Source organism: Molothrus ater, chromosome 13 (assembly GCF_012460135.2).
Source record: "Molothrus ater isolate BHLD 08-10-18 breed brown headed cowbird chromosome 13, BPBGC_Mater_1.1, whole genome shotgun sequence".
NCBI lineage: Eukaryota > Metazoa > Chordata > Aves > Passeriformes > Icteridae > Molothrus > Molothrus ater.
In genome coordinates this window covers 122,248-255,764 of record NC_050490.2, presented here as the reverse complement: position 1 = coordinate 255,764, position 133,517 = coordinate 122,248, and the positions used below count along the sequence as shown (strand labels likewise).

General features: G+C 39.8%; 1 protein-coding gene across 1 annotated transcript; it reads left to right on the top strand.

Annotated features, from left to right (window-relative positions):
* The first annotated feature begins 23,660 nt into the window (after positions 1 to 23,660).
* On the top strand, positions 23,661 to 132,529 carry LOC118690557 (OTU domain-containing protein 7A-like). Its single transcript, XM_036389343.2, is given in 18 exon segments — positions 23,661 to 23,812; positions 59,287 to 59,362; positions 64,254 to 64,371; positions 64,930 to 65,035; positions 79,506 to 79,638; positions 86,214 to 86,368; positions 87,464 to 87,618; positions 97,836 to 98,018; positions 99,892 to 100,110; positions 105,163 to 105,264; positions 106,647 to 106,774; positions 107,499 to 107,611; positions 113,349 to 113,370; positions 113,372 to 113,477; positions 114,973 to 115,122; positions 119,300 to 119,414; positions 119,665 to 119,749; positions 121,542 to 132,529. Coding segments are annotated over 12 exon segments (2,742 nt in total). The 5' UTR covers positions 23,661 to 23,812; positions 59,287 to 59,362; positions 64,254 to 64,371; positions 64,930 to 65,035; positions 79,506 to 79,638; positions 86,214 to 86,368; positions 87,464 to 87,533; the 3' UTR covers positions 122,976 to 132,529.
* Positions 132,530 to 133,517: the final 988 nt, after the last annotated feature.

Sequence of the window (133,517 nt, the reverse complement as noted above, 5' to 3'; positions counted from 1 at the left end):
TGTAAATTTTTGATCTTCATTTTTGTACTCCTTTTGTGGAAGTGGTGTTCCGTGTCTGACAGGGTTTTTCCTAAGTTAAATATTTTCTCTATGTAATCTCTTCTACAGTATGAGGTGCCATGTGAGTACATAAACCTTGATCATAAAGCTAATCTTCCTCATTTAGATTGGCATTTTAACTCATGAATGTTCTTGGGCACCCAGAGGGATCAAGTCTGCGAATATATAAGATCTGCTGAAAAATGTGCACTTAGTATCTTCCCTGACTAGGACCTATGAACTTTATCAGAGCACTGGATATACAATACATGCTTTGGAAATCTGCCTCCTACAGAAGCTGGTGTAGTCTCTATTGCACAATCATAGAATTGTTTAGCTTGGAAAAGGCCTTTGAGACCACTAGGTCCAACTGTCAGCCCAGTACTGCTCAGTCCACCACTAAACCATGTCCAAAAGTGCCACATCTCACTTTTACTGTCCACATTCAGTCTTTTATCTCCAGGGCTGGTCACTCAACCACTTTCCTGGGGAGCCTATTCTTGTGCTTGACCACACTTTTGGTTTCACAGTCGAAACCTCCCCTGATGCAGCCCGGGGCCATTTTCTCTTCTTCTATGGCTTGTCACAGTTCTTTTCAGCCTTGGGCAAAGCTGGCATGGAAATTGTGTCTTGTCTTCAGTCTTTCCTTGTTTGCTTTTGTGACAGCTGCACCTTAGCCAGCAGATTTCTCAAGAGCAGCTTATCTGTCAGATTTTTTTTTCCCCTGCTGTCTTGTGTTTGTTCTCAGGATGGGAGGATCCAGGAAAAGCATAAGTGCCACAGCCTGGCCTCTATTTGTTTTAACGTGCTGTATGTAATTCCTTGTGGGTTGACCTGGAGTTTGTCATGCAAAGCTCTCTGACACAGCTTCTCTAAGGTTGCAAGGCTGGGTCACACCTGTATCCCTGCTGTTGTCCAGAATGGCCACAAGCATCATCCTGTGGTGGAGAAATTAAGCTAAAATTCTGTCGCTTGGAGGCTGATAATGAAATTAACAGCCTGGCTTCAAAAGAGAGCTGCCAGCAGTCATGCTCACAGGGCAACCAAGGTGACTTTCCCACAGCAGATTTTGGGCTAGCTGATGCTGGGATTCAGAGTGGGCTGGAGGCCCTGTTCCTTGTTTCTCTTCAACCTGTCCCCTGCTCTGCCCCTGTCTGCAGCAGCATTGGAACAAAGAGGATGGAGGCCAAATTTGCAACCAAGTGGAAGAGCTTTGTTAGGAAAGGAAAAGGAAGGGAATAGAACAGGATTCTCACCCAGTTTAGATGTGAGGAGTCTTACAAAGGACAGATCTTGCTGAAATGGCTTCGTCCTCCAGAGGAAGTCAAGTGTGCTGAGCTAGGGAGTTGTCCAAGGCAGTACCCTGAGATGGAGATATTGAAGGTGGCATTTCAATAGCCATACAACCAATGGGTAGTTGCATTTGTGGGGATTTAAGTTTAGGCTTGGCCTGGCAAAATACCTGTCTTAGCAAACCCTCCACTGTAAACATAATTTTGCCAGCATGGAAATATGTGGTTAGGTCAGCTCTCCCTATGGCACTTAAGGGGGTGGCATTTCAGGATGAGCTGCTCTCAGTACAGGCCAGCAGCTCTGCTGGTGTGGTGGTACAGGACTTTCACAGTGCCACAGACCACATGGTGTGCTGGGAAATGCCTTGTAGTGCAGATGTGCCCTCATTATTGATTTGTGGCTTCTGCTCATCCTCAGGCGAAAAGATTTTCTTCTACTTCCTGTGGGAATAGTGTCAACCCAAAGAGGCTACATCACTGTTCAAGCTATTTAGTTATTATATAGCTGCCTTATTCCATTGTATAAAGAATTTATATGGTGTATGAGAAAAAATTTGACTGTAACTGGATTATTGCTCTTCATTTTCTTCCATCAATAATCATATTTCTTGATTATTGTAGGACTTCCACTCTATCTCTTAACAGCTCTGTTCATGTTTGTTTTTAAATTGTTGGCATATTTACTACACAATTCTGTTCAGTGCAGTGCAAGGGGAAAAGGGCACATTTGGTATCCCTTCTGGGCAGTTGGATTCCTGGTAAATCATGTCATACCTTTCTGACACTGTCAGTTCAGTTTCTCTTTGCTAATCTGGCAGAGTTACAGACTTGATGACTGATTTTGTGGGGTTTTGTTTAGAACAGTAAAAGGCTTGACAGCTAAATGTATAACACATATCCAAGAAATGTTCTTTCCTATAATGAAAGTCACAAGTCCTGTCATCTCCTGGGAAATTTTATCCCATGAATGTATTCAGAGTGAGAAGAATCTTCTCAGCTATCTTGGTTTTCAGGTCTTAGTTACTAATGCATTAGTCACAATCTCCCAGTAGGTGTGTGTTACTCAGCAGGTTTTTGTTTGGTTTTGGGGGGGTTTTAGGTTCACCTGGTGGGTAGCCGTGGCTGGGTGGAGGTTTCTTTCCTGTGCAATGAAGGCGTGTGCTTTCCATGTGTTATCTCGCAGGCCTGGATAATTAAATAGTCTCTTTGACGTCTACTGCCTGATAGAAAATTTACCTTGTCTACATGACTTACTCCCAGTGTTACCTATCCAACGCTTCCTTATTCTTATAGGCTTCAATGTATATTATGCAAAACTTTGGTTATAATCCCATTACAGATGATCATTAAAAAAATATTTCTTGGAATAGTGCACATATTAGGTTTCTAGTTCTGCTGGTCATGAACAAAGTAAGCTCACATCTTCCTATGCTGTGCATGTAGAACTGGAGAAGACATTTTGCTTTATATATGAGTGTAGGGGGATAGAACATAAGAAAATAATGATAGTGTAGAAAGTAATCTTACCCCTAAGGAGTTGCAGCTGGGCCAATTATCAAAGATTAGGAGCAGGCCTGCCTTTACCAGGCCACAGCTGTAACCAATGAGAAGAAGAGTGCTATAAAAGGGTGGGGTGGCTGTTTGAGAAGGGAACTGGAGTTGGTTGGCTCCTTTGTGAAGAAGAGTCAGTGCTCTGAGGAGCTGCCCACAAGAAAACGCCAGGAAGGTTTGGAACTTTTGTGATAAGGAGACAACGGTATGGAACCCCTGCAATAAGATGACAATGTGTCAGTTTAACTTAATTTGTAATGAATGGTTCCTGCTACTCTTGTTAAATGTTTAATCAAAATTACTAAAATAAAAATCCAGTCATTCTTCACCACCAGTAAAGGCATCATATATATACTAAAACACTTCACTGTTTTTGAACATGGCATAATTTAAAAATGTATTTTTCCTCTCAGCATCCCTCTGAGGTTGGAAGTGCTAACAAACACTCCATGAACTTATTTCCAGATGAGAACTGAGGCGCAATGAGGTTGAGACTTGTTTTTTGGGTTTGCTGTGTTAGTCTGTCCAGCAGAGGAGGGAGCTGAATTTGCCTTTTCTCGAGATCAAGAGCAGCATTCCGTCCACTCTGATCTGCAGTGGTCGGTCACTTCCCTCCTCCCAGAGCTCCCAGGTCCCAGAGCCTTAGGGAGGTCACAGCCATTTAGTGACCAGTTTTCCCTCAGATGACCAAATACTTCCTCCTCTTCGAAAGAAATACCAAAGAAGGGAGTGAGTTATTGCCTCTAGGGCCAAAGTCAGCAATTTTGCCAAATACAAATCACAGAAGCTCTGTTTGCTTGGCAGTGCTAAGTTGTCTCTAGCTGTTGCTGGGGTGGGGAAGAGGCAGGGGACTAGCTGTGCATTTATGAATTATTTAAACTCTTGCACCATCTAGCGGTACCTCTTCAAAAAAGCCTCTAAATCACCTAAGATAAAAGCAGATAATCTGTTTAACTTTCTATTTTAGATGCAAACTGCATGTATAATTAAAAACAAGTTGATGTGTAAAAGCAAATATTAGGCATCATCTCTCCCCTAAGAGGTCTGATGTTATATTCCTTAACATGTGTTTACATGTTTCTTGCAGATAACTGTTTTGTTTATTGTCTTAAGCAAAATGCTCTTAGTTGCAGAAGAGTTAGCTTTCAGAGAAGAGAAACCAAGAGCACTTTGTGTACAAAATAATATTTCTCTTTAGTTCAAAAGGCCAAATGTTCTCTTTCAAAGTATGACTTTTAAGAGAAGCTGTATCGTACTCTGAAGAGTAAGAATATCCCCTGCATAGAAAGAGCAGTGACAGTGGCACCGAATATTTTTTTCCATGTAAAATTGCTGATGTGCCTTACATCTGCTCTGGGAAGATTCTGAGGAACAGTCAGCCATGAGGAATCAATGCATTATCTAGCTCCTGCCACTCAGGCAATCAGCTTAGATATTGTGAGCTTTTTAAAGAACAAAACAAAACCCACCCAGAATTTCTTGTATTATTTCTAGTTTTTTAGCCTGTAGGCTGCAGTCGTTTCACACGTTCAAGCTTTTCTCAGGATGCAGGGGAGTGGAAATGTTTTATTTTAAAATTAATGCTGAGTCTCAGACATGATTCCAGTAGCAGACTCTAAGCAAAGCACTAAAAATAGTGAGAGTCATGATAAAATTGCAAGAGCAGGAAGTGTTGCCTCTGAGAGGAGTGGGGAGGAATCTCAATTTGCATGCATTCATTAACTTGGTGACTGAAGTTAAGCTGCTTTTTCTAGGGTGCTGCTTCTTTCTTTGCTGTAAGAATTTAAAAAACTTCACAAACCAATTCCTGGCTGAATGCTCTAAGGTAGTTTATACCTACTACAATAACATGCTATTTACAGTATCATAGATACAGCACATAAATCAGTTTATTTATAATTTCCTGGACAGCTTTGGTTTTGCAGATAGACTGAAGCTGTGTGCATGCTTAATTTTTTTGGATAAAATGTTATGGGTGCTAATCTCTGGTTAGTGGTAATGATCTGCAGCACGTTGGAAAGATAATTACATACTGGGCACAATGAACTCACTGGAACTGGTGATTGTGCTGCTTGATCTCCATTGTAATACTTATGGCTTCAAAAGATGCTGCATTAGTATTTCTGCATTGAGATAAATCTGGATCTGGCAAGGTTCTACTTACATGTAGCTATTTATGCTCACACTCTTTTAATTATCATTTAAATATAAAAGCTTTGTAATTGCTGCCAGGTGTAATGCAAATAAAGTGCATTACATCTCACTGTGAAGGAAGGAGTCCACAGGGCAGCTCATAATTCCACAAAAGAGCGTGAAAGGAGGAATGAAAACAAACGTGATGGGCAACTTGCTCTGGGGATTTGTTCTGCCCAGGGTCCTTAGACAGACTAAGGACTGAGCCAGGTCCTTTCTACCTGTGAATTGGAATGGTTTATGGTACCTTCTCGCTCAGGTAGTAAGAATCTAACAATTATACCTTAGAAAGGAAATACCCTTGAAAGTGGGAATGGCTGTTGCCAAGCTTGTGATACTTGGTACTGAAGGAAAAATGTCCCATCTTTACCATTAGCACTGGATGTTTACTAAGTGCAGAAAGACAATTTTCTGGTTTTAATCAATAGAAACTTCTGTTCCTGAACAAACCCAGAATTTTAGCTTTTGAATAGTGATTTGTGTGGTATCTGTAGGAAGGTAGGTAAGTTTTCTCGCTGTATATTTGTTGTAAACAGGGAAAGCATATTTACCTCTGTCCAGTGTAATACATGACATTTTGATTTTACTGTATCACACTTTAAATGTGGTCCCCATCAATACTTCAGTAGTCTTTTTAAAATTCAGTTTAATTTGTTACAGTTTTCTTTTGTGCTCTCATTTTGCTCAGTGATTCCACACTTCTGTTGACTTGTTTGTGGTTGTACATAAAATGCTGTAAATTGTCTTAAATTTCATTAAGATTCTGACATTGAAATATGAAGAGGCCATTGTGTCAGTAATGGAATTTTCCTGTTTGCCATATTTTATTCTTTCCTGGACAGTAGTGCAGTGATATGCTGGTGGTAATATTTTCAAGGGAGAAACTTTTCCTGCAGGCCCATCCTTGTGTTAGTGCACTGGGAAATTATGAAGTAAATAATAATCACAGTCCTTTCTACATATCAGAAGTAGTTTGTGGAAACGCTCTATTATATATTGCTGAATAGATTGGTTATACTTAATTTTTTATTATGTATATTTGAGTGAAATACCAACAAGGCCAAAATGAAATCTAACAACCAACCACTTTCTAAATCTCAAAGTAATCCGCCAGTATAGTGTCAACATTATCTACAGCATTCTTGAGCAATTATTAACTTACATAAGCAGCTGATAAAATTGTTCATGCTTCCCTTTTCATTCCTCTTGGTACTAACTTGGAATTTGAATGTTGAAATTATTTGAATGTTTAAATTATATAATTTCATGTTATTTGAGTGTTTAAACCGATGAAAGTCCCATTGTAGTCTGGAAAAATGCCTATTTGTTGTAGTTTTAAAGCAATTATTGGAAATAAAACAGTGCCTCTCTCCTAACATGATGTCCAGTTTTAGTAAAGTTCAACTCCTGATACAAGTAATGTCAGGCATCATAAATATCTAAACAGGCCTTCCCTTTGCATTTCTTTGGAGGAACTCAAATACTCTACACATTTCTTTATTTTGAGAGCTTTTGAAAAATCTCTCTTCCAACATTGAAGTAACATTGACTAAGTCCATTAGCTGGCCAATGGCATCCTTGATCCTGAAATAGCACAACAATCTATTTTCAATAGACTCCCAGCTACCTAAATGATTTGAGGAAGTAACCAAAATTGTAGATTTGCTTTCCCAGGGATTTCAGGGCAGGGAGCAATGGAACTAGAGTTGCAAATACTTCTGATATTATTTGAGGATTAATATTATTAATATTATTAATATTATGAATTCTTATTTAGTTCTTAGGAATCAAGTCATCGTAACAGTAAGACACTGTTATTGAGTGCAGAAATGAAGCAAAGATTTAGAATAACCATAGTTTTGCTTTTAGAAATGCCCAACATTGCATATAATTTTCTTGTCCTTTGTATCTGCCATTTTCAGAGTTAAATGTGTGCTTTTACTTGTGATGGCAACCCCATAGCAACACCATCTGTTTATTCAAATTGATGTTTCCTTACAAGTGAAACGTGGTAGTTAAATATAACTTGACAATTACCTGACATTTTCAGAATTTAGTTGTTTTTCATTGCTGCATAGTAAAAAAGCAAAACTGGAATTAATTTGGTTTTCAGACACTAACTGTATTGTAAATAGTATTTCACAAAACCAAATACCCCAATTTTCTGTGAAGAAATGCTCTTATCTCTCACATTCACCCATTCACCCATGACTTGCTCAGTGTAGGTGGCTGTATATCCAGATAATTGAGTAAGGACTGAGAGTGGGAAGTATAAATTCATAAATGTCAAAGTGCCTAGACCAGCTTTGGTTAGCTTTGGGAAACACATACCACAGTCTAGTATGTCACAGACTCAGTTTTACCCTCTCACGTTTGTTTGGATGAATGAGAACTGTGTTCATGTTACTGTTGTAGCTTTGCCCATTTGTAGGTGTAAGTTCACAAATGTCAAGGAATATCAATCAGCATGAGAATAAATTTTTAGATCCCACCACTTCTTAAATTAGAGCTGTGCATAGGAGTTGGTTTAGCACTACTAGTCCTGAAAGAGGTACCATAATTTCTAGGACCTTGAGGGTTTACTTTTTTGTTTGGGTATTTTTTTTCCCTCTTTAAGAATAGTGTGTATTTCAGAGGCCTGCTTGCACACAGAGTTCAAATCCCTGTGTTTAAGTATCCAAACCCAAGTTAAGTTGGAGGCAGCTGCAGATGCTTAATAGAAATGTGTAATAGAAATATCTGTCCAAGCAGAGTTCCAGTCTCTGCCAAAACACATGGTAAGACAAACTGGTATAACCTTTAAATTATTAATGAACAAACAATCTGGTATGGTCACCTAGAATAACAGCCTTAATCATAGCCACAAGTGCAGTTACTCTGTTCGAGCAGGAAAGTAAAAATATCACAAATATCAAGCTCTTCAGTCCTATTTGTATGTCTATTTTGGTTCTGTTTAGTGCACTACTCAAAATGGAAATGTGGCCGTTCTTCTCATTTCTACAGACTTCAGCATTGTAGGGAAGAAAGCAAAAGGAAAGAGAAAACAGGCTAATTCTATCTTAAATCCTATTACTCTGTGGCAAGCAGAGTGGCATTACTGAGAGCTGTTCCTGTCTCTGTTCCTTCTGTTGAAGCTTTAGAGACTATAAATTGTTAAAGGCTGCTATCACAACAGCACAAGTGCTGCCAGTGACAGCCAGTGGGAGCTTTTCTGCTTGTCCTACTTAGTCTTAGGTACATGGGGAGAGGCAGGGGAGAAGGCTGAAATGAAACTGTACAACTTCAGTTCATCAACATGAAAGGAAAGGAGATTAAAATGAAATAAGAGGCATGAGTCATCAAATTGACATGCACCACTGGATTTAGCAGTCAGTATTGGTAGGGTTTCTGTAGGAAGACCTGGGGTATTTTTTGGCTGTTGCTGTCAGTAGCTGTCAGAAGAGTTGGACTGAGCAAACTGAGATAAGAAGGAAGACTGTAATACAGAAGGGAAGTTTTAAAAAGCAGCATATCTGCTTAATTAATTGCAGCCTACTTATATATTCATTAACTGCTATTATGAGTCAATCTTTCTTTGCTTCAGATTTCCATTCTGAAGGTAGAAGCTAAAGAGCAAAGCAACTGTTCTCCAGCCACTTCCCAATACCATTTTACATTTTGTGTCACATTTTTATACCTCTCATTTAAATAATAAAGTATAATTTTGAGAAAAATTTCCTAAGGGAGAAACAAGACTGCTGTTTATACAGAAAGACTGTGCTATATAGTTGAGATTCATGCAGTCATAATCTGAGAGTGCTTTTAAATAAGCAGCTATCTATTTATTAGCAACATTATTGGAACTAGAATTGGGGGGAGGGGAATAAAACTATCAAACCTGTAAACTTTTAAGTTGAGAAATGGATTTATTCCTCCCCCCTATCCCCAGTGTTGAAATAGTTGACTCTACGTCTTGGGGTTTTTGTTTTGTTTTGGTTTTTTGCTACTTCAAGCTACTTTTAAAAAAGGAAAATACATTTAAAAATGTAGAAATTCTATCATGGATTGCCTCAGATCGACTTAGAAGTTCTAACACAGGCTTTTCACGTGAAATAAGGAAAAGACAATTTTAACAACTTGGTTTGGATAAAGTTCTCTTCCATCTACTTTTCTTCAAATACAGTTTTACTTGCCAGTTGTTACACTCTTACAAAATGTACTTAAGCAGCTAGCATAGTATCCCAGAAAGGTCTATATAATAGTCACAGGTCACTTACCTTTTAAAATATTTAAATATTTTTCTTCAACACCAGTAGCTTGTTTACTTTGCATTTGCTGCTGTTAGGTTCCCTCACAGTGTTTTCAGCTGAGCCATGCTTAGAGATTACACAGGACATTTCCTGCCTTGTTACAGCAGCATGTGCCTGAAGCAATCCAAACTGACAGAACACCTTTCTTCCTTCTTTCTTTCTTCTCCTTTATGGAACTCCTTAATCCTGGCAGAGAGCTGTAACTCTGATAAGTCATTCTCAAAGCCCTAGTAACTATCCTTGGGGAACATAAAATGTCCTGGATGGTGCTGCTTCAGAGAGCTGAATCTTACCCCAAGTAATACTGGGAGAAAGCACACAACCAATCCAAGAGTCTGTTTCTTTTTGCTGTTTTCTTATGCAGAAGCAGGTAGATGTCTTCCCTTTATGGCCCAGTATAGTTTCCTTCCATTGACAGCCCTACAAAATGGCCTCTGCTCCCTTCAGAAGTGCATGTTTGTTATGATTGTGGTCCTGGTCAAGGCAGCTGTTACAGTGAGACCCTCCCCAGTCAGAGCATTACCTCAGGTCACTTCAGTGAAGTCCTCCTGAATTAATTTCACTAAGCACAGACAGGGCTGGTGGCAGTCAGCACAAATCCAGCACTGCAGCCTGTGGGAGAGGAAGAATTTCCCTGCTGTGATTGCCACTGGGAAATACCTTTGACACACTTTGGGCTGAAATGTTCCATTTCTGTGAGGTGCCTCACAGTGCACCCCTAGAACATTATAGGAAAAAGGAGTTTGAAGACTGCTGCCTCAAAAGTATTGACTAGAGATCTTCCTTAAAGATGGCCTGCAAAGTCAGGATTACTTAATCACAGAATTGAAGATTTAGCAAATTATGGAATTGTTCCATAGGTGACAGTAAATCTCTGAAATGCTAGATTGAGACTGTGATCAGGCTGCAGGTCTGGTAAGCTTGGGTTGGATTTGTAGTGCTAAAGAGCCAGGGGAAGAACTTGACAGTGCCAAATTCAAGTCATTGCAAAGACCCAACAAAGAGTTCTCAGGTCAAGAGACCTGGGTGGCCCCCACTTCAGGGGCAAAAAGAGCAACATAAACAGCAGAAAACTATCTTCTAGGAAGAGTAGAGAGTATGCTATTGCTGATGAGGTAAGTGGAAATAAAAGCAATTTACTGTCTGGAAATCTGCCATTTGTTTGTGGTAATATCTCAGTAAAGATGCTGAAGAGACCATAAAGTGCTACCTGTCCAAAGCAGAGCTGCCAGTATACATCTGAAGGCTATATTTTCTTTTTATTATTATTTTAATTTGCAGCTAAGAAATAAAAACAGGAAAGGGATGAGGGGGAATTCTGATTTAAAATGAGTTCCAGGCAGCTCAATTCCTTTGGCTTCAGCTGAATTCTTTTTTCTGGAATGTTTACAAGGGGTTTTGTGTTATTGCATATCTTTCCTCTTGGTGATGCTTATAACGAAATTTACCTTGAAGCAGTTGTTTTGAAATCTGATCTGAATTGCCTGCTATTGGCAGGGTTTTGTCTCTCTAATGGTTATATACATGGGTCTAATTATCTGCTTTTAAACATTTTGGTGAGGTAGCTTTCTGATTTCTCCTATTTTTCTTTAGTTTAAACAGAGGTGGCCATCTTTGCTGATAACAGGGAATTGGATAAATGTGTTATATTGAAATTTTAAGACTACTGATTCACATGGATAAATGTTGGAGTTGTTATTTTTGTACCTGGACTTTGGCTTCTGTACAGTTCTTGCAAAATGAGTGGCTTTGGTGTAACAGTAGGTTTATTGTGTATATACATATGTAGATGAATGAGGTTTCTTTTCTATTTCTACCTTTACCACTGTAAAAAAGAAGGAAATTGCAGATTTTTTAAAGCATAATGCTCACCTCAGTATGATCTGTAGGGTTTTTTGCACACAGTGCAAGTGTAGGCCTGCTGAAGTAGCTGTTTGTCTTTCCACGATTTGAATATCTCACTGGCAAGTTGTGTCTAAAAATATAAAAATACCATAAATTGCTGGAATTAATTCATTATTAGGCTCTATTTCAGATTGGAATAGTGATGAAAGGAACTATTATCTAAATTCTACTCCTTCATGATTTACTGCAGAGACCAAACTCCCTGCAGGGACATTGCACTGCTTCTGGTGTATGGGCATAAGACACACAGCAAATGGCAGTGGCCCATAGGAAGCGCACAGGGGATCTGCTAGAGATAATTACTGCATCTGTTTTCTCTACCCAAATTCATCTGTGGTACTAAACTAGCTGATGATTCTGTTTTGCTTGATAATTGTGAGGAAGGTTATTTGACTAATGAAAGGTTCAGTCTTCCTCATTCAGACAGGTAAATTCATGTTACATTGAGAAATGTAATGTGGATAGCAGGAAACAGGTTGCTATGAAATACTGTTTCTTCCTAATGAATTGCTCTGAAAGAAGGCTTATAAAATGTGTGACTTGGAGTTAGGAGTGATGACCCCTGTGAGTGCAGAGGGAGCTTCTTGAGAAACAGTGCAGCTGCCATACCTAGGAGGTTGATTTTTTTTGAGATGAGGAGCTGTATTAGCTCATGAGTATTGGGTGAATACTGTTTCACTGACTCTTAAAAACTTTCATTTAATGAGTCAGAATCAATTCCATGCAAATCTGATTTCTCCCTTGCTCTTTTTCTAACTGTCAAAGAGGAGGAGGAGGAAAATTTTATAAAACGCTTTTTGCTTTAAGAGTAGAATTTCAGATAAGTTACACAATGTCCATGAAAACTGAGAGTGAAATGTACTATTTTGACCTTCACTGTCATCTGATAAGTGTTTTACAGCCATTTCAATTTTGTCTTCTTAGTATCATTAAATTCTAGAGAACTAAATCTAGTCAATTAAGATTTACCCACTACTTTATCTAAATTTAAAATGTGGTTTTGAAAAAGCTTTTGATGTTTTAATACTGAATTTATTTTCAGAACAGAGAAAGCTCATAGCTCTATTTCCCATCCCAAAGAATATATTCTTTATGCCTCTCTTTCTTAAGAGTACATTCTCTTGGATGTCTGTCTTAAGCTACTCCTCCTTTTGTAAATAATATCTGGGTTTGAGTCTATCTTGATCACGGCATTCCTGACAGTGAGTGCCAGTTTATAGAGTCACAGACTCTCTGGAGCTGGAGGGACCCACAGCAATCACTCGAGTGCAGCTCCTGGCTCTGCTCGGAGCCCCACCCTGTGCCCGAGATCCCCGGGCTCTGTGGGGCTGCTGCTGTCCCCACTGCCCTGCGGAGCTGCTCCAGTGCCCCAGCACCCCCGGGGGGAAGGACCTTTCCCTAATGCCCAACCTAAACCTGCCTGACCCAGCTTCAGGGCCTTTGCTCAGGCCCTGTCAGGTCAGCACAGAGCAGAGGTCAGTGCTGTACCTGCAGTGAGGGCTGCCCTCCATCTCCTCCAGGTGCCCTCGGCCGCTCCTTGCACGGCCTCCTCAGACCTTCCACCATCTTTGTAGCCTCCTCTGGACATTCTCAAATAGCCTAATGTCTTTCTTATGCTCTGGTACCCAAAGCTGCTCACGGGACTCAAGGTGAGGCTGCACGAGTCAGAACTATCGTTTGGGAATATTTTGGATTGGGAAGGAAGGGAGGTGTATTTAAGCCTTTTTCCCAAACCTGAAGTTACTTATAAACTTCATAGGAATTACTACCAATGAAAATTTCTAATTTTGTGATTTTGTGCAAGAAATAAAAAGCCTGGGTGTAAGCACATGCTCTAGTTGCCTGGTAATTTTAATATAAAATACCAATGTATTATCTGTGAGCTGACATGAGTAAAAGGGACTAAGGATGACTGAAGCAGTTATTTATATTTATGTCCAGTTAGGTTTTAATTTTAGTGTGACTTTTGGAATTTGTTTTAGAGGCAGGAGAATGGAGAATCAATACAAGTCAACTCTAGGGAGTGTTTGAGTAGGTTTAGGATGATCATTTTAACAGAGATGGTTCACCTAAGCCAAATAACTCTCTTATTTAGGGGAATAGCTATTCTAAGTCTGTAAAATATACTTTAATGGTATAATTATATTATATATAAACATCAAAATATAGACAAAATTGATCAAAGTTTTTTCACATTCTGGTGTTCTTAACCTTAGTAACCTTAAGAGATTTCTTTTATAATAAGTAGTTTGCACTTAATTGCCAGCATCAAAACAATGAAATACAGAGTTTCTGACCAGTGCATCAGTTGTATGGAGTAGATTGCCTTCCACAGAAGATGATGTTCCTGCTTTCTTTTACCCTCTGAGGTTCAGCAGAGCAAGACAGCCTTCATGCCACTTACTGGATACGTTTAATTAAGCCATTTGAGGCACTTTGGATCAAAGTAAGAGAAGAACCTATAACTGCAGGTCAAATTTCTCAGTCCCAAAGGCCACTGGAACACTTTCTGTAGACAATTGTGACAATGAGAGCATATAATAATTTAAAAGGCTATTTTTTTTCCTTACAATAAAGGCTTAATCTTTTTGCTGAGTGCAGGGAAAGAAAGAATGCTGGTTCAGAAATAGAAGTCTTATTGAAGGTAGTGGTGTGTCTCATGGGCTGATTTCAGTCTTCCTGCAGGGCTCCCACTTGGTATGACATATACATTGTGGTAAAAACTAGGTATAAGCCCCATTGTGTTATGTTTCTTTGTTTAAAATCAAGGTGAGAGTGCCTCTGACCCATCTGCTGGAATAATGTGTGAAGTGCGTTTGACTGTTTATCCTGTGCCATGTGCTTTCTGCTCTTCAGGCTGTGAGCAATGGGCTGGTAAATCTCAGAGGAGTAACAGTAGCAGTCCCAGAAACAGAAAAGCCAAAATTAGGAAAGGCAAACTCTACAGCAAGCTGATTTCATTCTATTCTGTTGTATGTTAATTGTAGAAGAATAATGATCTCTGGAAATAAATTGTGTCCCTGTGGACAGCTCCAACCTGCATCTCCAGACCTGTGTGCACCACAGTGATACACTTGCACCATATGTGCACCATATGTGCAGGGCCAAACCAGCATATGTGTAATGTGAAATGTTTAATGTTTGTTTATAGTAATTCCTCTCTATTTAAAATTGGTGAAAATTAGTCTTATCATATTTTATTGCAACTGTAGAATCCAGGCTCATGGCGAACAGCTGTACATTGCTGTGTATATGTATCAGAAAATAACATCCTTGCATGACAATAGAGGGGGAAAAAAACCAAAAAAAACCACACAACAGACATTGCTGTCACTCTGCTATCTCTGTTCTACCTGTGTGTATACATATTTTGGTTTAATTATAAAATTTTCAGGCTTGCCAGTGCAAGTTCTGGCTGTAGTTATATGAAAGAATTCTAGTTGATGGCAAAAATATATTTGCCCTAAGAAAGTTTAATTTTAAATGAAGTTAGTCTTAACAGATGTTGACAGAATGAAATCACCAAAGTGAATACATGCCTAATTGCTTTCCATGAAGTGTCATCTGTTAGAGCAGTGTCAATCAGGAGGTGTCTCAGAGAAAACTCTCTTAAATTACACAAGAATTATTTTCATGAAAATCTGTAGAGGCACAAGGTATGCTTTTCTGTAATACATAGAGATCCCTGAATTTTATATGTACAAGAATCCTATTCATTTGAGAACTTAATCTTCTGTTATGTGAGGCTTTTGCTGCTGACTTCCCCACAGTCAGTATCAGCCTTATCCATGTGCCTCTTGCATTAAGTCACACGTACAATTGCGACTCATGTCTCAAAGGTCCTGCCTTGTATCTGAGGGCAATCCATCTTGAACACTGTCTTTTAGGAAATTAATTTTTCACTATGTTTCTTTTTATGTTTTTTTCTCTCTTTGTGCTACTTGCTTTTCTTCTCTCCCATAAGCAGAGAGATGAGTTTTGGTTTTGCCACAGGAATGTTTTTAGTGGCTGCTGTGGGAAGATCAGATGTAGTCTTTCAGCTTAAGTTGATCTGCAGCAGGAGAAAAACTTGGATATGTAACTGTCCTTCTGCCTCTTCTTTTCTTTCTGCTTCTAAAACACCCTGAATACATCTTGAGTTTCTCCCAGAAATTGGAACGGTGTAATGTGAAGACTTGGTACTCTTGTTTCATTCTGCTTGAGCACCCTGATTGGAGCTGGAGCCTGGGCTGTGGCTTGTTTGGGAGTATCTCACATACCAAATGTGCATGTGCAAGTAAAGCCTCTGGCTTTGAGAGCAGTGTCTCCAGGAAGCATCCAGCCTCCTGAACATGTGCTTGGCAATGTTCTGCATGTTGCAAACCCTGAAACTGCTGCATGTGAGCCTCTCCTGTCATTAAACCCTGGAGTGACGTGTGGTGTCCACCCATCTGCCCAGGGATTCCTCCTGTCATTAAATCCTGTACTGATGTGTGGCATCCACCCATCTGCCCAGGGAGTGCTTGTTCGCTCAGTAGTGTCACAAAATTACTGTGGTGAGTCATAGCTAAGTGTCCTGAAGTAAACTCCAGCCATACAGTGTGCTCTGTGCTCCCTTCAAATTGAAAACCCACAACTCATAATCAGCACAAATGGGGTAACTGTTGAAAAGTCACTTCTTCAGAGGATAAAATCTTATCTCGGATTCACAGACCCTCTCTCAGTTAAGAATGTCTGCATTATGTGTAAGAGCAAACTGGATGAGTTCTATGGTGTTGCCATTAAACATCCCTTCTATAAGCAAACCTCTGATGGGACCTAACTCAGCTCTTTTCCTGGAGAGAAGGAAAAAAACCCAACTATTTAATTAGATCTTCTGTACTCTCAGCCAAAGCTAAATTTTTTTTGGTGAGATTTTTTTTTCTAGGTAACACTTCCAGTAAATTCTGTTGGTAGAAGCTGCCCACTTTTCATAGTCTGTACATATGGGCTAAGCTCTGCTGGATTTGGCAGCGCTGGACAGTGTGGAAAACTGGCCTGACAAAGGGGATGGGGCTAATGCTGTAGAATCTTTTGCTCAAATGTATTCTCTGATTGTTTTTAGTCAGCATATGGCCTTTTCCTGCTTGAGGAGAAGGGAATAAGAACTGAGAAATGCAAGAGCAGCAATAAGGACTCAGGATTTTCTCTCTTACTGTCCAGTTTCTGAACTTCACCAGAGAACTGGATAAATGAATCATTTTCAGCCTGGAGTAAACCCCACAGTAATGACTGGCCTTAGAAAGCATCCTGCCCTTCTGTGTTTTGAGATGTGCATCAGGGTTTTTTTAACAAACAGGTTTGTCTCCTTTGATATAAAGAACTTCCTGCTTGCTGTTTCTGTCCATAAAACCTTCCTTTCCTCTCCAGGGGCGAGTAATAGCCCTGTGCTGAGCCAAAGGGTAAACACATACTTGTAATCAAGGAGGTGTTAGCAACTAAGTATTGGTCATTAACTGCCTGTTAGTACTCAGTCATTTGTTTGCAATATTTTAATTTTCTTTTTTTAAATGTCTGGGAGGAGAAAGGAAGTGATGATTTTTATTTTCCGTTCTATTTGGGGAAAGAACTGAGCAGGAACATAAAGGCTGATTTAGGGACTGGTTACCACTGAAGAGGGGTTTTACAATATCTCTTATCTGAATAATACTCTTTTCTGTGGGTTTGAGTTTTGTGGGGTAAAGCAAGAAACATTCTTTTACGAGCTGGTCTTGAAATGTGTAGCACTCTGCCATGGTTCTGGATCTTGAGCTAACAGTTGCAAAACTAGCTCTATGTACACCTAATTTTGCACTTCTTAGGTTACCTTCCTTCTCTAACTGATGGGAAGAAGAGCAAACCTGCTATTGCAGTAGATTAATTTCTGATTGTGATGGTTGGTAATTAACTTTTTCATTTTTCTGTGGGCAAATTTTCCACTCTATTTAAAATATCAGGGGTTTTCCTATTATCTTGTTTTCATAGTTCCTGTAAAAACCACTACTGTTCATGTGACACAGGGCTGTGATATTTCATTGCTGTTGAGTGCACGTACATTAGTAATTGTCAGTCACTAGTGTTGTCACAAACCTGCACAGGACTGGTTTCTACGCTGATCCTCAGCTGTTGCTTAGAAGGCTCTTTCAGAAATCCCATTCTCTTCCATGCTCCACTGACCTACATGCATCACACAGAGTGTTCTTGGGCTCCTCTGCTCTGCCATGGAGCTGCAGTGCTTCCCAAATGTCACATTCTCCTCCTTGTGAGATAGGTGGCAGATGCTCCAGGAAGGGATAAAGCATTTCCATGTCTTCTGGCTTTCTGTCCTTCACGCTTCTTAATCTCATGACCTTGTTTTAAGTCTGCTGTAGAATCTGGTGATGAGACATCCCTGCAGGTAATGTTTCCAGGGAGCTGTTCTTTCATTTTCAGTTGTATTCATCAGGAAGGGTGAGCCTATAAAGCCTTGACGCAGGTATATACTGTGCCATTGTGTCATTACTCAAATGTGAGGTGTTCTGTGGTTTTTCCTTTGGTACTTCCTCAGCCAGGGCTTTTTCCCTCCTGCAGAGTTTTTTAGAAAACCCACTGTATTTTGCTGCTAGTGGAAATATAATAATTTATACTTAAGTGTTTGCAGCAGCAGTCTGGCCTTCTTTAACACTCAATGGAGAGTGGTAGGTTTTGGTTTGGGAGTCCACTAAAGGCTCCATGACTATAATGAGTGCAGGCTTGTAATTTGGACACCTGTATTAGATAGCTCCTGTATTAGATAGCACTAATGATCTCTGAAGAGATGAAGTTGTGTGTGTGGTTAACCATGGATCCATCCATGGCATGAATGAAGTCCATATGGCCTCGTTGCCAGTCCTGTCCATGCTCTGAAGCAGAGGATTCCTAGGGAATGGTATTGCTCTCTGTAGCCCCTTGGTCTGTGCCATGCCTTGATTTAATAGCAGTGTGTTCTCTCATGTTCTTCAATGAATCAGTGTTGGAAACTTCTATTTCATCCATCTAGGATGAGGAATCGGATAATCTTCTTGCAACAATGTTCACATAATGGGCCAGCTTTCCTCTCAGTGTGTTTGTAACCACATCAATGTAGTAGGAGCTGTCGGTACATACAGGGAATAATGGTCTCCAAAATCCCTATGACAACTGCTAATTCAGTGTGACCAATGTATAATTTCTGCTTCAAGCCTGAAGCAGTCTTTGGACCATTAAGTTACTCTTACAGCCATGCAATTAAGGTGTTAAAAGGGAAGAGGAAGTATTGTCATTTCAGTCACTGGGGTTCATTTTAATAACATCCTTCTTTGAATTTCCCCACTGAGGATAACAGAAGCCCACTACTGTTGTCCTATTAACTATTTAGTTTGTACTGTCTCTTCACATAGAAATCTGTTCTTTCTTTACGTCTTTCTGACTCTCTTCAGTTTCTGCTCCTAGATAGCATTTTCAGGCTGAACACAATAATCCAAAAGAAAATTTACCTTTCAGTAGTAAAATATTTGACATTGCTACTACTTTTGAAAGACAGTGTTTTCTTTGCTCTTTCCAAGGCTCCTGCAAACTGAGCAGAATCTATCTCCCACTTTTTATTCTTAGGACTTTGTAAAAGCTTTTAGTTACTAAAATTTGTAGCTTCTTTCTTTTCAAACAAATTGCCACAAGTCTGCTAATTGGTTCTATGATTTTTGGAACAGTATTGCTCTGCCAATCTGCATAGATGTGAAAAATATATTAGGAGCTTGCAATTCAGGAGGAGTTGGGAATGCTCAGGGATGTTCTTGCACTACTGTTGGTTTATCTGGTAAATGAACAAGTCCCCTGTTTCACAGCAATATGGTAATGCTCTATTAAAGACAGTGAGATGATTTTCATTACCGGATTATTGTCCATATCCAGAACTGACTGTTCCAAGTACTCGGTCATAGCACATAGGCAGTTATCTTCTACAAGTTCTAAATTTTATACTGAAAGACCTCTATATTCATGGAGATCCAGTGGATTAGGAAGTTTACTCCACCCCTGAAATATCAGCCAAAAGTGTGGTCACTCTCACAAAACAAAACTTTCCCATATTATTTATAAATCAGGAATGCTTACTGTGTTCCTTATGCATGCAGTGCTGACCTTTTAGCTACTCAACTTGATTTAGAAATAAGAAATAAAAACATTTCAATTGGAATGTTATGCCACCTTTGTCTGTGACAAACAACTTCCAGATCTATTTTTCTCTACAGTAAACTGCAAAGGCATTGCAGATTTGCTGCAAGTTTCAGTGGAGAAGTGTCATGCCATGGTGATTCTGTTCTGTACCAGGTTTCACTGCAGAATTAACTCCAAAACATCTGTAGAACAAATCTTCTTGCATGCTGCATAAAAAGTGTTGCTAATTGTGTGGGTGGCATTTATCAGTCTGCTTGAGAGTGTCAGGAACCATATTGTATTATTTTTAAAGTCTCTGAGGGCTGATAACAATCTGTCTTTAACTGTAAAATAGTAATCTGATGTAATGACAGGAGAAATAAACTTCCCAGCTGACCTGACAGAAAAATGTGTTCCTGTTGAGTAGATATTTACAGAGTCAACAAGTCGTAAAAGCAATTGGCTGGCAAGAAATACTGCTGATGTCAGTGACAATAATAATGAGATTTAAAAATCAAATTAATTAGGAAATAACATCTTCTTGGTCCCAGTCTCACAGGTCAGAAGAAAGAAGAGGTAACCAGTCTGATTTCTTGTCCTGCCCTATTCTGTCCTGGCCTGCAGAGTGTGCTTTAAGCAGTGCAGGACTGAGCAGCAAAGATTCTGATGATTTGATTTCTATAAACATAAGGAGGGAAAGCAGCAACTCATAGTAACCTTAATTTTATGTACTACTAGCTACAACTACTCAAAACCAGCTAAAAAAAATAGTTATACCCCTCCTTTCTAGTTCAAGTTAAATATTCATAATGTATGTTCTTCTTGCTTTTTTAACTGGTCTCCTTGTGTCTGTGGTTTTATTTATTTAAAGCTTTAATTTATACCTATAGTTAAAGAAGATTCTTCTTAAACCTTCAAGGAAATATTTTTCTGTGGATATTGTGTGTTAAAATAGAATAATACTTCTTATTAAGAGGTATTTCATTAGAAACTTTCCAGGTGCTACAGACCAACCATCACTAAGAGCTATTTCTCATGTAGCAGCCATAAAAGATGACTAGAGGAGTTTCTCTTCTTGGGGATAGTTGACTGTGTCTTTGCTGCATTAGACAGAGCACAAGTTTCTGAACTACTTTCTGTTGGACTCTAAGCATAATAGATATTTCTTTATCTTAGTATGCAAGATGAAACTTTTGTCTGTCCATTTGCATCTAGTCTCTGATGGTCTTGCAGATGGGTATGTGTAGGCACACAGGTTGTGGTAATTGGGAATGGGGGCAGCTGTGAGCAGCACTGCCAGCAATGAGCCATGGATGCCCAGGGGCACTGAGCAAGCACCAAAGGGAGCAGAGGGCACCCAGGGGCAATGCATCAGCATGAGGGCTGTAAAAGGTTGGGCTGAAGAATAAGAAAGGCAGACACGTGCAGCCTTCTGCAGTGATGTGGTGCTACTCTGTGTGGGTTGAAGCTTTCTGAACTTGTATGATGATACTCTGTGCATCGTGGCCATCTCAGCTGTGACGTGTGCTGCAACAGGTATTAGCAGAAATAAGAGGACTGTATGTTGTGCTTACCATTTGTATTTAGTACCACTTGCAATGGAAAGGGATCCAATTTGCATTTCTGTTGGATATAGTTTAAATTGTAGTATATACCTTGTCTTTAACAGCTTTGCCCCAGTTTCTGTGTGTTCTGAAGGGGGAGATTAAAGTGGATGCTTCATTATATTAAAGACAAAAGACACGGAATAGAAACAAAGCTGTTTTATAAAGGCAAAATACCTTACAGACCAATGAAGCCTGATTAGGTACCTTATTCCACCTTTTTTTTTGGTCATAGATATATGTATTTATATAATTTTTTTAGCTGCAGCACATCTGTGGTCCTCTAAAGAACTTCCTGCATTCAGTTAGGTGTAGAAATGTGGATAGGCTGAAGAAAAAAGTATGATGGCTGAAGAAAACATCAAAGTATGTCAAGGAGATACACAGCAAATGCTATGGAGGAAACCTCATTCCCCAAGCTGAGGATTCAGCAGATTTTCATTTAAGATCATTTTTTCTGCTAAATGTTATGAATTCTGTGTTTTTATAATTTTCTACTAAATAACTCTTTCCTGTGAAATACTGTGAGATACTACCACTTCCATGGAGGTAGAATATAATAGCCCCAAAGTACACTTGATCTAAATCCAGCATCTCTGCATTTTCACACTTCATCTGGGACTTTCTTAGAAACATGTCTGTTTTCCCATAATGGTGGTGTAAAAGAAAGTTTTGCTTGTAGGAAGAAAAGATGAAGAATGAGGAATTTCCAGGCCTCAAAGGATAGCCTCTTCTTGCATGTACCTGGCCACCCTTTCCTTTGCTAATCCCTTCAGACTTTTGCTGGCATCTCTGGCTTTGCTTGACAGACAACTGGCCCCTTCCTGTGCAGTGACCATCTAAATGAGTCCCCGGCTCTGTGGGGCTAGCTAGAGCCTTCACATCTCTCTCTCTTTGAATATCTGGCACTACATAGCTTCTCTGACTACTTTTAGAGTATTTTCAGTCCTGGGAGATCTAGAGCAGCCACCTGAGGGTCTCATATTCACTAATTAATTTCCTTTGCAAGGCAAACGGACTAGAGATTTTGGCAAAACTCTGCTAAACTGTTCTTTCTTTTACAGAGAGAACTCTTCCTGGCTGGGAATCGCCTGTAGGACAATCTGTACAGACAGGCACCTAAAGGAAAAAAGTATGTCTTTCTGTAATTATGGTTCTTTTTGGGTGTGTTATCCATACACTTCACAATTTATTTTTCTTTGCCGCATTTAAAGAATGCTGGACTTTGCACTCGTGAAGAAACCAAGGAACTGTTCTGCTCATGGGGTTTTTTTGTTTTGGGGTGAAGTAATCTTCAATCATGAGCATAAAGAATTTCTCTAAGGAAAATAGAGAATGTGAGGGGCAAACAATCAGAGTTCATTTTGTGCAGGCCCAAAACAGTATTGGACAAAACTGTTTTGGTTTTTGCCAGTCATGGTTTGCCAAAAGCTAATAGTTCAGTGCATTTACAGCAAAAGTTTATGTGTACAACTGTTGGGAACTTCTTCAAATGGTTTTTTCCTGTCCTGTTTTTTCACATTAGCTGCAGAAGGAAATATTTTTCAAAGGTAAGATGAGATTCTTTTGGGGCTTTCAACAATATTCTAAACTGATGTTGAGGCTCCATCAGAGAACTAGATCTGTTTTTTTCCCTTACCATGAACCTTCACTTGCTTATATGAAAATGCATATCGGCAAAACTGCCTTCAATGTCACCAAATGTACTTCTTTGGGTGTGTTGGTGCAAAGTGTATTACATTGTTTACAGCTGGCATTTCTTACTGATTCGGGGTTGCTATACATGTCACTGATTGCACATAATCTGTAGTAGGCTGATTTTAGGTGAGAATTCTTTGTGTTTCTAGATAAGGGACAGGTACACCTGTCACCTGGTTTTTTTTTTTCCTTCTATCCCACATATTTTGCCTTGTTCTTAGTCTTGCATGTTTTTGGTTTTGTCAAAGTAAGTGAAAAAATGGAGTGCTTAGCTCTAGAGGTATATTCCTTAATCCATTTCCTTTTCAACTCTAATGTTATGGAAGAGTAACAGCGAAGGACCGCTTTGGTGTGGGGGTCGTAGATTTAACCTAGTGAGACAGAACACACCTGTGTGCACACTGGAATAGCTGGAACCAGGTTAGTTGAGAAGTTACTGTAACCTGAATTAGACTTTCATGTCGAAATAGAAGGCACATCTACAGCAGTAACTTACTGTAACGTACCCCACTCTGCAGCGGGCAAAACCGGGCACGGTGATTCCCAGAACGAGGATGAGCACGGAAAGGAAGCAACGCTTCCCATCTCCCCCTGCCGCGGGACATCCATCGGGGGGCGGAGGAGCGCTCGTGGTGCAGGGGGGCTGGGGCCGTTCCGGGCCGTGCTCAGCGCCAGCATCGTCCAGGAGCGCCGAGGAGGGAGGAAGGCGGCGGCGTCGCGGGCGGCCAGGGCAGGGCTGTGCCGGGGGCTCGGCGCGGCTGCCGCGGGGGCGGAGCGGGGCGGAGCGCGGCTCCCCGGGCCGCTGCGGGCAGCCAGGGGAGGGAGGGCCCTGCGGCCGGTGACTTCATGAGAAGGAGGCGGCGGCGGCGGCGCGAGGTGGGTCTCGCTTTCCGTCTCCCGGTGCCGTCTGCAGGGCGGGCGAGAGGCGGCCGCTGCGCCGGGCAGCGCGGGCGGGGAACAGCGGTGACGGAAAGCGGCAGCTGTGGGGGGGGGACGGCAGCGCTGGGTTGACTCCCTGCCCCCCTTCCCCCTCCCGGCCGGAGGAAGATGGAGGTCGGTTAGCGAGGGCTTGCGGGAGGAGCGGCGGGAGCAGGTAAGAGCTGCTACTCCTCCTCCCGCGGCCGGGCTGCGAGCGGCGGGCGGGCCGGTGCCATCGGCACAGGTGGGCCCGGCCCCTGCCGTGTCCTTGCCCGCGGCGCCCCGGCCGCAGAAGTTCCCGCTGCGCGGAGCCGCGGGCGGACAGCCCGGGGGCAGCGCCCTCCGCCGCAGCCCGTCAGGGCAAAGCCGGCGCTCAGAATCGCCGCCCGCCCCGTGCCTCGGGGTGTCGTGGTGGGGATGCGGGCAGGGCTGTCGGCTCTGCCCCCGCCCCGTCTCCCCCGGCTCATTGATGAGCTCCGGGAAGGGCTTCTGCATTGCAGACTCGCTTCGCTCCTGCATTCGCGGCTTCAGCCTCTACAAGGAGTCTGTTCCCTGGCCGGGTGGTTCGGTGCTACTTGGGCAAGAGGCCGATTCGGGCAGGTGGGATGTCCTTCTGTGTATCTTTAGACCATGTCAGGGCATTTGGCAGGATTGACCTCATTCGATAACTATTAGATGTACAGATGATATTTGTTCTCCTTCTGAAACAGCTACAAAAGGGGGTACTGCCTGGATTTGCGGGAGTAATGCTCATTAGGAGTTCACAGGGTGCAATATAGTGCAGTGAGATGTAACGTGTATATAAAACATAATGCAGTGAGGCACACGACCTTACATAATCTAAATTTAAAAAGCTCACTACCCCTACGCTTACCCTGGAGGTTGTAGGAATATGTCTGTTCTAAGTGCTTTCTGGAGACTCGTTCGGTACCTGTCTGACGTAAAGATGCACTGTGCCCTCTGAGCCAGTTCTGAAAATAAAAGGATAAATTGTTGACTACTTTTGCTGTAGTTCTGTCACAGTAAGTTCCTCAGTGCTGGTCAGTGTCTCTCACACACAGTGATATTCATGGCTACGTGGGCATACACAGCTTCCACAGCCAGAGGGAATGGTCTCTTCTGTTGTCCCTTGGATGTGCCTTTAAATTGACCAGCTAAAACACTGTCATATTTTAATAAACTCTTGAAGCTTCTCTCCCTGGGCCTGAATAGTGCTCATTTTCTAGCATATGGATATAAATTTGATGTAAGCCGAAAGAAATCTTTCACACTTTTCATTTGACCTTCACCATCCCAGACAAATACTCAAAACAGATGATCAGGGAAAGTGTTTTGGAGAGGCCTGGTTTAAAATATGCTGCTGGATGCAATGTATGCAACTCATACCATATATAGGATGGCACACAGTCAGTATTCTGAGCTCTGTATCAAAGGGAACTAATGTCTGATAAATTTGGCCCACATTTTATTTTAACTCAGTCCTTACAGATGACATTGACTTTAATAAAGGTTGCTGTGGCACAGATTTAAAGCAAATTGTATTAAGCTTCTGGAATTGAAACTGCTGTTGATAGGAAAAGTGTTGTTTTATTCTTTACAATCTGTTATTAAAATATGAGTGTGTTAGCTGTTAAGGCTGGATCTGGCTCTGTTTTCTGCTGTTGGTGTGAATTGACTAAATGGTCCCTTTCTATGGATAGAGGCCAGATTTTTCCCTGGTATGACTGTGCTGCTCACGCAGGGGCAAGCTAGACTTTTCCCATTTGAATCTGGAATATAGATGAATATCAGTGCCTACCAGCCTCTAGAACACTTTCTATTGCAAGGCTGCTTTTGCTAAAGCTGTAACGTTGGTGTGGAGTACAGAACCTCTGTGGGCTGCGTGTGCCCACGCAGCAGCAGTCGTGGTATGACGTGGGGTAGCAATGACACCTTTGTGAGTCTGGTTCTTTTGTGGTACTACATTTTCATGTCTGTAGTTTTTACAAGAAACTCAGTCATCTCCAGGACAGCTTAAATCAGGTATAATATAACAATATTAAGGGAATTAGACTGGGTAGGGATCAGGTCTTTTAGACTCATATTTTTATGTGTGTATAGTGCAAAAGTAACTAATTGTTTGCTTAATAATAATGTATCTGGTTTTGGAAAAGGTTGGTTTAGGTTTTTTTGCCAGTGGATTCTAGATGATTTTAGTCTTGGTTTAATCAATACGTATTCACGTAGAGGTGATGCTGGCTGGATGTTACAGGCTCCAAAGAACCGTGTAATGAGCAGGTAGAAAGGTACTTAATCCTTCCCTAGTAAGCCTCACTCTGCATCTTCCAGTGCCCTGGCACATCTCTCTTACTGTCATGTTGGCAGACTCAGCAAAAAGGCTATTCAGTGAATGGGACTCCAGGTAAGGCATTTCATAGAGCTGTGCACAGGCAGGCTGTGAACACGGACTGATGTTACTGGTGCAACCATTGTGCTAATTGTTGTCATAGTTGCCCTTTGTGTTACTTATTTAAAAATTAGGGAATCTATGTTTTAACCAGCAGTATACATAGAGCATCTAATTTAAGTTAAAGCTGCATGTTTTAAATATAATCCCTGTGACATTTTCAGATGATTTAGAGTCTATGAATTCATTATATCTGTGTTATTTGGGAGGGGGAAATGTTTTTATTGAATTTATTATATACTGCATAAACTCAAGAATTAAAAAAATGTGTATATCATTGTGCTGTCACATACTGTTATTTTGCCTGTTCTTGCCTTTGGACCCAGTAACCTTCTGTAGTCTTCATGGGAGGAGAAGAACACTTGCAAAGCATAATTATGTATTGAGTTATACAGGAGAGAAAGTTGGACCTGAGAGAAGGAAAAGACCAAGGGAATGAGCAGAATGTTTGTGTCCAGATAGTCTACACTTCATATCTTGCAGTTTTTAATGAAGCCTCCTTCTTTAATATTTTCTGCATTTCAAAAACATAATGAAATCTGAAGCTCGTTTTGACTCAAATTTCATAACATATCTTGGGATTCATACTAAGCAAAAATTAAACATAAACTTTTAATTAAGCAAATGGTAAGCTTAAAATACCAGGTGCAACTGTTATTAAATTGAGGACTGAAAACAGAAAAGGCTTTGTTGTGATTGAAGATTTTGTATTATACTGGTTCATTTATCACTGACATGACTATACAAGCATTCATAGATATTTAGACTAAAGCATGGAGCTAAATGGTATGTGGACCTTCTAAACAAATAAATCAGGTTGCCCTAATGAAAAAACCGGGAGATTAACCTGGCTGCTTAGATGGTCTGAAAATCCAGCTATATAAACTTATACAAAAGTAGTTTGCCAGTTGAGGTGTGGTAGAAATATTGTGTGGATATTATATTGCATTTTCCTGTATTTCTTTTTTATTGTTTTCCTAAGGCAAAGCATGACACAAAACAGAGAAGTTGAGTAAGATGGCAGAACTCTTCTAAAATCCTAGGTGGTAATTGATTTGCTTTAAGGGCAGATTAATTAGTATATACATGTAAATGTAACAGTACAACACTTTCACTGTCATATTTTCTAGACTTTTTTTGTTGTCCTTCCCCAGCTACTGACCCAAGGGAGGAAAAACTATAAATCTGACAAGCATGGAGGTACTGGGATACGAGAGACTTGACTTACTGTTCTGTTTTCATATTGTTCTCCTAACATGACTTTTCATGATTATTTCTGAATTTAAGCAGTTTGAAAAGACAAAGCTAATTGTGATGCATTGTAAGTCTCATTCTCAGTTTACTTAAGTCTTATTCATCTATTTGAGGTCAGTGTTGTCTATTTTAGGATGTTGTTATGCCAGCGATTGTTAGCTGACACAATATAGATACCAATACAATATCTGTATTGGCATTATCTGCATTATTGACATTATCTGTATTTATTTAATATCTCTTGGATGGACATTTTGAAAAGCTTTAGGCTTGAAATAGAGAATTTGTTCAGCTTGCTTATTAGCTTTTATTAAAAGGGTTTATAAATTCATTTATTTAGAGTATCTCAGCCTTTTGAAATACACTTTTAGTAAAAAAAAAATCCAGAAATCTCAGGACAAAAGTATGAATTTGCTATAAGTTAGTTTGAAAAATTATTTTCTTAAGTATTTAATAGATGGCATAAGGAGTGCTGTTGCTGGAAGCAACAGCAAGTATTTTTCAGTACTTGCCGGGCATTTTTCAGGCTGAGTATATTTGCAACTTTTTCATTATCTATTTAGTAAAATTAAAATGCTTCCTTGTTCTACATTGAAAATTCCTTTGGTCCAAACCCTGAGTTTTGCTGCTGTCTGCTCACGATTTCAGTCTTGTATGCAATGCTTCAATTTAGCCTATACACAGAGCAAAGTATGGGGGTTTTGTACAAAGGGTAAATAGCTATTTTTATCTGTCAGTGTTTTGCAGATACTCAGTTCTCTACAGTGATTTTTTTTTTCCATTTGCACATTCTCTTAGGATATGCTGAGTAATCATTTGCATTGAGTAGTTAATCAAGGAAGGGGCAAAACCCATGTAGAAACTGAGCAAGCTGTGGAAGAATTTTGAGTTTCATTTTGGTCACAATCGTTATATTTCCACTATTGTTTTCAGAATTAGAGTAAGGAACACTGAGATCTTGTTCTTTAATTAGATGCCTGAAATATCACATTTCTAATCCTGATGTCTGCTGACATTAGTGGCCTCTGTCCTATGGAAATGTACAAAGTGGTTACTGCTGCGTGTGCCCAGGAGATGTAATAGTGTGATGTTATCAGAAATCTGTTCGAATGCCTTTGATTAAAATGGCTAGCTGCCATGGTGATAGTGCCATAGAAACTGGTAAAATAATCAGTGCCTATTAGAAATCTGAATGAAAAATTCTTCTCTATTTTCTGTCTTTTATATTTCAGCACCTAAACAGGAATGAAACTCTGCTGATGTTGTATTTCTGATTGAAAAACATAGTGAATGAATTCCTTTGTATTGCAGAGCAGACTGGGCTCAGGTTGTTGTATTGGTACTGCTGAAACACTAAATGCATGAGTGACTGACAATTCAGTCATCCCTCAGATGACTTCTAGTCCCAAGAACAAGGGCACTGGGGTAGGAGACCTTTGTTACAGAGCTGATATTTGTTGTCAAGTCACTTTACTTTTTTCCATTGTATTTACTTTCTAAATAGTACAAGAAGTATAATTTCCTTCAAAAGCACTCTTCAAGCAAAGAAGGACTGTGTCCCATAGCCAGTGTGTGCATAGACATGGCACAGTAGTGGAAGATCTTTAATTTGGGAGCCTGACTTTGTAAAGGGTCTTGTCTGACTCAAACGATGCAAATCTTGAGTACAAGAATGCCCATTAACATCATATAGCACTAATATCTTTACTGGTTTAGCTTTTCTCATCTCTTTTGAGATCTATTGCAACAAGAAACAAAGTGCAAGAAACAGTGCCTGGCTTGCATTGCTCTGTCTCTGGTTGGACTGAGTCATTTCACTGTTACTAATTAGTGACTCTGTGGGGTACTTACACCCTGTTGGAAATTGCTCAGCAAGGACATGGGGGGATGAACCCAGATGTATCTGTCTAGCTATATACTGATTAAATTTCTGTGCAAACACTTATATTGCCTGCAGAGTTTCTGAGGTAGTGCAAAGGAGCTTTTATCCTGTGTTAAATAGTTTTCCCTCTTAGGGCTGAGATCAATGTAAAGGACAGTTGCTTGATGGTGGTGAACTTGAGTTTATTACTTAGATTTATTCTGTACTAAGCAGGAGACAGTAGAAGAAAACACAGGCTATCAAGCTGTACCCTTAGATACAGAGATGATAACACTCTTTCTCTAATCAGAGTAACATACTTACCTGAGAACAGAACCCAGACCAAAGCATTGCAGATGTGTCAGGAACAATTTCAGATCTGGCATCCGTTAACATCTGCCCATCTCTTACCTGAGAATATATAATATCCCAGTAGCTTCTATTTCAAGTCTTAGAGCTGTTACATTGTCAATTCTGATGAAGAGGAGGACATACAGGTGTATTAAATAAGATTATGGTAATGAGACAGGATTGTTTTAGTATAAATAAAGCATTGATTTAACAAACAATAATTAACTGTGAAGCAATGAAATCACCTCCACGTCCCTCTAAATAATAACCCTTTACATATTTGTCTCTGGAAGAGTACAACTGGTTTAAGGGAAAGGCAGAGTATAAAGGGAAGGCAGATTTATGTAGTTTCAGCAGAAAAAATGACAAAGTATACAACCTGTAAAGTTCACGTGTGGGAAAGATTCAGTTAGTATGGTGTGTTCATCTGTTCTGCCAAGTACAGCTGAGTTAAGAGCTGGAGACAAGCTTCCCTTCAGAACAAGTTAACAGAAGAACATATAATGGAGAAAGCCAGAAGGATAAGGTTAAGTAAAACCAGGTTGATACACTATTTGCACTTAGCTAAATTGAAGCTGTTGGCTGGTAGGAAATTGCCATTGAAAAGTAGTATCCTTTTTCATTACCCCTGAGTACCATGCATTTACAAGGAGGGGATTAAAATTGGAGATTGTGAAGTTAACCTGAAAATTCAGAATTTAAATGAAAAATCATGAGAGCTGAAATGGTTTATATCAATGTTGGTCTTTCATGTTTGGTTTTCTAACAATCATAAAAAGCAAGGTTCAAAATAAAACTGTGGGAAGGCATACCAATATGAAGTCATTTAGGGTGGCATTTCCAGGTTTTCCACAGAGATTTGAGGCCCCATGAGCTACTCTCACAGCTTCTTATCGTGTACGGTTTTGATATCTCAGGATGCAGGTGAAGGAAAATCAGATATTCTACTACTGGAACTTTTTGCAGTAGTACTTCTGTATTGAAAGAAGACCTGTGTGAAGGAATGCATTTTTGAGCCTTTACTGGGATTGTCTCAGTGGCTGATGAGAACTGTAGAAGCAAAGTGTTTCTTAGCAATAGACAGTTTATACCTTTAGGCTTCTTTATATGGATGCATCTGAATCTCAGATACACAGAATTCACATCTGTGTTTATAATTGAAGTTTTCTTAGATGTTTGTGTTGTGGTTCAGTTCACTGTTCAATTCTTCAAGACAGAATTTCAAGTAAACTCGGAAAAGTTGCTTGCACTCATATGAGTAATGCTCCTTTTCTGAGGTACCCAGAAGTGCTTTGCTGGTTTGCTCTTTCTCTCGTATTTCTCTCACTGTGTGTATCTCTGCTCTGGCATTCCAACCTGAGCATGCCTAGTAGATAAGGACTGTATAACAGTTTTGGGCAGGAAATACAAAGGTAGCTATTATTATTATTAGTGTATAGTCAGGCTGTAAATACTCAAAGCAGAATTTAACCAGGATTATTAAAAGGATGTCTTTTCTTGGCAAGAATAAGAGGAAACGACGCTGCGAAAAAATGTTATATGAAGGTTCTCTTAAGAAACCCCATGTAGAGATCTGTATTGTCTCCTGGACAACACAGTTCACGTTTTTATAATTCTTCATTGTTCAAAATTTCTTCTGACGTTGACAGATAAAAGCCCATGCAGAAGAAAGAGCAGCATCATAAATCTAGAGCTGTGTTTTTTGTAACAATAATCACTGCGTTGTCTCTTGCTGGGCTACACCATCTTTGTAACAGGAGATACCTGTTTCCTGTCCCTTAATCCATCCCAAATACTGTTCTCTTTTCCTTTACCTTTCAAAGGGAATTCTCTGTGATTGGCAGAGGAGGATGTGTCAAACAGCAGCTAGTAGTTGGCAACTGAATCTCAATACTTGACTGGAAGAATTAATAAGAATTTTATAGTAGGGTCCAAGTGTATTTGAACTGGTTTTGTGGTTAAAAACACATGCTACAAACTATTAATTACTTGTTCCACATGAGGGAATCTTTAAAGCAAGGCTGTGGCACTCACTGACACACGCCCCTCGCTGCTGTGGTATGTTGCTCATGAGGCTTGGTAGCACTCTGACTTCAGAAAGATGATATTCTCATGTCTGCAGATAAGCATTGTCTACTCACCCTGGAAAACCTGATGCATGTGCTTCCAGTTGAAGTATTGCTGGCTGCTCCCCTCAGTGCTAATGCAGATCAGGTGCTTGATTATGAGCACACAAGGCTGCTAAGACCTCAATTAGCATGGAAATACAAATCATTATCTTTTGCTACCACCAGAGATGAATATTCACTCAGCCTGAGCAGCTCAGTTCTAAGTGTCTGGAGTTGATGACATGTTTGCATCTAGATGATAATCTCTTGACTTTCTTTGATAAAGAATTTGAGAAACAGAGCTGTTATAATTTTCCTTCCTCCAGTTTTGTGTCCTAAAATATGCTTTACATGAGAAATGGCCCCTTCAAGAGCTATTCAGTTGTTAGTTTTCATTCCACATGCCTCTCATATTTAAGATTAAATATTTTCCTATCCAGTATAAATAGAGAGGTATGTACTTATGATAGAAGATATCTCTGAAACCTTTTGGTTGTCATTAAATGTATCTTTACAGAATGAAAAATGTGAAATATCCTTCTTTGGATTTCATAATTAAGTTTACTTCCATAAGAAGTTGCTTTATTTTTGTGCGGTAAAGATTGGGAGACCACATAATTTTATTGTATATTTTGGGTAGAAATAGTCCTATGACTGGAATTACCCCAATTATTTTCTTACAGAGGTTGTAGTATCATGTGTATGTATGTTTTCTGTGCACCAGTTTTCTTCTATATCTGAGACTTATCAGTGGGGGAGAAAATGATTCTGTAACAAATTCCTTGAGACTCAAGCTGCCATGGTCCTTAGGAACTGGAGAAAAAGAGGTCTGGGGCTTTAAAAATGCAAAATCCATCCAGACCCTCCAGGCCAGTGAAGTGGGCCTTCTCTTCTAGTAGAATAAGGCCAAAAATAGCCTTTAAGTTGTGGAGTTCTGAGTATCTCTGGCAGAAAGTTACCTTAGAGGGAATCATTGTGGCAGTAAAATACATTTTGAGCTGAAATACTGAAAGTGTGGATGGACAAGTGGGTTTAGTTCACTGCTATTACCATTACTCTGTTCAAACCCATAAAATTGTCTTTTACTGTCAGAGAGCTGCCGATTAAGACCCAGATATTTTAAAACATGTCTCATGACTAATATCTATGAAAAATGTCTATTTTGAGCTGTTTGAAATGATGCCATGTAAGTATATTCACTTTTAAAGTGGGGCGAAATGTAACTGTATAAAATAGTTTGCCACATAGGTGTGATTTCTGGTGATATTTTATCTCCAAGCCATATCTTTCTTGGATATGGCTATGTAAAATACATTATGTTTAGAGAGAGGAAGAAAAAAAGAATAGATTTTCATGAAACCTGTAACTTCATCACTACTGTGTATTTTGCAGTCTTAAGAGAAGCTAATTTTAAATGTGATTCAATGTGTAGAGTAAAATCCTGAGATCTAGATGCAAAAATGTCTAGTAAGTTAAACTCTAATTACAATATCTTGTGGTTATCTTATTTGTTTTTATTGCTATACCATGCTAAATTTAACCTGGTGTTAATTGTAGTTTTGTAATTTGAGATAATGAGCACTGCAGACAGGGGTTCACCAGGTGCTGTGAAGGTGGAAATGCCAAAGCAGAACTTCCCTGTCTGCACAGCTGTTTGTGCAAAGTGTGACCTTTGTTTGATCTTCTAGCTTAAGTTACAAAGCCAATGAAATGCAGTAGCTGTAGATATAAAACTTTATGTACACAGTTATAAGGAACTTTCACTACTTTTGAAAGAAAAGGATGTGGAAAAGGTAGTTGAAGACTTAGGGATGTGTTCTAGAAGCATGAGTTACTGTCAAATTGCAAAAATATTTGCTCAAAACCTGTAGAAATCTTTAAACCTTGTAAAATTATTTTGAAGTAGGAAATAAGCTAATCCTCCAGTAATTTTCCAGGGAAGTTGTGTGGTTTTTTTTTTTTTTTTGTTAGTTGATTGGTTGGGGTTTTTTATTTTAATTTTTAGAAATTCCTAAGCAGCCAGGTAAACAAAACTTATGGTCTGTTTAATAAAATATCTGGATGGAGAGAACTGCTGATAATATGCAGTTCTCCTTCTGTGTTGCTTTTTCACGTTCCCACTGTTTGCTTGGCTGGAATGTAGTGGTGTTACATATTTGTAGATCCAACAGCTCTTCTTCAAGCCTTGCAGTGTAAAATTGGGTCACTGCATATAATGCATGTTAAATAAGACAAGAAGGTTTCTTGTATTTACAGAAAAAGTTAGCAGCAGGATCTCACAGTATTTACAGGAAACATATTTTGGTTAAAATAAGCACATTTCCTTTAAATAAATTACTAGCCATTCACAAAGCACATTCCTCTGGAATCTTCCTCTGTGTGTAAATGGCTCAGGATTCAAGAAAGTTGACCAAATGCAGCGAAAAGCAGACTATAACATCCAGTGGCTTAATAGTTCTTTTGTTAATGTTTTGCAATAGCACATTTAAGTTTTGTGTGTGAATAGTTGAGATAAATCTGATTTGGGCTTTTTTTTCAGAGACAGGTTAAAATGAATTATTTTACATTAGCAGCCATACAGAGAAGATTCTTTCAAAAGTTTCCAAGGCTCCTTGCCTCGCTTGAAAAGCTGACTACAGGTGCTTAAGAGATCAAATGACTTCTTTTAATTGGATTTAAGCTTCTAGGTCCAATGAAGTACTTTAAAAAAGTTCATTATTGTCCTGATGATTAAACTTCCAGATGAAGTTGTAATTTCATTAATAGCCAATCTGTAAAACCCTAATTCAAAACACTGATTCTGTATCTGATAGAGTTGCACCTAAGTCCCAAACCCTTGTGTGCTGTCTGTTCTTCAGTACTGTGCTTAAAACAAACGTTTTTCCTAGCTCTTAGATATGCCTGTTTGAAACTGAACCTGCAAGGGTGGAGTCTTTGGGAAGCTATGGCAGCTTTTTCAGCATTCCCTTCCAACCTTTCCCTTTCTGGAATCCTCCAGAACTGCTCCAAATCCATATTTTCCTAGGAATCCCGTGCTTGTCAATCAGAGGGCTTATATTGCTTTGTGAATGATGATCAGTCATGAAACAAAGTTTCTAAAATTAATTTTTACTACCTATTAAAAAAGTCCTTCAAATGAAATGCCCAAAGAATGGGAAAATTTACTGTCCAAATTTGCCTTAGTTTTAAGGGGACTAGGGCTTAAAAGTCATCTTTTTTATTTCAGAATGTAGTTTCTATGTATCAAAGGGTAAATTCTTCAGAGACTTTGCCTCTGTTGTGGGGATTTAGTATCTTGATGGAGAGATGTCTGGGACGTGTCTCTTTAGTTTGCTGAGGCTGGTGGGACATTGAGGAGGTTTCATGGTCTGATTTCCTGAAATCACTCTAGCTGTAGAACTCAGGGATGGAATTTCTTCTTAAAATTCTATGGGTCTTGTTGAACTCTAGCATCGTTTTCAGAAAATACTCCCACTCCTGATTTATAGACTCTTAACTCATTAGATTAATATCATGAATCAGTAAAAAGTAGCAGCCTTGGACACACAGGTTGTGTCTTTGTTGTTCAAAGAAGCCCTTTTGTATCACCTTTCTTGTGACTAAGAGTGAAGTTGAGTGGAGAGTTTGGGTTTAAAATGACTGAAAAAAAGGATTTATTTTTGTGTAGTAGCTGAGCTTGTGTTTCAGTTAAGCAGTAAGTGTATGAGGGTTTTAGAACTGTCTTGACTTAAAACATACAAAATAAACATCCTGTATTTGTAGAAGTGATCACAGAGTGTGAAATGTTCTTTGCTAGGACTTGCTTTCTATCTGCTGGCATTTTATAAATCTGTCCTATGATAAAAGCTCCTGTTGGCTTTGCTGAGGCCATGGGTAGCTTCAGAGTCCTGTATGCAAAGTCAGGCTACAGAATCAAGGCCAGGATGGAGAAGCTGCTACTGCTATTGCACATGTTGGCACTTAGGGTATTTTATGTGTCCAGAATACTCCAGTGCAGTAAGTGTTTGGGGAAAAAATCTTCTTTCTTGGCAGAATAAGCTAAGACAGCTGTTAAATTTCATGCTTAGCTGCAGAGCTCATATGTGATCGCTGAAGATGAGTATCTGCCTTAAATAAATGAGCAGATCATTAATCTTTTGAGAGCTGTGCATGCAGTCTTTGCAAATACAGAGGCCTTGGGGATAACATAACTTCAGTGGCAGAGCCTGCTAGCTCTTGTGTGTTAGGGTGGTGTTAATTGGAAGAGAATTAGAGTAAACTTGCATGCTTTCTAGCTGAATTGTCACCAATCTATTTAAAATATTTTAGTTGCCTTTTTCAGATCTTTACTGTTAATGAAATTACCTCTAAGATTTTATGCATCTAAAAAGATGCACTAACAGTGCCAGAAATTAAATTAATATGCTATGGGAGCTTTCCTAATGAAATTAATATGGTATTTATAACCTTTTTAAAGAGGCTTTTCACCAGTTACAGCATAAAATGAACTCCCAGGAGAATAAGATGCTCTTTGTTCAAGCTTTTATACTCCTGCCTGCTTCTTTCCATGATACATTAAATAGAAATCTTGAAATGAAAATTAATTCTTTGAGATCCTTCAATGGAGTCCTAACATTTTATTATTAATTGTGAACTTCAGTTTTAGATTAGTGTTTATTTTTTAAATCTGTTAGGCTGTGTTTTCCATGAGGTAGCAACAGCTATCAGTATAACATTAATTATTCTTTGATTTGAGGGAGTTAGATGTATATATAGATGTGTGTTAGATGTATATACTGTTTTTATTTTGTAAATGGTGAATCAAATGTGCTTAAACATCTATAAACAGGCAGTATTATTGCAAAGGTAGGCCACAGCTTGCTGAGGAGAACTAAGAGGAAATTGAGTGTTGCTGCTGTCAAAGGTGAGGCAGAGCTAAAACCAGCATGAAGTGGGTTTATTGTAGAACCAGCAAGGGTTAGGCTTTCATCACATTGGTCCCATTTGGGATATCACTCACCTGCTCTGCTGCCACCACTACATTCAGTGGCTCTTCCTTTCCCAGCAGGGTGAGCACTGCTAGATTGGGAAGGTTGGGTAGGAAGTTACATTGATTTGTGCTGTGCCTCTCCTCGAAGTTACCAGTCTTGGAAGACACTGGCCAGGGTTCCTGGGCATCCCTTGGCATTCATCTCCACTAATCTCTCATCTCTAGGATTTTCTCTTGTTGCCAGTCATGATCTTTGCTGCCTTCTTTCCTTGCCCTCTTCATTCTGAGACTGCTACTGCTTTCAGGGAACCCTTATTTTCAACACTTCAACTCCTGTTTTCCTCCAGTTAATGTGCAGAAACACCATGTGTGAGCAGCCTTTTTAACTGCATGTTCTGCCTCTGTGCTAGTTGGAGGATTCCGAATGTGACCGTTGTGTTTATTGCAGGCGTCACTGAGGGTTACAAGCCGCCCGTACAGACTGCAGGGAGCAAGTACCAGGCTTCTGCCTGAGAGTTCAGAGTCCAGCCTCACTCACCCACAGACCCCCCCACATCCCCACTGCTCTGCTGCCTGTTAGCATTTGCAGTTGAGCTGTTCTTTTCCCTGATGCATTATGCCAAAAGCTATGCTTGTTGCCATTAGGAAAACCTCCATTCACCTTGTCATAGCCTCTGATCTTCACTAACCTGAGCATCTTGCCTTTGCAGCATACTTCCACACAGAATTTCTAAGTTTACGTGGTTTGAAAGGAATCCAAATGTGGATTGGTGCTAGAACAGGAGGGACGGCATATGACTGTCACTTTGCACCTCACACGACAATTTCAAGGTTTACTCTGTGTGAAATGTGAGAACTCTAATGTGAGAACTTTCACATGCTGCAGTACTCGACATGATAAATTTCAGGTAGTGTTGTAGTCCTTTAACGATGCAAAAGACTCCCCTATTGACTGTGAGTGTAGAAACATACAGGTAAAATTTAAAAAAACTAAGCTGACTTAATAGTAGCAAGAAGATGTCTTGTTTCTTATTGCACATTTTGATTATTCCTTTATATATTTTCACTTGTGTTGATGGCCTTTTTCTCTGGTGCTTCTGACATAGTTAACGTGAGGGTGTCTCTTTGTGGACTGGGGAAGGGTCACACTTCCCCTCACTTTTCAATCTGGGAGTCCAGCTGGATGCTCTCTCATGCTTGGAGGCAGTTGACCCCAGAAATAGAAAGTGTTTGGGGGCAATCAAGGTCCAAAAGCATCATTTGTCCATTTCACTGTTGGCTGCCCAAAATTTTTTTTCAGTTACTAAGGTGCTTCTAAATTAGAAAGAAATGTTAATGGACTTCCTTGAATTGCACTGTAGAAGCAGCAGAGGACTTTCTCTGGCTGTTATTTTTATGCTTCAGGATATGTTGGGGAGAAAGCTTTGGAATATGAAGAACAGTTTCAGAGATGAGGAAATTTCTTATTTTCTCTTGCCATAGGCCTGTTAGGGAGCAAATACTCATCTTATGTTCTTTCCTTGTAGCGTTTCTGCAGCTTTTGGTTCTGCTGATCTATTTTAATCAGAGGGTTTACTGGCACGTCCAATGTTCCCAAGAGAAAACAATACGGAGCCTGATGGTTTCTTCTGTTGGTTTAGCATCCTTTCTGCTGCTGAGTGTCAAATTTAATGGGAAGGTTTCAACCAGCTCCAAGAGCTGTGCTGCTGACTGAAGCCAAAGGAATAGTAGCAAAATGTGTGCTTGCCACAGTTCTAATCAAAAGCACTTCTGCGGTTTAACTCAGAAGAAAATTACAAAGTACTGCTTGGGCAGTTTGCTCTACTTCTGTGGCAGAACTGTAGGAGATGTCTTAGTACTTTTTGAATTTATTTTTCATTTAATCAATTAGAGAAAATGGGTCAGGAGCACTTGGGGATGTAAAATATCAACCTTCATGCAAAGACAAAACACATTCTACATGGTAAGCCTTCCCTGTATTTGTGGTGGAGAAAGATGTTTGCCACAGGGGTTTATAGACTGTTAGGGTAGAATAAATATCTATATGTATGTGTGCATATGCGTGCATTTCTGTGTGCATGTACATCTAGGACACAATAACATCTAGAACACAAGTAGTTTCTGTTCCTGCTGGGCAGTGCAAGATTTTTCCACAGGCCCTTCCCTTCTCCTTCGCCTGTGTGTCCTAGGCCTGCAGCAGGGAACGCTGAGGGGTGTAGTGTGTAGTGGAGCTCTGGCCATGCTGGCTTCCCAAGGGAGCTGATTTGGGAGGCAGTGAGATTATTACGGAGTGAATGATGAAGGATTTTTTTAATACTCTTCAGTATGGGTTTTCTTTGAATTTGGGTTTGTTCTGATCTTGTACTGGGGGTGGGTATTTTAGATTTGGTTTGGTGGTTTTTTTTTTCCTTCTCTCACATGTGTGGTTTAATATAAAAATCATTAACAGCAAGGATTTGCAATGCCATCTTATTATTTCATTCTTACATGACCTGGGATGAAAATAACCTCACAGGTGCAAGACATGATTGAACTGTCACAGTCTCTGTTTCTACAGGACAGTGAATGTTATGTACAAGGTGTGTGAGGTTTGTTGCTGCAAACCTGGCACTGAAAGGGCAGTTGGGTTCCTGCTGAGTGGCTATGTGGTTATTGGCTCATGGACTAAGATCTCTTGTTATTAGAACATTTCCTGCCCCGTGAAGAGCATTTGCAAAATGATGTTATGATAATCACCATCTTGATGGATACATCAGGTGCTGAAGTGCAGACATGGAATATTTACAGCACATCTCTCCTCAGACGGAGTTAGAGTCAAGTGCTGTCGCCAGGAGATGTAATAGTCCACTCAAAAGTGTACATATTTTGTGGTTGTCTTAAAAATTCTCAAAGATGCAGAAAAAATGAGAGTAAAAAAAATTTTATATATGACCCTTTAAAATCAGGAGTTGAGCTTCTCAACTCCTATTAACCTGTCATTGCATCTTCTGGCAGTGCAATTCTGTAACTTCCAATCTTTCTCAACTGTAGTTTACTAAACATTTGGAGGATTAACACTCAGATTCTGAATTGTACTTCTTCCCTTGATAGACCACTCAACAGGGGCGGGGGGGGAGTGAAGGAGTGTATAGAAAGCAGTTGCCAAATTTGTAAAAACTGAAGGGAACAGCTGCTTAATACATGTGTTAATCAGCTGTATTGCTGCCCATGGCATGTGAAGAGGGTTTTTGATATTCAGAATAATATGAGCAAAGAGACCCCCGTGGCTGAGGCAAAAGTTTTAACTTTAGGGAAAATCAGTGCATAGAATACAGCAAAACATTATATGTTAAACCTGGGCACTTGAACTTAGGGCATGAGCTTTGTGATTTGGGTTGGTTTTTTTCTTCACACAGTTGAGTAACTATACAGTTTCTTAAATAAACTGGAAGATAGACTGTTGACCCCTTAAGCCACTTTAATTTTAGACACCTAAATTTAGAGTTTGGACTCTCATTTAGAGCACTGGATTTGAGAGATTTGGACTGGAACCCAAGAGCTTCACCCTGTCCCTACTGACATTAGTGTCATCTCTCTGAACCTCTCCCTAATACTAAAATTAATAGCACTTCTGTCTTTCTTGAGACCTCCTCAAATTGCTTTATTTATTTTTTCACTCATTTTGCTTCAGAAGGTATATATGTTGCAGTTCCTTTTATTAAAAGCAAAATTTGAAGCAGATATGGAATGCAGAGAGTTTTTTGACTTATAATTAGAAATGTATAACTGTCTGCTTTAGGTGAAGCTTACCATGGCGCTCTTCAAATAGCTGTGCTATGTGTTCTGTCATAAAATGAATTAATAGATTACCCAAAGAAAGGTTGCTTATTATGGTTTTTTTAGAGTTAACAAATATATTCCCATCATTGCCTGGATTGTAAAGTAAAAGTTACAATAGATAGTGAATCTTTAGGATTTCATAGTCAAGAATACATCTTCAAGTAAAAAACGTTACTACATCTGTATAGAGGAGAGCTTGAGAGATGCTTGTGTTTTAGAAGGGAAAATAGTCTTTGATATCCTCAGCACAATTGCATATTCAACCCATTACTGCAGTTCAGCTTTGGAAGTCAGATCCAGCACATTCTGTGCTGGGAGTATTGAAATCAGATCAACGCAGCTTTACATGAAACCAGTAGTCTCCAGCTATATAGAAAACATGGCCTGAAGTCTTACCAGAGAGATTTCTGAGTTGGGGTGTACAGCCGGCACATGCTGGAGTTCCAAACTGCATTAGCGATGCTGAGCTATTATAGTGTCCCAGTATACTGCAAAACCAGTCCTGGAAGTGACACTGAATTCCTTTAATCACTCTCTTTTATTCTCAGCAGCTCAGTGGAATTAAGCTTTGGACCAGACAGTGACAGCTAGAAGCCATTTATGTGAGCTCTGCAGAAAGCACCCATCATGAAGGGTTCTTTATTTTTATGTGTAATTTGGGAAGAGAGTAGTGTTATTTTCTGGTGGTGTGGAGAAACTAATATACAGTTTATGAACCATCTTTGTTTCATGTTTCAATGCTATCCAAGTGCAAATGTCAGCAAAATCTCTCATCCCCCACCTTTCCAAAGCCATAAACAACCTCAGCAGTGCCAGTTCTCTGAGATTTGTTACTAATACAGTTTTTTTCTCTTTTTAAATTACACATATCAACAGCTGTACAATAATTCTGCATAGTCATTGAGGCACAAGACACAGATAAAAGTCCGTGCCTTTCATGAGCCCTCTCCTGAGCAAGGCCCCAGAAGAAAGCAGCAGTCTTGTGTCAGAAGAGTGAAAGGGTAAGGAAGCATAGCCAGGGTATCACTTGAGGCCTGCAGGCATGTGCTGATGAGCTCAGTCACTACACATTTCCCAGATTAAGAGAAGTAAGACAGTAAAAAAATATGCTCACAGTTCATCAGGCATAAAAGCTTGCTTTTTCCCTTAAATCACTGGTACAATTTTCATTTCTTCCAAATTATGAGAAGCAGTAGGATTGTTAAAATTTCCAGCATGCTGCCTTTCACACAATTCTTTTATCATAGTTCTGATGAATATTTTTTTTTGGTAGCAATATTTCACTTTTCTACATTTCAGAAAGTCCAAAGTAGCTTGACTTGGATGATTGAATACAGCTTTATCTGAGGAATATGTACTCCTGTCTAATCAGAAATGCTATTAATGGTCTACAGCTATTAGATGCAGATGTAATATCCAGTTTGGGTTGTGTTCTAGATAACAGAATAAATAGATTATGTAGAAAATTGTTTAGGTCAAGATTGGTGTGTGTTTCATAGAGGTTCCATTGTTTGGGTGGATACATGAAGACTCAATTTGAATAGTTTATCTTTTTCAATAGGCTGGATTATACAATCCAAAAGAATTTCAAATACTGAGAACAAAAGGTTTTCTAATTCTGTTGTATTTTTCTTTAGAGAGAGCTGAGTTTGATGAGATGCCTTTCTGTAAGGCAATCAGATTTGGTATAGGAGATTCCATGTATTGGAGAATGAAATGTGATAGTTAAGGCTAAGTGAGAATTGAATTCCACAGATATCCAAGGGAAAAACCTGTAAATCAAAGCAGCTACAGAATGCAAGCCCTAGTACTGTAGCTTTCTGAAAGGACGCTGTGCAAAAATAGTTGTAAAATGTATTTGTAGCAGTGGGAAACAAATATTTCAAATAATCAAGTATAAGTTTATGACTGAATACTTCACCATCCCCTTTTCTGTGAGTTTCAAAACTTTCCATAGATTTTGAAAATAAATTCTGGTTTGGTATGTCATCCAGTTAATTTTAAAATTAATTTTATTATTCAAACAAGAATCATTTTGTAATGCAACAGCTTAGACTGGGAGTTTGAGACAGAATTTACTGAATTTTCTATCTAGTGTACTACAGCAATCTGTGCAACTAGGTAGTTAAAGATGCTGTACAAGTTCAATAATTAAATGATAACAGACATATTTTTCTAAAAAGCTTGCTCATCTGTCAGAAATCATTATTTTCTTTTTTCTTGGTACACATATACATTTTGCCTACAGTGTGTGTGGGTGGTTTTGCTGTGGGTGTCTGAGAATGTGCTTTTGATTGATGAGTTAAGCTGTTTCTTCAGGTACCGCAGCAAATAACTTTGGATGCAGCACTCCAGAAAGTGCTGCTCCCAAAGAGAGAGGCGGGGAAAGAAGCTGCTCCCACAGTGCTCCTGCTCCTGACACAGGCTTGGCTTTGCTCTGGGAGCTGCCATGGGGAAAATACCTGCAGCTTTCACCTGCTGCACTCAGGGCTGTCTCCTCCAAAAGCTGAGCCACGGCTGTGGTCAGTGAAAGATGGATGGAATGCAGGAGTAATAATTCTGAGCTCTGGGGACTCTAAAATGTGTTCTTTTAGTAGGAAAGGGAATTGAGCAACTTACTATCTAATAAAATACTCACATTACTGCAGTAGCTTTGATTTAGTAACTGTTGTGTTTCAGCAAGTTTTTATGATTAGTTTTTCTCTCTAGGAATGGATGGAGGATTTCCTATAAAAATGATATTTCTGTTAGCTTTCATAATTTGACATAATCTCCCCTTCCTGTTCTTTTGTTTTCTGTGTCTCAGAAGGATTTTCCCAATAATTTGGTTGATGGAATAAAGGCCAGCAAGCTTTTGTGACTGTACATTGGTAACTTGGTTTACCAGCTTATCTTCAAGTAATATTTTCACCTCTGGCAATATATTCCCTGATTCTGCACGTGTTACTGGTTCACCAAGGCAGCAACTTTATTTCTATTTTACTGTAATTTTAGAAGGTGTTTTCTTGTCTTCAAGCTTGAAACATATTTTGGCAGCCAATATCACTCTAAATGAGAAAGCAGGAAAAATTGGAACATGGCAAACAGCATAGCTGTAGCACAATGTATTGATTTTTGGAATATCAGAAGTCCTAGCAGCTTTTGACACGTTTTCTTCCTGAAGTTGGAGGAAAAAAGGCTTCTGGTAAGGACCTAAAGAAATGAATGCTGTGTATTTCCAAGGTTTTCAGCAAAGGAGCACATTAAGTATGTGAGTAGCCAGAAGAGTCTTTGTTAATCCCTTTCCTGCCATCCAGTATCTACAGGCTGGGGAGAGGGACTTTATTTGGTGCAAATTTTAACAGAGCTGGTTTTCCTTGCATCAGTATATTCCTATTTGTGGAATATTTGTCACATGGTCCTATTACAATTTAAAGGAAAATAATTTAAATAATCCCTCCTATGAGCTATGACAATGAAATTAATTTTACACTAAAATATAAGTTCCCCTGCAGCTTTAGGAACAATTGACTTCACAGCTTTTCCAGACAGTCTTGTCCACTGCTAGAGAGGCAGCTAAATCTCCCAGATACAGTACAGTATGCTAAATATTTTGTTATTTAGACACTGGAAAACTCCTGTTAAACTTTCCTAAGTTGACTAGAAGGATGCCTACTTGCAAAAAACCTCATCATTTCTACAGTGTCTGTGGCATCACTTAAAGTTGCAGTTATTTTGCCCCACCAGTCATTGAGTAAAAAGACCTCTGCAAAAGAGGCATAAGCTGCTGTGCCTTTCATTTTGTCAATACCTGTGTGTGTTGGGAGGTTTTGGGGTGTTCTTTTGCTTTTATTGCCTTTTTTGGTTTTTGGGGTTTTTTTTGTTCAGAGAGGCTGATGCTTTGAAGAATAGTTGGACTGGCTGTGATAGGGACTCACTATTGGGTGTATATACAGTGTCAGCATCATCAGTGAGCAAAATCCTCCCCCTGTTCTTGTCATTTGTTAATATTTGAAAGCCAAGTAACTTGCAGAGCCTGGGGTCTCACTCACCTCCTCTGGGTGCCAAAGCCTTTCTTTGCAGGATCAGTACGGCAGAACTTGTGCACGTGTCCAAAGGGCTTTGCTTCTGACTTTGAAGTATCTCATCTAATGATTCCTCCAGATCTTCAGAGGAGTGGCCAGGAAATAAATAGATTTTGTAAAAGGAATCAGCATTTCTCTTCCTTTTTGCAGTAGATGATAGACAGAAGATGTAGGCTGATTTTGTGAGATGGGAAGATGTGTGTCTGCTGAGGTACAGCTCTGCCAACAAATAGAACATAGCAGGGGGTTTTGTTGCCATTTTGACTTCAGAGAGGGAAAACCAGACTAGGATCCATTTCAATGCTTGCTGGATGCCAGTGAACATAAGATTCCTTTTTGGACTTAAAACCAAAATTGTACCTCAATGTTTGGTTACCTGCTTCTACCAATAGTTCCTATACATATATAATTCTACATAACACAAAATTTCTGGGGGCTAGGTAGAATCCTTTTTGAGATACAGATTTTTCATTAAGTTTTGTTGGGTTTTATTTCAATAACACAAAGATATTGCATATTTTCAGAACTTATGTGATAATGAAAATTCACGTTATATTTCCAGCAGTTTGACTGAAAACTGCATTGCCTGGTGTGCACACAGCACAATTAAAAACTGTTCTGAAAGTCTGCAGTTTATTTATTTGTACAATAAGCAAACAATACAAAAATCCATACTGCGAGAGCTACCTTAGCAGATGACTATGCTTGAAAAATCCAATGACTAAGAAGTTAGGAAGTGATAAAAGATTTATCTAGATCAGTGTCTTATGTTTACTTATTACAATGCAACCTTGTAGTAAAGTCATTTATTAGGTCTCAATTTCAAGGTTGTAACTTGAGCATTTCCAACATATCTGAAAAGAGTCACCACAGAAGATTTTTCAAAATAGAACAATGTTTTTTAAAGATTAACTGGCTTTGTTCATCAGTTCCTCTTCCCTATCAATAGATGTGTTTTTTTCTGTATTGCAGATACTTTTTGAAAGTTTTGCCTGGTACTGGTTTAAATAGGAAGGCCTTTCACAAACTTGTTGAGGTTTTTTTATAAAGGTTTCTGTGAGGTCAGAGATCTGTGAAGGCTCACAGCCCACCCACACAAGTGTGAGGGGCAACACTCTGCAGTTGAGAGAGCTCTGTATTTATAACTGGAATGTTTTCTAGTCAGCCCTTTATGAATTAAAAGGAAATTTGTCTTCTTATGAGATGCTCTAACTACTTCCAGACAAAGAAAATGTCTTAAGCTAAAAACGTATTGCCATGCCTGACAGTCCACAGGCTGAAACAGGCAAGGTGAATGTGTAACTGCATTTAATGGTGTCCTCAGCTGTCAGGGTGCAAACTGCCAGTGAACACTTGGGAATGGAAAAGGAGTGGCAGTGACTGTCAGGTGTGACTACCAGGGTCCCTGTCCTGACAGCCCAAATGTCCTGTACTGTCACGTAGAATCCTGCTGGGTGCTTGCAGCACCAACATGGGACTTTATTGAGCTGTAAAAGTGTCTTTTTAAAGCCTAAGGGTAAATCTCAACTCATTTATTTTTTTGAAGGTGGGTTTCCAGTACTGTAGGAACACTGATCTGCCTATATGTGAGATGAGAGCTGAAATTTCTACAATATCTTCTTACAACATAAGCTTTATAAAAATAAAAACTACCTATTTACTTTGGTGGGGGGGGGAAGGGTAAGAGGAGATTTAGTTGTAGCCTAAAATTACCAGAACAGAGAGGAAGACAAATGATAGTAGGAATATCTTTTTAAGCATAGACATGGTAAAATGAGCTCTCTGACTTAGAAAATGGGGCTAGATAAAGCAGAATGGAAGCAGATGACCAAATTTTCAGTGGCAAGTTTAATTAACCATCTGGAATCTGAGGGGTTTTCCACCAGCTGAAGTCTTTCAATCAGTGCTGGTTGTCTTTCTAAAATCAGTCTTGTAGCTTAAATGAATAGGATCATAGAAGTATTAATGTTGGAGAAGACCTCCAAGTTAATCAAGTCCAGCCTTTGACCAGACACCACCACGCTCACTAATTGTACTGTGAAGTGCCACATCTACTCATTTTCTGAGCTCTTGCAGGATGGTGACTCCACCACTTCTCTGGGGAGCCTCTCCCAATGCTTAACCACTCTTTCAGTGAAGCAATTCTTCCTCATATCCAACCTGAACCTCCACTGGCACAACCTGAAGCCATTTCCCCTTACCCTGTTGGTTGTTATTTAAGAGAAGAGGCTGACTTGCTCCAGCACCTCATTGTCCTTCTTGTGACACTCCCACGCAACTTGGTGTCACCTGCAGCTGGGCCGTCCCCAAAACTGAGCCCTGGGGGACACCTTTAGTGACTGACCAACTGGATTTAGCTCCATTCCAATGGAAGTCACTGGCTTCATACAAAGATGACACAATTAATTACTTTGGCTTGCCTTACACAAGAGCTAGGCAGTCAGAGACCCTGAATTACACTACTGTCCTCTACATTACTACTTTGACTTCAATTCCATTCTTAAATTTATGAGGATAAAATGCCAATTTTTAAATGATATACTTGGAACAAATTTAATTGGTCAAAACTCTAGTTTTAAAAATGTATTGTTTAATTTTTTCCCATTTGTTCATTACAAAATTCTGATTAACCTTTTATTAATAATTTTCCTTAAAAGGTTATATCTTTATATCTCTAGTAAATGACAGAATCTGCTCAATTTTGAGAAAAATGCAGTGAAAGGGGAGGAAAAATCCCGGTAAACACCTTTCTGTTACGTCTTTTTAGATGTCCAGAGTGTTGGACATCAAAACAATAAATATTTCAGTTTACTTTTGGTATGAGTCCAGCTGTAACTTTAGTTGTTCTGGTTTATGTTTGGTGAAATTTAAATTCATAACAATTCAGTGTTAGATCAGGTTAAAAAAGCAATGCTTGACCAAGTTTTCAGAGTGGGTTGACTGCAGTTACCTGCTTATGATTTTTTGAGTTACAGATCTTGACAACTGAAAGAACAGTTTTGCTGTTGTCTAGAAACTTAGTATTCCTGTGGTCATTGCACTTAATGGAAAAATGAAGGCAAAAGCTTTCTCAGTGTCCACATCGTTCCATGTGCCTAATTTGATGAGTAAGGAAATTTGTGGGTGTTCTTTTCAGAGGAAGTGTCTTATGGCATGAGTTTGTTCATGTTGTAAATCACAAGCTACTGCCTTTCAAGGCAGCCCTCAGGCATAAAAGCCTGTGAGCACTATGAAGCCTCTTGCAAGACAATGTGCAGCTCTGTGATTGTTGACCCCTTTTCTTTTCTTCTTCAGTTTTGCACAGCCCTGTATGAATGTTTCTCCACTTGCATGTTTCACCTTCCTTTTTCAATGTGCCCAATTATGGCTGCAATTGAAGAAAACCAAGAAAGAAGAAAGATTCCTTCCCCTTCTGAGTATGAAAAAAATTAAGTTATGAAAGTATATGGGAATATGCTAATACATGTTTCTTTTATTTGTACTTGCTTGTAAATGTACTTGCTTTTCTAAGAGCTCATTCTTGACATAAACCTGGAAACACTGGAAAAAGGTACAAGTTCCCTATCATGCAGCTGATCTGTGTCCATTACGTATTTTGTACCTTGATGCCATCTGTCCATTGGCACACTGCATGGATAGAATAATAGGGGAAAATTCGAGTTAACTGTAAGCAGCACACAGCAGATATTGATGGATTTCTGATCCATGGAACAGCATCAAGTGCTTCTTGACTTAAAGACTTCCTAAAAATCTTTCGACCTTTTCTTCATATGATATTGTATTAGTTCTAAAATATTTTGCAATAACTAAACATTGTTTTAAAATGAATTTAAGAAATCTAGACTGAAATTTTGAGAAAATAATGTAAAATATGACAAATGTATTACTTTATATATATGTATCGAGAGAGAGAAAGAGAGAGAATCTACATTATGCTAGCTATCTGGTTTTCTACAGTAGTTCAAGGGTTCAGCAGTGATCATTGCTGAAAACCTCACTCCAGCAGGGCTCTTCCACATAAGGAAACCTTATGTGCTTACAATCAGCCAGCTGAATTGCACATTATCTGCAATCGTCAGTAACCTGCTCTATGTGACCTGTCCTAGTCAGGCAGCACTGCAGCATTTTAGAATAGGAGTGCTTACAGCCCTCAACTGAGTCTGACAAGTGCCTGCAAGGTCAAGGGAAGCCTTGCTCAGGTAGATTTAGATTCTGCAAGCTGTTCCATTTGGCTCTAATTGTCTGTGCATTTGGAGTATGCATGTCCATGGGGGACAGGATTACCAATGGAGTAAATCCTGGCCCTCTCCAAATACAAATTTCTGTGTTATTACTCTTTGCTTTCTTCATTCATTCAGGGACAAATGTCTTCATTGAGCTCCCAGACAGTTCTTTGCTACTTTGTTTGGAAATAATTTGCAAACCTTTGTTAGGAAAGAAAACTGAGACAGGAAATGTAGATAAAACCATGAGGGTGCAGATACTGGGGTGGGTTGTAAAGCTCTGCTTAGACTGCTCCTCTGGTGGAAGTCCATAAGAATTTACACAAATTCAGCAAAAATCTTGTTTCAGGTTATAGTTTAAAAGTTGTTTTCTTGGTCCTCTGGAGACATTAAAATATTTTAGGGAAGAACTGGTTGCAGTATAGTTCAGCTTTTCCCAAGACATCTCTTTAAGGTTTATTCCTTAGATGACATCCCTCTGTTCAGGTCATAAACACAGGGAGTCAGTAGTTCAGTGTCTTTGGCTAATACTATTTATAATGTTTGTTCTGTCTCTATAAGCAAGTCAAAGAATTAAAATTAGATTTCTTCTTGTTGTCTCAGAGGAACATGCAGATATAGAAGCAGAATTTTGGTTTTTACTGTGACATTGACAGTATTGATTAAAGTCTTTGGTACACACATGTAGACCCTTAAGCTGATCTAGACAACAAATCCCTTATGAAAGATGGTAGGCAAGAATTGCCTTCCTGTGGTTGGGAAATGTTTTTATAAGGGAGATAGGGATAATCTGAATAGGGATCTCACTCTGTCCTGGAATATTGATCAATATCTGCTTCAGCAATAAAATAACATTTAGCTAGAATGAGAATTTTCAAAGGGTCTGGAGGATATTGACAGCCTTGCATTATTTATTTTTGAGGATGAAGCTATAGAGAAAAATTTGTTTTATTTTCTTCTCTTGGTAAGCACACACAAAAGCTTCTAAAGTTTAGGGAAATTAAAACCAGTAAATTAGCATTCTAATATAGTGAATTTTTTCATCTGTGTTCTGAAGCTTTTGATATCCCTAGAATGATAATTCTTCCCTCCTGGAGGCGGTGTCAGAATGACCAGTTCTCAGGAAGTTCAGCCTCTAACAAAGAAGGGTTTTCTGTCCTGCTCCAGTGATTTGTTCTCTGTGGGTTTCTGTGTCTGAAACTTGTGTGAGGCTGGTTCTTGTCTGGGTGCTTTGGGAGGCCTTTGGAGGATTGCCTGGGACTTCCAGTAGTGACTCTAATCAAGCCATGGGACATTCAGTTGGAGTCCCAGTTCCTCTGAGATGCAGAGAAATCCTAGAATTGTGTTCGGCTCAGATGTACCACAAGTGTGCAGAAGAGATTTGCACGTGACAGAGAAATCCAGCTTGCCTAAGACAGAGAACTTGGCATCCTGTCTGACCTCAATACTGTTTGTTTTCTGACAGAAAATCAGAAATGGCAATATAAGACATAATTAAAGCTTTCTTCCCATATTCAATTTCCAGTGCATCAGTTCTGGGGAACCCAAGTAGAGATAAAGGGGGTGCGGAAGGGACCACACTGCAGGAGGCAGCAGATGGACCAAGCCAGTCTTTACCCTGTTACATGAGTAATTGCAGAGCTCTGATTTAGAGATGGAAAAATGTGCATGTTAATCTAGAAACCTTTTTTGTCTGGAAAAACCTCCACAGATTCTTGAGAAGCACATTGCAAATCATGAGGACAATTTGGGATTCCTGTTCTGGGTTTTTTGTTCTGAAATACTTGGTCTGCCCTGAGCATCAGGAAAATCTGGCTACCCTATTCAAAGTGTATCTCAGCTGGCTCTTTGCTGAAGCTATTTGTGACTTTTGAAAGTGTTATTGCAGTGATAATTTACAGTGTGTTCTCACGTCTGCTCGAGGGTTAATTAGTTTATTGTTTTATGTAGTGTGTTAAAAGCTTTTCTGTTCCATTTGAAGTTTGAACTGTAATTCAATGATGCCCCACACGTAAGGCAGAGTTACAGAGCAGGAGGTTAGAATGTGGTATCCCTTTCCTGCTGGGTTGCTGCCTTGGCATATTATCTGTTTGACATCTTTGGTAGATGAGTGTCTGAAAAGAGAGTGAAAGATGACAAAGAGATTTTGTTTTCTCATCTTCTGTATTAGGCATCTCACTCTCCTCTTATGGTGGGTTTTTCTGTTTCAGTTTGTGGCTCAGCAGGAAATATTCCAATTAACTTACGTCACAGATGTACCTTGTTGAAGATCACAGCTCATTTTCCCAGGCACTGCTACAGTTTTGTTACGTGGAAATTTTTTTAAAAAGGCAATGCCCTCTCTTTTTACAATTTAGTATAATAATGCTGGAAGTCTGTAGTACTTGAAACTCTCTTTATGGTCAGTTGCACTGTTTTGTCTGCAGCCTATTGCTCAGTTCCCTTCCAGCTGTAAAACCCCATTGTATTTTCTGACTGCTCAAACTGGGGCTGGTTTTCTCCTGTGCTGCCCAGTGTCCTTCCAGTCAGTGACATAGTTGCTCATTTGGAGATTCAGGCAGGCACAGTTCTGTTCATGACTTGAACAGGTTTTTACTAGTGCAGGATGACAGTCTTTCTATTGAACATTGGCCTGTGTGCATGCTGTGCATGCATTTCTGTTTTATTCATATGTAAAGATGTTCTGCCAGTATCACTATGGAACATGTTGATTTTTTTCTGGAAGAATGGCATATTTTGCTGAGGTTTACAAATTATATTTAAGTTGCTGTATATGTGATTCTTCCTTAGCCAGCTAACGACACAAAGTTTTAGCCTTTTAATTAACAAAAAGATTCTTTTTCTTTCAGTGAAAGGTAGTGTTGATGACACTTTGCCAGGTCAACCTTGGAGATGTTTTATCCTTGAGCAGTGTTCAGTCACTTGTAGTGAGGGTAAAGATACTTTTTTCTTTAATAGGCTACAGTAATATCTATATTATGTGTAGGGGTATAGAATATAAGAAAATAAAGGTAGTGTAGAAAGTAATCTTATCCCTAAGGAGTTGTAGCTGGGCCAATTATCAAAGATTAGGAGCAGGCTGCCTTGAGCAGGCCACAGCTGAACCAATGAGAAGCAGAGTGCTATAAAAGGGTGGGGTGGCCCTTGAGAAGGGAGCTGGAGTCAGTTGGCTCCATTGTGAGAAAGAGTCAGTGCTCAGAGGAGCTGCCCACGAGAAGCACCGAGGAGGTTTGGAACTTTAGTGATAAGGAGACAACAGTATGGAACCCCTGCAATAAGGTGGCAACATTATGAGGCAATAGTGGTTCTATATTGCACTATCTGTTCTTTCTAAGCCCATAATTCATCATTCTCCATCTGCCTTGGTCACAATATGCATTTCAGACAAAATACAATCTAACAAACAAGTGCAAAAAGAGCTTAAATACTTACCTTTAGAGGTAATAATAACCATCATACTCAGCTTAGTTTCTGATGGATTTCTGCTATTGGCCAAGCTGTTACGTTTAAATGTTGAGCTTCCTCAAATTACATGTTACTTACATCTTGTCACTGTGTTTGAATCACTTTGATCTGTAGTTCTACTGAGGATTTTGTTCTCTACTTTGACCTTTGTGCTGCACTTCAGAGCTCTTTACTTTGTCAAACACTACAGCAAGTGAGTGTATTTTGAAATGTTGCCTTGGACTTTTTGACAGACTTCATGTGTATAGTCTCAGGTGCTTCCAAAGTGCTTCTGCAAATGGCTGGTTCCCCTGATAGTAATTACACACACTTTGGATGCAGCTGGCAAAGGAACAAAGCCAAGCGGGATGGAGTTCAAGACACCTGGCAGTGTCACCTTTCTCCCAATGCCAAGGGACATGTGACAGGCTCACCTGCCCCACTGCCAGGAGTGGGGGGAGCTGTGGCTGCTCAGACTCTGCCTTTTGTCATTTCCACCTCTGTCATAGGGTGTGTGTGTCCTGTCTGAGAAAATGCCCCTGAAGAGTTGCTTAAGATACTGCAGGTTAAATAAAGGCACAATTCAATCCTTCTGGAAGGCTTGGGAAGTGAAATGGAACGTAATCACCTCACAGTCATTTTAGGGATTATTGTAATTTTTTCTCATTGCATTTTGTTGTATACTGCTTCATGCATGGGATATGACACTAAAAAGAGCTATTTGTCTTCTGTTGTAATTTACCTTCTTTCTGCTAGAGGGAGAAGAATACATACATGATAAGTTTAGGGGGGATAATATGGAATATCCTCTAGAAAATTTCATACTGGCTTCTGCCACACATGGTGCCTTAACACACAAAATAATTAAAAAAAAGAAAAAAGAGACAAGCAAACTAATGGAGTACTACTTAGGATATTTTTTTAAATTAATGCCTCTTACTTTTTCATAGAAATTATTAAAGCAAGAGCCATTTGTTATAAACAAATTTCCCATTACCCACCGTAAAAAATGTGGAATGTCTTCTGCTAAAACATCTGGGGCTCAATGAAAGCAGCCTGAAAGTGGAGAAATTAAATGAAATGTTACATTCCTGTGTTGTCAGATGTCTGTCAGCTGCTAGTAAGAAGAATATTAAATAAATCCTTTAGGCTCTAACTGCATGTCTCACCATAGGGTTAGGGGTAAATGTGTATCAAGTTCTCTGTTTTAAAATGACAGCTTCTCCCAAATGGGGAAAAAAATTGGTGGTAGTGATGTTAGTGAAGAGATGCATATTATCTAGAGATAAAGCTATGTATATTTCTATCTGTATAAATATATCAATAATACACAGGCATATAGATGCAGTATAGATGTAATCTACCTATATGTTGCATATAGATTCTATAAACATGTCATGTCTATATACATTTTAATGTGTGCAGAGCATTTTCTTTCTGTCCATAAAAAGTCACTTTTATTTTTTATATTTATAATGCTTTTATTCTAATGCATTTGACTTCTACTTATTAAAATATTTGCTCATTTCTTTGCATGTTACTTGGTAAGCTGCTCAAAAATTATAGCAGATATGGGGGGATTATGCTCCTTTTTATTAATGGGTAGGCCAGTTGAGAAATAAAAATCAGTTCTAGGGATTGAAGTAGGAAGTTCATCTACAGAGAATCATGTTTTTCTTATTGTCTACATTTGTAAGGGAAGATATGGAAATCATTTCTCTGACTTCAGCTGAAGAATATGTGAAGGGGATAACATAAGAAATCTGTGATAATCTTATGTACACAACTCTCTAACATGACATTTGGTTTTTTCAGTCTATAGCAAGGTTATGTTTCTTGCAGTTTGCATTAGGTGCTCCATAATGTCTTCCTTAAACCTTGTAAAAGATCTAATTTGGTGAAAAAATAATAAAAAATTTCTATTTATTAGTTTCTCCTAGTAGTTTGAAAGATGGAAGAAGCAGAGATTGGGGGATTGTTTGGTTAATTGGTTGGTTGGTTTGATGGTGGATATTTTTTCATCTTTTTCAATGAGTTTTGATACCTTCTACTGTGCAGTTAGTTGTTTGTGTGCTATACAGCAGAGCAGATCCAAGAAAATTCTTGGTAGGAAAATGTACAAAATGTACAGTGTGCTTGCTGGTAGGCTTTAGTAACAGATTACATTTGTCACTAAGCTTTACAGTACTTGCCATGTGTAAATATATTTTCTTTAATGTATTCTGGCCTAGATGTTGTGTCTCAGAGGAGAGAATTAATTAGATGGGGAATTCCAGGGCTGGATTATGTCAATGGCAAGTAAATCGACTTCTCTTCAGTTGATGTTAAGTTCTTTTTAAGATTAGTATAATTAGTCTGATTTTACAGGTGTAGAAACTGATTTGGAAAAGCAGAGTTACTCACTGGGTTTGTAGGAGCCCTGTGAAGCACATCTGGGGCCGTGGGAAGGCAGATACAGCACTGAGTTGCTGCTGGAACTGCAGCCTGGATGTCTCTGGGTGCCAATTAAACATTGGCACCCTGACATCTGACCCTAATTGAAGACATATAGGGAAACATCTCCCTTGCCATGGGCTGGACAGAACCAGGACCTTTGCAGATCAGCTCTATGTGTGGCACTGTCTGCTGCACTTAACATCAGGCTAATATTGAACAGTGTGGGATCCACACTGTAAATTCATGGCCCCTTTACAGTGTTTTGGTGGGCCTGAGATTTTTCTCTTTTCTCTCTTTCCACTTTCTGGACAAGTTTTGATGTTGTCCTCGACAGCTGGTAACATTGAGGAAAAGAGTGAGGAGAGGGATTTGAGGCAAGTGTTGTTCTGTGTCCCATTGAAATGCAAGGGGCTCTTAATGTGTCAGGATGTGCAAGCAGGAGGAAAAGAATAGAGAAATGTGTGAGCAGAGGTGAAGAACTGTCATACTGTACTGAATAGGCAGAGTAGGCTGATGTCATTGCCACCACAGGAACAAAAAAACCCCAGAGAGATGCTGGGCTTGATTACATCAGTTCATAAAATGGGCTTTGCTTTCCTCTTTGCACTACCAGCTTTGATGCAAACGCTGAGGTAATGCAAGAACTCTTAGTAGAAGTGCAAAACAACCATGTTGTAATTTTTTTAGCTTCAGAGAGGGTTCTTTGTTATTGAGGGAATGGTGATTGTGCCACTCATTTTAGTAAGTACCTTTTATAACAGATGACATTCAGCTGGACTGGTAGAGACACATTTTCATCCTTTGATGCCATTTCTAAGAGTCCTGGTTGAAATGGAAAATTTTACTTCTTCATCTTCTTTTGCACATACACAGGAACTTGAATAGAGAAGAATGGAAGTCCTGCATCATTTTAATGCATTGAAATATGCAAATAGACTTCTTTTTTTTTTGTTGTTGTTGAACTTTCTGCTTGTTCTGCCAATAAATATGAGAATTTGAATGGGTCTTACTAAGAATGCTTATTGAAGCAGGCTTCCCAGCTTGCTGCAGAGGGGGACTTGGGCTCAGGTAAAACACTAGACTGGCCAATATTGAAACAGCTGCCCTTGCAACGTGTTTCAGGAGCATGGGTAAATAAGGCTCTGCACCCTTACCGAGCTATTTGCAAAATGAGAGCTTAATTATGTTTTGATGTAGCTTATTGATACACAGACACATAGATATTGTAATGAACTTATCTTGGGGTTTAGGAAATATGTAGTTGTTTTGCAGAATTCTACTGTTTTTGTTAAATAGTAGCTATCAGTTTTAAATTGCTTATCCTGTACATCACATCTGAATTTCATACTTTATACCAGCATGGTTTGAGAAATGTTTAGAATGTGGTTTTCACAGGGACTGAGAGGACATGTACTGGGGAATGCCCTTAATAAAAGGGAACCATTAAGGGTGATGTGAAAATAATATTGATTTAGCACATGAGAAATAACAGTTACTATTTTATTTAGCATAATAAAAAATGTGGAGTAGGAGGAGGGTAATTTTTGGAGCAAAACTTCGCATTGTGAAGAAGTGAGGGCATCCTGGGTCATTTTGCCAATGAAACTCTATAACCATGTAAACATAAAACATCAGCTTGAAACACTTAGTCTAAGATATTGGGCATTTCTCCTTTAAAATTCTGTCTTGCCTACTTTTGAAAAAGTAGAGTTAAGCAGTTTAAAATTTTGTTTCCTATGATATGCAATATGTAAGGACTTTCTGTTAATATCATGCTAGAATCATCAGACAGTTCTGTTGCTTACAAGAGAAAACAATTTTGTGATGTATTTCCCTCTCATATTAGGAAAAAACCCACATCTGCCCATAAAATTTACAATTTTCCAAAGGATATAGGAAAATTATATTAAAAAAAAAAAAGGGAGGAGGGGTGTGAAGCAAGCATTCAAATTTCCATGGAAGCTCTGTGTTTATGTAAAGTACAGCAGCTGCACTGCAAATTCCCCTCTCTGGATGACCTCAGTTCTGAACAAGACAGACTGTTCTGGGTGCAGGTGTGATTACTGAATTATTTGTTCTGTTTTAGTGTCAGTCAGTTACAGAGAAGTATTATGAGTATTATGGGAATAAAGTGAATTGGTAGATTTGGTATTCCACAGTTCACTATGTGCCTTCCTGCTATTGCAGAAATAGTTTATTTTATTCTCTTGAATTGCATTAGTTAAATAGGACAGACAAGAGGAAGGGACTCCAGCAACAACCTCTGAATACATCAGGCAGACAGAAAGGCAGGACTGCACTGAAGATACTGCTCGACATAAAAGACAGTTTTGACAGCTGAATTAGGATTTTTTTTAAGAGGTTTGTATATATTTTTGGAATTGAGAATTTTAATTTGCTTCTCCACGCTTCTTGAGAAATAGAGCTGTGAGAAATGCTCACTCCTAACACATGCATCCAGTCAGCCTTGGTCTGAATGGGATTGTTCTTGTCATCCTGCCAGCAGTTTTCCAACCTACCTTAGGTCACATTGGTCTTTGCAGGGTGTCTGTACTTATTTATGTTCTGCGTGCCTTTTATCTCTAACTGGTTTATGCAATTTTATAGGAAAATCCTTTTCTTTCATCAGTGTTTGGTGCAGACTGCCAGAGAGCAGGACTGAATGTACTGAAATGTGGCTGCTTTTCTCACACTTGTCTCCAGCCAGGCAGGTGCAGTCAGAGTGGATCCTGAGTTCCTGAGCACCTGATGTACAGCATGTCAGCTTTTCAGGGTCTTGGAAGAATCAGCACAGATCTAGAACCCACAAAAGCAAGTCCTTATAGAAAGATGAGTGTAGCTTCCTCCAAATAATTAGCAAATCCAGGCTTTCCTTTGACAGCCATATAAGAGAACTATTCACTGCAAGATGTGTGACTTCAGCAGCCAAGGCAAACTTGCACTTGTAGGAGGTTTTCCCTTTTATTGATGAAAGGGCAATAAAAGGACATGGCACTTCATGTGAGTGGTAGTCCTGTAAGGGTTAAGGAGTGATGGCAATGGTATCTTTATGCATCCACTATTCTGTTCCTTTTCTCTTCAAACATGGTCCTGACAGGACTGGCTTTGTGTGAGGCACAGAGCATTAGTACAGAAATGTGTGTGAGAATTTGGAAACATTTTTTTAAAAGGCAAGGGGATTAAGATTCCTATGCAAAAAACAATGTACTCATAAACACTTTTGTGTTGTGTTTAATAAGCTTGTATTATGCTGTGTGCTTTAAGTAAAAAACAGATGGAAAATGGAAGGACATTTGCTGAGACTGATTGTAAATACTGATCTTGTTTCTGATCCAGTGCAGTTTCTTTAAATTATCTAATTGAAGACATATAAGGAAACAGATCAGGTATCTCTGAGGATTAACAAGGGCTTTGGGTGAGTAGGGGATGATAAACGGGTCAAAGGAATGTGTAATCAGTGCAGTCACACTATAGCATGATTCTCCTGAGCATGACAATTGCATACCTTTCTTTTAAACCATCTGAAGCAGATAGATCTTCCTCATGAAATTGGTAATGTGCTTATGGTAGAACTTGGAAACACATCAACATTTCTGATGGTGGGAAGTGGAAGTAGTGGAAGAGGGATTTGGCAGGGTCAAGGACAGTTTGAGCACCACGCACTGCTGTTGGTGTTGGGAGTAGTGAGACACTGTGGTGGTAAACAGCTGGGGTTTCTCTGAGTCATTCATTCTCCCTTCCCACCTCATGGCTCTGTCTACCTGCGTGGGTGGCCAGGTGCATTTCTAGGCAAGGAAGTCATTAAAATTGATGTCACATCTCACAGTCATGTAAGGGGGGAGAGGGGACATGATTGCATCTTTTTGTTACCTGTTTTGGAGCCTTTGTGCACTCACAAAGTGAGTGCTGTACGTGACCACCAGTAAAAAGGGCAAGGGACCAACACAGCTTGTATCTTTAGTCTCACCTGTCTGTGATAATGCCAGGCACTAGGCTGCACATCCCTATTATGGTGCAGGAAGGGTCTTGTTCAGAAACACAACTGTGAATATCTTCTTGTATTCATCTGCCTTTCTGCTTTCTGGGGGTGGATGGTGGTTTTAGGTCGATAGCAGTTGATCTGATCAAGGGTATAAAGGTTAGGGGTGATACAGTTGGGGACATGTTAACTTCAGCAGGTAGCATGGCTTGTGCTTGGACCAATTCTGCCTCCTGCTGAGAAAAACTGGTGCAATAATAAAGTGTCAAGGCTGGGTGTCTTGGAGCTTGATGAAGGTCACAGGTCAGAGTTCATGGTGTGCTCACTGTCCTGCACTAACAACTTGTGTCTGTTAACATCAGGGCTGGCCATTTTGCTTCAGAAAAGGCACCTCCATGTAGAAGCTTAGGGCAAGGTTGCTACCTCAGCATGAGGCTACAGTAATCTGGAATAGTATTTTGTGTATGTGTTCTTTTGTTAGCTGGTGTAAGGTAGCAGGTCATCCTGCTTCTTTTAACAATAAAATCTGACACACCTGAGCCCAAGGAGGCCAGCTGGAAGAAGATATTGAAACCCCCAGTAAGTGAGGTAGCATCATGTAGCATTCAAACAAGTTATATATAACTTGAGATAAATAAGAGTTGTTTCTTTATGATCTTTGAACTTGTTTGCATGTTTCTTATTTGTTCTTTCAGATAAAACAGTGAAGTCTTTAACTGCTCCAGAAGAAGAGGGTCTGGAAGGAAAATGTCTCTGGCAAAGAAGTATCAGGTAACACTGGTAGTGGGGAAATTGTTAATTTTAAAAATATTTATCTGAATCAGTCTTGATGAATTGAGTTACACCTGAATTTGAAGTTACAGGTTCAGAGGAAGAAAATCTTGAGCTCTCGGTCACTGAAACCAGAAAAGTGCCTGCTTTTCATTTTTATGTAAAGTGCTACTGCTTTTGATATGCAAATAGTGCACTATACTTTGTGACCTCAGTCTTCTAGAGAGCAAAAGGAAGGGCAGAGAAAAATCTGTGTGGTGCAGGAATTCAAATGATATGGAGACAGGGTTCCTACTCCCTTTCACAATACAGTCCTAAATTCCAGTAAAGCACAAAGAGATCAAATCAGCTTGGACTCTGAGGGTAGGGATTGCCCTGTGTTGTAAGGGGCATTTGATAATTCCTGGGTGCCATGAGTATAAAAGGTAACTGAGATGACTGAATGTTAAAGGAGCTGGAGCAAGCAGTAATAGAACTGAGTGGGCTGTAGCCGAGTGACAGCTCATCATATAATCATCATGTTTTCCACTTAGAGCATCTCTGAAAAACAAGAAAGCTGGTTTAATTCTTTCTGCTTTTCCTCTAAAAAGAGATTTTGAATTGTTTTCTGGAAAACCTTCATTGACTTCTGGGCTATAGGTACATATTTTGGGTGATAGAAGAGTTATTGCCTGTGGTTCAAAATATATTCTCACACTCAGACACCCCTCATTAGATCATAGGAGGATTTCCCTTAGTCATTTTTCTTTTTCCTTAGTTGCCTTCTCTTGCACAGAGGTCAGGTTGGCTCTGCTGGCATTTCATGGTATAGAAGCAATCACTGAGGAAAGCAGGAGTTTGTGCATGTTTTGATGTCTTTGATGCACCATTCTTCTTCCTGCCCACATCTCACCCCCGAGGAGCTGCCAGAAGAATCCTAGATGGGCACAGATGGATCAGCTGAGTGGCTTTGAGGGCAGCCCTCTGCCCTCCCCATGGCTCAGCTGTACCATGGTGGGGAGCCAGGCCATTGTGCCCCCTTCTTCTCCCTCAATCCTCAGTTCCAAGAAGCTGATCAAGGAGAAACAATGGTTCTGTGATTATGTAAAGCAGTAGCAGGTTCCCAGTTTTTATAGGAAGCTCTCACTAACCTCTAAGTCAGTCTTTTTTTTTTTTAACATTATCAGGAGAACGGCAACTGGAAAATGGCTTTATTAGGTGAAATAGGATTTAAAGGAAAATGGATCTCACGAGATGAAGCTAAAATCAATAGGAGATTGCACTTTATGCTGTGAGTCTTTAAGACTACATATGTACTGTGTGGTCTAGTTTTGGGTTAGGAGCTTGTCAGGTTTTGTATCCAGAGGTGGCTTTGCAGTTAATAAAATATTATTCTTTTTAAAGTTAAATTGCATTTATTATTGGTAAAGGTGGAGCTGTCTCTATGAAGTTGATGAAGTGTTGCCCTTTAAGGGTGAAGCTATGGCTGTGTTTTCCTGTGAAGTCATCAAACTGTGTGGTTGGTGCAGAGTGTAGGAGAGTAACTTCAATTCGACTTCTGTATTCTTTCAGAAGGGGTAGTTCTGTTAGCAGCAGTGCACTCCACTAAAGTTTGTGCAGCTCTCTAGCAGTAGGTTTTTCCACTGCAGCCCACCACTGAAGTATCTGTATGACTGGAACTTGCTTTGCTGTTGGCTTTCAGTTACTGTTGTGGGGGGTTGCATGTGTATGAGGTTCAGAAATAGCTTTTTCACAGAAATTTGGGGCAGATAAGTTAACTAGAAATCATCAGAAATTAGGAATATATATGCCAAAAGTCATTAATGTTCTGCCACTTCGGAATGAATGAATGAAGGACATACATTATCATTTAATTAAGAATTCTGAGCTTTTAGTGGCTAGGGGAAAAAAAGAGCTACTTATTTAATAGTGTTTTTAAAAGATGAATATGTTTAATAAAGTGTAGGTGTTCACAGTATTGGGGAGGCAAAAACAAGCTTTATGGTCTTGTATTGACTTCTCAGTCATATTTACAGACCACTCAGACAATCAGCAGAGCAGGTGTCGCCAGGTGGCCCAAAGCCAGTGGTGCAGAGAAGGAAGGAATCCACCTGTTCTGGCCTTCTGGGGTTTAGCATCACCTTTGAGTCAGTGCAGACTGCTTTTCCTAGGGAAGTGCTGTAAGGCAGATAGGTGGAGATTGGGGATAACATCCTCTGTTGGTTCAATTCAGATTGTACCTATCTTATTTCAGAAAATGAATGTAGAATGTAGATAATTGATCAGCTTGACAGCTGAGATTTGGTATCTTTCTAGCATGGGCCTGGAGAAGTGCCTTTGTTTTTTGTGATAAAGAACTAAGTGTAAGGTCTTGATTAAAAAGAGAGTTTTCCCTTGTGAAAAGGTGTCTCTAGCTTTTGACCAGTCAAACATTTGCTGTGTTTTCTGTGACTTCATGCTGATACCACAGATACTGACACATAACCAGACATCTGCCTCAAAGTGACATGTGCTCTGGGAGCTAAAGGGAAGGTACAGAAAGCTTCCCAGTATCTTGGTGATACTGCTTCTGTCACCAAACCCTTCATGAGTCATCAGAGATTGTCACATTTTGGTTATGCCATAAACAAGACTCAGGTTGAATTTTGAAAGTATTAATAACCTTTATAGGAACTTACTGTAAATGTTTCATGTTCTTTCCAGAAAAATTTTCTTGTGGTTGTTTCAGTTTCACTCTAGTGCCATTTGTTTTTCTTTCATTATGGATGAATCATCAAATAGCTGAATGTAGAATTGAATTTGACTGAGGTCAAATTCATTGCTTGTATTGGTAACTACAATTTCATTTAAATCTGTCGTTCACACTTGTAAGAAGCTGTGGCTTTTGCTCTAGCCTCCTCACTGAAAGACACATTTTGCCTCTCCATGCACGTTATTTGTGCTGTCATAGGAATTAAACCCAATTAGGATGACACCAATATTCTTTCTCTCATTTTCCTAACCTCTGTTTTATTACCCAGTGAATGCATTTAAACATCCAGAAGGCAGAGAAACCACAAGGGACTTTTCTCTGCAGCCCCTTATGTGTTAATTTTTTTCCTTCAGGTTTTTACTATCTAAAGAGATATTTGTTCTGGCTATCTTTTAATTTCTGCAATTGGAACAGCTGTTTATATTGGGCCTTCAGAGAGACCAAGGTCTTTGATGGTCAGTGACACTCTGAGAAGTCCTTCCATGTGTGCTGTTTCTAACGGAGTTGTGAGTGTGCAGCGGCTGGGCAGGATGAGAGGGCACCAGGACAGACAGGAGCATTACTGATGCACCACTTGCTCTCGGTGTGGCTGTAATGCATGTGTGAAGGAAATGCTGCTGTTGCAAAGGAATCAGATGACCTCACAGATATTGAGCACCGTTTTTCGTTTATAATTTTGCGTACTTGTACAATCTGCACATAACAATAAAAACACTACAGTGAAACTGAGGTGAAGTTTGGGTAATGTTTCAGTCTAGAAGTTTCAAGTAAAGACTTTGGCAAGAATGAAAAAAGTATCTGGATTTTAAATCTCTTTAAAATGTCTAAATTTGGCATTTTGGATTCTTTCCTATAATGCTGAGAATTAAAGATGCGTTATCTTTAGTAAAAAATGTTAGTAAAGTTTTAACAAATTTCTACCAGTAGAAATTTGTTAAAATGTACATGTAAGTTCCCAACAGCATGGAGTTGTATCTTCATTTTCTAAATCTTCAATGTGTTGGTTTTGTGACCACCACCACTAGTTGGAAATACTCTGTATATGAATATGGAGACTATTTAGCTCTTTCTGGTCAGGTAACCATGGTTGTTCTCCCTTTTCAGTGCAATTCCACAGAATAGCAAACTTAATACTCTAGGTGGCTGACATGAGTTCACCAGGTGAGCTCAGCTCAGCCTGTGGAGCAGGTAGTGTCTAAGGGCTTTTAAAATGTCCAAAGGTGTGTTATGTTGAAATCAGTTTGTGCAACAGCATATACATGGAAAAAACACAGCTAAAAGAGTGGAAAAAGAAAATAGAAGAGTGGATTGGATTTTCTTTTTAACAAAGGCGAAAGTGTAACTAGGAGGGATATAACTTGAAAGAATTGTGTGATGTCACAATTAATATTCCTAGTATTTAAAAATTATAAGAATGAAAGCCCCAAAAACTTTAGATTATCTTTTAAGACTTTGATGAATGATGCATAGACTAATAGAGAAGCAATCAGTGTCAAAGAAAAAATGTTATTTGGTCACAGCATTGCTAAACAGGCTGTAAAAGAAGAGTATGTGCAGGTCATTTTTGATCTCTTAGCAGGTCAAGCAGATCAAAGCTATATAAACTACAATATATATCCAGTCAGGATGCAAAACACTTGAGATAAAGCTCATTAAACCATGTAGGTCTATGCTTCATGGTTAATTTAATTAATATTGAGGATTCTTTTAGATCAGTGTACAGTACTTGTTGGTCTTGGGGTTACTGTTTTTTTTTTAAATAATATTATTTTTCTTTTTAACAAAATGAATACTTTTCAATCTGCAGGTAAATTTTTCATAAGTAGAAACTGACTAAATCTATTGGATCTACTGGAGTATTTTACTCAGTTCTGCCACAGACAGAACTGGTCAAACTGGTAGAAAACCAGCCCTCTAAACTGATTTTGAGATGTGTTTCCTCTGTTTATCTAAGCCAAACTTGAAGGGGGCTGGATTCCTAAGAAGCTGCCATCTGATGTAGATAGCATAGAATTATTTTTTTCTATAATAATGCTACAGAAAATGATTCCAGGGTCAGAGTGTGTGGTGGGTATGACAAATCGATGCAGAACAGCAAATTAGTGTCACTTTTGGAATAAAACAGTAAAACTTGTTCTGCTCTTCTCTCTGTCTTCACAGGCACATGATACTGCAGAGATTCAAAATCAGAAGTAAATCAGCTGGACAGTTGCCTCCTGCCTTCCTAAATAGGCAAACATATTAGCAACAGAAGAAGGGGCCTACCTACCTCATTCCTGTGAGTAGCTATAAACATCCCCTTCACCCCTCAAATCAGCATCTGCCAGGTAGTTGTTTTGGAAAGCTGAGCATAAGGATGTGGTGAAGAAAACAAAAATTTTAATTTGTTTTCTTATTGGCAACAATTAAGTGTAGACAACTAAAGAAACCAACTAAAATTATTACCAGGCTACCCACATGCCTATTGCCTGTGACTGCACAGAGCTGATGGATGATGCGTTGTTACTCATTAAATCAACCTTTTCCTGTGCTTCCTAAAGCTTGCATGCTGCATAAATTCCTAAAACCATCCATATCATTGCCATGTTAAACTGATGCTGCTGTTGATGTGTCACTGCAGAAGCTGTCTGGGGCTCAGTTCTTTGCTTTTGTATTTCTTAGCAGTTCATTCTGTAATAACATGGTGTAACCCAATGTGAGGCTTGAACAGAAGATCCCCAGTGACCCCCTTGGTCAGGGCAGTGAGCAGAACAATGTTTGCTGAATTGCTGCTGTGTAGCTGATATTCCTGCTCTGAACTGCCTTTTCCTTGCTGACTTCTCTGTCCTTTCTCCAGGGAGAAGGTGGGTTTGCTGCTGTGGATGCCTGCCTTGTTTGCTTCACCAAAATGAGTTAGGGCATGCAGGAGAGAAGGGAGACTTTTGCAAGCAGAGCCTATCATGGTGAGTCAGATTTTGTCCATGCTTTTGCTGTAGAGCTTCTCACTGTCCCTGCATTGCTTAAACCAAACTGTTTACACAGAATTCTCTCTCCCCTGGAAGTATGTTACACATAACACTTCCTTGGCAGCAGTGCTGGATTGAGAGGTTCTTCCCTACTGCTTTTGCCTCCCCTGCCCCATAAGGTCCACAAAAGTGCTTGGGGGGACCTTCAGCAAATTAAAGCAGCAAATTGAATGGAGCTGAAAATAATTACTCTCTACCATCTATGCATGAAAAGTATGAGAAACTAGTCTGTAGCTTTGATTTGGAACCACAGCATCTGTCTTGAACATTATCCTAAAATTAAGTACATGTGAACTGTATTTTTAATTTTGAGTTGCTAAATACCCTCTAAAATACCTCATACTAATACTCATAGAGATTAATTCTGCATGACTATAGATTAAGTTTTCTGTCATTGTATACTGTGATTGTGAAGGAGTCCCAAGAGTGCAGTCCCAGTCCGTAGCACTGCAGCATGGACATTGTATTTGCCCTGGTATCTTCATGTAATGGGTTTGTTTCTAATTTTGAAGCTTAACCTTAGTTTTGAAATTTACTGCAAAGAACTTTCTCAACAGCAACAGGGAGTAATGAAACATAGTTTGTTATAGAAGCATTGCTTTTCTCCCTCCTTCTCATGGTGATAATTCTGTCTCCTGTCTTGCCTTCTTTATTGCCTTCATTTTTCCAGGTTTTCCCAGCCTCCCACTTCTGTGTTATCTCAGTTTTCACACAATCTCAGTATCTTGTATGGATGTGTCAGGTCAAGCTTCTGGACAGAGGGTTCCCACACACTGCACTCAGACAGGCCTAAGCACTTGTGTGTCTACAAATATGACAGTTTTGAGTTAATTCAGGATTAATTTAAACAAAAACAAATGCAGTATCTTCTGAAAAATGTTTCCTTTCAAGCAAACCTTCATACCAAATACGTGTAAACAGACTGGATCGTGCATGGATAAACAGAAAACCAAAGTTAGAGCTCACAAATCTTTCTTTCCTACTTTCAAGCATTAATTTGTCCCATTCCTGTGTTGTTTTGGGAGCACATTCTTTTGTTTTTGTTATTTGGTTTTGGTTTTGGGGTTTTTTTTTGTGGGTTTGGTTTTTTGGTTTGGTTTTTTGGGGTTTTTCTTTTTTTTTTTTTTTTTTTTTTTTTGTCTCTGACTGCCAGAGGTCTCTGCTTGAACATAGTTTCTACGTCTGTCTCTGCTTGAACACAGATTCTTTGTCTCTTCCTTTCAGAAGTGGGACTTGATGTTCCAAACTGTCTTAAGGCTCTTGAACTATTGCTGAGCTCATCAGTTCTCTCTATAGCTGATGCACAAATTTTTTCTAAGCTCCACCCTCCTCTGTGCTTACTGGATTTTATTTAAGCTTTTGAGGATTAAGTATGGTATTAGTAAAACCTTTGGGATTCTTGCTGAGAATTGTACAAGTATCCATTTTGATCATGGAGAAGCAGCAGTATCCATGTTTTGAATACAGAATTTTTCCTTTGGAACCATTGTCACTTCAGAAGTCCTTGTGAGTTTGGACACTGCACTCAGCATCTGTGAGTCCCTGTCTTTCTGCTTGGGTGTCAGACTACTTTGATTTGTCCTTGCCAGATCACCAGCACTGAGCAGATTGCATTGCTCTGTTCTGCTGGGACAAAGTCAATCCATGTTAATGGCTTCTTTAATCTTTTAAAAGTGATTATTTTATTTGGGGCAGTGGCTCTAGCCAATTCCATTCTCTTGCTAGGGATAGTAGTCAAATAGAGATAAGCAGTGCCTGAATAAGACAAGTCAGACTCTAATCTTGCCTCATTTTGTGCCTAATTTATCTGAAAAAAAATTCTGAACTTGGTTCTCAGAAGTCATAAAATTGCATGGCTTATGTGATTTATCTTCTCCAACGTTGATTTCAGGTAATACTGATTAGCCCTCTATATACCATTAAGTCTCATGTATCTAATCTAAACCAGATTTGTCCAATGTATCTTGTTTGTGCATCTGAATTGTCTAATTCTACTGTATACTTCTGTTAAATTTTGGATTTTAAGGTCCAGAAGAGGGAAAAATTAGAGCAGACCAAGGAACCTGCAGACTTGAAGAAAGAGGAGGAAATTCAATTATCTATTATTCCACCTTGCATAAGGTTTTTTTAATAGTATAAGTCTCTTTTAAGCTACTGATTGTTTTAGTAAAAATAGATCCTTCCTGGATATTTCTTTTACCAACTTCACACAACTTACTTCTCTAAACCCCTGATGCCCTGCTTTAGATGGCTAAATCTTCAAGTCACAGGTGCTGTTTGTTGCTGTCTTGAGCTGTGGGAGCCCTTCAGGTCCTACTGAGCTCAGTGTCTACTAGAGCAAGGAGGTGGTCTGCCTTGTAAATAGGCCCAAGTATCTCTCACCCTTCCTCTTTGAGCCTCCTGGGTGCTTCTCCTTTGCAAAGGAATTTCCAGGTTCTACTTTGTTTTACACATCTGCATCAGGCAGCTGCTTTTTCCAGCAGGGCTGGGGACAGCATCACCCAAAGCACAACCAACTCCTGCCTACGAGTTGTCAGCAAACTGCCTTCTTTGGGATGTAGGCCATGTCCCAGAACTCTCCTGTAGTGAGGAGGTGGTTATCACTTTTAATTTTCTGATGCAGTTACTATAACTTGTAGTCAGAGTGATAAGACACAAATGTTATTCCATTTTATTTAAGTTTCATCTTGGTGGTTGCTGTGGTAGTATTTTTACAGAAGCTGGCTTATTATAGAGCAGTGGCATTTGGTTTTGCAAGTAACTGGGACACATTACCTGTCACTACAGGCAGCTTACTCTTGAATTCATCATTTGGCAGTTACTGTTCATTTTAGGCTGATTTAAGATGATGTACCATTTGATTATAGTCTGAATTTCAATATTGAATTTGTCCTAGGAATCTTCATTAAGATACAATTAATAAAGATTAATTGCTGCATTAGGATACTTGGGCAGCTCTGCCTAACGTGGGTGGAAGTAGAACTGTGTTGTAATTACAGACAATGCTCTGTCATTTTGAGTTTTAATTTCTAGCTGGATTGGTTATTTTAATAACTGTCTATAATCAGATGTTATATTACATAATAGCAACAATATTGTTATGGCATGAGGTACATACTGTGACTGAGTGCAAACATGGAGATGTAGAAAACATAAACATTCCAGTTAGTGCTCTTCTACATGCCTGTACAGCTTTCATCACTTATTTTGTCAGTGTGAACTGAATTAATTTACTCAGTTCTCATGAAATGAAAATACTTTTGCTATATTTTAGAAGTAGAGTAAAATACTTCTAAGTCCTATTCCACAGTGAGAAATTAGATTCATTCTCTTTTGCACAAACTGTTTAAGTCCTGTTTTTTACCACTGAATCCATGTCTCTAAAGCACAAACTTCACAAAGCCTTTCAGGCCAGTGTATTTCTTCTCTTAGCCAGTACTGTCCAAGGTAGTTTCTCATGGAATTTCAGGAAGTTTTTGTTTGTCTTGAAGATCTCTTTTTCACAGTAAACCTGTTTTTCCAAGGTAGGTAGTTCTAGACCTGGGTGAAAAGAATTAAATGTATCCTTTAAAAAAGTGTTCTCACTGGACAATCTAACCATTTAATTAAAAAATATGGACTGGTTCAGTTCAGAGCAAGATTCTGTCATTCTACAGAAATATATCTCAATCTAAGAATCGTAATCCATGAAAATTAGCAATATAGATAGTAGAAGGATACAGTTTAAGTATTTGGTACTTTGATAGTGTTTATACACTCTTTTTATAGTTATTTGGCATGAAGTCCATGGGAATTTCTATTTCACTGGTTTTGCTGTTAATAATATGATGTGCATATAGACAAAAATAGAGACAGTGGCTGCATGATGAAAGCATGATCTTTGTCTTTCTTGAGGTATTACTAATTTTGAGAAGGTCATTAGAAACTCTTTAATTTCTAATGTGTTAAACTTTATAATCAGAATGGTTCAAATTAAGTATGTCTATTTGTTCTAGATGCTGCATGTGTTCTGTCGTAGAGTTTAAGCGTTGCACAACTAAATTATGGTCCAGCCTAAGTTCAGAGTCATTTTCTCAGTAGATTAATGTGGTTTTGAATTACCTCTCCTGCAAAGCCAGAAAGGATTTCAGTAAATTAGACAAAAGCTATCCATACCTGATCTCTCACTGGTTTTTAATGTATATAAGGGCAGAGAGCACGTGGCTGGGGAAGCTGGCACTGTTTGTAGTGCTAAAAGAAGGAAGAGCCAGTTCATAGAGAAGACAGGGAATACCTTGTTTCCAAGTAAGTCATCTCCTCTCACATTTCTTCTGAGCTACCTCTGTACATTTAAAGCATGAAAAACTGACATCATTTGTTTCACAAGGATGTTTAGAATATTTGGAAACGTTACCCAGAGAGAATAAGATTTTGAGTAACTAAAATAAGTTACAGCATAAATTAGACCAGCAAGATTCTAAAAGCATCTCTTCGTGGAGCTGTCAATTCTTTACAGAGGACTAGAGGAGCCTTAACACTCTTGTAAACTGAAACAACATTTGGCAAATAGTAAATTTCAAGGCTGAAAAGGGTCAAACAAACACTGTGGTGAAGTTCCAGATTCTTATTTCCTGGTCACATTTTGCTAAATTTGAAACTGAGTCTACATCCTTTGCAAAATGTGTACTGCATGTAATTATATTCCAAATATTGTTTCACTGGAAGCTGAGATTTGACTGTTTAATATGGGTTATTTATTATTGCTGTGTTACAAAAATGAATTGTGCACTGCTGGTATAATAAACTACCAAATGTCTTATCAAATGGGCAGGGATTAAAAGGATGTCTTATTAAAATGTCTTGGTTGAAAAGTTCTGTGAGTAATTCGATAAATTTTTATGGTGAGGTATTTTATTTTGTGAGGGAATGATCTTTCCCTTTATGCAGAAATTAAGAGAGATTTACACTCTTTTCAACAATTGTTAAGAGATTTTACTGCATACAAGAAATAATTTTAATATTTTTTCATTAATTCTGAAAGCATCTGCTCTATTGCTCAATACTCTGATGAGACAATTAGATACAATTTTCATTCTTGTGACAATTAAAGCATCACTGAGAGGAGGTGCCCCCCAAGAGGAAGCCAATTGTCTCTTTTGGGAAAGTTTGGCTGGTGAAGGAGAAAAATGCCTGAAATTAGCATGGTACTTCTTTTTTACACTGTTAGACAGAAGTGCATGCACGTGTCTGGGCTAACTCTGGGATGTGCTGGTGGCTGCACAAGTTTAGGGTATTAAAGGACAAAAATCCAAAGAAAATGATGCTTCTTTCACTCTGCTGCTTGCAGAACAATTTCCTGCAAAGCTTATAGGATTTCCCAAATAAATTTTCTACACATGGAGCTGGATTATTCATTCTGTGAATTCATAGATTTTAAGTGTGCCTTGAAGCATGCTGATCCTTGTGTGTTAGCCAAAAGTAGATAGAAGGGTCCAGATAAAACTGAAGAGATTGGCACCTTCAGCAGTGAGATCTGCCTTCTATTTCTGAAAAATATTGGAGCTATTTATAAATTTGGAACATCACAGGACTGTATGTGGCTTATCATGCTTATGCTTGTTAGTTAAGCTTCTGATGTACTATTGTAATTAATTTTATTCCTAGCTTTCACAATCACAAGACTATTTTTTTCCATTTTTAAGGCCTTCTGCAAGAATACTGGATATTTTATCTTCACCGAAGCGCTGTGGCACATTGCAAATGATGTATAAAGCTTTAGTGTTTCTCTTTATTTGTCTTCAGAGTACATGGTATATACATTGTGCTGTTTGACATCATAGCCAGCTTAGTAATGCCCAGGAGAAAGTTTCCAAGGCCTAGAAGGGAGAGCAAAAGTACTATAAAAGCTAACCTCATCTCTATGCCTCTACCTACAATGAGCAGGGAGCTGAAAAAGTTTTCAGTGGGTTTTTTTTCAGGCTGTTTAAAATACAGATGCAGGAGAAGGAAAAAGACTGCAGTTCCTCCCTGCTCTTCCTTAGCACATCAGCACTCTTTAGAGCAGCACATGCTGTCCATGCTGGCCATTTTTCCTGCTCAGCCAAGGCATGGTGAATCTGTTCACCTTTCTACAATCTTTCCATTGCAAACATTCCTTCACTGCAGCTGTTCCATGTTAGCAAGCCAAAGTGGTATAGTTCCAGCAGTTCAGGTATTTTCTCAGCCAGGTTTCTCCAGTAAGAAACCTGATACACTACAGCTTCAGTCCTTACCTTTTTGTCTCCACATGGAAAAAAAGGCTCTTGCTGAAACCTTTGGTCCCATAGATGTGTGTGCCCTCATTTCAGTGTTTAACAGATGGGTTAGTTCATGGAAAGAATTGGGAACAATGTGAGCAAATCTGTCCCTTGGTAAATTCTTGTAGTGGTTTGTAGAATGCCTGATAGGACAGGAAGATTTCCAAGGTCAGCTTTCAGGGGTGACACTGGCTGGAGTGACATTCTATTAAGTGTCTGACTTTCCAGAGGTAGAGTATTATGGGAACATTTACTGCTTATCTGTAAGTACCAATTGCATTATAATATAAATTTTCTGAATGTCTTTCTGTTTGAGAGCTTAAGTTCTATCATTTGAATTACAGAGAAGGTATAGAGCCAGATTTTCAACCTCCTGCTGGAGATGGTTTGTATAACTTTGGGCCATTTGGCTGTGGCTTTACTTCGGGAGACTGACAGACTAATTTAATCAAGAAGATGTGGATTTGTATATGTGGAGTAGCTATTCAGTCACATAAGCTGTGTAAAAATTAACCAGTCAGATTCAGGACTATTTGAAGTTGCCCAAGAAGTTCTTTGCAACTAAATTTCTTTTGGATGAAATCTATTTATGGAAGTGGTATTTTTTTTCTTCCTTTTATTTAAAGTCTCCAATCTATAGAGATCATCATCACAGAAAATATTTTTGTTACACATAAGAAAATAGTAGTTGCTGTGTAGTTTCTGAGTTGCATATATTACAATGCACATAAGCAGATCCATTTCTATATTAATTAAAACACATATACTAGTGGCATGAGTTTAGTTCTGATCCAAGTTTAAATATTTGACTGTTAGATGGTGGTGACCTTCTTCTTTTCTGGACATACCACTTTTACTTTGAAACTAGTGTTTGAAAAAATCAAATTATTATCAACTGGGTAAAGTTCAGCTTGTACCATTTTATATTTCAAGTATCATGAACTCCCCACAGATAGTTTGCTTTTCAGTGTGTACTGACTGTAGCTTCAAGAAATGAGCTCATTCTGTCTGTCATGAAATGGAGAACACTGCTGGGTAATTCACTGCTTCAGCAAACAGAAAAGCAAGAGGTTTTTCCCAAACATTTGTACATAAGAGAAAAGCTGACTTAAGTGAGTCAATATTGTGTGTCTGCTGGTTTTGGCTGGGCTAGAGTTAATTTTTTTCACACTGTCGGGTATGGGGCTGTGTTTTGGATTCGTGCTGAACACAGGGTTGATGATATAGAGATGTTTTTGTCATTGCTGGGTGGAGCTCGCACAGAGCCAAGGTCTTTACTGCTTTTCCTGCTTCTAGGCTGGGGAGGGATCTGGGGGTGCACAGGAGGTTGTGAGGACACACAGCCAAGACAGGTGACCCCCTCTGACCACAGGGATGTTCCAGACCCTGTGACAGAAGGGAAGAAGGAGGAAGAGGGGACATTTGGAGTGGCAGTGTTTGTTTCCCCCAGCCACCATTCTGTGTGCTGGGGCCCTGCTCTCCTGGGGATGGCTGAACACCTGCCCAACCATGGGAAGCACTGAACTGATTCCTTGTTTTGCTTTGCTCTCCCTGCCAAACTATCTTCATCTCAACCCAGGAGTTTTTCAGCTTTTACCTTTACCAGTTCTCATGCTGGCCAAGGAGCTGCTTGGGGCTGGGCTGTTGGCTGGGGTTAAACCATCACAGCAGCACACACTGCCTGCCTGACTGGTTTAGTGCAAAGTCACTGACGTAAAAAATAAAGCCATCATTTTTTTAAATGGCTTTCTGCAAAGCTAAGCAGGGGAAATGGGAGTTCTGCTTCTTACACTGTGGTTGGTCACTCCTTAAGCCACCAATGTGAAAAGCTCACATAGTTGGGTTTTCTGCCATGGAAGAACATGGTTTCAAGCCAACTCTTTTGTTTTTTGGTTTGGTTGGGTTTGGTTTTTTTGTTTGTTTGTTTGTTTGTTTTTTGTTGTTTTTTTTCTTGGTTGGGTTCTTTGTTTTGGGGGGCTGGAGGGGTTTATTTTGTTTTTGGGGGCTTTGTTTTGCTTATTTGTTTTTGGTGGGGTTTGTTGGGGTTTTTTAAAATTCCTTTTGTGTGCTTTATAGTCTTGTCTGTCTGTTGAGCATGTGTCTTCCAAACACTACTGATCTGTTGTTGTGGGACCAACTCCCTGCATATAATTGTAATTTTCTCTCTTTCCCTCCCTCCCTCCCACACAGCTATTTCTGTTTCATATAAAACCTAAATGAACTTAAAGATCTTCATTGAAATCATTCCTGTTCCACATGCACAACTTTTTATTCTGAACCAACAGTAACACAATTCTCTCTCTCCTCCTTGAATTTCTGGCTAATAAGCAGCCCTGCTAGTCAGGCAGAGCCATTTTCTGCCATGAGTTTTTGAATAATTTCTAATAAACTGACAGTGGGTATTGTCCAAAGTGCTGAAACATTTGTTTCTAAAAATAATCAGTAACAACTCCCAATCAGCTCTGCTATGCATCTGGCTTCTGATCAGCATCAAAGCAGGAGAGTTTGATCAATGTCTTTAAAATTAAAAAGAAAAAAAATTAAATGTATGAAAGAGAATAGTTTTTTTGATAGCTTAAAGGATTTTTTAAAATATATCTGTCAACTCTCCATGGCTTTTATGACAAAGTTCAGGGGAAAATACAGGTATTTCTGAAATCCTTTCAGAATCCAATTTCAGATGTTTTAAAAATATATCAATATTTTTCTCTGCAGCAGATTAAATTGAAAGATATTTATATGCTGGAGCTTGCAGTAAGCTTTACAAATATATCCTAATTCCTTAGAGTGAGGTTGTCATCACGTTTGTCAGCTAAGGCTCAAGGAGACTGCAAATTCTTTTGTATTTTCCTCCAACATCGAGGTCGTAAACCTCCCCGTCGATACGGACTCTCGGGGAAGATTGCGCTGTTATCCCTGGGGTAGCTTGGTCCCTTGATCTGGGAGTTGGTCTTGGTCTGGGAGTTCATGATGAGCTGTTTGTTTCAGAAGAGATTGTTCTTCATTTAGTTTTACAGGTGTTCTTTTCATATGTGTATTTGGTACATAAATTGAAAAATGCAGGCACTGGTTTTTTGGTTTTTTTAGCTCTTGCCGGTAGACATTAATATTCAGTGTGGTGAAGGGTTTTATTCCCCCACCCCTGGCTCTATTTTGCAATCAATAGCCTTTTCCATATGTTTTTTCCTGGCATTATGAATTTCCTAGTTGGTACAGTGCTATTTAATTCCATGTCCTGCTTTTCCATAGAATGCAATAATAGATGATGATGACAGTGGCAATTAGAACTAATGGGCTACTTCTTAGAGATGCTGAATATCCATCCTGTTGAACTTGGTCAGAAATTAGGCTATTTTAACATCAAACTTGGAATATCTGTTAGTTTCTCTTGCTTTCTTTTGTGTGTACAATTCTGGTGCATGTTTCCTTATAACACTTCCCTTGTTTCATCAGCTCTTAGTTCTCCTTGTTTAGCCTGAGTATTTCCTATTAATTATTATTTTTCATATTGCCTGAATTACAGGAAAAATCATAACTGTAGAGGTAGTTACAGCTTATTTATGGCTGGAGAAAGCTAAGTCTGTGTAACCAAATTGATTTGACTAAATGAAAGGAATTTTTTTTTACTGTTTAGGGCATGTTTTTTTAATTTTTCATGAACAACCATTCTTAATACTAGGTAATTTTACATTCATTTCACGAATGAGTTTCCTACTGCAGGACTTTTCAATTACTTATGTAATTGAATGTAAAGTGAAACACACAGTTGCTATACTTATATTCTAAATCTTCAAAATGTTGTGAAATGAATCATTCTAGATGCCGTGTCTCAAATCTTTATTTCCTCATTTGTATCTCTATCTGTTTTAAAATCTTGGAGATTATATTAAATGATAGGGTTTTTTAGGATAGAAGGGAATTAAGTCTTCTATTCCTCTTAGTTTCATTTTCTAAACTGAATGCAGTAACTAAGGAACATCATGTTTCACAGAAACAAGGGTGGGAGTCTCAGGGTTGGGGGGAAATTCCCCAGTTCTGTTTTGCTGCATGGTGTGTGTGTGTGTGTGTGTGTGTGTGTTCTTCCCTGCTGGAGATCATTTAGCTCAGCACACACTGAGCTCATATTCCAGCTTCTGCTGAATTCCAGCACATTACATAAATGCCTGCTCATAGCTTGCTATTCTTTCTAACTTACGTGCACCTAAGGACTTACAAGGACTTGATTTTTGCACATAATCTGAATTTCAGACGTTCAATCCTGCTGCTATTTTTTAGGGTACCTGTAAGAGAGAGAACTTTCTCATCAGTCTGTCACTGAAGCTGTGGGATTTACCAATTGAGAGGATCAGTATTTTTAAGAGGAATGTGAAAAAAATCACTGGTATGTGTTTTGCCTTGATGTAAGGAACAATGTCACGTGCAGACAGTGACATTGTTCCTTAACAGACAGTCAAGCCTTGTGTTTAAAACAGCAGCTGAATTGTCTCCATAAAGGCAGGGATGTGCTCCAGACTCCATTTTTAAAGACTATACTGAACCCTTAATCGCTGACAGTGCACTTGACATACAATTAAGCATTTGAGCTTTCCTCTAATCTCTGTGCACAAGAAGACAAAGGATGCTTGGAGACTTGTATCAGTAAGACTATTTATACAGAGCTCATTTTGCTAACACTTTTGATGTCCTTTAAGCTTCTGCCTTCATATCCCTGTCAACTCAATCCACTGCACACATTTTCTGAGTCAAACTGGCATAAGCTGGGAAGGGGAGAAATGTGTTCACATGCAAGAACACTGGTCACAGTAAGACTTTTCTAGCAGGAGGAGAAATCCTTTCCTTCATCAGTTACCTGTGACGGACATACATACTTAGGACATAGATAAAGCAATAAGTGTTTCTCATGCAGTGATTATAAAATGATTTCAAGTGATGAAGGTTCAGAAAAAAAAAGAAACTGAATTTGTGCCAGCACTTCAGACTGTGTTCAAGAATTTGTCTTTGAAAAGTTAGATAGATCATTGAGGTGCTGCCTTACTCTGGGGAATGACAACTGTCACAGATCTGCAAGAACATGAAACATTAGCTAGTCATGAATCTTCTGTAGCTGAGCTGTAGACAGATGCTATGTGTCAAATTTTGCATCCTTCCCCCCCATAGTTTTCAACACAGACATCTGCAGGACACAGATAGACACAGTTCCATGGCTAGAATAGAATTATCATTTCTTTGGTACTTGTCCTTTGTCCTTAAGAAGACCAGTACCAATAGTGGCCATCTTTATCATGGAAGCCCCTTGGTGGTCTTGTTATGATTTCTTGAATGTTATTACTTCCTCTTATTAGAGATAAATTTCCCTCATGTGTTGCTTGAGCTAAATTAAATAATTGCAAAGAACCAATGAGCAGTGGGCAAGGCCTTGTACAGAATGTAGAAGTTGCACTGAAGAAGCCGAGTCTTGACAGAACCGAAGCACAAAGCTGATGCTACAGAAGGGGATGATTTATGTCTGGACTTACAGCTAGTTCAGTGTTCATGTATGTAACAGAAATAATGGAAGCAAGCACACACTTGAGATGTGCTCATGCTTGGGGAGATGCTGATCCACATTTAACAGAGTATGGCCAGAGGTTTTCAGCACTGTGCAGCTGATCCAAAGCTGCTGAGAAAATTGTAGGAAGTATCTGAAGCCTGTGTCAGAAGTGGGAAATGGAACCCCTTTTGAGTTCAGAACAAGCAGTGCATGAGAGTCTTGGGAGAGAATTGAGGTATTTCTAGAAACTGAGTGGAGAAAGCTTCTTCAGCTCTTTGTTAGTGACTGCTTTGAAATGTCAGATAAAAAAGGGGGAAAATGAGAGTTAATGTGGATATTCATTCTTAACAGAGAACATCTCTGATCTCTGGCCTCAGTTGATTCTGTCTCAGACTCTTACCTTCAAAATACCTGTTGGAGATGGAGTTGTTGGTTTGCAATATGTATGTAGCATCTTCAGTCTGCGTTTCATTTTCTGTGCTAACTTCACACAGAAGCTGTTGCAGGGACCATGCAAAGGTAAAAAGAAAAATTCAAAATTTGTGCTCAGAATGATGACAGAATTGCAATTGAAATTCCATTCTGAACCTTTTCATATCTCATGATAATTTTATTCTGAGCTTTTATATCCTCATGTAGTTTGTCACAGACCAAGTTGGGGTCATATAGGGAGAATTCTTTGGTTTCTTGGTCCACTTTACAGGGGAATACAGCAGGGTAAGCAGTACTTAGGGTTGATCTTAAACTGCTGAAGCTCCAATGCACGTGTGAGAAAGGCTGAAAAGGGTTTTGAGTATGTGTGCTATGTCCTTGTGTCCTGATCATTACAGTATCCAGGGTAATATTTTAGATAACTTATTTACAACTGCAAGCTAAATGAAATATTTTTTTTAATTTTAAATGGTAAATTGTGATATAATAAAATAAAATTACTGCAAGTACATAAGTTGAGTCCTCTTTGAACAGAAGTTGCCTGAGTGTTGGAAAGTGTTTATTACTCTGTGCAACAGATGTGTTGAACAAAGCTATAAAAATGTTTTGATCATTGTTTGTTAATATGTGTTGAAAAAAGGAATCGACTTTGCTTGTTTATTTCCAGGGCAATGATAACAGTTACAAACCCCTTAGCAGAAGCATCATCATTCAGTTTTGAGGGCTGGATATCAGAGTTTTTAGTTATTACCCGAAGCTAAGGGGAGTTTCTTAGTGTGGATATTTCAGTTTGTGAATATTGTATAGCTGGAAATGTGGAGGCATATTCACACTTGATGATTATTTCTGTCCCCCTGCGGTCCAAGTACCCTTCAAAGTGTTAAGAGTTATTTAAAGTTGCTTCTGTAAGTTGAGGGTTTTACAGTTATTTTTAAGTTCCCCGAGGGTGATAAAGAGTGGGTCACAGGCGAATGTGGTTTGACTGCATTTCCTTTGCAATGTATGGAATTAAGCTTTTTATGATGTTACAAACTTTGAAATAATCTACTTCAGTGTGAGGGTATCTGTGGTGTGCTACATCCATAAGTGATTTCCAAAAAAGAATTGAAGATAATACTTTGGTCATATTTATGTTTCTTGCATGAAAATATGCCATAGTGAAGGAAAAAAAACCAGTAGGACTCTTATTAACTCCTGTATGTTAGTTCACATGCACCTGAGTTTAGAGTTGGGTAAGTTAATACTTGTTAATTGAGGTACTTAACTCATGTTACAGCTGAGCTGTCACACAGACATTTGGGAGTTTTTGCATAGGAACTATTATCTACTGAGATTTGGTTACTTGTGTATGTATTTTAGGAGATAGCAAGGAATAATGTTATCTTCTGTTTTCATATCCTAATTCTCAAAAACTCATAACATTGTGGACCTTTTTATAGTTTTGCCTGTTTTAAAAGCATTATCAGGAGGAATGTTTTCCATCATAAAAAGATTTGGCTGTTAAATCCTGATTTTAGTGGGGTTGAGCCCAGTTACAACTGTATCAATTTTGTGAATGGATTAAAAAACCAGAAACAATAAAACTGATTGTAAACGCCTTTTAGAATAATAAGGTGAAGCTTATAGTAATTGCATTCTGCATTTGCAAGCCGCAGGATTTATTCTTGGGAGATGGGAGTAGATTATATGGAAAGGGAACTGCTGTATCTTTTAAAAATAAATAGACCCTATGAAATGGTATTCCTTCTTTCTTCATGTGCTTGTCTCTTTATTTTCATCAAAAGAGTGGCTTGAGTCTGCTGGATATCTCTTCATTAGTTCATTGCTTCAGATTTTGGAAGCTTAAGAGAAGAAAACTTTCAAAGCTGTATTTGATGAGTCTTAGGACAAAGAAGTCTTAAAAGAAATTCCAAATGCAAGTTGCCATTTTCATGTAGGAGAGCCGTAAGGATATTTTTGTACATTCATAATTCTTTTTTTATTAATTGTCTGGGTTGTGCCCAAGAATTTTGCATTCTTAATGCAAATTACTGTATGTGGTAATTTATCTGTATTAAGAGAAATATCCATTAGGCTTCTAAGGTCAAAGGTAAAGACTATTTTGGCAGTTATTATTATTCAAATAGCAGAAGTGTAATGATTAATATACTACTGTTCTTTTTTCTTCCAGATTTCTCAGGGGACAAAATTTTGCTTATTCATACCTTCTACTGTGGCAAAAATGGATTCTTTTCCTCACCAAAACCCAACAGCATAACACCCATCCAACACCTGCCTCAAGGAACTCTTATTTAAAGTCTATTGTAAGTCAAATGAACCACTTGTTTAATGGTAGCTTTAATCAGCTGTGTGTGTCTATTTACAGCTCGGGACTCAGGAGCGCTAATCTGGGCAGGGCAGCTTTGCTGCAGCCGCTCGTGGTTCTTGAGCGGCACCAGAGCAGTCGGGGAGTGCCGGCAGGGCTCGGGCTGAGCCCGCGGCTCCGGTGTCACCTGGCTGTCCCCTCAGGGCAGGGCTTGGGCTGAGCCCGCTCCGGTGTTACCTGGGTGTCACCCGGCTGTCCCCTCAGGGCAGGGCTTGGGTTGAGCCCGCCGCTCCGGTGTCACCCGGCTGTCCCCTCAGGGCAGGGCTTGGGTTGAGCCCGCCGCTCCGGTGTCACCCGGCTGTCCCCTCAGGGCAGGGCTTGGGCTGAGCCCGCCGCTCCGGTGTCACCCGGCTGTCCCCTCAGGGCAGGGCTTGGGCTGAGCCCGCCGCTCCGGTGTCACCCGGCTGTCCCCTCAGGGCAGGGCTTGGGCTGAGCCCGCGGCTTCGGTGTCACCCGGCTGTCCCCTCAGGGCAGGGCTTGGGTTGAGCCCGCCGCTCCGGTGTCACCCGGCTGTCCCCTCAGGGCAGGGCTTGGGCTGAGCCCGCGGCTCCGGTGTCACCCGGCTGTCCCCTCAGGGCAGGGCTTGGGCTGAGCCCGCCGCTCCGGTGTCACCTGGGTGTCACCTGGCTGTCCCCTCAGGGCAGGGCTTGGGCTGAGCCCGCGGCTCCGGTGTCACCCGGCTGTCCCCTCAGGGCAGGGCTTGGGCTGAGCCCGCGGCTCCGGTGTTACCTGGGTGTCACCCGGCTGTCCCCTCAGGGCAGGCCTTGGGCTGAGCCCGCCGCTCCGGTGTCACCCGGCTGTTCCCTCAGGGCAGGGCTTGGGCTGAGCCCGCCGCTCCGGTGTCACCCGGCTGTCCCCTCAGGGCAGGGCTTGGGCTGAGCCCGCCGCTCCGGTGTCACCCGGCTGTCCCCTCAGGGCAGGGCTTGGGCTGAGCCCGCCGCTCCGGTGTCACCCGGCTGTCCCCTCAGGGCAGGGCTTGGGCTGAGCCCGCCGCTCCGGTGTCACCCGGCTGTCCCCTCAGGGCAGGCCTTGGGCTGAGCCCGCCGCTCCGGTGTCACCCGGCTGTCCCCTCAGGGCAGGCCTTGGGCTGAGCCCGCCGCTCCGGTGTCACCCGGCTGTCCCCTCAGGGCAGGGCTTGGGCTGAGCCCGCGGCTCCGGTGTCACCCGGCTGTCCCCTCAGGAGCGGGCTCCGCGCAGTGGGGTCAGGCCCCGCTGACAGCGGCTGATCGGGACGCTGATCTGCCGTGCAAATGAAGGCTCAGCCTCCTGTTGCTATGACGATTGATTTCAGACGTCGCAGTGGAGAAACAGGGGGGTAAAGAGCTCAAAAAGCAGAACTGCGAGGGGTTCAGCTGCTGGTGGTGGCTGTGGAGCTGAAGGCTGCTCGTGGTGCCCACAGGCCCGAGTGGATCACTCCTCATGCAAGGCCGACTTGGAAAAAAGTAATTAAACTCCACGTTATGGATATCTAAAAATGGCTGCTCAGAATGCTTGCTTTTCATGCACTGAAGTTAATTTTATGCAGGCAGAGTACATGATAGATGTTTTGAGAGAGAAGGCTGTGTTCAGATTAGAGTTTTGGCCAGCATAGCTTCTATGTTAAAAAAAGGATAGCATTTGGAGAAAAATATTCAGTATTTAGGTAGAAGATCTTCTTGCTGTATCAGGACCAATTTGTAAAAAAGGAAAATGATGGGGAAAAAAAAAGGAAAAAATTTCAAATGAGGAAGTAATCTAGTTTGTTCATGTTGCTTCTTTGGAGATATATTCTACTAAAGGAGATATATGTTACTTAATGAAACTGTGTTTAATAAGAGGCCTCAGATTATCATCTGAAAGCCTAATTGTCATTTTTTCAGTGCAGTATAATACTGCCTACTTTTTTATCACTCTCACAGATGAAAGAATAATTAATACTTGAATTGGTTTTAAAATCAAGGTATTTGTTTCAGAGAAATTTCGGCTTTATCAGTGGCATTACATTTATCCTTTACACGGCTGCTTTCTGTTAGAATACAGTTACCACACTATGAGGGCCCTTGTGAATAAAATAAGAGCAACATAGTAATTGACTTACATTCATTCATATCTTGTTTAATCTTGTTATCCAGATCATGTTTTCTTGTTTGGAAAAAAAATACTATAGGTGGTGTTTTGTCCTGCAAAAATACTGAAGCGGGGGTGTAGGAGATCCTTACCTGAAAAGACTGTCTCTTGCTTGGTTTATTCCAGTTCAGGACTCCTGTTTCTATGGACTTCTTGTTTATCTGTGACATTTTTTCCTTCTGAGAAGGTAATCACTCTTAAGTAAGAAAAACGGTGTTATGAAAACCTCTGAAGGTCCATGAAAATACAGTTGTAAAAATCACATCTAAAGATACTTTAGTATCTTGAAATAATTCAAATATGTAAGCAAATAGTAGACACTTTAAGTAGCATTTCTGAAAATTGCAATGTACCTGCATTTTCAAAATACTTCCTAGTTGGTCCCTGAACCTTGATGGTATTTATCCTAGAACTAGACTTGATGTACTTGAACAGTTCTCTTGGACAGCTGTTCTTTGATGGTTCCCACAGAGCTGAGGATTCTTCAGCAAAGCTTCTTTCTTTCTTTCTCTGTTTTTTCCACCTCTGTGTTTAATGTTCAGGATTGTCTACACAAGATACCAGGGAAAATTGATGCAAATCAACTAAATGCAGGAATTTAAAGAGGGCAGCTTAAGTGCCACCAAGTCCCTGTGTGCACTATCTATTCATAATTAAAATGGTCTCCAGTGAATTCAATTTAACTCACTTCGAAGGCAAGATGAGCCAAACCAAATTAAGGCCAGCATTTTATTCACAAATGAAAGTGTTTGCAAAGGAATGGATATAGACAAATCCAATCAAATTAATTGGGTTAATTTTCCTGAGTTCCATTGTGTAGATTAAACCTTAGTAATGATGTCTGATTTGAACTTTTACTTTTTGTCTTTTTTGTTGGTCTCCTTTTGTTCCAAACTGATATTTTAGACTTGAGAAGGTAGATACCCCTCACCAAATGCTGTCTTGTAATTTTACTGTGTTTTGAGAGTCCACATTTTAACATATAAATTCCCCACTTTGCCATCAGGTCTAGTTCACAGTAACCTTTTCTTTAGGTAATTATCATCGATTTGGCTTCTTCAACTAATGCCTTTTAATCCAGTTAGTAGAAAAAAATACCATCTCCACTTTCTTATGTAGCCTGCATTAACTACCACTTCCCTTAAAGCTGCTGTTCTCCTAAACAAATCTTCTCCACTGAAATTGATTGCTTAATTATAGATTTCTGCTTAATAGTTTAACCTAATAAAGGGTGGTTTAATTCCATAATACTGTTAAGATTGTAGAATTATGGCATTTCCTATCAATTGTGACCTTTCAGAAAGAATTACTTTCAGAACCTCAAATTGTGCACAAAGAGGGTCTTTCTGCCTTCCCAGGCAGTCAGGCAGCAGGAACATTGCACCTGGGAGTTGGCTGCACCTGTGTGCTTGGCGGAGCTGCTGAGAGCCAGCAGGGATGTTCAACAGGCCCTGAGCTCTGTCACACTGCAGGGACATAAAAAGAGCCTGGGGGAGCTGGTTTAATGCAATTGCTGCGTGTCTCCCTCCATTGGTTTCCCAGAGCACCAAGACTGTGCCTCTTACTGATAGTGCTTATTTCATCCTTTCTTTGAAAATGAGGAAAGTGAAAGATCTTAGTTGCAGCTTAGTCATTCTGTCTTCCTGAGGCTTTGTCCAGTGGGTGCTGTTTTCTCTCTGTTCCTCACTTAGGTTTTGTCAGCTGTGTCTGTTCTGGATGCATGGGATGGGATTTGTTTTAACATGATTGCTTTTGCTTCATTAGTTAGCCCTGTGCATCTCTTTAAGCTTCTTTAGAGAAAAAACCCTTCATGTCATTTAACTGGGTGAAGCTGTTTGCTTTTGAAGAAGTTAAATTTATGTTCAGGTGAAGACTGTTCACCTCCAAGTATGGCTCAGCTTTGAGAGAGAGGTACTTGAAGGAGAAGAAAAGATCAAATACAACTGAGATTGTACTAAATTGATTTCAAGTCCTATTAGCTCATCTTAACATTTCAAATTAATCAGTATCTCCTCTTTAAATACTTTTAAAATTATTTTTCTTATAATATAAAACAAATTATCTGATTTCACTGCCTCTTGTATTTGTGCTGTTTAGAAATGTTTTAGGGAAGAAGTTTGGCCAGAAAGTGAGTGAAAACCAAGGTCTTCCTGTGTTTTGATGGCCAATATGTGTCAATATCCATTCAGTTCCAATTGACATTTGTGTGTCGTGTGTGACACTTTAGAAATGAAAACTGCAGGTGTCTGTGTGTGTGTCTGTAGTGTTACCCACAGGAGTGGTGTGAGTTGAATAATTGTGTAAGATCTGCTCCGTGTGTGTATTTGAAGTGTAAGTTGTGTTAATGCTCTGACAAGCCATTGAGAGCAAAGGTGGTGCTGATGGTTCCTTAGGTGTGGAGAGACCAAATCCATCTGGGGAGAAATGGGTCTGAGGCCACCTGCCTTCTGAGTCACTGCCTCCTCTGGAATTTATAATTTATTTCTTTTTTGCTTACTTATTACACTTCCATCTCAGTGGGTTTTCCCAGCTGATAGTAGTTTACTGGCAAAGATAATATTTTAAGACTTTTTCTGTTGGGTTTTTTCTTGTTTTTGTTTGGTTTTTTTTTAAATCTAAATTCTAGAGGCCTGAGCAAACAACTTCCATAGGGAAGAAACCAGTGTTAGTTTAAATGCATGCAGAGAGGATCCTGCTAACTCTGCTGCTTCCGGAGTGTAGATTCTATGCGGTAATTTTGAGGTGATGGTGACATCATAAATGCCGAGATTGGTGTTATTCTTTGCTCTGAGAAGGATGTCTATTTTACTGTTTAAAATACTGAAGTAATGCTGATTTTGAGACAACTCATGAATTGGCTTCTCCAAGCTGATACACTTCAGCTCCCCAAACTTATGAGCACTCCAGCCCCCACACAGTGACTGTACTTGAGGGCCCAGCTGGTGCATTTAAATTAACACTCATTATACTACTGAGTCACTTCTGGTGGTGGTCTGAAATGCACCAATGCTTTGTATCATCTCTGGAAGGTTCCTTTAGTTTGATCCATATGTTTCCATCCTGCTGGCTAAGATTAATTTCAATCTTTCTTGTAGTCACTAAAGAAATTAGTTGTGTTCAGTTTCTGGTGATCTTTTTGTACAGATTAGTGCTGTTGAGTACAGTGCGTCTATGTATGAGTCTTTGTTAAAAATAAAAGTAGCATTTTTGCCCTGCATTTGCATTGGAACAGATTCAGTTCAAACAGAGCTTAGATGTCAAATTTGGCCATAATCCATTAAGGTAGTTCTCTTTTCAAAATATCTGCATTCCTTTTTAACTAGTCTCCTCAATATTTCCAGCTTTCCTTCTGTTACTACACTTTCATTAGGATTACCCTTTAGAAATGTTTTCCTTGCACAGGGGTGATCCACTGCAGTTTGTGGTCCTTCACTGAACTCACTCCAATATGTCCATGTCATTCTTTGTTTCAGATCCAGAAATGGACATAATACTCCAGATAAGTCTCAGCAGGACTGAATAGAGGGGAAAAGATCACCTCCCCTGCTATCCTCATGTGGCCCAAACATAATGATAGACTTGTATAAATAGTATAAAAGATGTGAAACGTGCAGTGGAACAGTGTAGAGGCCTAAAGAGTGTGAAGTGGGTAGAATTAGCAGCAGTGTAATCTACCTTTGTCCTGGAAAACATGGAATTGGTATCCAGCAGCACAGGTCTGGTGAGGAGCTGTGAGGGAGCTTGAGTTGTTTAGCCTGGAGAAAAAGGGGCTGAGGGGCACCTGATTGCTCTAGCCTGAAAGAAGGCTGGGGAGGGACAGGTGTTACTCTCTTTTCCCACGCAACAGTGACAGGATAAGAGCACATGGCTTCAAGGTGCTCCAGGGGAGGTTCTGGTTGGACATCAGGAGGAATTTCTTGATGAAAATTGGAATGGGCTGCTCAGGGAGGTGGTGGCGTCACAGTCCCTGGAGATGTTAAAGGAAAAACTGGACATGGTGCTTGTTGCCATGGTCTAGTTGATAAAGTGGTGTCAGGTCATGGGTTGGATTTGATAATCTCAGATGTCTTTTCAAGCCTCATTGATCTTAAATGTATCTTCCAACTGCAACAATTCTATGATTCTGTGACTTTATATCCCACAAACTTTGAGTTTGTTGGACTAAGTTGGTTTTAGCGGCCAGTCCCCATGGATGAGGCTGAGAAGGACCCCACCCTCCTGAGGCAGAAGGTAAATGGTGTTTGCATTGTAGCAGGGATATGTACTTGCAGAAAAAGGCAGTGTCTGAGAGCAAAGGCATTCCATTTTTCAGGCTAAGTATAACCAGGTAATGTGCAACATGAAGTAGGAAAGGACTGTTTCATGTGGGGGACAGTGAAATTAATTGGATTCCAATTTCCTTCACAGTTTATTTTCCTAGCTGTGGTGCAAGCAAGAGCCAACCAACATCATCTGCTGCCAATAGAAAATCTCTGTGCCAGACCTTACCCTTGGCACGAGGTAAAATTGCAACTGAGGCTGTGAGGAGGAATCAATGGGAAAAATCCAATTCATACTCAAAGGTAAACTTTGGCCAGTGAATAACAAGCATGAAAGTAAAACATATGCTTTTCCTTACCTTGTGTATTGTTCAATTTCCTCCTGTTTTCTTTGCTTTGCACTGTTTCAGCAGCAGGCAGGCAGGGTTGAAGTATGGAAATAGGCTTAGGATGACTGTGTTTTAAATTCCAGCTGTTTTAATAGCTTGCCTGGCATGAACTCCTCTTGTGGTGACTGCTTTAATTTCTATTTTATGTTTGTAAAGAGCATTGCCTAGAAGGAAAAGGTTTCTATTTTCAGAAATGAAAAGAAGATGCAAAATGCAGTAGAGCAGGCATATTTTCTTGTTGGCCGTGGATTTGGCAGGAAGAATTCCCAAGTGAGACATTGTCACATTTCACTTGGGGCAAAATATGATCTGCTTCCTAACAGCTCCCTGGGTGATTGTGCCACCAGGAGAGCACCCTGGTAAGATTGTCCCCCACAGACTGCTCATAAACATAGTAAAAATTGTTCAGCAGCTATAGCCATGGTCACCAATAAAAGGAAATAAACCAAAAAAACCTCATAAAGTACTCTATTATCAGCTACTATGAACATTGGTTTAGCCCCAGTTCTAGAAAATGAAAGAAGAAAATTAACTCCATCCCAGCCAGACTCAGCACAGCAGAGAATCTATAAATTACAGAAGCTGTATTTGCAAGGCAAATAAAGGAACAAATCCTAAGCCCTGCTGTGTGTGTGTTAGTATTAGTAAGGCAGAAGAGCTCTAGACATTTAAATCCTTGCTAAACCTCAGTTTATGAGCAGTGACAATGATCTGGTGATTGTGCTTTTAATAAACCAATCTTATGTTTAGCTGAATTGGAGTCAAGTTGCAAAGCTATTTATGAGTTGCACGTAAGCAAAATCAATAAAATATGAAATATTAGGATAGAGAAAACCTTCCAGTGTGAGTGACCAGCAGCTCCAGGCTAAGGCAGAGATGGATGACAAACGCTGTATATTTTAATATGCTGCAAGCTTTTTTAATAGTCTTGTTTAGGGAATAGAGGAAAAATGTGGTTTATGTCACCTGGGAGTATATTCTAAACCCTGTTTCTTTTTCTCCTTGGCAGATGGAGACCTTTTAGCCAGCCGGTGAGTCCAACTCCTGCTGCATGTCTGGCAGCACCTCTGAATGATCACATGACTCTTGATATGGATGCAGTCCTGTCAGACTTTGTTCGGTCCACAGGGGCAGAACCAGGTCTGGCCAGAGACTTACTAGAAGGTAAACTTCTTGGACCCAACCATTTCCTGTGCTCACTGCTTGCTTAAACCAAGAACCAGTCATAACAAGAGAGCTCTGGTCCAAGGAAACAGATATTTCTTGGTATTTTTACCAAGACAGCTCTTGTAATAAGCTGACCATAGATTATACTAAGGCAAGTGTTTTAACAAAACTCTTAAAAACTTCTTAGTATTAGATTGCTGTGTTTTAAGTTACTAAGAGTCAAGCCCTATATGTTTACGTGCCAGTGAGAGAAGGGAGGAGACTTTAGCTGAATTTTCATATTCAGCTGCCTGAAAGTAGTTGTAAAAGTTTCTCCTCACTGTATTTAGTCTGAAATGGATTTACTGTACAGTGATAGAGATACCAGAGGTATTTTTGGGTCCCAGTGCTTAATATGCATACCTGAACTTTACAGCATGGGAGCCAAGTGGCTAGGTTGAAAAACAGCTAAGAAGCTGTATCAGAAAAATAACTGTCTATTTATTCATTCTGTTTTAGTTGTTTTAGGTTTATAGGCTTAAAAGTGGAAAGACACCATTGATATTTGAGAGCATTTCATAACAGCTGGGTTTATTAATTTCTTCTTGTGTTGGGCTAATAATAATTGTGAAGATGGGAAAGTTGGAAAGGCGTAGATGATATCTGCAAATTGCAAGGTGGTTCTGTGGGCTTAAAACTTCCATACTGAACTTGCCTCCTGAGAGGTTTGGGGTTTGCTTTATTTTTTTATTTTAACGTGCTCTAAGAAATCGTGTTAAATCAAAGTAACCGAACAGCTTCATCAGATGTGAAAGTACACCTTGTTTTATGTATCTCCTTTTTGCAAGAGCTGCTTCACTTTATGCTGAAAGTTTTTCATTTTGTGGTAAGTTCTTCCTTTACTCTGGGTGTTTTAGTAATAAGACATGATAGATTATTAACACAGAGATGCACACAATTCTGCAGCATTTCCCAAGTCATCTGGTACATGAAATAAAACCTTGGAATGCCTAGCAAGGAATATTAGCATAGGCTTGCTATATTTAAGAGCCCTCTGTTTTGTCTGACTGATTTGATCAACCTGTCATTCTCGCCTAGAGTCTGTCTTAGTCTGATGGTCTTTTAGAAAAAGAACATGAGAAGTTTTTTCTCAGCTATATCAGGACAGATTGTCAGATATTGTGCTGATAGAGTATTGCCAAAATTTCAAAGGGTTCCTACATATCAGCGGTCTTTCAGAAGAGTTACTTACCTTTTTTCCTTTCTATAAAGAGCAATGCTTTCAAATAAATATCGAATAGAGTTTCTTTGTGTTGTACTTCTCATTTCTGTAGATGAATAGATCCACATCGAGCATACTAACAAGAAATAATCCATAAACAATCTAATTATTCTGACAGGCTAATAGACATATGCATCTGCCCCAAATAATTTCCTCCTACACAGGAATTTCTCAAAGTAAAAGGGATTGTTGCTAGTTCCGAACAACATGTGCTCAGACAACCATTTCAACACTTGTGGCTGTAGCTACATTTGGTGTAACAGCTTCTAACACTGGTCATATCTTGTGCTGGGAGGCAGTAATTGATAGAGTGGTTTTTCATTTGTTTAAAAAAGGGCATGACGGGGACTGCTGCCCTCACAGCATTGAAACCTATGGAGTAGCTCCTTAACAATAATATAAACAATATTCAGAAGAGCAACCCACCCCCTGTGATGCCAATGCCTTGTACCTGGCCTGGGAATGATGATGTCCATATCATCAAACTTCAAAAACAGGTGTGCACAAGGCACCCCAAAATGTTCAAGGTTTGGTTGTTGATAGCCCTAAAAATTATGGTCACAGTGAACTTGGAGCCAAAAAAGGCTTGTGCAGAGCCTCATTTCCATGAAATTGCAGGTTTTGGTCAGATCTAGTATGACCCCATGGCCCTTTGCTCTTTATGACTTGTTCAGACTGAATTTTCATAGTGTGCTCCTATGGAGTAACACCTCCTTTTCAGAGCCAATGCTGTTTCTTTTGTTCATCCCTGGGGAAATTTCCTCAATTTCACTATACTGTAGATAATCAAGGATACCAATTTCTGCTTCCTTATCCAATCATTTTAACATATTAATTGTTTTGCTTTGGTTATGTCCTGCTACATCCCCAGCACAGTTGTGCACAGTATTGTTGTTCATCCCAGCAGCAACACATACTGACTGTTGTGCAAATAGCACGGAAATCTATACATTGCATATAGATTTTCTGCATTGCCAGAAGCTGTCCTAAATGTTGGCTCACTGAATGTTTCTATGCTTTGCCTATCCTGCTGGTAAAATCCCTGCAGTTTTCTTCTGCTGGGCTTTATTCTGAGTGCAGCTGCTTGTCTCTTTATCTCAGAGAACATTCTGCTGGTTGTGCTTGACATGAATCTTTCAGAAAGTGTCCATTCTACTTTTGAAATGAAGAGGCAAAGAGATTTAAAAAATAATAGTTATGTAACATTTTCATGGCTAGTATCTGGTATCAAAGTCTAGTATTGGACTTCCATATTTATTAAGCTGCTTACAGCTATTTCAGATTAATTATAAATTAATATTCCTAAATTTCAATTATGTATCATTAGCTGTACCAATTCTGTATTACTGGATTATACACACATGCTCTAAACCATTTGTTACTTAGAAATGTTATTTTCTAGCTTTGCTTTCATTTTTGGATGATTACTTACTGAGTCTTTCATGTTTCATTTCCTGTCTCTGAGATGTTGTTTGCCACTTCCAGAGGTTTTTGCCTTGTTTATGTGCTCTCAAGAGCTGAAGGCATTCTTCTGTATGTAAGGTGATGAAGAGTAGAAATTACGTCTTTTGAACCTTCACTGGGTCTGCCTTTTCAGCCTTTCATTCTCAGCCTTTGCTGATTTCTATAAAAACAGCCTAAAAAAACCCCTCAACTGAGTTATTAATATTGACAGAGCAATTTGACAATAAATGTGACCCAAGTGACAGAAACAACAATCTCAGCGAAACAGTTTGAAAAAAGCCTGTGCTGGCAGCCATGTCTATCCCTGCTTTGGGCAGGAGTGAATTCAGAAGTGGATCAGCCTCATGTCACAGGGAAACAGGAAATCAGCTGCAGGACTCTCCAGATGTCACCTCTCTGTGTGCAAGGCACCTTCTAGTCACTGGGAAAACTCCTTTGGCTCACTCAGCTTTGGGAATGTTCTCAAGCATAAACTGAGAACTCTGCATGGTGGAGAATTAATTTCTCTTCAGCTGTGTGAGCAACAGCTTCCCCAATAATGAGGAATAAGGAGGGCACATCCCTTTCCCTCCTGGATAGTCTGGGCTGGCACCTCGATTCTGTCACACATAGAGTAACAGTAATGCTGGTGTGTTTATGTATAATCTACTTAAAATGCAGCCTAAGACAGAAAGAAAACCATTAAAGAAAATAGTTTAATCTTTAAAACAAGTTGTACTGTATGTGGCTCACCATGTCAGGGCTGTAGGTGTGGATGAACTCAGAGATCACTGATAAATCAGGAGAAAGCAGCTCAGTTTTCAGGGAGCAGCAGGTGTGCAGGCAGCGCCCCCTGGAACAGAGGGGGAAGGCATAGGATGAAATACTTTAAAATGCCAACAGTGTAGGGCAATCATCAGGTACTGGAGGATTTGTGAAATAATGTATTTAACTGAAAACTTGCCCTTGTATAAATGGTTTCATTTATTTATATAAATGATGTGGCATTTCATCATTATATAAAAATAACTGCTGTCTATTTCCAGCTTCAAACAGCACTTAATTGAGGGATATATAGCTGAACATGAACTCAGGAACTGGGGCATTGGCTTTCCAGTCATGAAATGTGAGCAGGAAAGGTGACTGACCCCATGGAATAAGACAGAACTGCAGTACAGAGACATCTCCTCAAAAGAACAATGTATACAAGCAGAATTCAAAGAAAAGCATGTAATTTATAGAGAGGGAGAGAGACATTTACAGTGCTGTCATGTGACTGAGTTTACAAAACTAACTCCCCAAAAATAGTCTCTTATTCTCTTCTCCCTCAGATGGTTCCTTTTTTAGTTCTCTTGTGGAAGGCTTGGAAATGGGAAGAGGAAGCTGAGCTGCTACCAATGTCTCATTAAACAGGGAGCAAAACTGTCATTTCCAGCTGCCTGTTCAGTTTGGACTGACTTTGCATTCTAGCAGAAAATAAGGCATGTGTTAACAAAATGGCCTTGCTTTGAATGGCCTTTGAGAACATGGACCAAAATAAAATCTTGTTTTAAAGCATATGGTCTAATTTTATCCTAATTTTGTGTATTAGTTTTTCAGAAGGAAAAAAACGCTGATCTGAAGTTCTTCTTACCTTTTGCCTCTAAATATTTGTTAATCTACTTCATGCCAGACAGGAAGCAGTGCCTGCATTTAAACTGAACTTGAGGATTGCTTTATTAAGAGTTGGTTTGTAAGAACAGACTTCTTTGCATTAGCCTGGGGTGTTTCTGTGTTGCCTTCAAGTTGCACTTACAGTGCATCTTATAGATACTTTCTTGATGCTCAGTGCCTTCCTCAGATGATTCTTCTCTAACTGACAGTTAATTTGTTGCCCTCTCAGTTGATGCTGTCCCATAGTGGCTGTGTCCCTGTATTGGTCCTGTTTCACTCCAGGCAGTGTTTCACGTCCCTTTGAACATTTCCTCTGCTGAAGTCCTGTCTATACATGTTGTTGCTGCAAGTTGCCTTTCTTTGTGGTTCCCACTATTCAGATCTTTCCTAGTTCCACATCTCAAATTGCATCTTTTCCAGTATTTTATTTATCATTAAATCAGGAATTTCGGTGATCTTTCAAATATTCTTTTAACATATTGGAGTAGGTGGATATTTGAAAGTTTAGAGGGGGAGGGAACTATGTAATAGTTGCATGTTTGCTTTTCCTACTAATTAATGATAAAATCCTCTTGGTTTTCATTATACCTGATTTAAGAAGTGAAAGACAACAGATTTATTAACTATTACAACCCCACTAAGCTATAATGTTTTAGCCAAAACAGTACAAAGCAAAAAACCCAAAAGACTAAATAATACCATGTTGCTCTGGGGTTACAGCACTGGAGAATGCCCTTGTGACACTCCACCTGGAGTGCTGCATCCAGCTGTGCTCTCCCAATGGACCTCTCAGGACATGTCCAGAGGAGGCCATGAAGATGCTCAAAGGACTGGAGCACCTTTGCTGTGACACCCTTGGGCTGTTGGGGATGAGAAGTCTCTGGGAAGACCTTGGAGCACCTTCCAATACCTAAAAGGGCTCCAAGAGAGCTGGAGAGGAGCTTTTGACAGGAGCCTGAGTGATAACACAAGGGAATGGCTTCAAACTAAAGAGGACAGGGTTTAATTAGATATGGGGAAGAAGCTCTTCCCTGGGAGGGCAGTGAGGCTCTGGCACAGGTTGTTCAGACTAGCTGTGGCTGCCCACATCCCTGGAAGTGTCCAAGGCAAGGTTGGACAAGGCTTGGAGCACCCTGGGACAGTGGAAGGTGTCCCTGCCTGTGGCAGAGGCTTGGAATGAAATGATGTCTGGGGTCCCTTCCAACCCAAACCATTCTTGGAGTCTATGTTTTATCAATGCTTCTAAGGTGAATCCTAGTTGTGCTGTCCTTTAGTACCTTGTTTATTAACCCTCTGCTAATCTAGTTTGAAGGGAAGTGGCTACTTAGACCATATATTGTTTTATCTAAATCTTTGGTTTTTTCTTCAGGCTTATAATACCTCCTGTTGTTATTCAAGGAACCATTATTTAGGGCAGAAATTTCACAGTGTAGCTGTGTTTATTTTTGAATTTCCCTTTTATGTAGGTGTCTGCTATCTCTGACACTAACACATCAGTACCAGCCATCAGCCACAGTGTATCTTCTATTCCCTACTCAGTTGCACTTTTTTGTTTGTTTGTTTTGGGTTTTTTGTTTGTTTTTTGGGGGGTTTTGGTTTTTGGTGGTTTTTTTTTGTTTGGTTTGGGGTTTTTGTGTTTTTGTTTTTTTGGTTTGGTTTGGGTTTTTTGTTTTGTTTGTTTGTTAGTTTGGGTTTTTTGGTTTTTGTTTTTGTTTTTTTGCTCTTTTGGTTTTTTGTTTGGTTGGTTTTTGGGATTTTTTGTGTGTGTGTGTGTGTGTTTTGTTGTTTTTCCTCCGAACAAGAAAGACTTTGTTTCAAAGCAGAGACCTTTGAGCGTTGTTAAATTGCACACCTGCTGACTCCCATAGCACATATAGTTGTTCAGGAAGCAATTGCTCAGTAAGTGTGTTCTTTCTATTCAGTCAGTGAGTTGAATTGGTTCCAGCACCCTGATAATGATTTCACTACCTGTGTTTTCCAACCAACTTTGTGCTCCTCCAGCTTTTTTGCTGACTGATGTTCTCTGGCCATTTGAAACTGGAAGCCTTTCCTGCAAACCTACTGTGTTGGTGCTGGTTTGGAGCAATCAAATTGTTACTGATCCAGAGCTGCTAGTGGCTTATCTGATGTGATTGTGTGCACTGAAATAACGTTGTTATGCCTCTGAAATGCCTTTTAAAATAGAATAATGTGTCATATAAATAAAGAAGCAGTCAGTGAACAGCGTGCATCAGATAAGTAACAGTGAAACAAACATAGCAGACAATCTAAAAAATAGTCTTGTGTTGGTTTTGTCTGTCAAATTGCAACAAAAGCTTTTACTTGACTTAAATTAATTGATGAAATTATGAAAAATAAATTAATTGCCTGTTACTTGTCCTTCAGGCATAACCTCTGTGGGGGTAGGAAAGACTGGCCCTTTCTCTTGGTTGCCTGTGCAGGAGATGGCAAAGAAAGTGAGAGATGTAACAGAGAAGAGAGGGTTGTGTGGGTCTGGGAGATGTCAGAGAAGAGCATGGGAGACACACACAAACAACCTTAGGAGAAGACTTCCTCTTTCCCTTCTCTAGGGACAGAGGAACTCTGTACAGTCTGCCCCAAACCAGGGGGCCAATGCCACTTGTTGGATAAGGGGCAAGACTGGAAGGAGGGACCTGCCCTGTAGGCTTTGGGGGGCAGGATGTGTTTGTTTGCCATATTATGTGAATTTATTTTTGTCATTCCCAACCTAGCATAACTCAGGGAGTTTTTGTCTCTCAAAACTTGGTTTGTGATGTAATAAGATACAGTTTTAGAAATTCAAAAGCTTTTAGTATGCAATGTTTAAAGGAGGAAAGATAGGCTCCACAACCACAAGCCCCACTAATTTCCTCAGTACCTTGCAGCTGAAACTTTCTCACCTACTTGTCACACTGATAGAAATCCTTGTTCAGATCATCTACTCTGGACATTTCTGAATTTAATAATTTTCTTGATTGGTTCCCAGCTTGCCTCTTGTTTCTGCAGTCTATTCCTGTGGTACAAATTACATCATATTTTTTATTAGATTTGTTAAATTTTTAAAATTTTTTTGCACTGCATTAAATTTTTGTACCTATTTGTATTTCTTCTCTCAGAGTCTTTCATAAACCCCTTACTTTTTTTCTCTCTTTCTTTTCTCTATTTGTCTTTGCTGCCTTCAGTTTTCTTTATTTTTGCTTAGGATTTTTCTTTGCTAATTCTCCCAAACTGATGAATTCTCACCTTTTTTTATGGGTGGTGGGAAAAACAAGAGATTTGTCATTTGTATTTATTTGTGAAAGTGTAAACCAAATGGAGAGGGGCAAAGGGGGAAAACCTTCCATCTTTCCAGTGGAGAGGCAGCTGGGAACACTTATGCTGGTCAGTGAGGGTGGCTAATTTTCAAAACCACTATTTCATGGAGAGGGAAAGGTGTTGAATATTCTTTAATTTGGTTGAATGTTTTTCTTGCATTTCAATGCTTGGAGGCTCCAGCAAATTTAGGGAGAGTGAGTCCAATAATAATTTCCTGTGTTGGTTTTCTGAAGTTTAGGGCTTTGGTGCTGAATTGGTGCTTCTGTTCAGGAGATGAGGAGAACTCCAGGGATATGAAGAGATTTGAAAATCAAATATTTCTGTGTTAGGTATAGAAATTTTAATTTTTGTAAGGTTTCAAGTCTATATTAGAAGTTGAGTTGCTACAATGTACCATGGAACGTAACTCAAGAGCCACTGTGCAAATCCAGTTTTAAATGCAACACACTGCAAGCCTGCTTTCTGAAGGCTCAGTGTAATTTTTATGACAGAGCTTTTATATAAGATGATTGCATTTGGTTTAAAACTGAGGCCAGTGGGATTTCTGTGAGTCTGCTGATTTTCAGCTTTCCTCTTACATACATCGAAGCCCTGTCACACTTACAGCATGTGCACTGGGATTTTTGTTAGCTTCAGAATTTAAACATGAAAAAATCTTGAACAGGGGAACTGCAGGGAATGCCCTGAGAAATGCTGTTTGAGTTCCACTGCTGCAGGTCTGGTGCTCAGGGATCTGTACTCAATGAATCCAGGATGTTCCTGGGGGTCACATAACCCTTGGTTTGTAGCATTGCCAATACTAGAATAATAATGTTGTGTTTAAAGCTACATTTCCTAGAATTATACTTACTTTTTTTTAAATTTACTTTATTGTTTCTGTGGTTGAGAAGAATAATTTTAAAATGTGTGTAAAGTGCCTCTTAAAACCAGAACCAAAGAAAAGCAGTTCTTACTCCAAACACTGATTGGTTTTGGGAATGCACTCCTAGCTCTTTTTGGGTTGTGTAACTTGGTTGGGATGTGTGTAAAGTTAGAGCAGAGCCCTGACTGGATTACAGCCATTCACTCTACGTGGGCTTTTTAGGGAACAAATGCTGGCAATAGCTGAAGTTCTTGTTCCAGTATCTCTGACAATTTTCACTGAATTTACATATTTTCCTACAGACTTTCTAATAGGCAATTACAGCATTACAGAACAATTCTGTGTGGCTCACATGGTGGTTTATATTACAGTCTGCTCAGGAGCTAGATAACGTTCTTGCTCATACCAATTCCCCTTTCAGAGGTTTTTAAGTACTTCAAAACCTGAGGTAGTCTAGCCCAATCCTGTAGGTACCAGCAGTTTGTGCTGGTTTTTTCCTTCTTTGGTTAGGATTTTGTTCTTCACAGATATGACTGTAACAGTAAAAGACTTTCTTCTATCTGTTTAAAACTGCTTTGTACTATATTTAGCTTATCTCCTTGGTGTAAGCAAGTAAGTTATCTTTAACTGCTACTCAGGTAATGTAGCTTCTCAAAGTACATAAAATGACAACCTTCTATGGTGTAATAAATCATGTATTAGTCAGAATCAGGTTACTTTTGAATTGCCAGGAAAAGTGCTTGTGGAATGCTCTGAAAGTCTCATGTAACTTGTAGGGTCTCTCTTTCTTGTTATTTAATATTTTTAATTTTCCAATTAGAAACACGTACTAGGAGAATGGTAGACATCTCTGTATCTTAATTGAGCAGGATTATTTTGAAAATAGCAGGAAGACACCTCAACGTGTTTTTCATGGTTTTTTTTGAGAATGCAAAGTCCTGTTTCACTACCTGTGCTAAACAGATTTGTGCATCTCTGGATGTTGGCTGCATTCTGTGGTTACTGGTCAGAGCAATATACTGAAGTGGAAGGTGGAAGCAAATCCTTTAGAGGATTCTGTGCTGACAGGTTCCACGAGCAGCTCCCACAGACATGGAGCCACACTGTCTGAGTCTCTCACAAACTGCAGGTTTTGTTACAGAACTCTGTCCTTTATTACCTGCTTTCTAAAAGGCTTTTAAAATCTCCAAGAGAGCGACTTCTCTCTCATGTATGAGAATAAAGGGTTTGTGTGTGCATTTTAGCTGTTCTGCAAATGAAAGATAAGAAAGTTTCTCACTCTTTTGGGCTATGACACTATCACTCTTGTCTTTCCATCATTGCTCCTAATTATTATTTATTATTAATACGACCACACAATTACAAATTATTGCTCCCTCTCAGTGGGATTTAGAGTTCATCCTAAATTGCTAATTTCTGGAGCCATTTGATTGAAATCTGAGCAAGGGAGGTCCTGGCCTTGATCACCTCCTGTGATAAATGTCATAGATTTTGGGTTTATGGATGAGAGGAGAGCAGTGGATGGTGCCTTTTAGTCAATATTAGCTGGCTTTGACACTTCTTCTGACAGTGCTGCTGTGTTGGGATGCCACAGGCTGGGGGGGGTCCCAGGAGGGTGGGTGGTGGGGATAGCTGCTCCCCAGACAGAGCTGAGCTGAGGGTTCCTTTGCTGTTTTGCAGGCAAGAACTGGGACCTGACAGCAGCTTTGAACGACTATGAGCAGCTGCGGCAGGTGCACACGGCCAACCTGCCTCAGGTGTTCAACGAGGGCAGGTTCTACAAGCAGCAGGAGCCAGAGCAGCCTCCCCAGGTGACCAAGGCTGAGAGGCCCTGCCTGCAAAGGCAGGATGACATTGCCCAAGGTAAGAGCTCCTCTGTGGGGTTTCAGGGGACAGGAGGGTCTCCAGCCTGTCTGCCTGGGAGCTGTGCTTGGCTGCAGAGAGTGGGAGGCCATGTGCCAGCAGCGTGTGAGCTGTGTCACTGTCACGGGGCTCAGAGCTGCTGCTAGACCCTATTTTTCATGTTTTGGTGGTTGTGAGCTCTGCGTCAGTTCTGCAAGTTATTTTTTTAATGGGTGATTAAAGTAAAATATGTTGTCTCCAAGCAGACCTGTGGTACTCATGAAAGGACTTAATTAGAGGGTGTCACAGACCACTGTTGTATATAGTTTTCTATGCTTATTGAAACAAACAAACCAAAAGGTTTAAAAATCGTATTTCACTCTTTGCATTCTTACTCACAGTGTGTGAAAAGGGTGTATGCAGACTATGAATAACTTTCAGCTTTAAAATGTCATTCTTTTATGGTTCCACAGAAACTGCCTCCTATCCCCTGCTGAATAGAAAATGAAACCTTAAGTAAAATTAATCAGCTATCTCTAACAGTTAATTTCCAGTACAAGATGATAAGCATTAGAATTTGCTTTTTTGTTTTCAGAGCTCTTAGGGATTTTATTTCAGATCTCTCCCTCTCTCTGACAGTTGGGTTGCAATTTTTTTCCATGAATTTCTCAAGAAGCTGTAGTTTGCACCAAAATAAATCTGCAGGTCTGGCAGCTTGTCATGTAGGCAGGTAATAGCAGTAGCCTGGTGATGGCTTTCTGTGCAGCCATTAAAAGGAACAGAAGGGCTTCCCTTCTCCTGCTGGCTCTTCCCTCCTATTAAACAGGAAATAGCATCAGTTCTTAGGAGTTTCAGTAAAGTTTTTTAAAAATTGCTGACTTCCATCAGAAGAAAAGGAACTGTGGTGCTTCTTAAGTCTCTTAAAGCACTGAATACAAATAAAGGGAGCGAGAGCAGCACAGTTGATAAAACCATGTCCCTTCAGCCTCTTTGGGATACAGTTTGCACTGAAATGTCCATCTGATGTTTAGTGGGTGCAGTAGGTAGTGTGAGGTACATCTGGCTTTGACAGCCTGGACTGACAGGAATTTGCCTGCCAACTCAGTGTGTAGCTGAGGATCTCCTGACCAGAGAGCCACCTCTGACTGACAGGTGGACCTAGCGGTGTTCAGGGAGGAGCAGAGAAGGGAAAGGAGCACCTTGGTTTGCAGCAAGGAGTGGAGAATGCAGCCAGCAGGGGAGGGCTGGGCTGTGCTGGGAGGGGTGATGGAGTGGCAGAGATGGGATGTCACATGGAGGTGCTGCCCTGCACTTCAGTGCCCCTTCTCAGGGGTTTTAGCTGAGATGTAGAGGGAGAAGAAACCAATGCAAAATCAAACCTTCTGCCCTCACCCTCCATTTAGGATAATTTAGGGAGTGCAATTTAACTCTCCATTTGATCCACTACTGCAAGAAAGTTAATTTTAAATGACCATTAGTCAGTTTGTGATGTCTTAAAAACACTATTAGTGATAAGTTATGTTAAAGTAAGCTTTAATTAGGAGTTCAAAACATTAACTAATTATCATCTGTCTGTCAATAAATATTTCTTCCAATGAATCTTTGAAAACTTAAGATAGATCAAGGAAGAATTTTATAGGAATATTTAACTTTCATATTTTGTTACTTTTACTACTGGTCTTTTTGCTAGAAGGAGAGTCAAGTTCCTCTGGCTTGCCAAAGGGACCTGTAATAGGAACAAGCAATCTTTTACAGTAGGAAAATAACCTGAAAAAGGTAGCAAACAAGACATGGAATAAATTCCTAGTGAAATGAAGGTGCATCCACCAGCCTTGGCAGTGCTGGCCTCTTAGGCAGTGGTACAGGCTGTAACTGCTCTTTGGTTTCTCCACAGAAAAGCGTCTCTCCAGAGGGATTTCCCATGCCAGCTCAGCCATAGTGTCCCTTGCTCGCTCCCATGTAGCCAATGACTGCAGCAATGAGCAGTTCCCTTTGGAGATGCCCATCTACACATTCCAGCTGCCAGACCTGAGCGTGTACAGCGAGGACTTCAGGAGCTTCATTGAGAGGGACCTAATTGAACAGGCCACCATGGTGGCATTGGAGCAAGCAGGTGGGTGACACCTCAGGTGTCTGTCAGCAGCTGGGTGACACCGTGGGTGTCAGTAGGTGGCCAATCCAGCATTTTGGGTTGGCATTTCTAATCCTGCTTCATGTCCAGAGCTTGCACATCCTGCCTGGGAAATAAAAGCCAGAGAGTTTCTGTGTTCTTTGCCAAATGACTCATATCCCAATCCTCTGTTTCTTTTAAAACATTATAGAAAAAAAGGTCAAATTTCGTTAATAAAAGAAAGAAATTGAGAGAGGAAGGAAGGGACTGGTGGGGAAGTCATGCGATAGACAAGGACATGAGTCTGGATGGTCAGAGGGAGTTGGTACTTCCAGTTCTCATGAGGAAATTACATTGCAGTGACTGTGAAAGGAAACATCTTCAAGTTCTGTTGCAGCTTGAGAAAATAGATATGTATTTTATGTACTTCTTATTTTTTATAATGAGAAACTACATAACTTTGAAGCAATAGTTCAGTATTGCCATGGGGAAAAAAAGTATAGATATTTAAAATTAATGTTAATTCACATCTATTAGTAGTTTTAAGTTTTAAGCCAATTTTGAAGGATATGCAGAAATCTATTTAAAATTAGTATTGGTGCTTTATGAAACAGCAGGAGTGCTAATGAACCATGAAATGAACACATCTGTATAGTGAAATGCCCAACCTTGGTGATAGAAAAGAGTTGTAAAATCAGATTTCATGGTTGCTTGTGGGATATGGAACAGACAGTTACCTTTTTTGTGTGTGGATTGTTCTACTGACTTGTGTAACACTGGATTGATCTGAGGTTCATTCTCCAACCCTGGTGCCCTGTGTGAGCCCAAACTGATGAAGTGCAGCTCCCGTTTGAGGCAGGAGCTCTGCTAATCTGGTGTCCCACTGAGTACTTGGGAGATATTGTCATGTGTTCTTTTTTGGCTTTGGTAATTGAAAAGCCAGACATACTTAGATAATAGCCCCAAACAGTACATACTTAAGGAAATAGAAACAAAACCTATGAACAACCAAAAGAACCCCAAGCAGTGTTCAGAAGGCCTTTAGGCCTTTTTCTGGGAGAAATAGCAGTGTAAAATAAGGTAGGAATGCTACCAGGCAACTATGAAGCATGAAAACTGCAAGTCACCTACAAAGAAAATATATCCAGTTTCTCTAAGAACCAACTAACTCAAGGAGGACAGGGCAAGATGGAATGAGTCTTCCTCTGGCAGTTCTGCCAAACCCTCCAAATTCCATAGGGATAACAGAAGATACCTTGGTACAGCACCATTGTTGACCTACCTGCTTCAGTGCAATTACAGCCTTTAGAGTCTAGTATGAACTAGAAGATCACAGAGGCTTTCTGACCTTAAAATCAGAGAATATGTGAATTTAGAGCTGACATCCTCTAATCCATGCAGAGCTGGCTGGCTTTGAACTGGAAATGGCTGCAGAAACTACTGAATTTGCTGCTAGCATTCCTCTCTCAAACCTCTCTGAAAATTAGAACAAATAATTTATTCTTCACATTAACTAGGGCAGTAACTTGACACACACTGGAAAAGTGCCTTCATCCTCAGAGCCTCTTGCACCTGGAAAGGAGAGGGTTTGACCATTTGAAGTCCTCAGGGTTTTGATCACTGGTGTCCTTGTAGCCTGCATAGACTTAGTTTACTTTGTGAGCATTTCATTCAGATAACCTGGAACTTTCTGAGAAACACTTCTGTATTTCAAGTAAGTTAAACAGAGCGAATAGTTTGCTTAAGAAAATCATGTAAGACTTCATAGAGATGAACCTTTTGTCTTTGTTTTAGATGTAAAGATATACAGTTTCCTGCCTATTTTATTTTATTTGTTGTACAAAATGAAGATAATGAATTAATAGGAAAGCCACATAGTATTAGACATTTTATTGTCTTCTACCAACAGTTTGACTATGGTTTGGTCAATGACATAAAAAAAACCTCTAAAAGATGAGGTGTATTCCCTGCAAAGAGCCTAAAATATATTTCAAACCAACCCATGAAGGACAGTAATTTTTGTAGGTGAGGTTGGGGATGTTGTTAAAGGAAGAGGGGCGTGTGCTTGGGTATAATACCATGAATTTCAAGAGAAAAGAAATAAAAAAGAAGCTGATTAGGCAAAGGAAGAGGGCATTTGCTAGGAACTAACAGCTTACTACTCCCAAAACCTGGAGTGGGAGAGCAGAAGTGTCACTAACAGTGTCACACGTGGGTTCTGAAGTGGCCATATGAGCTGGGTGTCTGTAAAAGCCTCTAAGGTTTTATGTTATTTTTTTTTATGCTTAAACTCTTGCTAGCTTGACATCTATATGTGACAGCGTGTCCTGGTTACATCCTATCTGTATGGAAACTCAGAAGAAAATTCCCAATTTACTGCAAAGTGCTGTGTGAGATGATAAAGGAAAGGCCTAGACAAAGGCCTAGACAAAGTGTGATTTACTTACTCCCCACTGCTGCAGTGTATTGTTTACTCCTTAATATGATTGCTTTCCAAATATTCCTCTGAAAGGATAGAATGCATCACATTCATAAAAACTTTTTGAGGTTTTGTCCATCTTGTAAACTCAGCTGTTGATTATTGCCAGAATTGGAATGAGGTCAGCTCCTGAGTAACAGGCTGATCTCTGTGAGCTCTGGCAGGAATTGCAGTGGTTCTTCAACAGAGGATGACTCGAGGTACTGATAATATTAAATGAAGTCTGGGTGGAAGCAATTTTATAATTCGTAATATTTTGCTGCAGCAAGTTGATTTTCATTATAGACACGTGCTCCCCTGTGTGTTGTTAATGTGTGGGTTGACACAAAGAGATGTTATGAAAACTTCTGCTGTAGTGAAGTAGTGTGTTTTAAAAAACAGTACAGGCAGAGGAATGGCTGGACCAACACAGTGTTTTTAACTGAAAGAAAAACCAATTCTATTGCAGTGCTGAAGTATAATTCAATACAAATGGTACAAGTATACTGTATGACAGTCCAAGAGCTGTTTCCCTACACTTTTCTTTCTGTGCTCCTGCTTGTGTTTTCTAGAAAGCTACCACCAAAGTAAACAGTAATATGCTGTTAAGCCTGGGCTTTGTGTCCCCCAAATCAATCCACCAAAACTGTGGAAATGTTTGATCTCAGTTTTCATCTAAGCTTAATTTTCCTGGTTTTTCCCTAAAGGGGCCCACTATAACCACTACATTTGAAAAATGAAAATGCACCACTTTTTTATTATAATCCAATTATAAACCCATACCTGCTATTTTTTCAGTCAGCCATAAGCTTTGTGGTGTTAACCAAGCCCCAAACACTTTTTGCAGGATGCACTTGACAGAAGATTACTTTTATAGAAACCTCCTGTTACTCAAAAGATTCACAAACACCAGACTCTGGCATTTCTTACCAATAGATGTTAGCTAATCTGCAAAGCAATGCCACTCATTACTTCCTTAAGTCCTACCTAAGGTCTGTCTGTTTTTAGGTATTCTAACTAGGCTTTACACAGCACCTTGGTATAGCTTATTGCTGAATATGATCCCACCAAAACATTCTGCTAAAAACAGGTGGCAAATTGTTATTTCACAGATGCAGGAGTTGCTAAAAATGATCTTGTTCTTTCCAAAGGCTGTTTAATAGTGCTTTAAATTAAGCTTCTTTATTGCATATTTAATTTAGAACTCAAGCCTAGTCTGAGGTGTAGTGCATTTACAAACCAGCTGCTAAAATCATTTGAGGATTACCAGATGTGCTTATTGATCTACTATGCATCTTTACAGTCTGGTACTCTTAACACATTTGGACTAATTGCAATTTAATTTCATTGTTCTTAGTACCCAGATCAAATAACTGAGATATATAATAAATATTGCTACACTATTTTCCCCCTAATGTATATTACCTGTAGTTACAAATAAGCTTCACTATAATTTTGTAATGAGAACTTATCAATGGAGAGGCATTTATTTTTGTTTGGACTTCCTTCTGATTTGGGGTTTAACCTTAAGCACAAGACTGCCTGTACAAATACATAGATGCTATTTCTTCCCAGTCAAGAAGCTGGGGGAGAAAAAGTCTGACTATTGCATTATTCATTCAATTATTCACTTGTGCATTATCCACAGACCTGCCAAGTCTTGGGAAATGTACCAGCTCTACTCATCCCTGTTAATCATCTGCTCTTCCTCATCCCCAGAGATGCTACACAATTACCCCCATTTGCTTTCTTTCTATTAGGAGGGCTCCCATGATCTTTTAACCAAGACTTAACACTCCAGTTTGCCAGCACATGGCAGCCTGTGTGCCAGGAATTACCCACTTTTAGTGTGGGCTTGGGCAGTGATAGTCTTCATGACTTATTTCTTCACTGAATAGATGTCCTTTTGCCAGGCTTTTTCAGAGCCTGTCTCTGGTTTATAATCTGTAAAACATGCTTCACATAGCAATGATGGATAAGTGGTACTGTAAGTATTCCCTAAAGAGAAAGGCCACATTCTATACTACACCTCGGGCTATGCTTTGGTGTCATTTTAATTCTCTGGTAGTGTAGCTGTTGGTTTTAGTAGATCTAATAATGATTTACACTATGGGAAATGAGAGGAGAATCAGCTGTTGAAACAATCCATCTGATTGAAATAATTTACAGTAATAAACTTACCTTTACAGTAACCTATCTTGATTACCACATCCATATTGCTTTTGTCTGTAGACAAAAATTCCTTTATTACCTTAATGTAATCTGTCATGTGCGTGTGGGAGGCCAATGTCGATTATGTTTGGGAACTGAGAGCAAGGCTCATAATGGTATTAAGGCAATAAACTCCTTGGAAATCCATCACTGGATGCAGCATATGAGACTGGAATTAAAGGTGCTCTTTTCTTTTCTAGATCCATGTAGAGAATAGTTTATCTGCCTCATTTCTGATCTTCTCAGTTTTGACTTCTAACATTACATTTAAGGTTATTTGGCAAGGAGGGTGTTGATGGTTACCTCTCCTGCTCTGTGTTTACCTGCACAGAGCACTGCTCCTGTTCCAGGTTCCTCTCCCCCTGTAACTGCTGTTTCCCTTCCAGGACGCCTCAACTGGTGGTCCACGGTGTGCACCAGCTGCAAGCGCCTGCTGCCCTTGGCCACCACGGGTGATGGAAACTGCCTCCTGCATGCTGCCTCTCTAGGTAAGGGGCAGTCTGGGCAGGAAACCTTCTGCCAGAAATATTCACTGCTCTCCTCTAGCCCCAGCAAAGCTCAGAAACACATGAGATGCAAAGATTTGCATTAAAAGTCTGATTCTGGAGCAACATGTCCTTCACATTTCACTGTAGTGTTGTTTACCTCAAGCATACCTAAAGCAGGAAAGGAAAAGATTTCTCAGGATATAAAAGTATAACTGGAACGGTGTCCAGACCCATGTATCACAAACTCCAGTGATCTGTATTTTCCTTATGTTTTTTGTGCTCTAACAGGTCAACAGGCAAATTCCAGGAGCTTCTGCAGGGTTGTCCACTTTATGTGCAAAGAAATTCATTCATTCTCTTGATATTCTTCAAACAGTTCTCTGCTGTTTCAAGAATGCAGTGTCAATCTCCGTTAGTTCCTTGTAGTGTTTAAGCATATGTGAAACAGCATTTGGGGTGAATTAAAATAATCTCCAATTGATAAATTAATTGTTTCTGCAAGATTTTTTAAGCCTTTCTGCAAATCAGTAGAAAGCAGTGGAGCTGAAGTTCTTTGATGAGCTTTCTACATCCTAGCCTGCTAAAATCTTCCACCAAAAGTACTCCAAAGAGTGACAGTTTAAAAACACTGGGGTTTTTAATATTTTGAAGCGACTCCTCTTGTTGAAAGATGCAGTAAGAAAAGAGTTTTTGGTGTGTCCAAGTATCCTTTTATCTTTATCTACTTAATTTTATATGTTAATTACTGTAAATGTTTGGAGTATTTTGACCCGAACCCAGTAGCTGACAATGTAGTGACTGAAACATGGCTGTCTGTAGGCACGGGACTGGGGACAGCTCTGCTTTCTTTTGGTGTAGGTTACTATTCCCAACCATATAAAGATGTTTCATTATCTTAAAATGAACTTGAAAGCCTGTGACTGGTGATAGTTTTAGACTTTCTATCATCTTGAATGCTTTTCTCTTCATTTTGAAGCCAGAGGAAATTTCCTGCTGTGTAAGAGCCGGAGCCTTTGGGAGCCAGCACTGTCTGTGATTCCAAGGGGTGCCTGCAGTGCTCATTAACATCCTTGTGCCTGCTGGCAACTGCAGCTAAAACCAACCTGAGCACTGACTATTGCAGGGAATACCATGGCTTGCAGCAAAGCTGGAGTTGCCTGCAAGCAACTGAACCAGGCTCATATCCTTGGCTGTTCCTAATCAAAGTTTAAAATGTGTTAGAACTCTTGTTGCTCATTAGCTTATTTGCGATAACTCTTTCTTTCAGAAATCTTAAAAATAGTGAGTGAATTATTTGCTAGAGAGAATCTTCAATTATGTATTAGCTATTTCTATTTCACTGTAGCTTCTTTAAAACTGGATTTCATCTTGTGCTGCCTTAGGGATGTGGGGGTTTCACGACCGGGACCTTGTGTTACGGAAAGCTCTCTATACTATGATGAGGAGTGGAGCTGAAAGGGAAGCACTGAAAAGAAGATGGAGATGGCAACAGACTCAGCAGAATAAGGAGGTCTGTATGGCCCAAAGACAGCCTTGTTAATATTATTTAGGGTTACAAGCATTCTTCTGAAGTTTGCTGTGAAAGTTTTAATTGCTATCAAATTCCTTGTGCTGCCATTTTGTTTGGGGAAAAAGATACCTTTATTTGAAATTTTCATACCAGAATACAAATGTGTTTGTAGCTTTATGGGTATAAGTATGCAGAGTTTTGTGCCTAAAAGGTCTAAGGTGCATTTGGAATATGTAGAAAAAGAAATGTGTTGTTTAGCTATCAAAAGCATTTAAAAATGAGTGGATGAAATCCACAAAACAGAGTGAACCCCATTTAGGAAAGATTTCCCAGATTCTTGAATTAGGATTTTTAGAGCTGTGGCCAAATATTGAGTGGAAGTGTTCTAACTAAAATAGTCTTTAAATCTGATTTTATTTTAGATTAAAAGCTGTACCTTCAGCATGTTACTATTTCCTGAAGATGTCTGGCAGTGTCTAGAAAAGCCAGTTTCAGGAGTAATCCTGAGGGCAAACAAGTGAATGTGCTAACTCTACAGTTGGTATTTTAGATCTTTTTAATAAGTTAATGTTCTTTCACCTGAGTAGAAATGTTGAACTGTTAATGGCCCAAGATACTGAACTGAGTCATGTGTGAAACTCAGGTGAGTTGTAAACACTGGTACAGAGCTCAGCTTGCACTGTGTGTCAGCAGAGTGGTGACAGCGTTTCCTTGTGCCCCATAGTCAGGTTTGGTATACACGGAGGAGGAGTGGGAGCGAGAGTGGAACGAGCTGCTCAAGCTGGCGTCGAGCGAGCCACGCACGCACTTCAGCAAGAATGGGGGCACTGGTGGGGGGTAAGTTCACACTGACACAGCCCCAGGCTGGCTCTCGGTAGGAAAACAGCACGGCACAACTGAGGGAAGGTGTTCATAGCACCACCCAACTGCCTTTGCAGCTGTTGTACTCGTTTGGCATGGCAGAATTATCTAAATATCCCATTATAATATTTAGCATTTTGGTCATGCTTTCTTGTACAGTTACCACACTAACTTGAGGTTATATTGTATCCAAAAGAGTCTGCATGTAATAAATCCTAATTGTTTTTCTTGTGGAACTGTTGTTTTGATGTTTTAAGATTTTTTTTAAACCTTCTGATGTTTACATTCTTGTAACGAACTTTCTCACACGCTTTCTGTAAATAACTTATTGTTTTGTATTCTTTTATAGAAGAAGAGAAATTTGATAGACTGTTAGTTTGTCCAATGTCATTGGAAAGGTGGCACTTTCGCCCTCCAATCCACTGTCACTTTTAAAAAACTATAAATATTAAAGTCAGAAAATAAACTTCCCTTTTCTTCACCTTGAAAGCAGCAGTGTGTGCGCTTGTGTTGTTTCATGTCCTACAATGACATGGAACAAGCATGTTGGCAGTATCATTTAGTTTTTTTCAGGAATATATTTGTGAAAAGATTTGGGATGAAACAGTATTTACAACATTTAAATACCCCTGACCCACACAGAATATCTGCTTTAAATAGCCGCTGTTATAAACCATCCCTTGCTTTCAGTGCAGTTATCCCCAAAGGACAGGATTATTTACCAGCCTTCAGAATGCAGAAGCTTTACTTTTTGTGTCGAGTGTTCATCACTAAAAATATCTAGTGTTTGCTCAGTGCATAATTTTCTCTACCTACTGTTGCCCCTGGAGAAAATAATGTGTGGTGATAAATAAATTGACAAAATAAGGGATACAGCACAATGAGAGTAACAAAGTTTGTAGAAAATATTCTTTGGACTTTGAAAGACTATTTTGTTTTCCCTTTAACCTTGTGATATTAAGGACAGGTAATTCTAGGAATTCAGGAGGACTTTGCTTAGAAAATTGTCAGCCACAGTGTGTCTCCTTTTCTTCTATTCTGTAGTGAAAAAAAAAGATTTTTATTTTAATCTCTAGTTTGTTTCTTATGTTTGTAGATATTTTCCTGTTAATACATTTCAGTTTTCTAAGGCAGTTCAGTTCATATTTCTATTAAATCTGGTCATTCAGCCCCAGTTTTCTCTGACTTGTTCCATTTCATTCTTTATGTTCCATGTACCACATATTTTCAGTAGCTTTTAGTCAGACATGCTCTCAAATGTTATCTTTGCCAGGCAATCAGCCTTCAGTTCCCAGGTACCTACACAGGGAGTATAGGTAGTACATAAATAATCTTCTCATTATGGTTTGCACTTATCTTTTTTTTCAATCAAAATAAAGTAAATACAAATAGCCAACAGTTAATTTTTCCTTTGAAATAGTGAAAGATGGATCAGGCAAGAAATCCTTATCCTGTTAAAGATTTGAATGTATACTTCTCTTTGCATTCATTCCAAAGACAGAATGAATGTGGCAGAATGAATTATTTTTTCAGTTTAATGAGCCCATGTTCAAAGTAGGGCCCTTGACAAGGAAAAGGAATATCAAAATAGTATTTTTGAGATGGGGTATATTTTGTCCTCTAGTTAGTTGCTATATTAAGCAAGCTTGCACATCAGTCTTTGAACTGTAGATGAGACGTTTTCCTTTGGTGTCAGAATTAGCTAAAGCATCAGAAGTTGTATTTGCTTCAAAAGAATTCAGTGACAAACCTAAGGCTGGAATTGTGCTGCTTCATTCACCTGCAAACTTCTTTTAGTTATTTTTCAGAGTAAGCTAGGTGCAAAGGAGATCAGCAATCGTTGCTAAGTTTCTAAAGATTTCTCCTTTGAGACACTCATTCTGAGGCTGGAAGTTGGAAAAAAAGAAAAAGGAAACACAGAAAAACCTGGTTCTTAAGTTCTTGTTTCCAGCATGTAAAGCAAAGCAAACTTATGAAGCAGATTCTTGTTTTGAAACAGATTTGCACATCTTCCTGTAAATGTAAAAATGAATTCTAGATTAACATAATTGCTTCATTTATCTCTATTTACAAGCAAAAGTAGGGGCACTGAATTGAAGGAACTGCATTGAAAAAAGGAAAACGTCTGGTACCCTGTTTTTTGTTAAGAACCTAACTATTGCCATCCTGCTCAAGAGAAAATTCCAACCCCTTCCTTCACTGTGCAATTGTCAGTCAGAGCCTGTTCTCATGTGAGAGTGAATATCACTGTTGTTATTCACTGTTGAAAACCCAGGTGCTGTTGTGCTTTGAGCTCATACAGACCCTGGAAGTGGATGGTATTTGTACTTATTGTCACCTCCCAGCTGTATCTGTGCTGTTGGCATTATCTTATTAATAAGTTCAAGGGACTTAAAATGGGGAAGAAGGGAGGGAATACTGCTGTAGTCTTCGTGTATGTCATTGGAATTGAGTTTGAGGCAGAAACCCAGAACATTTAAACAGGAAGTACCTCTCAAATGCAAGTGTCCCCTGAGGTTTTGGACTTGGCTTGGTATTCAGAGTGCTTCAACAGCTCTTCATACACAACTCCTGCAGCCATGCAAGACCCTCACCTTGTACATAATGTAGTTTAGACCATTTAACAAGACATTGCTCTAAAATGATTTTATTTGATCTAGCATCTGTTACAGGAGTGCTATTTCTTTTCAACTGTTCAGTATATGCAGCTATTGTAGGGTGCAGATAGAAATGGTTCATTATAACATATTTATTGATTACTAGCTGTAGTTTCTAAAGGCTAATACCTCTTTTTATCTGGCCTATTTTCAGTTCACATAAAGTACTGAAGCCAAGCACATCCAAATTGCTGTGGTGGTTCAAATATGGAACCCAAAGCATTCACATTCTGTGTTTTTCCTTTAGTCAATTCAATATACCTTTTTTTCCTTGAAGAATGAAAGAGAATGTTCCACTACTGTGCAATTTCCTGTGTTTGAATTGAAGCCCATTGCTGACAAACACTGTAAGGAAATCAAAGGAGAGGTTCCTACACCTACAGCTGCAGCTGTGGTTTGTGCTGGTTTTCATTTGGGGATTGTTAAGCAGGAAAAGAAAGGTGTCAGAAATGGAATGGAGGCAGAGCCCAGAACTCAGATATCATTTTGATCTCCTGCTTCTGGCGAATCACTGGGTTGGAGAACTTTATCCCTGTCATGTTATTTCAGTGCATCTCAGCTGTCTGAGGGCATTGGTCTCTTGCTCTGTGTGAATCCCAAAATGAGTCCTAAACTCAGAATAGCTGTTAGAGTCTGTTGGACTGAAAGTCTGGAGCTGTGTGTGGGGAAGGAAAGCAATGTTACCATAGGGAGCTGTTAGAAGGAAATCCAAGGACATGAGAACAGATCTTGCTCAGAATTTACAGGTGAGAGCAGCAGCCAGCCAGGTAGAACAGCAGGGTTGGTGACTTTTCCCTTCCAACTTTTTGAAAGAGCGTTTCTTTCATTCCTGGCTGCAGTACAAGTTGGATTTTCCATAAGAGAGGGAATCTCTTTGGGGTGCTGAGACTGTGTCTCCCATGTTTGGACTGGAGGTGCTAGTGGTCCTGTAGGTCAGACTGAGATTTTTTACTTGCTTTTCTTTCTATTAGTAATTTGCTCTTAGAATAAACATAATTTATTTAGTCAGAGTGCTCTGGTTGAGCAGGATTCTGCAATGCAGATTTACCTACTCTTATATAAGTGGATTTCATTGTTTAAAGTTAGCTTTACATGAATAGAGGAATTAATTTCAGTTTCTTAAATTTTCTTTGGTTCTATGTTTTATTGACAAAATTACTCTGTCCATGATTTTCGTGGTCATGTAGCCAGCATACATAAAAATCTCTGAAAAAAAGTGGAATGATCATTGGATCAAAGGATGTGGCAGGTTGCTATGGATACTTGTTAATGATGATTTTTCATTCTCATTAATCTTTAGGAAAATTCATACTGAATCCTCAGCAAGTGGCACTGAAATAATATAAAACAGGCCATGTGAATTACTGGCAGTGCTGGTAGAAAACTGGGCATTGAGGAGGTTTCCCAGAGAGGCTGTGAACTCTCTCTCCTTGGAGGTACCCAAAGGCTGTCTGGACACAGTCCTGGGCTTTGGGTGGCCCTGATGGAGCAGGGGCTGAATAAGGGGTTCCCTAGAGCTCCCTTATGACCCCAGACACTCTGATCCTGTGGCAGTGAGCAGTGGAATGTGTAATAGCAGAGAAGGGTTTGAAATGTGTGAATATGATCAGAGACAGTGAATCAAGCAACGTGGGGATGTGATACTGAAGAGGAAAAGAGCCCAGTGGAATTTTGGAGTTTGTGCAGTCAGACATGGCATCAGCTGATCCAAGGGATAGAGATCCCTCTGATAACAGCTGTATATGGAATATGCCTTTCACTTCTAGAAACCTCATTAACTAGGAGATGAGGAATAATTAGAGGATTTGAAGGGAAAAATTAGGACTGTTAGGCTGGAAATACTAATGTGAGAAGATAGCTGGAAATCTATCTGGCATATTGTCTTGCCAATAACATGATTCCCCTGAGTTGCTTTTGGCTGACAGCTTACTCTGAGGTGACAGAATGGACTGCAAAGGCTGAAAAGCTGTTGCAGCCAGCTGTGGAGAGAGTTCAGTAAGGAACAGGGGAAGAAATTGCAAAACAGGGACTTTGGTTTGAACATCAGGAAACATTTTCTGATGAGTGTGGGTAGTAGGAGGAGGGATCCAGAGAAGGAGACCTTCATTGACCAGTGAATGTCCTGCACCAGGATCATTTCCACCCCGCTGTGCTCCTAGGCTGGGATGAAGGATTTTCAAGTGATGCTCCAGGGAGGGGCTGGATGCTGTGAGACCTCTGAGAGGTTGCTGTGTTTGTCCCACATACCCTGGAGCAGTGTCCAGGCACTTCTGCTCTGTTACTGTTCTTCACGTGCACAGAAAATTAACAGCAGTCAGTTCTGGAGGTTCCCTGCACAGCCGGCAGGAAGAGGACAGGAGCTGCCTCCATTAAAGAGTGTGCCTGTGTCACCTTGCCCACCTTCATCTGTCAGGGCTCACAAAAGCTGGGCTCTGGGTGTATTATATTGTTAAGTTGCACTCAGCAGTGAATTATCATCTTCACTTTTGTCTGCTTCCCACAACCCTCCCATTTTTCAGTCTTCTTTCATCTAGTTTGTTTTTGTTTTCAAGGCAAAGGCAAAGCTTTGAAATGTGGTACTGATATCAATGACATTAAACTGGGAAAACAGAAAGGGAATAACTGAAACCAAAAATTCATTAAATTGTTTATGTAGTCATAGAAGGGCTTGGTAATGGTCACCTAGAGAAGTGGAGACTTTACTAGATTTATTCTTGCAGTCCAGGTGAAAGAATGACCTCTTTGGTAGAAAATTGACTTTCTAGGTTGGTTTCTAAAGGTGCTGGGCATTTCCATCTCCTGGAAGATTGTGGGGCTGATCTAAAGCATAGTGATACTAGCTGGAATTTTTTTTTAATGCTGCTATTATTTTATTTACAAAAGTGTATTTTCCTTTCCATTTCTTTTTACCTACTTCAGTGACTGAAATATGGGTTTCAGAGGAGTGGGGATATAAGGGACAGTGAAGAAGAAATAACTGCTGGGGTGTGTTGATCCAGCAAAGTCTCATGGTTGGTTCAAGCTGGTTCATAAAGTCTCAATGCTGTGTCTTCCAGGGTGGACAATGCAGAAGATCCAGGTGTATGAGAGCTTGGAAGAGTTCCATGTTTTTGTCTTAGCCCATATCTTGAGAAGACCGATTGTTGTAGTAGCAGACACAATGTTACGAGACTCAGGGGGAGAAGGTAAGAGCTTTAATTAGAGATCCGTGCACCTCTGTAAATTGAATCAATTGTAAACTGGCACCAGCAAAGGACCCAGCTGTAACACACCAGTGTTCATGGCAGAGCTGCTGCCTTTTTCTGAAAGGAAGAAAAAAAAAAAAAAGGAAAACAGAAGGATACTCAATCCATTTCTATTAGATAAAAGTAAAAAAATACAGGATAATTATACAACCCTTGCTGAGAATCTCTTTATCCTAGATATTCCCTATTAACTTAAATAACCACCAAATTACAGAACACGATACATTTCTGACTGGTCTAAGTGAACAAAGCTCTAATTTTGCCATGTTATTTAGGTGCCCCTTAAAACTCTGCAGAAATCAATCTAATCTGACTTTGAACATTTGAATTTTAAATGTGTGTATCTTGGATTTTTGTTTTTAATGACTCCTTTGCAGCTTCTCATTCAAAAGTTTGCACATATGAGCACAGAAATGTTAGATCTATATGTGGAGCCAGCTCGACCCTATCAGAGCAGGACTCAAAGCATTAAATTCAGGTCACTCTCTACCATGAACTAACAGGATTCTAATTCATGATGGGGTGTTACTTAATTTAAGGGGGATGTTTGGCTGATTAAAAGAGGATGTTCAGCAGGTGACGGAGTTTACAGGAATTTACTTCCACAAGAAAATACTGCATAATTTCAGTTTGCATTGCAAATCATGAACTACAAGTAATGGTTGTAGATTATTCTGTAGGCTATTGAGAAACACACCTGAAAGACAGTGCAGAGTGAGGGATTCATGAGGGGAACTCATCTTGCAAATATTTCAGCAAGTCTCATATTTTTGTAGCAAAAGGAAAAATAATTGGTTGGAAGCAAAAACAGTGAGAGAGTTTTCCTGGCCAAACTTGCTCTTTCCCATAATTATATGTATAAACAAGTGTAGAATCTTTCAAAGGAAAATTGTGCCCCTCCAGATAGAACATTCTATTAAAATTCTACTTGAGGATTTTTGAGTCCTTCCTTAACTTTATCATACATACATGTGTACGTGCATTCAGATATATACAACGTGTGGACTATAAACATGTTTGTAATGTTTCTTATGGATATCTGTAGATGGAAGGCACAAGCAGAGTATGTTACCAAAAGACCTGACACTGTATTTACTGATGATTATTAGAAAATAATTCTGCCTAGAAGCATTACAGGAAGGTACAACTCTGCTTACATGCATGAGAGTCATCAAGATTTTTTTATAAAACCATAATACCTTTACCAATAAACAATTAGAGTAAGAAAAACTATGTAAGAGTGGAAGATCTTCCTTATGGTTCTTTGTTTATTTCCTGACATTTTATAATGAAATTTTACCTGTTGTAATTGTTTTCTGCATTGATTACCCACTTTAAGCTGCTCTCCTGGAGCTCTGATGATATTGCAGCACAATTGTTTATACAACTCATCTGTTCTTTCATATAGTTGTACAAATCTCCTTATTCTCTGCAGCATTTGCACCGATACCATTTGGAGGAATTTATTTGCCACTTGAAGTTCTGCCTAACAGATGCCATTGCTCACCTCTTGTGCTGGCCTATGATCAGGCCCATTTCTCTGCTCTTGTCTCCATGGAACAAAAAGACCAACAGAGAGAACAAGGTATGCTTTAAACACAGCAACACTGGCATATATATTGAATACAGTGCACACAGTACTTTCTTTTACCTGTAGATATATTTATCTGTCAGAAAGGAAACAGTACTCACTAAATTTTATTGCTGCATGTTTAGGAATCTGAGTGGCTCAATCACAAGACAATGGCACAGTCCATTTCTTCCTTTCAAACAGCTGGAATAATATCAGCAGACGGGAGCCTCATTTATCTCAGGCACATCTCTCTGCCTTCAGTATCTCAGGTCCTACAAGAGCAGTAATGTTACAATAATGTTAAATGTCCTTCTTGAGGTTAGCAACTGCTTTTCTGTAGGATCTTCCTATACCTGTACTTCCACAGGAAAGGTGCTGGGAAAGAAACCCCTACCAGATATCCAGCACAGCCTCAGAAACATTAACTACTGACTTTCATGTACAAGTTCATCCAGGTTAATTACAAGGGTTAGTGAATCAAAGTGGTGTTTGTTTTGTGTGACCTGTTTGTACCTCTCTTACTTCAGGGCCTTAAATGCAAAGGCTTCAGTTGTGTAGAGCAGCTGAGAGCATTTGGCATGTAATTTGGGATGAAGAGAATGCTGTAGCTGCCAAGCTAGTTGCTGTTGGAGACTGCAGCAGTCCAGCAGCAGTCACAGCATTGTTGTTGTCCTCCATGTGCTGTGACAGGAGGGAAATGGGCACAGGGATGCTCCAGCAATGCCTGGGGCTTGTACCTTGTCAGCAGAGCAGCTCTGGCAGCTTTGGCACATGGCAAGGGACAGCCACAGTTGTCAAGTGTCAGCAGCAATGGCACAGGGGCCTCAGCATATGGGCAGATTTTGAGCTATCAGAATGCAACTTAGAGCTGCACCCTCTTAAAATAGCATCCTGGAGATCCAGGCCATTCATAACTTGTAGTATTTATGCTCTCACCAAGTGTCAGGAACAGCATCTGAAGGTGTCTGAACTACTGCAGGTACATACACACATATTTAGGCAGCTGCTGAGCTCTCTAGTGGAGGAGACAGTTATGTCTGCATTTGAGAAGTATGTGTGGTCACTTAAATACTGATGTCAATGCTTTAAGTTCTGCTTTGGCATAGAGTCCTGTATCAGAACATTTAAAACACTACTGTAAATAGATATAAAGGGAAAACATGCTAATATCCCCTTGTCTGGAGAGGATTTAAGACACATTTTGACACTTCTTATTACACACAGCCCCTGGCATTCTGATGGTCACCAGGGGCCCTCTTTGAAATCCAGTGTCTGATTAAAAACAGGTAAATACTTTTATATTAATGCAGACTCTACTGATGCAGGTCTTTTGTGTCTTTGTTTATGGAAAACACAGACTAGGTCTCAACTGTCCCTGAGATTGCTCCCTTGGCATTGGAGCTTTTCATGCTGCCGTGCTCAGGCCAAGTAACACTGAGAGAGGTGTGGCAGTGGTCTTGAGCAGCACCATGGCAGTTTCTGTGCCAGCATTTTATTGTACTGGCATGTTCAGAAAGAGTTAAAGTGTTGTTCTTTTTAGATGAATAGTGGCACTTGAGGCATGAGGATGAGAGCTGGGAAGTGCTGTGACTTCCTTCACAGCACAGGAGGCAGCACACCCAGCTAGGGAATGGCAGCAGAGTCCTCACTGTGTGTGTCACACTGCCATGGACCAGCCAGCAGCTGTTGCTTGTCACTTATCCCATCTGTTGGAATTAGGGCTGGTAGGCTGTGCTTGCAGAAGTGCAGTTCCATCTAGAGAGCCACAGCCAAGTGGGGCCAGCACCAACCAAAGCTGCAGACCCTGCTGGGTGTCAGGTAGGTGCTTCAGTCTGTGGGGTTTGCTTTAGAAATGAATGGGGTGGACTCTGCTTGCAGCTGTGACAAAAAAAATACTTTTCTATTTCAGGAACTTGGGGAAATCTTACATTAAACCCCAACTATCAAACAAAATTCCCTGAGAGAGAAAAGCTCTTCCAGTGAAGACAGAATTTTCAAAGTCCTTCACTTTAGCAGATTTGTTTTCCATGAAAACAGCAGTGCTTCCCACCAGCCTATAAGACTATACCTTAGAACGGGGATACAATCAGCACTCAACTCCAGTGAACACATTTCTGACACTCAGAATGCATACAGGAGTTAAGACAACAGTGACATGCTACAGACAATCAGTTCTAAGCTTTGTTTTTTACTTAACTTTGTCTTTTAATAAAATGGAGTATCACTAAGCATTTTTAATAGGTATTTTCAGTATCAGTAGAAATAGCAAGCTTTTAAAAGGATTTTAAAAAATTTGTTTATAAACCAAAATATTTATTTAACTATGTGAAAATGAGTTAGTTTCAAGCTGCCCATAGAGAAGAAAGCCACATTTACCCTTTGAAGTTTCTATCCCAAGAAGAAAGTGCTTCAACTCTCTGGTGGTTCTTTGCTCCAAGCTTTCCATCATCTGTCCTAGGATTACAGTCACAGTTTTTTTACCAGGCTGTACCTGTAAGACCAGGTGCTACCAGAAGGGAACTGCTGTGTTGTAAACTTACAACATTGCTCTTTCCTAAGTTGCCTTCTTCCTTTAAATGGTTGAGGTCAGATGTCAGTCCAGTCAGTGCCTGCCGGTAACTCAGTTAATTGGCAGAATATGCATTTTCCTTGTGAAACACGTTCAGTTAATTGTATTCTCAGTTATTCCAGCTTCTTGGTTGCAATAATTTCATTGAATGCATTAGGGTAAGACCTTGTATTACACCAGGAAGTGTTAGAAGTGCATTCATCTGTCACACCTGCTGTACATTTGTGCTGTTCCGGTGCCCCAGGCTGCTGCAGTGCAGTGTATTCCGAACGGCAGACTTGGGCTCCCCGCGTGTGCCCGGAGCTGCCCTGGGGAGCTCTTGTCCCTCTGTGTCCGTGCGGAGCCTTCGGGGAGCGGCGCCCCCGGGCCGGCTTTGCGGGGCAGAGCGCGGCGGTTCCCGGCGCGGCCGGCAGGGGGCGCCGCCTCGCGGGATTTAGGCCGCTTCGGGCCTTTCTGGGCAGCCCCGGGGCCGCGGAGCCGCTGCGGGGGCGAGGGAGCAGCTTGTGCCCGAAATGCTGCGCCTCCGCTCTGACCGCGCGTGTGTGCTGCACCGCAGAAAGGGTTACAAACAGCATAGAACCCCATGTGAAGTCAGGTTTCAATAACTGAGTGCCACGATGTTTGGGTGGCTTCTCTAAGTTTCTTTGCCCTTGGATTGTCTGGAATGAATACTCAAGGTAAGTCCTGAAGAGCTCTAGTGCAGAAAGGTAAATGCCTTGATTAGCTGTCAGAGGAGCAGCAGTGACCTGCACCATGCCGAGGATCCTACCCAGACCCTCAACAACTTTTACTTGTTTTCCTAATCAAATAGAAGTGAATCGGTGGCTTTAATTAAAACTGACAATGTTTTATTTCTTAGTCGCTTGCTGGTGATGAATGATAGACACTCTGTGACATCTGAGTGTGGTCCCTGCATGCTGAATATAAAGAAGAGGCCGAGTCATTAGGACAGAGCCTGAGCAGAGAGGGGAAAGAGCAGAAGAGCAAAACTGCTGGCAGCAGTGCTGGGCTGTAAGAACAATAATGGCCTTTGCACTGCACTCACTCAGAGGCCTCAAACTGACCTCTTAACCCATATACTTGTTAATCTGTGCTCTTCAATTATGTTCATTCAGTTTGAATCCAAAATCACAGTAGCTTCCTCTCGTTTTCTTTCTTAATGCTGATATCAATATATTTTTATTTCTTTGATAGTACAAAGGTAGTAAACTAAAAAGGCAAAATAACGAACATGTGAATCTCTGATTCTGAGGAATAGGCAGGAACATTGCAACATTTTACTGCTTTCTGCTATTCTAATGGCTCTGTCTCCAGGAAATGTTGATTGTACAGTACAAATGGCCATGTGGTTCTCTCCTGAGGTCTCCCCTCCTCCACAGGTGACTATCATTCACTCCACGAACAATCAGTGTATTAACCTCTCCCTCTTTTATTGCACAAACATGAAAACAGGCAAATGGAGCCCAGTATAAATCATTTGTGGTGCTCTGAATGAGGCAGTTCTGCAGCACAAATTCTACTCTTCTTGAAGCAGTGATTCTGCTTTTCACAGCTGAATCTTTTCTTCTTTTTGCAATTTTTGTTTCCCCCACCCCAATCCTTGTTTCTTCTCTGCTTCAGCGGTGATCCCCCTGACTGACTCTGAACACAAGTTACTGCCTTTGCACTTTGCGGTCGATCCTGGCAAAGACTGGGAGTGGGGAAAAGATGACAATGATAACACCAGACTAGCCAAGTAAGACCTTTCTGTAACTTTGGTGTTAAGCAGTAAAATGTCTTGAGCTGTACCTGGTGGTAGTACTGGGAGAGCTGCTAACAGTGAGGGCTTGGTTCATGTGCTCTTCTTACATGGTAGGAGACATGGGGGGGGGCGGTTCTTCAGCTGACAGTCACAATCAAATGCTGTTGCATCTCCCCCTGTTATGAAGTATTGCTTTTTCTTTCAAGCTTTTTGACTGCTTGTTCCCTTCTTTTTTTATCTTTAGTTTGATTCTGTCTCTTGAGGCAAAGCTTAATCTTCTGCACAGCTACATGAATGTAACCTGGATCCGCATCCCCTCTGAGACACGGGTAAGGTAAACTTCCCCCTTGCTCCCACAGCATGGGAGATTCAAGGATAGGCTGCCTTGCCTATCCTTGAATGAGCTGCAAATAGCTCAGTGCCCTGGCAGCAGGGACAGCCACTCATGGCTCACTGACACCAATCAGGCTTACAGATTTTTCTGGTTATTTGTTTTAATAGCACTATTGCTTGTATATTTTTTGCTGAAATGTGTCTTCTAGCTTACTTTTTCTGGTATAAATTTCAGTTATTTGTGTAATTTAAAGAAAACTTTTCTCACCATTGTCATCTCAGAACTTTGTCTTGCTCTCCTGATGCTAGTGTCAGGTCACCAATCTCTTTCTGAGAGTGCATTTGCACTTGTGGACAACTCCCAGTTTGGAGTGGCTGACAAAAGGCTATAGACTGGCACTAAACTGTAGCCTGCCTCTTCCAGAGAGCTGTTTTAGAACTATGCCCAGCTGGCACTGAAATTTCTCTGCAAATTGCATTTGAATAGGTGGAGGGGTTGGGCTGGAAGCAAAAGGTTGCTAGGGGAGGATGGAGGTGATTTAGACAGCCTACACAGATGGATTTTGAACAGAGAAAGAGAACACAAAAGGAGAAAGTATTTGAACAAGATGCAAGAGAGGAAAAATCCATTTTTCTACAGTAGTAGCTACCATATCAGAAAAAGGAGAGTCAAAATGGTCCTGCAGTTGTAAGTGGTGAGCCCTTGTGGAACCTGGGTTACCTCTCCCTGCTCACATTTGCTGCATGATCATGGTCAGGTCACTGCAGCACTTTCCCCTCTGCTCTGTGGGAATAACACCTCTGCTCCCAACTGAGTGTTGGGGTGCTCAGGGCTTCCTGGGAGAGAGGACATGGAAGTACCCAGGGACAATGTTGGCAGGTATTTCCAGACCATAAGTATACACATGTACAGAGCGTACCCTCCCCATGTCCTTGTAGCCAGTTGAATATTTTAGATTTATCTCTAGCAGATTTTAGGTTCATGGTGCCTGAAAGCAAGGCTGTTCTGCAGCAGTACATGAACAGAGTCCTGTTCTAAAGTACCCTAGGATCCATGTTATTGCATTTTCAAGGAAGGTGTTTTATCATGTAACCTAAAATATAAAGTGGATCTCAGGATTATGACCAGTTTTATCTGCATTGCCTTTCCAATAAACATGAATACACATCTTTGTATTCCTCAGCCGACTTGCTTGAGTTTAATGTTTGATATTTCATATGAGATGTTTAGCTCCAGTGCATCCTCCCTTTAATTTTCATGCACCAGTGACCTAAATAAATAAAAAGTTAATTCAAATAAGTTGGGTTTTGAACATAATCAATTTTGAAATACTGCTGCACACAGGTTTGTGTGCTGTATGCCCCTCACAGCTTTCGGCAGCAGCTCATTCCCCTTCCATTGCATCTTCCCCAGCTCCTTTCCTGCAGCCTGAGGGACAGCCTACACTGCTGATCCTCCCTGTCCTGGCTCTCTGGGCCAGGAGGGAACTCGCTTTCCCCCAAGACTCAGACACTGACTTTCACAGAGCATCTGAGTGACTGACCTCTATTCTACAAATGTGCCTGAAATGAGCCAAAAGCTACTTAGGAACAAGCAAAATAACATAATGAGCACAGCTAGAAAAGCTTTATTTAGTGATGGAACCAGTCAAAAATGTCAGTGCATAAATTAAAAAGTGTATTTAAAATCGGTGTCAAAACCTGTATTGAATTTGGGGTGGGTATTTTTGCACCAACTCCTGTATGAAATGAATTTTGCTGTATCTAATTATAATTCCTTTTCCATAGCAGGCCCCTTTGGCTCAACCAGAATCCCCTACAGCTTCTGCTGGAGAAGACGTGCAGTCTCTGGCTGACTCCATGGACTCAGACCGAGATTCCATCTGTAGTAATTCCAATGGCAATAACGGCAAAAACGGTAAAGAAAAAGAAAAGGACAAACAAAGGAAAGATAAAGACAAAACCAGGACGGATTCAGTTGCCAATAAAATAGGAAGCCTCAGTAAAACCCTGGGAATTAAACTGAAAAAGAACATGGGTGGTCTTGGAGGTCTGGTGCATGGGAAGATGAGCAGAGCCAATTCAGGGAATGGAAAAAATGGTGACACAGTAGAGAAAGTCAAAGAGAAGAAGTCCAAGTCTCGCAAAGGGAGCAAAGAGGAATCTGGACAGTCTGCGAGCACGTCTCCGTCTGAGAAGACCACTCCATCTCCGACTGACAGAGCCAGCAGTTCCCCCACTGAAAAAGTGAACACTAAACCCTTCTCTGACAAGCAGTCTGACCCATGGAAGTACAGCACAGACGTGAAACTCAGCCTAAATATTTTGAGAGCTGCCATGCAGGGTGAACGAAAGTTTATTTTTGCTGGCCTTCTTTTGACCAGTCACAGGCATCAGTTCCACGAGGAGATGATCGGCTATTACCTGACCAGTGCCCAGGAGCGCTTCAATGCAGAACAGGAACAGAAAAGAAAGGAAGCTGAGAAAAAGGCTGCGCTGAATGGCTCCTCTAGCAGGAAACTGGAGCTAGAGGCATTTTCAAAAGAAAAATTAGAACCATCTCCTCAGGATAGGGCATCACCCGTCTTACCTCAAAGCCATACGACCCAACTGGTTTTAAAGTTTAAAGACCGCACTAGTCCCACTCCTGGGTCCTTTTCTTCACCCAGCAACGGTGCCAAGAGAAGCGGCCCCATCCCGGTGTCTGCCCACTATAGCCATACCCCCCCTGTTCAAAGGCAAAGTGTCATCCATTTGCATGACGTCAACTCCAAGCCATCGAGCTTCCAGGATGATACCTACAAGCCAGTGGTTGGCACCCTGAAAACCTGTGCCACCTACCCCCAGCAGAACAGGTCACTGTCCTCGCAGAGCTACAGCCCCGCACGGCTGCCCGGGATGCGCACAGTGAACACGGTGGAGTCGCTGAGCTACGCCAGGCCGGCCGAACACAAGTCCCAGACCTACACCAATGGCTTCAACACCGGGGACATCAGAGACTGCTTGGAGTACGCTGACGAGGATGCTCCTCAGAGCTGGCTGAACAACGACAAAAACCAAGGCAGAAGCACAGTTTGCCCAATATATTCCATCCAGCAGAACCGCTGTAAGAAGGAGAACTGTTCCTTTTATGGTCGTCCTGAGACTGAAAATTACTGTTCCTACTGCTACAAAGAGGAGTTAAAGCGCAGGGAGAGGGACAGCAAGGGACACAGGCATTGAGGATTCTTCCATGACTACTTAGTTTTACCATTTTCTTACTTACAAAGTAAACAGTGTTGGATTGCAGTAAAAGGAATCCTTAAAGAATAAAGGATTGATGAGTAAATAGTGTCTAGCTCTTCGCTTTTCTGGGGCAATGAGGAAATAATAGGAATAATTTATCATAAAAATATTATTTTCCATTTTGTCAGTGTCTTTTTTACATGTACTGGTAAGCTGAAGGGTTGTTTACTCCTTTGTCAGTGCTGTGTATATGTTTGGTCAAAAGTTTACTAATGGTGCCTGAATTTACACTGATATCACTCAGGTAGTAGAATGATAGGGGAATGTCATACTAGTGAAGATGTGGTGTTGTAGTAGGGTAGTATCTGCCTTGCAGACATTTGAAATTATATAGGTATAGAGTATTTTTTCCTTAGTAAAACCTAAATTTTTCATAGCCTTTTTTTTTAGGAGGGTAGTGATTTTGCATACTGCACATTTTTAACATGGCAGCATATGGCATTGCTACTAATGTTTGTGTATTTCAGTCTGAAATTGAATGATTCTGGAAAAATGGGAGTGAAAGGTCTGAATTCATGAGGGCTGTAGGTCATCTTAACTTTCAGTTCTTACCAATTATTTCTAAATTTTCATTGAAAAAAAAAAAGTAGATTTGAGCCACTTTTGTTTGCACTGAGTTTTTGAAGAGGTTTTATAGGAAAATTCAATATGACTTTATGTCCCCAAGCCCCCACACCATATAGTTCTGCACACCTGAATTTTAGACGTATTTCTGTTGATGTTAAAATGCAGAGAAATATTACAATAAAATATTTTTAAAAATTACTAGATATGGAAAATTTCATGACCAGCTAGGAAATTTAGGATCATTTTAGACTCCAACTGCTTGCCAAAACCAATGCAATGCATCAATTTATTGCCTTAGCTAGTGCATGAACCTAATCATTATTTACTTACTGCTTCTGAACATTATTGAGTGATAATTATTGCAAGTGTAACTACTTGAGCCTTTCTTGAAGACTGTTGGCTCCCACTCTTTTCAAGTCTCCTAGTGAGTCATCTCCCCCCCAGCAGGCTCCCAGATGGCTGTAAAATGCCTCCAGCAGGAATGGCAGCTCCTAGCACAGATTTGCACAAGTCTGAGATCCAAATATTTACGTAAGTGTTTGCAATAACTTCTGAAAATAAAACTTTGCTCACAGAAGCATTTCTGCAAAGCAGACACTGCAGATACTGTTGAAGTAGATGGATGCCATGAGGAAGTTTTCTGGGATACAGCTCTGGGTTTGCACCCCTCCACCATCAGCTGGCAGAATGCAGAACAGGAGCTGTTTGGTGTTGTTACCCTTGTGAACAATGGCTCATTTTAAGAGCCAATTTTGCATAACAGGTGAAGGTACTGCCTTCAGGGCTGCTGACTCTGCCACCTCAAGGTGCAGAACAGGAGTTCTGCCTTCCTCATTAAGGAATATGGCCCACACAGGAAAGATTCTTTGCCAAAGAATCTCCATTTCTGATTATTTGCTTGCTGCAGCCCAATTTTAATTCTTGACAACGGTGGCACCGTTGCATACAGTTAATCCTAATTAACCCTGAAACCAAGTCCCCTGTGAAACAAGATACACAAACTTCTGCTGCTGTGTCCTGGCTTTCAGAAAAAGCACGTGAGCTTTTCCAGTGTCCCAGACTGGTAGAACTGAGAACATACTTAAAATTGACCATATTTTTAGGTTTTCTGCTGAATGGGAGTTTTCAAAATAAGTTCCTTGGTCCCTTGTATAAAAAGTTAGGGTCTTTGCCATGTTAGCTGTTCCATGAATCCAGACCTGTACTTTGTATTTCTTACTGTATACTAAGCATACACTGAATCTTACTGAACTTGCATTCCTTCATGAAAGGAAAACGTTGGTATTTGTTAAAGCTCCATGTGACTTCTGTCCTTAAGGTAAGCACCTTCCAAATCCCTTGTCTCCTGTTGCATACACCGGTAAGCAGTGTCCTGTTTTGCTTTGCTGTTGTGATTATTACATTTAAGTTCTAATTGTCAAAGAAAACTGGGATTGCAAATTATTCTAAAACAAGCCAGACCATGTTAAAAGAAATTCAGTATTATACCTGATTGTGTTTGCTGCTGAGACTGAGAAAACTGGCAGGATATGACTTCAAGAAAAACAGAAATATTTAAGAATTCTTAGGGCATTAGAGTAGCAGAACTGTGTAATACTCTAAGAATCATTTCTGTGTAAAGTTGTCCTTAAGAAATATTACATTAGCAGCAAACCACACCAGCCCAAGTGCTGAAGTGAGTTACATCTGTTCTGAATGAGGAAAAAAGCAGGTCATGTGTAAAAATAAGCAATTACCATGAGATTTTGCTGTTTCCCATTTTTACAGGGTTCATTTCTATAGTATGTTTTTATGATCTTCTCATAAAAGAAAGAGATTTACAACTGGTCAGCATTTAGGTATAATTTACTCTGTTCTGAATTATTTAATACATTGTGCTTGCGTGTTAGATTATTTTGAAAAGTTAGTCAGTCTTGTCTGTGTGAGATACCAAACCTGAGTGTTCATTATCATCCTCAGGACACTCAGATATTTCAATAAATATTTACCTCTACAGGATTGCTCACTTTAAAATATCTGTTGTATGAAATACTGACAGAACCCTTTTTAGTTGTGCCTATTTCCTTAGAATCTTTTTGTTGGGATATCTTTGAATAATTTTCTAATTGGTGTTTTCTTTTAGAATTCTCTTCAAATATTATTTCTGTTTCTGGTTTATTTGTGGCAGCTGTGCCATAGCTGTCATTAAACAGACCAAACATGCAGAAACTGTGCCCTCCTCCTGAAGAAGTGTTGTTCCATTAAAAGAAGACTGTAACTATAGAAGAAAATTTTCTACCTATTTTTGTAGAGAGAATTCCCAATTGCTTTGTGAGTTGCATTCACCAGGGCTGAAAGACATTGTGCCATTCCTTAGCTACATGCTAGAGGTAATTATCTTTGGATGTATTTTTCTGTTGTACTATATGCTAACCTCTCAGTGCTCTTTTGCCTTATTTTTCCTGACAATTGGAAGTGTTTGCAGCCCACAGGCCAGCCAGCCCTGTGCCTGATCTGCTCTCCCTACACCCTCCAGAGCTGTAGAGTTCCCACATAGTCCCAGATACGGAGAAATCAGCTTTGCTTTGGAGGGACCCTACTCATTCCTTCTGTTAGCCCGACTGGCTGCAATGAACACATGTATTTTTGCATTTGTATGTGCTTTTCCCCCCTCTCTTCTTGATATTGATTCAGCGTTTGTCACTGTAGTCCAGATTTCAGAAGTAGAGGGTAAATGCTGGGTAGGCTACACCTTCCCAGATGGATCACCAGGAAATATTTAGGTTGGAGGAAGCTGGAATTCTTTTAAAGTGTGAATGTGTAATTTTTCTAATTTAAAAAAGGCTTAAACCTATTATGCAATTTTTTTTTTTACTTTGTTCTAAACAATGATGCAAATGTCTGTTTCTAACAGAGGATACCTGTGATACATAATGGGTTTCAGTCATGCTTTATATTAAAGTTTCATTTTAAATTATTTATACAGAGTTAATAAGCCACTGTTAGAGTTTACTAATATATTTTCAGAGGTGGGTGTCAGTTGTAGCATATGGCTAACAAGCAGCTCCTTCAGAAGAAGATTTTGTAGACTATCAAAAGTAACTTCAGATTTTGGATTTTAAAACAATTGGTGAACCTTTTGTTCTATAAATACAATGGCAATATTGTCCCAGCTTTCTTTAGCAATTAGTTGCTTCTTCCTGAATCAAAGGTAACGTGAGGAGCATCAGTAAAAGAAAGGTGCTGTACTTGAAAAGCTTTGTGTTGCTTGTATCCTAGAAGTCTAAGCAGGCCAAGTGGAGCGTTCAGGGTGTTTGTGGGGCTGGGAGCTGAGGTGTGAGCAGTGCAGCGCGGCCCAGAGGGCGCTGAGGACACTGCCCAGGTGCCCAGGACCTGTCACAGCCGGCTGCAGGGCCCGGAGGGCTGCTCCTCATCTGCTGGGGTGGTGAACGTGCAGGTATCGAAACACAGCACAGAGCTGACAAACACTGCCCTCCACCTCCCCTCTCTGACACAGCCACTCTGGTGCTCACCTTCACCAGTGGGACTGCTCTCCCTGACAGCAAGCAGACTGCTTCTCTTCAGAAACTCTCAGCAAGTGTTACACAAGAAATGTTTTTGATGGAGGCCTGAGCCTTTGGCAGTGCCTGCTCCCCACAGGCTGCCTACCTTCCTCTTCCAAGGAGACAATGGATGAGAATTCTGCCTGAGAAGTAGAGAGAAGCCTTAGGTCTGTTTGGGCTGCCTTTGCTGTCCTCTGCAGTGTGTGGACAGAATCCCATTAGCAGTGGGGGCCTTAAACCAGGTGCTTCATTGACATGTAAAACATTGCAAACTGGCTAGTAAGGGAGTACGGTCTTCATAGCACTGTGAGTGTTTTGCACAGGTGAAAACCCATATGTTCATAGAAACCACAATGATCTCAGATAAACATAAGTCCAGAGAAGCAAAATTACTGATGCTGATTGTAGATGGCGTTTTAGCTTAGTGTATTTTAAGTCTCTGTCAGTGTTATGAAGAGTATTTGTTTTAGGGAATGGCAGCTTATGTGGAGGATCACCAAACTATAGCATAGAAATGAAATTATTTCAGTAACTGACACTAATATCTATTTTAATTTGCACATGGATTTCCAGTGTATATGACTAAAATATTATATTGTTAAAAATGAGAGGAAAACAACACAAAGGTGTTTGTAAGTATGTTCTATTTCTAGACTTAAGGCTGTATTATGTTGGAATTCTACAATCCAAGTTTAAATTGTAGTATAGAAATTATTTTTATATTATTTTCAAAATACACTACAGAGCAATATTTTGCGCCTTGATTATAAACAGGGTCATCATTTTAGTGGGTTACTTTCAGAAATGCTGGTAGAAATTAACCATGAAAAGAAAGCTTTGTAAATGTACTTGTTTTTAACTGCTCTGTCTGTTGTGCACATTGTATCTAATATGAGTTGAATATACAATTTTTTATTAATTGAAAAGCTTTAAATTTTTCTTTATGTATTTTGGTACAACAATGTTCCTCTATTTAATTCTCTTCCAGTCCTAGCCAATAGCCACTTTTATAAGCAGCTTCTGAATAACATGCATCTGGAAAATTTCCTTACCAAATGAAACATTTCTGCACAGATATTGATTGACTTGGGACATTCATAATACACCCTGAATCCATTGGAGTAGGATTCATTTGTTTGTTTGTTTGTTTTTTTTTAAAGAGAATCAGCTATTTATTATTCCTTCAGAATGAAAGTCAAGAATGAATGCAACCATTTAGCATCTGGAATAAAAAAATCACTCTAGATCATGGAAATGTCATCCCTAATTGGCAGGTACATCCTCTTAATATGTATCAAGTAGGGATTAGCTTCTTGCAGATTGAAGTGTTCAGATTCTATTTCTTCATAGTTCTTTGTACTGTACATATTAATTACTGATGAACTGTGCAAAGAAAAAGACTTCACAAACTAATGCCTATGTTAAATTAGAAGTCTGTGTAGTTTTTAAAATTCCCTAACTTTTTTTGGTTTAGTTTGTTGGGATTTGTTTGTTTAAGAATTACTATTAAGGTGTTTACTGCAACCAAAATTTTCAAACCTGGATACCTAATGATTGTGCATCTGGGTTTCTCCTGATCAACAGACTGGTTTTAAGGTGTACTGAGCATCAGTTTGTGTGGGAAGAAAAGCTCCCTCTTGGTTTCAGAAAATCAATTGAGTGTTACTCAAACAGTCTTTATTCGAGTCTTTTCCTTATTAGCACTCTTCTTTTCAGTCAGTGGAATTTACATTTTATCTTTAGCATTCTTCCATGTGGAAACAAATAATTGGGCTTATTCATAAAGTGATTGTTTGAGTATGTTGAGATGTTTGAGTACTCGCCTTACTTACCAAAACACCACATAATTGTTTAACTGTTGAATTCTTAATGGGGCTCTTGTATTCCACTGCTGGGGTGGGGAAATAAGACCTTATTTTTTCCTTGGGTATCGTGATCCTGTTCTTTGTCTGATTGGGTTATTCCTCTGAAGTGAATATGCTATTGTGATTGCTGTTTTCTGATGGTTTATCTCCCATTACCTGAATGCCTGTACTGTACCAAGAGAATTGAAATGGCTGATGCACATTTGCACTGTGGAACAGGCCATGTGGGTTAAAGCCACCGTGTTCCAAACAGCCTTAAAATTATTACTCTCTGGGGACTGAGAGTCACTTAACTGGATGCAGCCTCTGTCCTACTTCCTCATTTAACCATGACTGTAAAAATTTCAAGCCTGGTAGTCTGTGTGTCTCTAGACATATTCATCTGAATACCCTGTAATCTTAACAGAAAATTTTCTTTAAAATATTGTGCTTCTTTAAAGAGTGTTAATGTGTCAGGAAACCTTAGTCAAAAGAGGAGATGGAGTAAAACCAGAGAAATTATCGTGGCTAGTGGAGGAACCAGGGCACCAAAATACTAAAAAGGGGGAAATTATTAAGATGTATCAAAGCTATTTCCTGTCAACATTGTATGTTTTGTAGATCTTCCTGTATTCTGGGAAAACAGAGAAATGTTTTTGCCATTCCTCTCTGCATCTAATGGAGCCTCTTACTTTGTTGCAGAGGTTTGCTCTTGGGGAAGAAGGGAGAAAAGGAAGTTCTCTTCCCTTCTTAAAGCAAATTCTAGTGGCAGAATCATCTGAGATTGCAAAAATATGATCCAATGTTGGAACTAAACAGTGCCTAACTCTTATGTGCATTCTGTATTTAATTTCCGTTTTGCCCCTTTCAAACACCATTTCTTTAGAAAAAGAAGGATGGGGAAGTTAAGAGACTAAGCTTGTATGTTAATGATCCAGTTCTTCCTTCTTTCACATGTGGAATCTATATAAACATGAGAAGAGTTACACTAGAGTTGCACTTGCCCTGCTGAGAGGTAAAAGCCACCAAATAGGTAAATTCCATTTACCAAATAGGTAAATTCCATGAAATTGCATTGTCACAGAGTAAAATGGAACCTTTGCCTGATGAAGGCTGACAGCATGTCAGCAGCTTGAGAGCCATGGCTGCCGTAACTGAATCAGCAGCTCTTGATCATTCTTGCCTTTAACACAGGTGCAGTTCACTCTGGCCCAGGGTGTCTGAACAGTATCTTTGTAGTAAAGATGAAGTGGAACACTGCCTTGCTGCCATTTGCTTCCAGGTTTGAGTAACAAAAAGCCTCTTCCCCATGCTTTTGGTTAAAATAAGCAGGAGATGCAGCCAGCAGAATGTGGCATCTTAGGCTCAGAGAATGCCCCACATCTCCTTTAAATGGGCTTTGCAATCAGGTATGAATTGAAACACAGCCATATGGGCGTCACAGAAGCGCTCTCATCTTTCAACTTTGAAAATTGTGAGCACTTTAAATACTAACAAAAATGGAGTAATGGTTTTATTGTTTATTTGCTCAAGATTCTGAGTACTGTAAATACAGTCTTTGTATAATGCACAGTGTGTGTACAGTACAGAAATGCTTTTCCCTCAGAGCCACCAGAGAGTCTTGCATGCACATGGTGCCCAACTCTGCCCACTCACCCTAACCAAGAGGAACAAACAGGATTTAGGCCTAGACTAAATAATGGATGAAATTAGCCACATAGACCTAAACAGCTGCGAGTTCCCAACCGAAATGTTCTAGGCCAGCTTTGACAGCTTTGTACAAAACTCCATCCCAATGACTGAGATTAGGTTTGTGCTTTTTCCTGGGGAGGGGCAATTACTTCTGTGTCTTTTCCAAGCCCATTGCTCTTAGTCTCTAACTCCTGTGTTTGTAATGTGCCAGGCTTAGCATGATTCAGCTAGGAAGCAGTTTTTAAAATTTCCATAGAGCTCTTGTTTTCTTTTTGGAATCCATCTCGAGTTTTACTTTGCATTGAATTTTAAGACATAAAATATTATGAACTTTTCATAATGCCTTGAATTTGTCTCTTGTGGGGCTGAAAGACTTTGTTCTCCTTGGGAGGCCTTGTTCTTCTTCATTGAGTCTTGTGACTAACAGTTTTGTATGGAAAAAGTTGAATGAACCATTGAAAGTATCTCCGCTGTTTACATGTACTTCTGCCATTTGGTACACGTTGTGTTGTTAAAACCCAATGCCTCTCAGACATGGGCAAAGCTTGAAGGACAGTCTGAAGTACTAGATGCAAAAGGTATATGTAGTTAATTCATCAGAACTCTACTGTTGCTATTATATAATATGCCCCCCCCCATTGTTTGTACATCTTTTTTCCTATCGCTAACTTTTTTTTAATCTTCTGTTTTCTTAGACAAATTCTAAAGCTCTTTGTCCTTAAAGCCTGTGATAGATTTTCCAGTAAAGAAGATTTGGTTTTGCAGTTCAGGTGTATATAGAGTGGCTTGTCTCCCTAACAAGAATTAAGGTAACAGATGTTGCACCCTTGGCTTAAAAAAGTATTTTTACTCATTAACTGAGAGTCTCTGTTCAATTATAACCAAAGCTAATTATATAAAGTGTCAGGACTGGTAATGTGACTCTATCTAATAACCTGACCAACTCAGCATTTTTAACCCATAGAAATGTACAATAAATGTATTTGTATTTGAAGTCTATTTCAAAGAAAGTAATTGGCTCTCATGGGGGCTTAAGAAAATGTTAATAAAGAATAAAGTAAGTCTCATTGATTTTGGTTGGCTGAGAATTCAACTTCTTCATAGTCTTACCACTCTTCTCATTTTTCAGAGTCTGAGTTTCTTGTTGCCTTCTATAAGTTTATACTCTTTTAGCAAATATTGACTTAGGCTTTCAATAAACTATGTAATAGAAATTACAGAAATTTATTTATAGCTGAAATTACTCTTCAGGTTTTTTGTTTGATCATTTTCATGCAAAAATGAATGAATTTTTCTTTTCCCATTTCCCCTCCATATTTATAATTTCAAAACACACTTGGTTGCAGTCACCTTTCTCTGCAAAAGAAAACAGTTGATGATTTTTAAGCTGACTGCCATATTGTTTGAATCTACTGTTAAAATGAAACAGGAGCATTAATTAACATTCAAGAATAAGAAATATTTCTTGTTGTGAAAAATGTGAGTTCTTGAGAACCTTTTCTACATACAGTTTTCATTCAAGTTAAATGTCATTTTTAATCTGATCCATACTTTGACAAAGATGATGTGTAAGAGCTGTTTTTAGCAGTTGGATTGTTACTTTGTAAAGTATTAAAGCACTAAACCAATTTTTGCAATAGGTAGTAAAACTTGCTTTTGTTTTGAAAAACTTCCAGTTATAACTGTTGCACTTTTTATAGCAGAACTGTATTTAATTTCTTTCTTTTATGAAAGATTACTCAAAGTAACTGATAGCTCTGTAATCTGTGTGAATTGGCTTCTCCATTATTTGAATCTGAGAGAAGCTACAATGCCTATTCAATAAAATTAACTTATTTCTAAAGTACCTGTTTGCTTGAATTCTTGTTTGTGCTTTCTCTGTGCTCTCTCAGGGTGATGCTGGACAGACCCAGGGAAGAAGCAGGGACAAGGGTAAGGGGCTGCTGCAATTTGTGAGGGCAATTGGCTCAGCACAACCTTGTGTGCTGCTGCCATAAAGTGCATTTAAATACCAAATTGAGTCCCTTTCCCAAAACTCCATCTAGCCTGGATACCTTGCTGAAATCAAGCCGTTAATTCTGTTACCTCAGAGGAAACAAAATGAAAGCAGTTCAAGCAGCCTAACATTGGTATAAACCCCAGAGCAGGAGCAAGTACAAGTCCTGTGGGAAAGATTTCATTTCTCTTGCCTGTTGTAGGGGCTAATTCTGTCTTATCTAATTTCAGTGTATGTGGGGGGATAGAATGTAAGAAAATAAAGACAGTGCAGAAGATAATCTCAGCCTGAGGAGTTGCAGCTGTACTAATTACCAAAGATTAAGAACAGGCCTGCCCTTAACAGGCACAGCTGTGTCCAATAAGGATGAGTGCTATACAAGAGTGGGTTAGCTGGGTGAGAAGGGAGCTGGAGTTTGTTGCTGTGCTGTGAGGAAGAAGGAGTCAGTGCTGCAAAGAGCTGCCTATGAGAAATCACCGAGGTTTGGAGCTTTTGCAATAAGATGACAAGTGTACATCAGAAATGGTGACAATGGAATTGCACCATTGAAAAATGTCTGTGTCACAGTTACTCAGGTCAGGGACACACTGGAAATGAAGAGGACGTTGCAGAGGCTGCCCCTTGAGGGAAATAAATGAAGAAAAAAGAAAAAGACCAAGGGTAGCTTGAGTGAACAATTTAAAGCAGCAAAAGGATCCTGAAATGGAAGTAGAGGATGTGGTTGATGTGCCAGCCATGTGCCTCTGAGAAGGGATGATGAAGGCTGCTTCAAGTACTTAGAGGGCTACACTAGCACCTGATAATAATGGTTAACAGGACTACTAAACAGCTAATCAAA